We start from the raw sequence: 144,179 nt of genomic DNA, 5'->3' as shown, positions 1-144,179 counted from the left end.
ACTATTATCCTTTCTTTATAAGGATGCCACAATTTCTTTGCTGGGAATTTCCTTTCCTCATCGAGTCATCTCCCCAACTGAATTCTCTGATTTGGGGATCAGAAGTTTCTTTTCTCTCAGTTTTAAAAACTATCCTTTAATAGTCTATAGAGTACACCTAACTTGGCATAGTATGGTGACATATTGCTTTTCCCTCTAACCATCAACAGAAGAAGAAAAGACATTGCCATCCTTGGTAGGAAGAAACACACTTTGGTTCTTGCAGACCAAGTGTAAGATCTGGTTTTGTACAGAGGTTGTGTTTTAATGTTTTCATAAAAGGCAACATGGCACAGTGGAAGAGCTCATGCTCTGGAGTCAGCCAGACTTAAGACCTGGCTCAGCAGCTCTTAAACTGACTCTGACCAAGTTCCTGACCTCACCTCACTGAGTCTCTATTTCCACATTGAAAAGTGAAACTAATAAATAACGACCTTATAATGTATTTAGAGTGCCTAGTATATCATACTTGCTTTACAAGTATTGATCCTCTTTGTTTTAATGCTATTTTACATGTATTACATTTATATTTTCTTACTCTTCTTTTTTACAATATTCATTGAACAAATTCCAAATCATTATCAATAAACGTTTTTTTTGTTATTTTTATTTTTTTATTAGTTTCTGCTTTATAACAAAGTGAATCAGTCATACATATACATCTGTTCCCACATCCCTTCCCTCATGCATCTCCCTCCCTCCCACCCTCCCCATCCCACCCCTCCAGGTGGTCACAAAGCACCGAGCTGATCTCCCTGTGCTCTGCGGTTGCTTCCCACTATCTATCTACCTTACGTTTGGTAGTGTATATATGTCCATGCCTCTCTTTCACTTTGTCACAGCTTACCCTTCCCCCTTCCCATATCCTCAAGTCCATTCTCAAGTAGGTCTGTGTCTTTATTCCCGTTTTACCCCTAGGTTCTTCATGACTTTTTTTTCTGATCTAGATGGTAAAGATACAAGGAGGGAAAGATACGCCTCTCTTGCTACAAGGGGATTATAACCTAATTGAGGAGGAGAACATACCCAAAGAACAGTAAGTGGCAGAACCTGGCAGTCATGTTCTTTACTTAGACTAGGAATGAAATAATTTAATGATAAAAATAGAAAGAATAGACTTTTACATGAAGGAATGAGGTAAAACCACACTAAATACAAAATGCTGTATTACAATATCTAGTGCTGTTATTCCAAAATTTTGAGTAGCTTAATATTTAGAAGAGAAGGCAATAAACAAAAAATCAATGTAATTAAACAAAAATTCCTACTTATTTTTATTTTATTTTTCTTAAATGAGGAGTATACTCTAAAGATTGTTATACTGGGATAAAATTAATTTCCTTTCAAAAAGAACTTAAACTACTGCATTTTTATTCTGCTATATGGAATATAGGGAAGTTACTATAGATACAGCTTAAATTTGGAGACTTTGTTCCCTCTCACTTGAATTCAATGTAGTAAATATGAAACATAATTAGATGAACAGTTAATGGAAATTCATTTCTTGTTGACACAGCTACATTTCTGTAAACTCTTTCTCATTATTGAAATGATTTGTCCAGGGTCTTAAAAAAAACAAAAAACAGCTGACGACTAAAAGACAGTACTTACTAAACAGGAACTAAATAAACCTGCCTTGACCGCATTCATGAGGTCATTCAATTGAATGATACTGCATGAAACCTGGAACACAAGAGCCCAAATCTCTGAATGGAGTGGTATAATCAGAGTAGAGAATTTATTGTGGGGTGATTCAAAATTGCATCAGAGAAATAATGATCCACCCTTTAATTACTTTCCTTTGTAGTGAGCTTAGATCAGTATCAATGGTTTGTTTTATTCAAGCTCCTTTATTTTTCCTCTTTCAAAAGACATTATGTGACTATGCAAGTACAAGAACTAAGAGAAACTCAGAAGCATTTGGCAGGAAAGGTAGAAAGCATGATAAAAGTGACACACATTTGGTCTCTGCAAAAACTTAACAGGTCACCCAGAGTAAGAGTCATGATAAAGTCATCATCTTTAGTCTAATTTTTATTGAAGTGTGCGAAAATCATGATGAATATATGAAAATGGAAAAATTTGAGATTATGTACAGATTGGCATTTTTAGCTGAATTTTCAGCATGTCCCTTTGAATGCAGTTATCCAGTAGAGTAGCTTAATTAGTTGCCAGTTTCTTTTTGCTTTTTTAAATTTTATTTTTTTAATTTATTAATTTATTAATTTATTTTTGGCTGTGTTGGGTCTTCGTTTCTGTGCGAGGGCTTTCTCCAGTTGCGGCGAGTGGGGGCCACTCTTCATTGCGGTGTGCGGGCCTCTCACTGTCGTGGCCTCTCTTGTTGCGGAGCACAGGCTCCAGACGCGCAGGCTCAGTAGTTGTGGCTCACGGGCTTAGTTGCTCCGCGGCATGTGGGATCTTCCCGCACCAGGGCTCGAACCCGTGTCCCCTGCATTGGCAGGCAGATTCTCAACCACTGCACCACGAGGGAAGCCCAGTTGCTACTTTTAATCTTTCTCTGGTTTCTCATTGTTGGTGCCAAGTGTTATTACTATTATTGTTGTTTTATTTTTTGCCAAGGAAAATGAAGAAATGGTTTTTAAAAACAAAGGATGCTTTTTAGCTTTTAAAAAACAAAGGATGCTCCAGAAGCAAACCTGAGTTCTCATCCCATGCCAAGTCGGAAAGGACATATGGATGTGAAAGAAAACATCCTTTGAGGGTGGCCTGTGTTGAGGGCACATTGAGATCTGCTAGGGACGTTGCACCTGGTTCCCAACACTGATGCCACAGACAAATAAAACCGCATTCTTGGGTGTGGCACCAGACTGAGGCAAGGGCTCCTTTAAATTAGATTCCTCTGAATGGTAAAATTTGTACATGACTTGAAGGACAATCCAGAAACAGCCTAGGTGTTCATACCAATGTGATCCTGGACATAATTCCTCCGTGGGATGGCAGGAAAAGTGTCACAGACCTTCTTTAAGGAATTGTGTCTCTGCACCGGGGGTGGGCGGGGGCACTCTGTCACCTACAGTGGTGAAGTTGTTTTGAAAAGAGTTATGCTGCCATGTTGCTGGGTCGTGTTGTCCTGTCTCATCCCCACCAATGGTAAATTTACACAGGGAATTTCTCTTGTGATTCTGTAGCCTCAGTTTTTTCAATCCATTAGTAGGTAGTGTAATAAAGAATTATGAACATGGGCTTGAGAGGCAGACCATTTGGGTTTGAGTCCTGACTTTGATGCTTTTTGATTCTGTTCCTCAGTTTCCTCAACACTGCCTTTCTCTTTATCTTGTTATGAAGACTAAATAAGATAATTCTGCCAAAAGTGGTAGACTGCAAACTGGCACATAGTAAGTGCTCAGTAAATATAGGCATTTTTATTGTTATTGGTATATAACAATGACTATACATCATGTTTCATGTTCAGAAAGTGGGGTATTTTGTGAATGATCAAGAATCATACAGAAAGTTCTTTTTATCAAAATTCTTATAAATATTACCCAGATCCTTATAAAAATGTACTCATAACATCTCCTAAGACTACTACAGTAAAAATAATGTAATCTCTGATGATAATTTTACAATGCCTCAGGGTAGCATTCTGAACATGATTGATTATTATAAAGAACTGAAAAAAGCTATGGGAATTTGGAATCAATCATGCATTGATGCAAATAATCCCCTCGAGGATTTTTTGAAATTTTAATATTATCTTTTGTGAGGTTTTTTTTTTTTTCCCATTCAACTTGACTTTAAAAGCAGAAAACAAGATACAAAGCCAATTGGATTGTTCCAGTTAGTTGGTTATAGCTAATTGAAATTTCACTGTACTTCTCAAATGATTCATACTTTCTTACACATTCACATCCTTTTTACAAGGCTTTTAAGTACATTTCTCAAAAACTGACATTTGAAGTTGTGCTTGTTTGTGTATAAACTTCTATATAAAAGATGTATGCCTATAAGGCATAGCCAAGATATATGTATTAAGAAATTTAAATAATTTGTTTGATAAGCAAGAATAAAATTAAATAAATTAAAATTTCAACCCAAGAAGCTAGGAATGTAGCTGCAAAATAAATCCAAAGAAAGCAGGGAAAAAGAATTCATAAATGTTAAAGCAGAAAATAATAATAAGTTAGAAATAAATAGGATTTGTAAATAATAAGATCAGTTTCAATGAAAAGTATAGACAAAGACTGGCTGTTTTAATCAACAAAAACAGAAAAACTCATAAATACACAGCATTGTAAGAAAGATGACATAACCATAGACCCATGAAATTAAAAATTATAACAGAACACTCTTCACAATCCTTTGCTAATCTATTTGTAAAACTTGATGGAATATTCAATTATTCCAGGAAATATATAAATTTTAAAAATGGAAGCATGGAAAAATAAAAACAGCAGCAAAGGAACAAATAACCACAAAAAGAAATCAACAAAGTTGTCAGAGAATTGCTCTTTTTCCTGTACTTCCCCATAGGTGATATGATAAATTTCTGGAAAATCTTTCTAGCATAAATTATGTTTATGTTTACGAAGCTATTACAGAGCACATAAAAGTACGGACATGGTAGTTCATTCATTATGTGCAGCTAGCATAACCTGACAAAGATAGCAAGCAGAAATAAGATTATAGGATACAAAGTCACATTTTGTTCTGAGTCCCAAATGCTTGGAACGTAAGTAGTAGGGAATCAGAAATTTTTGAACAAATAAGTGAATTTATTTTTAACTTGCCTTGTTGAATATTTCAATTATTCATCTCTTTCTGATGCACATACACTCATGAAAAGAGTAGGTTACATACAGATATTGAAGATTCCTCAGAATTCTCATTCTGCAAAACGTATTCACTGTTCTTGAAGACGTTTGATTTTTCTCAAGCAAGCACACATGACCTTAGGATGTATTTCCTTCTTTGTTCAGTCTGCCAGTTTCTCAAGACCAAACTGCATCCACTAAGTCTTAAAAGTGGCCAGAGATCTTCCTTAAGCTCCCTTTTGTCAACTTTCTTCTCGTCACTGGTGTAGCCCTTTTTCCTTCCCTGCCTGTTGAGTTCTGTGGTGGCTTCATTTCCTGTCTTTTAGGAAAGCGTAGACTGCACAGTGGCTCTTGCCTATGTAGTCTACTTTTCATCAAAGACTCAAGTGTCTACAGTTGCCAGCGTGAAGGAAAACTTAAATCCTTTCCCCCTTTTTCTCCATATTCTTTCCCTCGGTTTTGCCATGTACTTTAACTGTCTGGGCCAGAGTATCCCTTCCTGTTTCCAGTGGATCCTAAAAGTGCCTTTCTATCTATTCAGCTCTAAAACTTGCCCTTCTCTCCCTTACAAGCAGATTTCACATTCTTGTTACCATATGTAATTAGAATAGATGAGCAATACTCTCAATTTCTCTCTTGAATATTGAGAAGAAAAAATCAATAGGAGTCAATTGATTGGATCAAGCACACATCTATTCTACATGAAATTCATTGCTGCAGAGGGAAAGGTAAAAGGAAACTTGCATGAAAAATGGCTGAATTTTCTTTCTCTTTTTCAAAAGGATCTTGCAGGAGAATATTTGCCTTAGGCAACAGGCTATGAAGGTTACTATCCCTGGAGTTTGAAGAGCCAATATAATCACAGACTCCAATCATTCAGCAAATCCAGGCACCGTAGTCCAAAGAGCTGCTGTTTCCAGTTTCTTTATTTTTCATAAAAAATATGGTCAGAGATTTACTTTACTAAACAGCTTCTGAAATAGAAATAAAGAAATCTTTCAAATTTGATTCGGATTCTTTGCTTAGTCTGCGATTAAGGCACTCCAAAAGGGGCATTGCTGTTGTTCCTAGATTTCTTGTTAAGTCAGGTTGTCATTATAAAACGAATCTATTGGGTCAAAAGATATTAAATACAAAAAAACCCAGAAAGATTGTGGGAGACTTGCCAAGTGGTTAGACTGCCTACAAAGTAGCAAAAGTACAACTGTGCTTAGCATGAACGTGCTGGCTTCTTAGATAGTTAAAATTTGAAAATAATGTATCTGAAAAATAAGTCTGAGGGTAAGTTACACTAACTTAGCGTTTAAAACATGTGTGTCAATTAGAGAATAGAGATTCATTGTAATTAAAGAGTTGTGGTTATACCTAAGAACAAAGACCAGAGGCACAGATGAATTTCATACCTAAACCTTAGAAATCAAGTAAGACTCAATATAGTAACTGAACACTCCTCTCTTACATGCTGTTTGTTTTTTTTTCCAAAACCTTTGGGGCTTATTAGAAATTGGGGAGATTGCTGCTCTTTGGCTTTGTTTCAGGAGTGATACTATTAAAAAATATTCTTTCTTAGGTGGCAGTGATGTTCAAAATAAGCCCTCAGACTCAACAGATTTCCAGTTTGCCCTCGAATGGAGAAGAAAAAGACCGTTCTCTTGATTTTAATATAAGGTTACAAGAGCAGCCATTGCCCACTCACCACCTTATATTTATCGTGCACTCTTTCCCCGAGGCTACTCTCAAGGCTGAGATGCTGCGGGCAGAGTCTCTATGCTGACATAAGCTCTAACTTGGAGATTCTGAGGGTATAACTCCACCAATTTTTTTAATGAGAAAATTCACTTTTTTCCCCAATATGATGATAAGTAGAAAATGTGGACTGACTTCCTTCTCTCTTAAGTAAAACCCACCCTGAAAGAGAGCCATAGGGAAGAAGTCCTCTCTAGCCACCTCTCTCTGTGATTCCCCTTAGTCACTCCATTGGCTCCACTTACAGTTCCTGTGGCTGCTGTTCCCCTCTGTGTGGCCTCCTTTGAGTAATGGTTGATAAAAGCACTTTCTTTTAGCCAGTCTTCTGTGGAGTTGCCACTGTTTCTCACTTCCTTGTTTGGCCAAGAGCTGCTGAAACCCTCTGTGAGGATTACCCCACCACATGAAGAGAGCCATCCTTGCTCTGCTGAGCCCACAAGGACCACATAATTCTTAGAAAGAATGTCCACAGTCTTATAAAGCTGCTCAGAGAAGCAAATCTTCATGGTGTTGCAAGATATCACACCATTAACAGCTATCTTTACTCATTTATGATTCTCAGCGGCAGGTCCAGGATTCCCTAACTCTCTTTTGTCTTGGGTGAGTTTTGTACTCCCTAAGGATCTCCCTCTAAGGGCAAGGCAAGGGAGAACCCTTCACTTCCTCTTAGAAGTGGTGGACCTCAGGTGACTAGAGTATTTTGCAAACAAAGCACATTCTTCTTCAGACATTCTGCCATAGGGCACAGGAACAACAAGTACTCGAAGCCTAAGAAAATCAACAGGTATCCATAGTTCCCCAGAATCGGTATGCAAAATACATTCTTTACATGCTATGACACCACTTTGTACCCATGCACCTGTGTACCCTGCGATGTTTGTCTCTGTGTGTATGTGTAAATAGAAAATATTTACTGTTCAAATCTATATGAGTGTGTGTGTGTGTGTGTGTGTATGTTGTGATAAATTCCTCAGAAACACCGTTTACTCGTTCTCTCTCTCCCTCATTACAGTTCTAACTAGATCCCAAAATTGAGTTCAAGGTTTACATCTGAGGTCTAAGGCACAAGCAGGGTAGTAAATATGAAATATGGGGACAAGAAGCCTCAGAGTCTACAGAAAAAGCACTGGCTGAGCTTTGAAAAGAGGTTTAACGTCTGCTGTGTCATGGATATAATTCTGACTTTGATGATTTGGTTTGCTTATCTAGAAAATAGAAATGATGACAAATATCCAGTGGGACGATAAATGTACTCGAACTATACTCCAATGTGTAGAGAAAATCCCAATCATCCCTCCCTCAACCGCCTCCCCCTTGGCAACCACAAATGTTCGCTTGATTTTTTCCTGTAACTGACCTGATTTCCTTCAAAAGTCCCCACAATGCTATGTAGTGATATGATATTATAGACCAATTCAGTAAGTGTTTCTAATTCAATAATTTAAACAGTCTCACTAGAAAAATTCTGTCTCATTCAGACAAAATGCATAGACTCTTTTTCTGACCTCTCCTCAGTGGTTGGGACACAGGAAAATAGGTTCGAGTGACCTCCTGGTGGTAAAGGGGAGATCAGGATCTCAGTTGCTCTGGCCTAGGCCTGGACTAGAGACAGATGTTGCCTGACTGGTCTTTTCTGTGTGTCCCTGCATAGTCTGGGGGTGTCTACTGTTTACTCTTTCTTTTTTTACTTTCTTTTTTAAATTGAAGTATAGTTGATTTACAGTGTGTTAATTTCTGCTGTACAGCAAAATGATTCAGTTACACAAATATATACATTCTTTTTTAATATTCTTTTCCATTATGGCTTATCATAGGATACTGAATATAGTTCCCTGTGCTATACTGTAGGACCTTGTTGTTTTTCCACCCTATATATAATAGCTTGAATCTGCTAACCCCTAAATCCCAATCATCCCTCCCCCCAACCGTCTCCCCCTTGGCAACCACAAGTCTGTTCTTTATGTCTGTGATTCTGTTTCTGTTTCATAGATAGGTTCATTTGTGTCATATTTTAGATTCCACATATGATACCATATGGTATTTGTCTTTCTCTTTTTGACTTACTTCATTTAGTATGATAATCTCTAGTTGCATCCATGTTGCTGATAATGGTATTATTTCATTCTTTTTTATGGTCAAGTAGTATTCCATTGTATATATGTACCACATCTTCTTTATCCATTCCTCTATTGATGGACAATTAGGTTGTTTCCATGTCTTGGCTATTGTGACTAATGCTTCTATGAACATAAGGGTGCATGTATCTTTTTGAATTATAGATTAGTCTGGATGTATGCCCAGGAGTGGGATTGCTGAATCATATGGTAATTCCATCTTTAGTTTTCTAAGGAACCTCCATACTGTTTTCTGTAGCGGTTGTACCAACTTACATTTGGAGGTGTCTGCTATTGAGGTTTGATGCTGGTGTAACTTGTAAGCTGATTTCTTGATTTGACAGGTTTGACACAAATCTTTAAAAACAGGCTCCCCTCACCTCCTTTGTGGTATGTTTGGGACTTCAAATTTATCCTCCAAACCTGTCAACGTTCTAACTCTTGGCTTTGGTACCACTTTGTTACCCACTCCTCCCCTACCCAGAGTAACTCCAACCAAAGTTCTCCATCTCAAAGCTCACCCCCATCCCCACTCTGAGATCACATGGGAACTTTGGGGTTCTGAATATACCACTTGTGACTTGAGCCTGACTTGTGTGTATACAAGGTCTCTCCCTGCACACCCTACAGTGCTGTACCCCAAGATGGCAAATATAGCCTACAAGAAGATTTCCTCTAAGAATCCTAAATGGGAAGCTTGGCAGAAAGCCCTTCTGCCCTAAGTGATTTCAAGTGCTTTTTCTTACCTTTTGAACTTCGGTCAAGTGAAGCAGATCAGGACAGTTTGACTCTCACTCTGTTTCTTCTTACTCTCTCCACTTTTCTTACAGTATTTGCACTGGAAGAGGAAAGTATACCTCTCCCTCCTCCTGTAATGACAATTAAACCTAAACAGGTAAGCTCAAAATAATACAAGCTAGAAAGGCCCTGATTAGTTTAAGTGATCTTGAGAAAGAATTACAAAGCTAGAGGCTTTCTGATTTCACGTTATATTACAAAGTTACAGTAATCAAAACAGTATGGTACTGGAATAAAAAACAGACATATAGACCAATGAAACAGAAGAGAGAGATCAGAAATAAACACATGCATATACAGTCAACTGATCTTCAACTGAGGTGACAAGAAAACACAATGGAGAAAAGATAGTCTTTTCAATAAATGGTTAGGAAAACTGGATATCCACATGCAAAAGAATGAAATTGGACACTTATCATACACCACACACAAAAATTAACTTGAAGTGGATTAAAGACTTAAACATAAAATCTGAACTGTAAAACTCCTACAAAAACAAAACAAAACAAACAAACAAACAAAAAACATAGGGAAAAAGCTCCTTGACATTGGTCTTGGCAATGATTTTTTGGATATGACACCAAAAGCACAGGCAACAAAAGCAAAAATAAACAAGTGGAACTATATCAAATTAAAAAGCTTCTGTATAGCAAATGGAACAATCAACAAAGTGAAAAGGCAACCTATGGAATGGGAGAAAATATTTGCAAACTACATATCCAATAAGGGGTGATATCCAAAATATACAAGTAAACACATGCATAGACAGTCAACTGATCTTCAAGTAACTCTTACAATTCAAGAGCCAAAAAAACCAGATAACCCAATTTTTTAAATGGGTGAAGGACTTGGAAAACAATTTTTTGAAGAAGATAAACAAATGGCCAACAGGCAAATGAAAAGGTGCTCAACATTACTAATCATCAGGGAAATGCAAATCAAAGCCACAATGAGATATCACCTCACAACTGTTAGGATGGCTATTACCAAAAAGACAAGAGATAACAAGTTGATGAGAATATGGAGAAAAGGAAACCCTGGTACACTGTTGGTAGGAATGTAAATTGGTACAGCCACTATGGAAAAACCTAAGTATGGAGGTTCCTCAAAAAATTAAAAATAGTACTACCATATAATCCTGCAATCCCACATCTGGGTATATATCCAAAGATGTTAGCATCTCAAAGAGATATCTGCACTCCTGTATTCATTGCAGCATTCTTCACAATATCTAAGACATGGAAACAACCTAAGTGTCCACTGACAAATGAGTAAAGAAACTGTGGTCGGTACATGCAGTGGAATATTATTCTGCCATAAAAAAGAAGGATATCCTGACATTTGTGGCAACATGGGTGAACCTGGAGGATGTTATACTAAGTGAAATAAGCATAGAAAGACACATAAAGGCAAACTCTTTTTGGTGTCACTTTTGTGTGGAACCTAAAAAAGTCAAGCTTATAGAACCAGATAGATCCTTGAATGGCAGTTGCCAAGGGCTTGACGGAAGGGGTAGTAGGGGAAGATGGGGAAATGTTGGCCAAAGAGCACACATTTTCCCTGATAAGATGAATTAGTTCTGGGGATCTAATGTATAAGATGATGATTACAGTTTATAATAATAAATTGTATACTTGATATTTGCCAAAAGAGGAAAATTTAAATGTTCTCACCAACACACTCACACACCTGCAAACACGCAAGGTAACAATGTGAGGTGATGGATGTGTTCATTAACTTGATTGTGGTAATCATTTTACAATGTGTATGTGTATTAAACCATCATGTCCATGTTAAATACTTGTAATTTTTATTTGTTAATTACACCTCAATAAAGCTGGGAAAAAAGAAGCTTATTTCTTAGGCATGTAGGTTCCAGAGTGGTGTTGGGGTGGAGGTAAGACAGAGTTTCAGTTTTTTATTGATGCATAATAATTTACCTCTAAATTTAGCAGCTTAGAGCAATATTTGTATTTATTATACTTCATGATGGTAGATTCAAAATTTAGGAAAGGCTCTCTGCTGGGCAGTTCCTCTCTGCTCTGCATGATATCAGCTGGGGCAGCTCAACTGGAGCTGGAGGATAGCCTTCCGGGAAAATTTACACATATGGCTGGCAAGTTGAAACTTGTTTTTAGGGGTCTCTCTACAGGGCTCCTTAGGCTTCCTAAAAATGTGGTGCCTAGGCTCCAAGAACCCTTGACGGGAGTTGAAGGCAATCACAGAATGACATTTCATTCTGCTGAACAAGCAAGTCAATAAGGTTAGCCTAGATTTCAAAGGAGTGGAGGAATAAACTCTATTTGTTGTTGGGAAAAAGCATGTACATATGGGCAGGGAAGGAACTGATGGTGGTCATCTCGGACATAAGCTACCATATGCTCCATGCAGTGATTCAGGGATTCAGTCATGGCCTTTGCTTTGCCATGTAGCTCCTAAAGTTATCTTGGGAGTTTCCTATGTATAAGAAATCTAAAAGAAAGAAGGAGCCCACGTGGGACACTTTTTAACCTGGCCTGGAAGTGGCACACAGCACTTCAACTTATATTCCATTGGCTAAATGATCATACCTGAGTGCAAGGAAACTTCAGAATGTAGCCTCTCTGTGGACCCAGGAAAAAGAAGGGAACAGAATTATTGATGGGCAAGGGTCACCATACACACTGTAATCAGGTCAGCCAGGCATAGCTGTTAATGTAGTACGTAGTAGGAGCTGAGATAATTTAGAAAAGTCTATCTTTCTTGGCAGTGACTGACTTTCAAGCCCATTTTCTCACTGTGAATTTTTTAAAAACTATTTTAACTATTTTAAAGTTGAGTGCTTATACTGAGGTAGCCTGCCTCAATGGATGGGGAAATCTATAGCAACAAGATTTACGGGGTATGGAAATGCATCTGAAATGACTTAAATTTTTCCTTTCTTCATCATGTATGTTTTATATAAGGGTGTCTTAAAACTAAAACAAAAATGCACTGTTTATAACTGCACACACCAAAATGTTGTTGGTTTGAAAAAATGTAGAATGAAATATTTATTTTAAAAATTGGTTTGCTCTTGAGTAACCATAGTAAAACCATCTCCAAATGCTCCTGAGACACCCTAGGAGATAGGGCAGCCATGATATTCACCTTTTCATCCCTCTCTCCCTCCCCACAACATTGCTTATTTATACAACAAATATTTATTGAGCACCTACCATATTCTAGGCACTTTTTTACCGGGGGTCCATTAAGAATGACCAACTCCCTTTGTTCATGGAGGCTACATTCTATTGTGGGACTTATATTCTGGTGGGCTTACATTCCAGTATCTAACCCAGTGTTCAAATTCATAAATACTTGTAGAATAAGAAGGAAGTGTACTATTATAAATTATAAAAGGCAAGATGATTTTAGGCTCTTCAAACTTCTTTAAAAAAAAGAGGAGCATGTCAAATCTGATAAAATGAAATTTGTGTCAAATCTGATAAAATTAAATTTGTTTAAAGGGAAAGCAAAAACACTTAAAACTTACTAATTATGTATTTACTACTTATGCACAAAGTATTGCTATAATGAATAGCTATCAGAATTGTGAAAAATAACCCTTAATTTAGCATTTTCTTACTTAGTACTCAATAACAAATTATAAACTGGGAGATTGAGATTGACCTATATACACTAATATGTATAAAACAGATAACTAATAAGAACCTGCTGTATAAAAATAAATAAATAAAATTAAATAAAATAAAACAAATTATAATTGTTAACAAAAAGTAGAGGTACCACTGAAGTGAATACAAATATATTCTAGAAATAAATATTTACAATTTTTTAATCTAAAAAAGGTAAAATGTAGCCTTCAAAATTATTTTGTTAATTTAAAAAATTTCCAGGGAAAGTGTTAAAAGCTTTATGTACTTAATTGCACCTATGGTTGTAACTACTTTCGTAATCAAGAAATTATTTTAAATAACATGGGAATACCAGTCAAGTTGATGAACAACAACAATAGAATCAGCATATAACTCTTTATAGAGCACTTTCAACTCTATTCCATACATTCATATGCGTCTTCTCATTTTATTTAGCCATTTATTGATTTTTGTGTGTGTGTGTGTGTGCGGTACGCGGGCCTCTCACTGTTGTGGCCTCTCCCGTTGCGGAGCACAGGCTCTGGACGCACAGGCTCAGTGGCCATGGCTCACGGCCCAGCCGCTCCGCAGCATGTGGGATCTTCCTGGACCGGGGCACGAACCCGTGTCCCTGCATTGGCAGGTGGACTCTCAACCACTGCGCCACCAGGGAAGCCCCATTTATTGATTTTTTAAAGAAATGTAAGGCAACTATAAACAAATTTGAACTCAGAAAATATTAAGAGATTTACAGATTGAACTATGGAAAATGAACAGTTAGAAAATGAGCATTGGGAACACTCAATATTATTCCATTGCTGAATTACCATGTCACCTTGAGCAGGTTATTTAACTGTCTTCTAATCATTTACCCTCAGTTAGATGGGAAAACTTCCTCCATGGTTTTATAAAGATTAGATAATAACTATAAAGTAATATCTGGAAAAAAGCTCTTGGCAGAGGTGTAGCAGGGATAGATAATAGTTTAACATTAACTAGCAAAATGGAGTCAGAATACCCAAGTCATGGGAAGCAGTAATTAAATTGAGCGTAATAGGTGTGTATCTGTAAATATTAGGATGAATAAAGAGAATGTGATGTGTAACACTGGCCCAAACTTCTTCATGCCACAAAGACATCTCCTATTTAAACCTACCACACGAGCCCTGTGGCAGTCATAGGGTAAGAAGAGATTTGAAAATAGGCTTTTCAAGCATAAGCATTTAAACTTCTTTGGGAAACAGATTAATTAAATGCACTTATAGGAAAATGGAAGGTTTGTTAAAGAGTTATTCCTCCTACTTCCAGCCAGTATTTCCAAGACCAACCAATAGGTGGGAAAGGAGATGTTGAGAACAATGCACAGTGGGGATACTGCCCTTCAGATCTGGAAAATTCGTCTCTGTAGTCGGTAAGTCTCCAGTGTGATTTTCCAATAACACTCATTGAAGGAAGAGTAGCTACCTTGAAGGAGATGAGATCATTGAATTCAGAAACAAGCTGGGGACATCTGACCTGAAAGTGAATTTAGATTAGGGAGTAAGACTATAGATTAGCTCACTTAAGAGACAACTAGGAAGTCTTGATTGGAAAAATGAAGACATGATATTACTATAAGGCCAGTATATTAATTGGCCTTTATATTTACTCCAAGAGAATCCCAACAAAAACATGGTATTATCCCAAGAAGCCAGGATCCTGGTTTGGTTGGTGGATACAGGTGTGTACTGTAGGTGTGTTTTATGAATATTCCATGCGATTGTGTTTTTATGTAAAGATATTGGCTCATTTCCCTATTAAAGGATGCCTACTGTGAATTCTTTTGTAAAGAGTAGAAACTTTTGGTAAGGAAAGAATTACCAGCCAATTGACTCTTTTAAGTGTTATATTTGTCTAAGATGTGATATACATTAACGAGTAGTAAGACGCTCTCTATGTAGGCAAATTTAGTCAATAAGTATCTATATGAACACCTACTACATTGTAAGGCTTTGTTTTTGATGCAGAAAGCACAGAAGAATGAATCAGACATCACTTCTCATTGAGTTCACAATTTAATGGAGAAGATAGTCTCTGTGAAATTAATTGTATGAGATGGAACATAATACTTTATAAATTATATTTTTTTGAAAAAAATGTAGAATTACGAAGAGAATACTAACTGGGTAGATGTGAGAAATATTTCATGGAGTAGGTAAAATTTGAGGTGGACTTTAGAAAAAGAGTAAGATCTTTAATAGGTAAAAGAAGGAAGAAAGGGTATTCAAGACAAAACAAAAAACAGCACCAGCCAAGCCAAGTGGTCTGAGAGCCTATTGTGTCTCCTAAACTCAAGGAGTGGTGCAGTGTGGCTAGATTAAAAAACTCTGTGATGGGGAGTACGAAGTCAGGGGTGTGTCCACCATGATGAGGTTGTTACTTCCCTTTATTACTTAGATAATGGAGGATCTTTAAATGCTCTTGCCCATAGGAATGAAATCATTAGATTTGTGTATTTAAAAGAATTAAATGGCAGTGTGGTGAATGAATTGCAAAGTAGAAATTTTGTGAACATAGTAAATAAAGTATTTATTAGGTTAATTGGATAATGTATATGAAAACATCAAGTAAATTTATAAAGAAAAAAACCAAATGTTAATTGCTCTTATTATTATATTTTTAAATTTAATTTTTATATTATATTGGAGTATAGTTGATTTACAATGTTGTATTAGTTTCAGGCATAGAGCAAAGTGATTCAGTTATACATATACATATACCTATCCTTTTCCCATAAAGCTTATTACAGAATATTGAGTAGAGTTCCCTGTGCTATGCAGTAGGTCCTTATTAGTTATCTACTGTATATATAGTAGTGTGTGTATGTCAGTCCAAACTCCCAATTTATCCACCCCCCCCGCATTTCCCCTTTGGTAACCATAAGTTTGTTTTTGAAGTCTGTGAGTCTATTTCTGTTTTGTGAATAAGTTCGTTTGTATCTTTATTTTTTAGATTCCACATATAAGTGATATCATATGATATTTGTCTTTCTCAAATTGCTTTTATTATTATTATGGTCCAGGAAATCAATGATGAGTACCTAAATCATGGAAGTGTCAAAGGCAATGGGAAACAGCAAATATTTGAGAGACATTTTAGAGATGACAATAATAATAATAAAAGTGAAAATTTATTGAGCAGGTACTATGTTCCAGGTACTTTTTAAAGTGCATTTCATGCATTACTTTAGTTAATCCTTACAATCCTTTAAGAGGTGTCAACCATTTTGAAGTCTGGTAATGGGCAAAGAAAGATTAAGTAACTTGCCCAGATCTCACAACTGGTTAAGTGGTGAAGCCAGGTAGTAAACTGAGGCAGTCTCACTTTAGATGTACTCTTATGTGTAACTATAGAGGAGGTGATGAATTTTATGCAGAGGTTAAGGGACAGGATGGGTCAAAAATGATCAATAGTGACAGTTTTCAACGTATCTTTTGTAAACACGAGTTTTTTCAGAATGTTAATGTTGTATACAAAAAGGGTCCCATATCAAAGAGAATACTAAGATAAACAAGGTAAATATGTTTTCTACTGCAGGAAATGTAAGAGCTTTTAGAAGCTTAATTTTCATTGTGAATGTCCAAGAAATTGTGATATAGTCTGTACAATTTCCCAGACTTAGTTGACCATAAGTCTTTTTTAATTTAAGCTTTTGGGGGATTAGTGTTCCTGGAACACAATTTGGAAAATGCTGATGTAACAGTCCTACTTTGGGCACCAGATGTAGGAGCAACGGTATTGTAGATAAAATGGTAAATTTGACTTGGACATCTTGAGTGTTAGGTGCCTGATGGAAAGATGCATAATAGAAGGTTATAGATTTGGATCTTGAGAGATAGGTCAGGATTGGAGATGTAGACATGCAAACCCCTCACATGTGGGTGACAACGAGGACTTGAACTTAGTGGCAATGGCTGAGCTCACTAAGGGGAAAAGCGAAAGAGAAGACCCAGGAATACATTTTGGGTGCTGCCTATGTGTGATGACAGTTTGTGCAGGACTCACAAACTGATGTTTAGTTGCTATTTAAATTTGAACATATTTTGTTAAATTACTTTTAGTGGTTTGTTAAATTTCAGCATACCCATATGTATAATTTAAGCCATAGGTATTCTTTTAATAATCATGTTTCTTCAGTACAACTGACCAAGCAGGAACATTGAATTTCTTTTTTTTTTTACATCTTTATTGGAGTATTATTGCTTTACAATGGTGTGTTAGTTTCTTCTTTATAACAAAGTGAATCAGTTATACATATACATATGTCCCCATATCTCTTCCCTCTTGCATCTCCCTCCCTCCCACAGCTTCTCCTTGGGAGAGATGGTCTTTAATTTGAACAAAGTATAACTCAACTGTAAGTACAACGATGTGGACCTATGCTTAGCATTCCATATGTCACTTGTCCCCATGACTGTCTTATATAAATTTAAGGAAGGACTATTATTTCTTAAATTTGAGTACAGTCTTGAATTTTAAACATAAGGTCTCCTATTAATTTAATCCATGGCAACAAAGATTCCCTCAAACCAAAAAGTTCCAGGAGGATCTATTTTAGAAGCAACATCTGTGAACCATTCTAAAGGCTTGCAATAAAAAAAAAAAAAATCATATAATATCTGACCAGAAACAACAAAAGCCAAATTGGATTCCTCCCTGGAAAATGAACTTCAAATTATGTTTTAAACCTACAGACTTTTAAGGGAAAAGGTTAAAAAAATCATCTTTAATTCATTTAAAAACATGTAGTTTCAGGCAAATACACTATTGAATCTTTGATTTCAACATGTTGAGAATGTGTTTTCAGTGTCAAGGCCAATGTTAACCTAAAAAGAGATAGAATTAAGGAGAAAGAAGTTTAGCTAGATTTTTTCACTCCTCTGACCCCTCCCCAGTTCATCTCATACACTGTTTTGCTAAATGAACATAGGTCTTGGTCCTGCAGTTTCTCTGCTTGAAAAATCTCAATGGTTTTTCCATCACACAGAGAGTGAAGTCCAAATCCCTTAGACAGACATCCAGGTTCTGGAGGCCCAGGCCTTTGTGTGGCTTCCTGGTCTGATCTTTTACTGCTCTACCTCTTACCTGGAAGATTCCAGCCAATTGTACTGCTTGTTTACTACATACAAACACTGCACTCCTCCTTTTGCTCCTTTAAATATGTTTTCCCTTCTTAGCTTACTTCTTCATCTCACCAACTCCAACTAAAGGTAAATCTCTTCTTCTCTTGTTTCCTACGTTATTTCATGTAGCCTTCTAGCACACAAACACTTTCCAACTTATATTATCGCTAATAGGAAGTCCAAGTGAGATGATCCATGTGACCTTGGGGATCCGCCAGACGCTGCTTTCAACACATGTTTGTCTTATTAGCTAAATGGCCTTTGGCAAGTCTCTGAACCTGGCTGATCCTCAATTTCCTTATCTGTAAAATGGAGATAAAATGTTAGGTATAAGTTTCTTCAGAACTCTGCCTGGCACACAGTCGTTAATACACATTCATTCCATTTAAATAGTTCTTCATTCTATTTTTACTTTCTGAGTGCATACATATCAGCTCCATTTAAAGACTAGAGAATCAGTGAAAAATTATTTATTTCATTAAGTTGTTAAAGAATAAAAGAGATAATGTATTAAAATGCATAGTATATTTCCCGGCACAGAGTAACCATAATAAATGGCAGCTCTACTATCATTATTATTGTTTAGGTGTATAAACTTCAGTAAGTAGGGGCTTGTGTGCAATTCATCCTTGAATTTCTGTCAGTGCTTAGGAAATAGTTGATGCTCAACTATTATTCCTGGAATGTATACTTCTGTATTGTTAGGATCAAGTCTGTGAAGTAAGAAATCATGATTTGAGCAAACCCCAAGATAGGTCCCCTTGATAGGTTCTATTTTTAAGAGAACTGGTGAATCGGCATTTAATTCAATTTGGTACCCACTTCAACACCCAAAAGCATAAAGAGCAGAACTCAGGAGAAAAAATAAATTTTTAATTTCCTTTTTAAAAAATTTGTGATAACCAACAAGGACCTACTGTATAGCACAGGGAACTATACTCAATTTTGTAATAACCTACAAGGGAAAAGAATATGCAAAAATAGTTATATATGTATGTATAACTGAATCACTTTGCCACTTACCTGAAACTAACACAGCACTGAAAATCAACTATACTTCAATAAAAGATAAAAATAAATTGTGATTTCAGAAAAGCACACATAACATAAAATTTACAATCTTAACCATTTAAAAAGTCTACAGTGCAGTAGTGCTAAGTATATTCATTATTGTTGTGAAGCATATCTCCAGAACTTTTTCTTCTGGCAAATCTGAAACTCTACACCTGGTAAACAACTCTCCTTTTCCCCTTCTCCCTAATCGCTGATAATCATCATTCTACTTTATGTTTCTAAGGAAAAAACATTTTTTTTAAGGAAAGAAAAGAGAAGAATTCTCCCATGAGTACCTCGTCCATTGATTATCAGAGGAGGTGGAAAAATAAGGAAAATAATAAAACAGAAAGATGTCCTTAGCACAGCAAACCTGTCACATGCTAAGTTAATGAGACTGAAACTTGGAGCAGGTTGGTTCTTGGCTGGGAAGCCAGGGAGGAATAGCAAGTCCTGTCTGGGAAACAAGAGGTGGAGTAGTCCAGCAAGGCCAGAATCACTTTTCTGAAACTTTGAACAGAGAAAGGCCAAGAGCTGATTTAGGGCAGGTACCAGAACTACATTCTGAGGGCAAACATGAGACACCAACAAGAGGACAGAGAGGAAATGAGAGAAGGGAAAAGCAAAATACTTAATTCCTATGGGTGAATCTGACTGTGTTGGTCATCTTTCAAAGGACCAAACATGAGCCTCTTGGACAATGTTGAGTGGGGCTTCATAACACCAGCCCCAGCTTGATGAAGGAGGGGTCAGTTCCCACCTCTCTACCCTGACTAATTACTGTTTTTAAGAACTGAGGCTCATAAATATTTTACCCAATTTCACTGGTATAAATATATTTTTTGGAGAAGTGGGAGAGAAGTGTCAAAAAAAAAAAAAGCCAACCAGGATTTGTCTGGGTCCCACCCACTTTCAAATAGGCCTGCTGGGGAACGATGGTGCTTAAGGAAAAAAGAAAAACAACCCAGAACATCTAAACTAAAAATCATGAGTCCTAGATATTTTTCTAGCTCCACCTAGTCTTTTTATATATGACCTTTGGCTGGTCCAATCTACTAGCCTTTGGCTCCCCTTAGGATCAATTTCCTTGTAATTTTCAAGGACTTTGAATGTCATGTTAAGTCACTGAATGAAACCAGATATTTTCTTGCCCTTGTCTGGTGACTATTTTAGTGTTTTAATTCTCAAAACTGTTCTGTGATCATATTAAAAGTTAACACTCCATGGTTCACATATCTGAAAATTGAGGTTAACCCCAAAGAACAATACAAAATGAACTTTAATCATTTTAATAAATGATTTAGCTGCTGTAAAATTAATTCCTTGACCATAAAATACTGAAGGACAAACTTCCTTCTTTGTTCATGCCTATCTTCCTCAGAATTCCATGGTAGACCATGTGGGCCTAGAGGACAGTAGAGGTCTGGAGGTGATGACTGGCTGAGAAGACAGATGGAATATTCCCATTCATTCTTCAGTGACTGGGCAATGCCAACACAATGGTGAATAGATACATGCAGTCCTTTTGTTCTTGGACCTTGCATTTGGATGTGGGATAAGGGAGCTTGTATTCTAATGTGAAATAAGTATTAAACTAGTAATCCAGAAAGGAAACAAAATGGTGACCACATGAAAAGCTCTAGGGAGGTAATAAATAGCAATGGTGATATACAATAAGGACAGAGATCTTTAGAGAAGTGTCTTGAACCTCTTCTTCCTCCCTCTTTGCCTAGAGTCCTCACTTCTTTGTCCCCTATGCCTTAATTTTCTATTGCTGATGTAACAAATTACAACAAGTTTATTGACTTAACACAAGTTGATTACCTTACAGTTTTGTAGGACAGAATTCCAACATGGGTCTCACTGAAGTAAAAGCAAGGTTTCAGAATAGCTACATCCCTTCCAGGTGTTCTAGGAGAGAATCCATTTCTTTGGCTTTTCCAGGTTCTAAAGGGCCCAGATATTCCTTGGCTCGTGACCACCTTCATCCTCCTTCAAAGCCAACAATGTAGCATCTCTCCGACCCTGCTTCCATTGTCACAAGTCTTTCTCTTATCACAGCTGTGAAAGGCTCTCCATTTTTTTATGGACTCATGTGATTAGATGGGGCCCACCTGCGTAATCCAGGACGATCTCCCCATCTCAAGATCTTTAACTTAAGCACATCTGCAAAATCACTTTTGCCTTGTAAGTTTACATATTCACAGGTTCTGAGGATTAGGACAATCTTTGGGAGTTATTATTCTGTCTCCTGCACCAAGGAATCTAGAGCTCTCAGGTTCCTAATAGGAGATAAAGTCTGTCATTCCGGCAAAGCTCTCATTCCCTCAGCTGTTGGCTAAGGGAATTATGGAGAAAGTAGTGAAATAAATTCACACTAAGGTTTTAATAGCTGACAGTCTATAGTTTCTTGTGGCACTGGATTATAAACCTTTAAAAAAAATTCTAACAGATCAAATACCTGGCTGTAGAAGAAGATATATAGATATATAGATAGATATTTTTTGATTTCAACTAGATTGTTCTCCTTGAAGTAGACCTATCTACTCCAAAGACACAGGAGGGAGGGAACATCTTCATAGACCTTTCTCTATTGTAGGGAATGGGCAGGAATTACTTGGCTTTCTCTTCCTTTCTCTTCTCAATCAATTTTGTTTGGAGCTGAGATCCAACCAAAGTTGGTAGGAGCCTGGTTTTAGCATCCAAATGACTGGAGCTAACTCACTCATGAGAGGAAGAGTTTAAAATAAGGAAATCATGCATGAAACAGAAATACCTATTTTACCAATACCCAGTGTTGAGTTCATCAACTTTACAGACCCTCTGATTCTTGATAATTTGTCCTGTAGAAGCAGGGATAGCTCACTATCCCTGTCAAGACGCTGAGGGCAAATTTCTAGTATATCACACAACTTTTCCTCAATTTAAGTTTCCATACTACTTTTCCCCCCACATCAGGAATCATCTACAGCTCATCTCAACACCTAACTCAGTGTTTGGTCCATAGTACATGCACAATTAATATTGGTTGAATAAATGAATGATTTCTTGTCTAGGTCACCGAGCTGTGATTACTGTCTGGCAACAGGTACCATTTATTGAACACCTACTCACTCTACCAGGTCAGCTTTCACATATTTTCTAGGTCTCCACATATTTTATGCCATTCACCTTCCCAACAATTCTATGAGGTGGTCTTATTGTCTCTAAAAAAGTCAGGAACTTAAAAAATTTTGTCCAGGCTTACACAGCTAGCTTATAAGTAAAGGAGCCAGGACTCAAAGTAAGGTCTGTCTGACCCCATAAACCCATTGTTCTTTAGGACTTTACACTGCTGTCCTCTTCCCCACCATCCTGGTCCTGTGATCCACCCAGGATCAGCCTAGCTAGCAAATCTCCAGTCTCAGCTTCATAATAGTGGGGTGGGGAGGAGAGAGCTAAGTGCCAGAAGTGGTCTTGGGCATAGTTGTGAGCAAGACTGGTTTTGGAGTCCACCAACCCTCTCACACTATCTTTGCTTAATATTTTTAATAGTACTATAACAATTGTGTGTAGTATTCATTATGGGACAGATCAATATTTTTGGCAGTTTTGTTTATTCTCTTTATGGATACCTGGCCTTTTCATTTTTGCTCATGTGTAAGATTGTCTCCTCAAAGCACAAAAATTTTAGTAAAACATTTAGAGGGGAAACAGTGGCCAAGTTTTATAACTGGGTCCTGCCTGGACTGGCCTTTTAGATGCCCTACACTATCACTCACTACAGCTCTCCCACCCTCTGCTATATAAAATTTAGAATGTTTTAAAAAATCCATAAACTATAAGAAAAAAGACCAAAAAAGAAAAAAATTCTGATTCTTGGGGTGTCTATTTTGAAATTCTTTTTGAAATATTATTTTAAAAAATAGTTCTTCTGAGTAATTAGATGTATTCTCAGAGCAGCAATAAAATGAAATTCTCATGTTTCAGGAAAAAATAATTAATTAATTTATTTATAAAATAGTTCTGCTTTGCTGGTGCTCTCAGCACATGATAATAGTGACTACCAGGTAATCCCACCTGGGCTTTGCTGTTTTTTGTTATTTGTTTTTGTTTGTCTTTTGTTATCCAGAGGGAAACTGAGAGAAAGCTGGGGGTCAAGTGCTCTATGCAAATCCAGAGATTTCTTGATTACTTGGGGTTGCTTCAATATCTTTTTCCTGTTCATACCATGTTTTCATGTTCTCTCTTTGCTCAGAAAAGCTAAGGTTGTATAAAATGTCACAGTAGATCATTTTCCTTTATGTCTTTAATATTTTTTTTAAGCTAAGGGGAAAACTGTCCCTAGTGAGGATCTATGTGAATTTTTCTTCCTTGGATTTTCCATCAGTAGATTTGTAAAAATCCCTTTTCCATAGAGTCTTTATGATGAATAGACTGTTGTAAAAAACTACCAAGTGACTTACGGTTGTAAACGACTATTCAAACGCCAAGAAATAATTCAGTCATGCTCGTCTTTTACGTGCAAATTTTGTTATTTGTTGCAGGAGTGGAAATCCATAATCATATGAGACCATTTCAGTTATGTATTTAGGGATCCCAGGAGGATGCCTTGGATAGAAATCAATATTTGTTTCAACAGCAGTTTCTGAGATTCTCTTAGACACCAAGAACTGTGAGGTACTGAGGATACAAAATGAAATGATTCTCCAAACCAATCAGCCAGGATATCATTTCCCTCCAAAATACAGGCTCATTATTGACCTTTAATTTCTTGAGATGCATATAAATAATTACAACTTTCATAAGCACACGTGAGAATCCAGTGATTTGTGTAATTGCCTTGTTTTTTTTGCATTTTATTTATTTATTTTTATGCAGCAGGTTCTTATTAGTTATCTATTTAATACACATCAGTGTATACATGTCAATCCCAATCTCCCAATTCATCAGACACCCCCGCCACGCTTTCCCCCTTTGGTGTCCATACGTTTGTTCTCTACATCTGTGTCGCTATTTCTGCCTTGCAAACCAGTTCATCTGTATCATTTTTCTAGATTCCACATATATGCTTTAATATACGATGTTTGTTTTTCTCTTTCTGACTTACTTCGCTCTGTTTGAACCCTTTAGGTATAGAGTTCTGGTGAGAGTTTCTGTATTCCTAACTAAGCCAATATTAACTATAAAATAATCAAAAACATAACTATAAAAACTACATTGGGCTAATTCATGGTAATTAATCTCTGGAGTGTTATCTGAAACATTATCTCCTACACAAAAAAGAAAATAAAGAAATCTGTTTGCCAAGAGAGGAGGAAGCTTGGATGTTCGTGGAGCACAGACCCTCATCTGGATTATGTTGTTGTTCTATTACACGCATCTGCTGGGCTTCCTGTTAGAATGGTGGCCTACATATTTTCATGAAATAAGTAGAAAGGTTTTAGAAGAGTGTATGCTAGAAGAGCTCAAGAATAAGGTTGAGGAAGAAGAGAGCCTAGGGAAATTTGTGGAGACACAGGTACATACCCAGAAACTGGAGAATATGATAGGGAGAGGTAGTAGAGGTTAGAAAATGGGGATGAGAAGTAAGGGAAAAAAAGATAGAGAATAATGAAACAGAGTGAAAATGCCAGGAAAGATTTATACAGATGAGAATGAGAGGAGAAAAAGGACTGTAGAGAGAGGGAAAAAAGAGAAAGGAAAGATGTTTAACAGTAGAAGACAGAAGCTTCGAGAGAGAGACTGAAATGCTCACTACATTCTCCCCCACTGTTCGATTCTGGGATTAGATGTCTGTTGCTGCCACAGCCCACGGACAGTACTAGTTATGGGCCTGTGGATAAAGGGACAGTCTCAATCCTGAACAAGAGGACTGACTCTCAGCCATGTCTGTGAGCCAAGCAGAAAGGCTAGGTTCCACCAGCTGTCCGGGAAGCCCTGCTGCCATCTTAGCCTTGACATATGGCTTCATTTGAGAAGCATAAGGAATGGGACAGGGTTCTCTAGGCTAGTGGGGTTGAAGGTGGACCATGCCTAGCTAGAAGCTCCTGTGCTCCTCAACAGGTATAAAGCCAGCCCCATGCAAAGGAGTGGATAATCTTCAGCTTCTGTGACTGCACGGGCCTCTCACTGTTGTGGCCTCTCCCATTGCGGAGCACAGGCTCTGGACGCGCAGGCTCAGTGGCCATGGCTCACAGGCCCAGCCGCTCCGTGGCATGTGAGATCTTCCCAGACCAGGGCATGAACCTGTGTCCCCTGCATTGGCAGGCGGACTCTCAACCACTGAGCCACCAGAGAAGCCCTGTGGCTACTCTTTCTTTCAGAGCAGGAGTAGAGAGAGTGCTTGGCAGATCCAAGCAGGAGAGTGAGCAGAAGCAAAGGGAACTTTATAATTTAATTGGCCACCAAGACACTTCCCTGACTAATAAAAATCTCCCACTGAAAATTTTGCCTGAAGAGTGTTGCATGTTATCTTATCCTTGGTTTGCTAAGAGTATTCATCAGATCAGAAGTTGCTAAATGTTATCCATTTTTTCCTACACGTATTAAGATAATCATATATTTTTATTCTTTTAATCTGTGAATGTAGTGAAATGTATTTAAATAAATGTATTGCTAGATTTTGGCTTACTCTATTTAAAAGAAAGTTTACACTTATGAGGACAGAGGAGACGAATGTATAATTTTTTTCTAATATTACCTTTTTCTGATTAAAGGACCAAGTTTTACATGAGACCATACAAAGTATCGGGAGCTTTTGTTCTTATAGTGTTCCCTGGATGTGATATGGATGATCTGATTCATGAATGTTTGGTGTAACTTATAAAATGGTCAGGAGAGTTCTTGGCGTGTATATGTGTGTGTGTTTGTGTGTGTGTGTATGTGTGTGTTGAGGTGCATACTATTCAAGTGTATTACTTATTCTTAAGTCAGTTTTGATAAGTAATTTTTTTTCCAGGAAGTTGTCCATTCATTCAAATATGCAGATTTATCAACACAAAATTATTGATAGTATTTTCTTATTATTTTCTACCAAGTTTGCATTTGCAGATATACTTCACTTTTTTTTTTTTACTTCCAATATTGTTTGTTATTTCTTTTCTCCTTTTTATTCTTGAGACATTTCACCAAATATTTGTCTATTTTATTAACATTTCAGAGAATAAGCTATCGATTTGGTTGTTTTTCTCTAAGGCATTAAAGTCAATTCTGCTCTTTTTGTTTCTTCTCTTCCTTTTTTTCCTTTCGGTTTTACCCAGTTGTATTTTTTTCTAACTTCTTGAGTTGACCATTTAACTCATTAATTTTCATTCTATATATATTTAAAATTAAAATTTTCTTTCATTATTTCTTTAATTTCTTCCCACAAATTTTAATATGTAATTTTTTTATATTTCTGTTCTAAGTATTTTATCATTTACATTATGATTACTTATATTTATTTATGTTATATGTATTAATTTCCAAATGTATGAGATTTTTTCAGATTATATTTATTTATTTGTTGTATGCAGGCCTTTCACTGTTGTGGCCTCTCCCATTGCGGAGCACAGGCTCTGGACGCACAGGCTTGGCGGCCATGGCTCACGGGCCCAGCCGCTCCACGGCATATGGGATCTTCCTGGACCGGGGCACAAACCCATGTCCCCTGCATCGGCAGGCAGAGTCTCAACCACTGCGCCACCAGGGAAGCCCTCAGATTTTATTTATTAATTATTTATAATTAAATTGTGCTGTAATTGTATTTCTTTTTTTTTCTTTTTTCCCTTTGGTTTACTATTGTTTTTTGTTTTTTTTAACATCTTTATTGGAATATAATTGCTTTACAATGGTGTGTTAGTTTCTGCTTTATAACAAAGTGAATCAGTTATACATATACATATGTTCCCATATCTCTTCCTTCTTACGTCTCCCTCCCTCCCACCCTCCCTATCCCACCCCTCTAGGTGGTCACAAAACACCGAGCTGATCTCCCTGTGCTCTGCGGCTGCTTCCCACTAGCTATCTATTTTATGTTTGGTAGTGTATATATGTCCATGCCACTCTGTCACTTTGTCACAACTTACCCTTTCCCCTCCCCATATCCTCAAGTCCATTCTCTAGTAGTTCTGTGTCTTTATTCCTATCTTACCCCTAGGTTCTTCATGACATTTCTTTTTTTTCTTAGAATCCATATATATGTGTTAGCATACGGTATTTGTCTTTCTCTTTCTGACTTACTTCACTCTGTATGACAGACCCTAGGTCCATCCACCTCACTACAAATAACTCAATTTCATTTCTTTTTATGGCTGAGTAATATTCCATTGTATATATGTGCCACATTTTCTTTATCCATTCATCCGATGACGGACACTTAGGTTGCTTCCATCTCCTGGCTATTGTAAATAGAGCTGCAATGAACATTTTGGTACATGACTCTTTTTGAATTATGGTTTTTTCAGGGTAAATGCCTAGTAGTGGGATTGCTGGGTCATATGGTAGTTCTATTCGTAGTTTTTTAAGGAACCTCCATACTGTTCTCCATAGTGGCTGTACCAATTCACATTCCCACCAGCAGTGCAAGAGTGTTCCCTTTTCTCCACACCCTCTCCAGCATTTATTGTTTCTAGATTTTTTGATGATGGCCATTCTGACTGGTGTGAGATGATATCTCATTGTAGTTTTGATTTGCATTTCAGATTATATTTATTAATGATTTATAATTAAATTGTGTTGTAATTGTATTTCTGGGTGAGAGAAAACATAGTCACCCAGAGCATGTCATGATTTCCACTTTAGATGAGGCTGAAATGCTGGCTGTGGTTTCTGTTTGGTTTTAGTTCAATCACTATACATTTCTGAAAGGAAAGAGGTGAACCCTGTATTCTTCTCAGGGAATTGTCGAAGAATTGAGGATGTTAAGGTGACATGGTAAAACCTCTAGAAAAATCACTCCTTTAGGTTACCTCCCTCTTTTCACTTCTCATGCTCATCAGGATCAATCACTAACCTGGTTACAATTTTTTAAACATTCATCTTTCCACGCTAAATTCAGGCTAGTAAAAGCTAGATGAAAAGCTGATTTTCCTTTTTAAGCAAGCAAAAGAAATTCCCTTCAGGCTGTACATTACACTGTCAGTGTTTGTGAAAGGGTGTTATTCACAGGGTCAGTTGGTGAGAAAAAAAAGTGCCCTCAATATTTCAATTTCAGCAACTACTTAAAAATGGACATAACTTGATTTGTAGGCCATGAGGGCTGAAAGCTTTAATGAAGGACCATTTAGTTTGGAAAAAAACAAAAACCTATTTATATTTTCCTTCCCCACAAAGGAAACATTCTATAGTCACCTAGCTAGGCAGGAATTTGCAAGAAAATTGGCAAAGTTTTTGTTTTGTTTTGTTTTAGTGCTGGAAGGAATTTTAGAGATCAGCCAAGGCTATTTAACAAATGAGGAAACTGAGTCCTAGGAGGTTTAGAAGTTTGTCCACGATCACACCCCTTGTTCCTGGAAAAGCTGGAAATGGAATCCAGTATTCCGCCTCCCTCACCGCAAGGCTTGGTTTGAATGCTCTTTGTAAAGCTTCTAACTAAAGACGCGAAGATGTCTTTTTTCCACAGCTCAACATATAGCTTGTAAATATCCCGATGAGCTATAAAACTTGGCAGAGCTGAGAATCCTGCAAAAGAGTAGGAGGTGGGAATTTTCCATACTTCTTGGATTATCAAAGGCTGAAATTAATGACATGTGCTATTGCTAGAGATCCTCAGATCCTGGCAATGTGATGTGAAATGTTTCCATTTTTTGTTAGAACATGAAGAAGGCTTCTTTACTCAGTGGGAGCAAATATCAGATATGGTGTAAGATCAACACATGAGCCCTCAACAGGCAGTATAGATAAGATCGAAGCCTATGGAAAGAACATCCAATAATGACAAAATTCAACAAAATGTATAAATCAGAGTGTATGCTGATGGAAGCATAGGAAATATCAAGCCTACTTATTCTTAGCCTTTAAGACCATCTTTTTAGACATGATAAAAGCCTGTAGGATATTCTGCTCCAGCTGTTCAGTTCATGACCTTTATTCTGGGCTATGGCTGGACCATAGCCTGTGACAGAGGGAAGAAAAGAGGCTGAGGGTCAGGCAGAGGGCGGGCTGTATCAGGTCTTATACATCATGCTGAGAGCATTCGAGAACCATGAAGCAATGAGAAGCCCCTAATGGTTGCAAGTTAGAGAAGTAATTTAGTTAGATTTGAATTTTAAAGCAGTCACTCTGGCAGAAGTGTGGGTAATCAATTAGCGGTATGCAAGAATAGAGGCAGGAAGGGACTTCCCTGGTGGTCCAGTGGTTAAGACTTCGCCTTCCTATGCAGGGGGTGTGGGTTTGATCCCTGGTTGGGGAGCTAAGATCCCACATGCCTTGCGGCCAAAAAACCAAAACATAAAACAGAAGCAATATTGTAACAGATTCAATAAAGACTTTAAAAATGGTCCACATCAAAAAAAAAAAAAAAAAAAAAACTTAAAAGAAGCAGAAAGAACAGAGGCAGGAAAATCAGTTAGGAAAATATTAAAATTCTCCAAAATAAAATGAGAAGGGTCTGAGCTGAAGCCTAGGAGTAAGGATGGAATGGAAAAGACAGATTTAGGAAAGGTTAAGGAGGTAAAGATTTGAACATGAGAGATGAGCAGAGGAGGTGAGTCTCAGAGACCCAGGTTTGGCCCTGGGTTACTTAGTGCATGGACATACTATTCACCAAGCTAAGCAAGATGGCAGAAGCATGTTTGGGAGGACAAATATGGGTTGATTTTCAGACCTGTTGAGTTTTACTTACTTTGGTCTGCAATGATGGAGAAGAAACCAGTCCAGTGGTCTGCATTTGAGAGTGCTGAGTGCATACGTTGGTGCCATGGAGGAAAGATGAGTTTCCAAGTGAGAACACACAGAGGGAAGAGAGCCCAGGACAGAGCTGTAGCAAACAGTAACACTGAAGGGGAGGACAGGCAATGAAATCCACTACAGGACTCTAAGGACTGAGGCCTTACATGCTGGGCTAAGGAATTAGAGGGAGTATCCCCAAACAGTGAGGATGGGTAGTTCAAGAGCAGAGGTAGTGAGAGTAATAAACTCAATGAAGGTGGTGAGAACAATAAGGCATCAGGGAACACTCAGCTGATGTTGAAGACCAGAAATCTGTAATGCCAAGAAGAAATGGAATACAGTTGATATAAAAGATGTGTGTGTGTGAGAGAGAAAGAATGGACGAATGAATGAATGAATGAATCCTTGTTCAGAGTACCAAATTCACCCTTGTAGTGGTTGGAATAACTGTTTTTGTCAGATAGAGTCCCTCTTTCCCATGCACTAGGCTAAATCAACACTAACCACTTCTTTTTTTTTTTTAAAGAAGATATTGGGGGTAGGATTTTATTAATTTATTTATTATTTATTTTTGCCGTGTTGGGTCTTTTTTTCTGTGCGAGGGCTTTCTCTAGTTGTGGCAAGCGGGGGGCCACTCTTCATCATGGTGCGCGGGCCTCTCACTGTCGCGACCTCTCTTGTTGTGGAGCACAGGCTCCAGACGCGCAGGCTCAGTACTTGTGGCTCATGCGCCCAGTTGCTCCGCGGCATGTGGGATCTTCCCAGACCAGGGCTCGAACCCGTGTCCCCTGAATCGGCAGGCGGACTCTCAACCAGTGCGCCACCAGGGAAGCCCACCACTTCTTAACTGTACAGTTATTATTTTATTAGTAACCAAAATCACTATTATCTCATTCTGAAAACATCATAATATAATGAAGTGTTCTACTGAGTGAACTGAGAACCATGCTGATCCCAGCAACTCGCTTACACACCATTTACCACTCCGGGTTACTCCACAGACAGCAAAGTGATTCAATGAATGTTGCTGTTCATCTAGAATCAGTTTCATAGAGGGATATTTCCTTGATCTTAATGTCGTATCTTGGCGTTGTATCATTTCTAAAGCTTCTGACCATTCTGTCTGGGCAGGAATCGCTCTGGAGGGTGAGGGATGGAAGCAGGAAGAGCAGCTTATGCTACCAGCACTACTGCATCACATCCGGGGAGGTATCAGGGGGCACTTTCCATCCTTCCAAGCATGTCCACTTTTCTGTTTTCTCTTATTTTTAATCTCTGTCTTTTGATTCTCTTCCCCTCCAATATAATTTCCCCCTCATTCTTCTCTTTCAATTATATCTTTGCCTACCTGTTACATTTTGTGTTGCAAAAAGAGACTAGACTTGCAAACTAAATGATCTCCTGGAATCGTGATTCTTCTTCTTTGATGATGGCTTCTCTTCCTGAGATCTCATTGAGATGGACCTCACAGTGAGAAATAAACATCTCTCAGTTTCATGTATAATTTTGGAATATATAGCCTCCCTTTTACGGCTCTGCTCAGACAGGACTGCCCTACATAACCCTCTCATGATGACTCATCCTTTCATCCGATGAGTTTCCACCACTTTAAACACACAAAGATAACAGTGTGTGCACACAGAATTGCTATACAGGGATGTATTTCGAGTGGGGAAGGGTTTCTCTCGATGCTCATTACATCAGAAAATAGAAGCTTTTTTTGAAGGGATAACTATTGTCATCAAAAAATATTAACCATAAATTAGTTAGAATCTTGGCTCATATATAGTTCTGGCATATAGTAGACACATGATAGATATTTGTGAGATGATTGACTAAATGATGATTTAGGTCATTACTATTAGAAATACATATTAAATTAAGTTCATATCAAATGCATATTAAAGTTATCTTAAAGAACATGTCAGGTCTCCAAAGTACTTATTTTATCTTTTTGTATACTCTTAGGGAAAGCTGGGTGCTCTGTGGGATTATTTGTTGCCTCAGTCCACAGTAATTCTTTTTAGAAATGTTGAAGATAATAATTCAGTGCCTTAAACCTGTGTATAGTTCACGGACTTCTCTTCAGTCTTTTACCCAGATAGGGGTGTAGCTTGGAATTTCAGTTTATTACACTGAGTTCTTAGCTGTGGCTCCCCTCTTACCTTTAAAACGCAACCCCAAAGTCACATAAACACATCATGTATCCCCAGGACACAACTTAACGTGTGTTTGTTTATGAATTGATCTGTAATAAGCCCACAGGAGCCCAGCAGTATAAAATTTGAAATGAATAACACCCAGGGCCAAGAGTTGTCCACAAAATGAACTTCACCCCACTATTTTCATAAACCTCCAACCCCCGCCTGCTGACTGCAAATCTCTCTCAGCTTCAGGAGAGCCAGATGTTCTTCACCCTGTGTACTCAAAACCATCACTTTGAGTCCCGGGAAACAGAAAAAGGAACATCAGTGTCCACTGCCAAGGGCACTCCACCAGGATCCAGAAGCCTGGGAATTCTACCCTGGAGAAAGAAAGCAGGAGTTTCCCAGCAAGATTTCACCTCCCACCACGGGAGGTTGTTTTTATTTGTTCTTTGAAGAGTCTTTCCAAGTTGTTTAAAGCCTTGTCCGCCCACTCAGGCAGGTTTTGCTGGGCTCCTGGAGCAGCTGTGGTTTCTTCCCTGCTCTCCATCACAGGTGCTGAAATTTTGGGCAGAGTTCCCATTTTCCTCTCTCTCTTCAATGGACAGTACCCGACAGACTACTGATGCGGTGGTGATGGCTGAGATCTTTTCCATGGCAAGCTTTTAGCAATTCACTTATCATTTTCAACATATCCCTGGGGAATTTTTGTAAATGACATCCTTTCCCTTTTTTATCAGTAATGAGCATGCTTTAAACAGCTTTTGAGGAAGTGTGTCCATTTATGTTAGTGAAATATCAACCAAAGGAACCATTCTAACACAAAGTGATGACTGGCCCAGGAAGCTATCAATTCTCACCCTTTTATTTAAATCAATCATAGTTCAAAAGATAGAATTGGTACCTAGCACTGTGGTAAGGACCTAGCATACATAGACTCATTCAATCCCACAACAATCCTATGATACCTTTGCTTATCCCCATTTTTCAGATAGGGAAACTGAGGTTCAAATACATAGAAATTGGCAGGGCTGGGATGTCTCTCCAAATCGAAGTCCTACGGTCTTGTACCACCATGCTCTATATCTTCCCAGAATTCTACAGTAGAACATAGAAGAGCTCCCTAGGAGCATCACCCATGGATTTGAATAATTAAAAAATTCAAATTATTCATTTGAATAATGAATAAACCATTTATTTAGATTAGCAGTTGAGTTTTGAAGTTTATGTACATATTCATTGAAGATAAAAATTGGTGGAACTCTACTCAATATTCTGTGAAAACCTATATGAGAAAAGAATCTGAAAAAGAATGAGTATATGAATATTAACTGAATGACTTTGCTGTACACCTGAAACCAACACAACACTGTAAATCAGCTATACTCCATTAAAATTTTTTTTAAAAATTAGTTTGGCTGCAGGAGAAAATCTATTTTTCTACTTTAACTTTGATTTTTTTTTTTTTTTTTTTTTTTTTTTTTTTTTGCCGTACGCGGGCCTCTCACTGTTGTGGCCTCTCCCATTGGGGAGCACAGGCTCCGGACGCGCAGGCTCAGCAGCCATGACTCATGGGCCCAGCCGCTCCGCGGCATGTGTGATCTTCCCAGACCGGGGCACGAACCCATGTCCCCTGCATCGGCAGGCAGACTCTCAACCACTGCGCCACCAGGGAAGCCCTATGTTTGATTTTTGAAATAAGTTAAGACTTAAAAAAGTGGCAAAGACAGTACACAAAATTCCTGTATACCTTTCTCACAGCTTTCCCAAATATTAACATCTTACCTAACAAGGGTACAGTTAGCAAAATGAAGAAATTAACATTGACAATGATACTATTAACTAATCTACAGATCTTATCCATTTTCACCAATTGTCCCACTAATGTCCTTTTCCAGACCCAAGATCCAGGTTCTCAAATTTCATTTAGCTGTCATGGTTTCTCAGTCTCCTACAATCTGAAACAGTCCTCAGTCTTTCTTTGTCTTTTATGATCTTGATACTTTTGAATAGTCCTGGCCAATATGGTAGAATTATCCTCAGTTTGAGTGTGTCTGATATTTTCTCATGATTCAGGTTAATATTTTTGGCAGCAATCCTACAGAAGTGATGTTGTGCCCTTCTCAGTGCATAATATCAGGAGGCACATGATATTGATAGGTCTCATTATCTGTCATGTTAACCCTGATCACTTGGTTTAAGTAGTGTCTGCCATATGTCCTCACACTAAAGTTGCTATTTTTCCCTTTGCAATTAACAAGTATCTATTCTCTAAATTTAAACTCTCTTGCACTCATTTATGGTTATATCATTTAATCTTTTTGGGCCCCACTGTCCTCATGTATTAAGTAGCATTAGTAGTCACTGCTCTGCATATCCATCAGTGTGGCCGTGAGGCACAAACAACATAATATATGCAAAAGGGCATTGTCAGTTATGAAGAGGTATATGAACACAACAAACTAAAATATTGAATCAATTATAGAATGAGAAGCCACAGGCTGACAGATTGCTCAGCATTCACATTATATTCTTTCAGACTTCCAATGAAATCAGTTAAAAGGGAGATTTAGGAATTAGTCTGCAGTGATCCATGCAAGGGAATTTCTTAGCTGTGACTTATTCTCATAGACCTCCCAGAAGAGGTCAAATCTTCTTTGAGATTTCTAGGGTTTCTGCTGATCTAAGTAAAATTCCCTGGACCTCACATTTAAATTAATGAACAGAGGGACTTCCCTGGTGGTCCAGTGGTTAAGACTTTGCCTTCCAATGCAGGGGGTGCAGGTTTGATCCCTGGTCGGGGAGCTAAGATCCCACATGCCTTGTGGCCAAAAAACCAAAACATAAAACAGAAGCAATATTGTAACAAATTCAATAAAGACTTTAAAGAATAAAAAATTAATTAATAAACATAAAGGAGAAATCACAGTATGTATTGTGATTTGGGATTACCCGCCACAATGTCCCATTGTGATTTCCTTTAATTTTACACATATAGCAAGCATATCCTGATTCATTAACACAGGGGTACAAAACAGTCATATTCTTTCATTTTTCCAGTTAGTATCCACGTGACTTCTTAGTGGGAAGTCTAGCATCTCACTCTTGAGACTTCCCCTGGAAAGCCTTCCCCTCCCACATGCATTCAGACCCTTTTTAAGTTTAAGAGCTCAAGGCTTACTCAGTACCATGGGGGAAAGAGTTTGATCCAGCATTACTGTTCTGCTTTTTGCTACCACTGAATGTCATTGTTCAAAACCAACCCTCTTCCATGCCATGGAAGTGTGTCCATCCTGCAATGATACCTTATACCTAAACCAAAAAGCATCACATGTTCAAATGCTCAGGCTTTGCTCCAAAACCACAACAATGTGCCAGCATAGCTAGATCTTACATGCATGTCAATCTCAGCTACATGATTTTTTCTAAAACAGCCTTTTTCTGATATATGCCAAGGGTAACCACGCATATTCTTTTTTTTTTTGTATGCTTCTCTTTGAAGAATCCTCATGTGCTTCTTGCAAAATTTGGTCTACCCGTCCTGGTCCAAGAGGTGAAGAGGGCTGGGGGCCCTTTTTCTCAAAAAATCCCTAGATTCCTTCTATAATTTATCAGACTTCTCTCTAGTGACCAAAGATGGCAATTAAGAGGTGTGGTGAGGAGATAGCCTTGGTCAGGACACAAAGAATTCCCATTATACCCTTCACCCAGGTGAAGACTGCCCAGTAGTCATCCTATTCTTATTTATCTAAGGAAATCATTCAAGGAATTCCAGAAAATGGTCTGTTACATGATGATTTACTATGATCACCAGGAGAGAAGAAGGAAGCAGTCTCTTGTACTTACTACACAAATATGTATAATTAAATGCTTAAGCCTCAGATACATATAAATATAAAATAAGATCATATTTCCATTTAAAGTTTCAAAAATGATAGTTTGGGTCCTACCTATTTGTTTACCATAAATTAGTCAACTTCAAAGTGTCTTTGAGCTCTTTCTGAGAGGGGACACTGATTTTTCCTTCCAGCAAAGAAGACACCAGGTGGTAACTTCTAATCAGTCTTCACTGAAAATTTATGGAAAATAGAAGGGACGGTCCACATACAGAATAAATTACAAGTTACACACGGATGTGCTCAGAGCCCTCAACCTCAAAGCCAGGATGACATTCTTCAGGGAGTTCCTAAATGATAACCTTCTACCTTCCTCCCAGTCAGCTGCCATCTGGAAAAGGACAGCCAGCCACACTTCAACAGGGGTGCCCTCTAGCATGACTGCTTTACTTGGATTCCATGAGGTTTCAGAGAGAGGAGAAAAGACCCTAGTACCTCTCCCAAACCTTACAGTCTAAAGCCCACAAACCTGAGTTCTTACTTGCTGCCTCAAGTTTGGCCCCTTCCCAGGGTGATGGACAGCAGGTCATCTGCTACTTTTAGGGGAAACCACAACTCCCATCATTAGGAGTATGGTTTGGTCCCATGGAATCAACCTGACCCATATATGGCACTGCAACTTTAATTTGTTTTCCCAAGTCTGGCTTATTCAGTCTTCAGTAGACACCAATCTTTTCTTCCAGGTTGCATACCACCAAACCCCATGAGATTCTTGACTGCTCCAAGGTAAGGTATTTCCTTATTTGAAGCCATTCTTCACTGAAAATGGCTCCAACTTTCCTTGAGGAGCGTGTGGGGGGAAAGGGATCTTCAGATAAGAAATCATTCTTCAAGGACACTCAATAATAAATATGTCAGAAGAGTCTAATTCAGCACAGAAGAAACGAAACATTGGCCTCTAGGTAGCAACTGCTAAAACGTACTTTAACCAAATTTACATTAAACAGAGAACTTAACTTCTCAGATAGAAACATCTAAATTTAATTTATTTCACTATATTCAAATTTCCCTTTAAGAAGTAGGATATAGTTCTGCTTTATCTTTTACATAACACATAACAAAAAAAATGCCTATTATGCGGTTTCTCCCAGGTTGCTATATCAATTTGAGCCTCTATCTCTAAAGGTAGAACATAGATTGCAACTTTTAAATGATAGTCTTCCTCCACGTCTATATTTATTAAGATTTGTGTTTTTAAATTTTAGTCACAGGACTGACTTTCACATGGAAAGAGAGTAAAGCAGGACCTTCCTCTGGTCTCTGACTCAGCATAGTCACCGTCACTCATGCATTGGTTTAAGCTGCTCCCTCTCTTGTTGACTACCAGGGAGCGCTGTGGTCTCCACTCTCTACCCAGGGTCAGTAGGCACAGAGAAACCTCCCCGTCTCTGTCCCCATCCCGAACCTACAGATAAGGAGGTTCAGAAGGGAGTCCAGCATGGTCAGAGCCTACAGCAAAGCAGAGGAGATGGGAATTTTAATACACCTTAACTTTCTTCACTGTGACCTGAAAGGTTGGCTAATGACCTCTATGATATCTTTTTTTGGCTGCACCCCGTGGCATGCAGGATCTTAGTTTCCTGACCATGGATCGAACCTGTGTCCCCTGCAGTGGAAGCATGGAGTCTTAACCACTGGACCCCCAGGGAAGTCCTCTATGATATCTCCAAACTCTGAAGTTCTATGACACTATAATATCCTTAGTGATGTTTCACATGACTTTTACAATTGTGAAGAAAACATGAGGAAGCCAGGCTTTTTGACTTTTTTGGGGCACTGCTCTTATACAAAAAACTGGCCGTGGGAAGGTTGCTATGGCTTTACCAAGCCTAGGACATGATAACACATTGGCACAGTGCAAATATGTCAGACTCTAGGGAACAACTGGAATTTGAACTACATCACAATCATCTTATGCACCTTTAGATCTCTGAAAAACTTAACATATTTTAAAGGTAGTTTACTTTGATATAATTAATGACATGTTTTCTTTTTCATCATGGAATTTAAAACTTGACGCAATAATTTACCAAGTATTAGGCTCTGATAAGATTACATCTCCAAAATCATACTCTACATTAAGAAGAAATTTAGCGTATTTAACATACCATTTCCTTGCCTTAAAGAAAAGAAAACTGCACTTAACGTTTCAGAAAAGCTGAGGAAAAGATTCTTCCTCTTTCAGGTGACGATTTTATATCTGGAATAAATTATTGCATTGGAAGAAAAGTTACATCATTAAGACAGACAATTATGTCTGGGACAAAAGTATGACTTGTCTTCCATTTTTACAAATATGGAATAAAAGTGAAGTAGATGTCCTCCCTATTCTACGGTTTTATGATGCTCATTCCTTTGGGGGGAATTTGCTAAAATGCTGTTGTCCACTTCCGGAAGGCTGTCTTTCCACCACTCTGCCTGAGTCCATCCTTCCATAAACAGCTCCAGTGTTATTTATTCATTGAAACTCCAACAACTCAACTCTCACACATCAGTTCATTATTCTGTGAACTTCTATCATGCTAAATTCAGTACCAGGTAATTTAGCAGTATATTGCTTTTTTTGACTTCCATTAATTTGCTCTTATCAACTCAGTTATAAACCTGAAACTCAGGATTGAATCTTCCGCCTCTTAGTATAACTCACAGCACCTCACACAGTGCTAGCAATGGAAGGAATGCAATAAAAATATTTGATCGACTCAGGCAGAAGGTGATATTTACACAGATAGGCTAAGACACATGTCTTTTGCCATAATATGGCTATACTAATACCAGACCAATTTAGCATGAGAGAGAGGAGGAACAGGTGGAAACTTAAAATTCCCTATCAGCAATCAGAAAGTTAATTAGCTGGCAAAGTACTGTATTTGTTTTGTTTTGTTTTGTTTCCAGAGAGTTCTTGTACTGCTGCTTAAGCTAACCAAGACCTGCTCAGAAATCTTAGGTCCATTTTGGAGGCTTTAGGTTTATTTGTAGGTCTCCAGGTCACTGTTGAAATGTGTTTTTAGCCTGGGTCTAAATACTGAGTTCTTCTTCTGGTCCCAATTAATGATGGGCACAGGGGGAAGAGAAATAAGCAGTGTTCAGAATTTCTTAAAAATGTATTAGGCCAGGAGGACCTGCTGGTATTCCTGTAGGCTTTCTGGCTTGAGCCAATCCCAAAGCTTTAAAGGAGTAATTATGGAAACCAGAGACCAGGCTGTAGCCCATAAGGCAAATTCAGGAGCATCTGAAAAAATAAAGGGGTTTGGTAGCCTTCTAGAATCTAGACTGAGGCTAGAGTGCTCTGATAAGCTAGATTTCCTTCCTCAAATGGCTTCTCCGTGTTAGCAAGGCCTCATGTTAAGACACTGCTGAAGTACCAAGACAGTCTAGGAAATGAATTAGGCTGGTAGCTGCATATGAACTACTAAAAGTCATGCAGATAATATAGATTGTATATCTTTATGATGAGTTTTCTAGTATTTTCTGATATTTGAAAAATATCACACTAGGAGATGCTATGAAAGAAGTGTTGTCATAATTGGGTTGCAAACCCATTCCTAAAACTATCACCATGTTCCTGTTTCAATTTACTACCCTATTATCTGGCCTTTAAAGACATGAAACATGAAAATTATTTCAGCCATCTACCTCATAACAGCACTGCTTTCAATAAGATCATCTTTGTGTTTTCAATGTAAATGACTCAAACCAGAAAAGATCTTTCTTTCAGAAGATTTCCATATAGTACTACTAGTTTGTTCCTGTTTCATGTTTTATACATAAGGCTGCTGCATAAAAAATTTTTTTCTGTCAACTGAAAAAGTTCAATAGGAAATTAAAGACTTCTTTTTCTTTAGAGAGAAAACTGTATGACAGTTTCTATAAATAAGTACGCAAATGCACTTCCTATTGCCAAGATTTTCCAAAGAAAGCTTCAGTTTGCTCAAACAATAGGCTAACTCCTGGATCTTCCAGCTACAGGAACTTGTGGTCTTTGGTAAATATTAGCAGAACAGGCCTATTCACAAAGGCTGCACACCTGACCATCTGATCTCAGACACAATGTACCCTCAACACTTCTGGGAAAGACCAGCCTGAATTTTCTTATGGGTTGGACATAATGAAAATGAACAGAGGTTGTATTTGTATGTCGACATTTCCACCAGTAACTAGTTTAGTAAACTCCATTCATTAACAATGCACAGTGGAAAACTACCAATAAGGAAAGAAATTAAAATTTTTCATATGCATTCATAATATAAGCAGATAATTATTACTGTAATCAGTGATTTCATCTGTTTTGCAATAATGCTTCCCCAAAAGGCTAATTATATATGACTCTTTGGCCGTGTGCTTATCAATCAGGGCTAATTATTTCTCTCTTTATTACTGAAAACCATGCTATATCTCTTGAAATGAAACAAATCTTATATTTTCAATTTGTTTCTCATATCTATGTGTGACTGGTTCATGTGTCTAATGTATACTAAAATCTTTGATATTTACCATCAAAGAGGAGCAAGAATATGTACTGTCTTCCTAATGACAAATTATAGTGATCGCAAAGGTTTGACCAATCTTTTTCTGCCCTGTGTTTTGAAACACAACCTAGAGCTATTACCAAACCTTTTACTCCAGCTATAGTGAAGATGAGGAATAGTATTTCTTAAACATGCACCCAGAGAAATGAGAGCAGATTGCTTTATAGAACATACATAAATTTGTGTCCTTGCTGTCCAGTAGGTTTCACATGAGTATCTTTACATTTTATTATTTCTCTTAGCCATATGTACTTTCTACCGTCCACATTTATCATTTATGAGCATATCTTTCTTGATTTGTAAAATGAAGATATCATCCAGGAAGGGCTCTTTGGCAAAGAAATAAACCCAATGAATGTGTGACTGGCAGGCTTGTTCAAATATACTTCTCAGTACGTTACAAATTCAAATGACATTTTCTGCATATGTCCAACATTGCGAGAACCGTAAGATCCAGGCTTGCTCATGGTTTTTCTTTGGGCTATCCAAATAAGAAAACAAGTCTATAACTTCCAGACAGTAAGGCTGAAAGCAGTGTAAGGAAGTGTGACTCAGGTCAATGAGGTAATTGAAGAAATGTCATGACAACCAAAATTAAAATGAGCAGCCTCACATTTGCATGTGCCAGCTGCTCCTCAGGAAATCTTTCTGGCTGCTTTTTGTTCCTATTAGACAGGATAATGTGGCTGCAAATTACCTCCAAATGAAAGGGAATTGACTCACCCTCAGCAGATATTGTCAGAGTGAACAAACCCTGGAAGGATGACTTTCAAAGGAATAAACTCAGAACCAAGCAAAACACACACAGGCAAGCACACATACACACACAAGTATTTTTATTAATTTTTCTCTCCTGTTTCTGCTGTGATGACGCCTGGAGATCATTTTAAAACTTTCAAAATAAAAAGTTCCTTTCAACCTCATACCATTCAAAGTTGCCTTGTGACTTGCTTATACATAGTCCTGTGCAAGGTGGTTCTGAAGGCCTTGGCTTCTTCCTAGTATGACCCAAAATCTCCTCAGGAGGATAGTAGTGCAATTGGAAGGGACCTTCCCTGCATCAGGTTATGCGCTGCACGGACTTGAAAAGTAGGTGTGTAATACCACCATGAGCACTTCCACTGAGTCTTCTATAAATATAATACGTAGAAATAGACATCTTGTCCTTTGTCTGTATGCTTGTGCTCCTGTGCTTCACAGATTTGGAGGGCCACTGCAGTGAGGTCTGTGTGCCCCATGTCCCAGGGAACTGAGCAATGGGGCATTATCCTCTACAAGATATTTATACATGTGACTTTCTAGGTGAATCCCTAGGACTCACAGTGACGTGGGAATCACTTTCTTCCGTCAATTGTTGGCATCTCCCTTGGCCACTCATCAGCTCAAATCAAATTAAGTTCTCATGCAGTTGACACAGTTTCCTCCTTGCCTGTTGCAATTGCTGAGCCAAGCAGAGTGGATTGGCATCTTCACTGTCTTGGTGGCACAAAGCCTCAAAATAGTGGAACAACTTTTCATCAGTGCAAAAAATGTTCCAGAAGATACTTGCTCTGTTCAATACACTTGTACATTTATTCTAGAATGTAAAAGAATATAAAAATAAATGATTCGTCTAATCTCTCATTTTGTTAAATGTAAGACAGTGATTTCGAGTCAGAAATGGCAAATTCTCCTGAAAGTGCTAGGGAAAATTACTCTTAATACCTCTATCTTGTTAAGTTACCATAGTAATAAAATCTCATTCTACGAAGGTAACTTTCTCAACAGGTCAGAGCTTGAAATTGTACGTTGTAAACTTCTAAATACAAAGGAAGGCATAAGTTTATTTACTGGAGTTCAAACTTTAGAGATCTGACAGCTTTGAGGACTTTAAAAGATACTGAATCAATTGCTACAAAAGAAAAAACTCTTGACAATTTAATTGGTATAGTATTACAACTGAAGAGACTATTTGGTGATTTATGAAGGGCATGTTTATGATCTGGGTTTGGGAATTTTTGCATGAAAGGTGAATTTGTGCTCAGAACGTTTGCATCTTCAAAGACCCATGAGTTTGACTGTGGGTACGTGTAGCATTTGGTTTGGAAACATATGAAAGAAACACTGCTATTCCTTAAGAATGTGATTTAACTGTCAATTTACTTGGATACACTGATTTACTGTTTTAAGTTATTTTATAATGTACTACGTATATACGTCTGCATTGGACGCATCTATCTCCAAGCTTTAGAAGCTCCTGGAGAGTTGAGATTATCTTCATGTAACTGTCACAATTAGTACACACCAAAGGCAGCCAGGTTTTTAACTTTTTCTAATGCTGAGTTGCTTCATTCAGTGACATCTCCTCAATTCCATTTGATCTCAAGTGTACTGCGAACTGAATAAAGACTGAATGAATGAAGTCAAATGTAGCAAAGATGATGCTTCTGGAATGGCTACTTAGTTCATCCTCATTAAAGAAAAAAATACCAAAAAAAAGAGAGAAAACATGATGCCTGACATCAAGAAGTGCAATCTAGTTGGAGAAGATAAATATACAGATCTGATTTATCTAGAGACTAATTGCAAAGCAGTCTGTGACAAGTGTGAGATTGTTTAGTGTACACTGAGCTTGCAGTTGTTAGAGAACTGGTGAGCAGATAGCCATCAGCCCTGGGCAAGTCGTGATTTGTTTCATCTCCTCTAGTGTCCTCCCTTCCATTTCAGCTCTCCCCTTACTGGGAACTTGCTGTCCAGGAGCCCCATCACTCGTTGAACTGATACGAGGGAGACTTATGGGATCCAAGCCTTTTCTCTGCATCCCCTTTGGAACCTGGAACCAAAATGTGTTTTGTTTCCTCTGAAACCAAAGTATCAACTATGACATAATAAAATAAAAATTTATGGAAAGACATCTATAATGAACAAAATATCAAAATTTTATATAAGGCCAGGATCAGTACAGTATGATGGATTTTTTCTTTTGCCTCAAGCTAATGTGGCTTGGTACGATAAGGTCCTAATCCTATCTTTCAAATTTTTTTTATTTTGTTTATCATGGCTTTTCTTGCATTAATTTTTTTTTTTTTTTTTTTGCTGTACCCGGGCCTCTCACTGTTGTGGCCTCTCCCGTTGCGGAGCACAGGCTCCGGACGCGCAGGCTCAGCGGCCATGGCTCACGGGCCCAGCCACTCCGCGACATGTGGGATCTTCCCGGACCGGGGCTCAAACCCCTGTCCCCTGCATCGGCAGGCGGACTCTCAACCACTGCGCCACCAGGGAAGCCCCATTTTGAGTTTATTTTTGTATATGGTGTTAGAGATGTTCTAATTTCTTTCTTCTGCATGTAGCTGTCCAGTTTTCCCAGCATCACTATGGAAGAGACCGTCTTTTCTCCATTGTATATTCTTACCTCCTTTGTCGTAGATTAGTTGACCATAAGTGCGTAAGTTTATTTCTTGGGTGTCCCCTTAAATTTTGCACCTGAGGTCAGTGATTCATTCAACTTACCCTAGCTAAGTCCAGTCCTGCTACAGGGTCATTGATGATTAAGGGGTAAAGAAGGAAGGAAAATTTGTGTGGGAGGTCTACAGGAAGAATATCATTTCCAATTATGTCAGAACATTATAATTAAGCTTTGCTGGAATGAAACAATAGTAAAAAAGCCAGAAGAAAGATAATAGGTCAGTTACACACTTGGGAATTCTCATAGCCACAAGAGGGCATCAATTAAAATTTTGAGAGAATATGCACTCCAAGAGAGTATGGAAAGAAAAGGACAGAGGACAAAGGACTCATCTGAGAATTACAGTTAGTTCTAAGTGACAGATTTTTCTCTAGTGGATTATCACTTTCACAGTATAACACATATTCTAAAACAGTGCTGAAACTTAACACATGCATCTGAATCACCTGGAGGGCTTGTTGAAATGCAGACTACTGGGCTTCCAGGACTCTACTTCAGTAGATTTGGAGTAGGGGCTGAGAATTTACATATCTAGCAGGTTCCCAGGAGGTGTTGATACTTCTAGTCCAAGGCCCATAACTTGAGAAGTGGTTAAGTGGTGGGCTAGAATAAACAGAACTTTACAAAAATGGTTTGCTTAAAAATTTATGTAGTAAAATCCCCTATAGAGAAAACTAATTCTATTATTTCCTACTAACTATAAACTCTTCAGGAAGAATCAAGAGAATTATTCTCTCATTCCTCCTAGACCAGACAAGTAGCAACAAATAAGGCTAGTTGGAGCAAGATAATAGAGAATGGTAGGGCTTGTAAACTGGAGATGACATGTCCAGTCTGAAGGTATTGAAGTTCAATTAAAACAAAGTAAATCCCTATGGAAGGCAAACAATTTGTACCTCTGACATCTGGACTCAACAAGAATATTTAACTGATCTTCTGAGAAAGAAAGGTGCTCAGAGTCTTGGTGATTTAAAATTTGATAAGGGGAGCAACCAAGTTCCTACAAATTGGTTTGATTCTTGCTACTGAGGTGGGTAAGAGCAACGGTTTGGACAAGAGACATAGATCAGAGCCCGTTAAAATGCAGCTCCTTAAAAAAAAAAAAAGCAGCCCCTTGCAGCTGGAAAGACTGAAAACTAAGCCCAGTGATCCTGGGAGCTTTGGTGAAGGCCCTCAAGTCCCTCATGGATGGAACAATTGGGGCTGCCTGACAGCTGCCCATATTTGAACAAACTACTAAAACATGGGCTATAGCAGCCATAAGCACACAGAACTTGAGGAATGATGTTGTCCTTTATTTTTCTCTACCCCACAAATTTTGAGGTCCTTCTATAGCCCAAGGCAAGAGAAAGGAGAACTGAAAATCACTGAGTTTGGACTTCCAAGAAATGGTGGAAAATAAAAAGCTCAATTTGTCTTTAATGTGATTTAGCAAAACGCAGAAATGTGACATTTCTTGGATTCCAACTGTCATGGGGCAACTCATACATTTTTCAGTCAAAGTAGAAAATTTGATAGCAGACCAGCCCAATCTGGGGCACTTGCTTGACCACTGTTGGTTCACAGAGTAATATATGGAGCCCATATGTCTCTCCCTATCATAAGAATTTGCTGAGAAGCAATCAGCTCCACTTTTGCTTCCTTCAGCATGAATGACGTGTTACAACCTGTTTTTTCACATCAAAACCAGTGAGTCAGCTGAGAATTATATAACAGTTTGAAGCATGCCAAGCAAGTTACTAGCAAGAAACATGTCTCATGGTTAGGCATGGGTGCCTGATTGGGTCTCAGTGTAAATAAGCTTCTGCACAGGCTACTTGAGTTCCATTTCTAGCCTTACAAATGGTGGAATAAGGAGACATGCGTGGGATGATAAAATGACCAATAAATCAAACTAATTCAGCAGAAGCAGAAACTCAGATCTAGAGATATGGGTAAGCAGTAAGCCATCTCCACCTTCTAGAACATGTGTCTGCAAACTATGCCCTTGGGCCAAATCTGGATGCCACCTGTTTCTTTGAATAAAGTTTTATTGGAACACAGCCACGCTCATTTGTTTACATTGTGTCTATGGCTGCTTCAATGGCAGAGTTGAGTTACGTGACAGAGACTGTATGGCTTACCAGGCTGAAAATATTTACTCTCTGGCCATTTACAGAAAAAACTTGCTGACTCCTGCTCTATGAAGAAGAGAACTCAGAGTCTCCCAATTCACTAAATTCACCTGGAATATGTTCCAACTAATTTTATTTATATCTCAAAGGACAACGTACCTCAGTGATATTTGGTCACAGTAATATATGTGAACAAATTTGATAGAAAATATCAATATCCTTAATCTGGTGACATATGACATATAGTCCCATCTGAGGGTGACTTTCAGTCTGTTTTTTAGGCTCCAACTTTAATAATTGGTCCTAAATTTCAGATCTTCCTATTCCTTTAGTTGGATTGCAAGCTGGCAGAATTATTGCCATGATATGCCCATAATTGTCCCATAAAGTAACAAGTTACTTTCTGGCCTTGCCTGACATTACTCTGTGTAGGTAAAATGAAGAAATTGGCACGTTTGTTCTCCCAGCTGCATGCCTTCTTTCCTTTGAAAGATCTCATCAGTTGCAACGGCTTAGTGTCCTCAGATTCTCTTCCTATCAAAACCTGCTCTCACAAGAAAACATAATAAATTCACTCACAGTAAAATGCAAATAACGTATAACAATACAAGATCACCTTTCCAGAGGTATCAAAGTTCCTAGATGCACCAGCAAGTGGTAAACAAATTTTTCTTTCATTCTCTCTTTTTGAGGTCAGGATATAAAGAAAAAAATAGCACCAAGTAAGCTAGTAGCTTCTTCCACTAAGAGATAGTTCCTCTGTGCTTAATCTATAACCCAAGAACCTCTACATCAGAATCACCCAGGGGGCTTCCCTGGTGGTGCAGTGGTTGAGAGTCCGCCTGCCGATGCAGGGGACATGGGTTCATGCCCTGGTCCGGGAAGATCCCACATGCCACGGAGCGGCTGGGCCCGTGAGCCATGGCTGCTGAGCCTGTGTGTCTGGAGCCTGTGCTCCGCAATAGGAGAGGCCACAACAGTGAGAAGCCCGCGTACCGCAAAAAAAAAAAAAAAAAAAAAAAAAAAAAAAAATCACCCAGGATACTTAATAAAAATGCAGATCTTGAAGCCAAATTCTGGACTGACTAAATCAAAATATCTGAAGATAAGTCACTGGAATCTTTATTTCAACAAGCACAATTTCCTCTCATGATTTTAACGTTGAGTAAAGTTTGAAAACTATTGCACTATAGTGTGTGCAATTATTCTGCCCACTGGACTCATATCTTGATGGGTAGTAATGGTAGGCTGGAGATGCTCCAGGACCTGCCTCGCTCAGTCTGATTGGCCACTTAACGGTCCCCTGACTTACAGGTGAGCTGATGAATTTCTCACACTACAAGGGCTCTCTCTATTGGGGGCTGGTGTAATGTTGCAGAGTGTAAAATGTACATTGATTATTTATTTTCACATTAACTGCACAGAACAATGATATGAGGTAATCATTAGTATGTTTCAGGAAAGTGACCCAGTTTCCTTCATTGTAAAATGGGGATTTTTTAACAAAGCCTGTTTCAAAATGTAGTGAGAATTGAGATAATGCACTTAAAGTGCATAGCATGCAGGAAGTGGTTAATAATGTCAAAAATTACTGTTGCTAATTTTATATAACATGAGAAAATTAAAGCTCAGTAGTTTTATTCAATAGGTCTGTTACACAACTTGTAAGATGCCAAGAAGATTTGGAACCCAATACTTTTTGGAGTCAGTCTTTCTTTTACCCAGAGGTTGATTTCCCATTTATCATGAAACTCATACTGAGTTTCAGAGTCCCTCATTTGCATGGACCCCTTCCAAGACTCTAAGATGGACCCAGAAAGGCAATATGCTCACAGAGCCAACATTTTTATAACATTTGCAAAAGTTAGATAATTTAATCGCAATTGGTATAGAAAACTGTTTCTTTCCAGTTCTATTCTGTCATGTTTTTTCTCTTTTTGTTGGCATTGAAGTGGCTACAGGCATTTACAGCTAAAAGAAAATTGAGTTGGGGATAATTTCAGCTTGGATTTTGTGGGATGTTTTTACGTGGTTTGTAATCACTTCTGTATATAGTTACATTATTACTACCAGGCGCAATGTATAATTGACTTCAATAAATAATCCTACTGACTATTTTTCCAGTCTTCATGGTATCATGATACGATAGTATCTAGACCAGAGCTTATATTTTATGAAGGTGCACCTTAGTACCCAGCACCAAGCACTGAACGCATATGCATAGTGGAAGTGAAATTAGTTATGAATTATACAAGCTAGTCTGTGGCAAAACCTTACAGACAGCAGAAAAGTAAAATTATAAACAGAGGCTTCTGTTCTCACCAACGTTTAGGCAAAACAGAAGTTGTCTCTTGTCAGGAATATACTCAAACATATAGTGTATGCAATTATAAATGTTCCATAGTTTTTTCCTGCTTTTCTCCCTTTTTTGATGGAATTGCACAAAATAGAATTTATCAGAATTCCTCAATTTGTAAATCACAAAAATGTAGCAGTTCTAAAAACCAGTGAGTACAAACTGTTTGTAAATCACACATTTATACATCCCTCCCCCAAATATTATAAAATATCTGACTAGACCTATAACAAATTGAGAAACTGAATTAGTAACTAAACATCTTTCTTCAAAATAAAGTTCAAGTCCAGAAGACTTCACTGGTGAATTTTCTCAAATGTTTAAGTAAGAAACAATACCAATCCTACTCAAATTCCTTTGGAAAATAGAGAAGGAAGGAACACTTACTAACTCATTCTATGAGGTCAGTATTACCCTGATGTCAAAGCCAGACAAAAACACTCCATGAAATGAAAACTACAGGTCAATGTCCCTCGTGAAAAAGGATGCAAAAATCTTCAACAAAATATTAGTAAATAAAATCCAACAACATATGAAAAAGGATTATGCATTCTTACCAAGGTATGCAAAGTTGGTTTAACATCTGGAAATTGATCAATATAATATATAATATTACCAGGATAAAAGACAAACCTATGTGATCATCTCAATAGATGCAGCAAAACATTTGACAAGATCCAACACCTATTCATGATAAAAGCTCTCAACAAATGAGGACTAGAAGGGAATTTTTGCAACCTGTTAATGGAATTAAAAACAAAACAGAATGGCCATCATCAAAAAGTCTACAAATAATAAATGTTGGAGAAGGTGTGGAGGAAAGGTGGGAATGTAAATTGGTGCAGCCATTATGGAGAACAGTATGGAGGTTCCTTATAAAAAACTAAAACTAGAGTTATCATATGAACCAGCTATTCCACTTCTGGGCATATATCCAGAGAAAACTCGAAAAGATACATACACTCCAATGTTCATAGCAGCACTATTTATAATAGCCAAGTCATGGAATCAACCTAAGTGTCCATTGACAGATGAATGGATAAAGAAGATGTGGTGTATACATATAATGGAATATTACTCAGCCATAAAAAGAATGAAATAATGCCATTTGCAGTAAAATGGGTGGACCTGGCGATTATCATATTAAGTGAAGTAAGTCAGGTAGAGAAAGACAATTACCATATGCTATCACTTATATGTGGAATCTAAAAAAAATGACACAAGTGAACTTATTTACAAAACAGAAATAGACTCACAGACATAGAAAACAAACTTATGGTTAACAAAGGGGAAAGAAGGAGGAAGGATAAATTTGGAATTCAGGATTAACAGATACAGACTACTATGTATAAAATAGATAAATAACAAGGACCTAGAATATAGCACAGGTAACTGTATTCAACTATATTCAGTATCTTTTAATAACCTATATTGGAAAAGAATCTGAAAAATTATATATATATATAATTATATATATGTATATAGATATTAAGGAATCACTTTGCTGTATACCTGTAACATTGTAAATCAAGTATAAAAAAAAAACAGAGCAAGAAAACTTGTCACTAACATCATAGTGGTAAAAGGTTGAGTGCTTTCTCCCTAAGAAAAGGAACAAGTAAGAATGTTCACTCTCAAAACTTCTATCAAACATTTTACTGGAGCTTCTAGTCAGTGCAATAATGCAGGAGTAAAAAATTAAGGGCATACAAACTGGAAAAAAAAGAAAGTAAAATTGTCTTTATTTACAGACAATATGATCCTGTATGTAGAAAATCATAAATATATTTTTTAAAAAAACCTACTATAACTAATAAGCGAGTTTAGCAAGGTTGCAAGAAACAAGATCAATAAATTTAAAAAATCAATGGTATAAAGTACAAGCAATGCACAATCAGAAAATAAAATTAAGAAAACAATTCCAATCACAATAATATCAAAAACAATAAGACAATAAAGAATAAATTTAACAAAACAAGGACAAACAGGCCTGAGAGAACTTTCTGGGTTGATGGAAATTTTTAGAAACATGTTGTACAACTATATAAATTTACTAAAAATCACCAAACTGTGACCTCGCAATGATAAATTTTATGGTATGTTAACTATGCCTCAATAACACTGATTAAAAATGTATAGACAGAAAAAAGCATCTCTCTACTCTCATAAGAAGTAGATAAATCTTTCTTTTCTCATAAAAATTATAAAATTGTCACATGATGAGGCAAAGATTATGCAGCAAAAATGTGGGGGAAAGTGTTTTAGAGGTTTGTTAGTCAATGAATAAATAAATAGATTTTTTGTCTGAACTTTGTAGTATTTTTCAGCATTAAAAATGTTTTTCTCTAAATAAGTGTCTTATTTTTTTAATTTATAATTTGTATTGCTATTCTTTTTTAAAAAATAAATTTATTTATTTATTTTTGGCTGCGTTGGGTCTTTGTTGCTGCACGCGGGCTTTCTCCAGTTGTGGCGAGTGGGGTTACTCTTCGTTGCGGTGCGCGGGCTTCTCATTGTGGTGGTTTCCCTTATTGCAGAGCACGGGCTCTAGGTTTGCAGGCTTCAGTAGTTGTGGCCCACAGGCTCAGTAGCTCCGTGGCAAGTGGGATCTTCCCGGACCAGGGATCGAACCCATGTCCCCTTCATCGGCAGGCGGACTCTCAACCACAGTGCCACCAGGGAAGTCTCTGTATTGCTTTTCTTAAAGGGGGCCCTAAAATTGTGTAAATTTGAGTTTTAAAAAATCCACTTCTGTTCCTATTCCTGTTCCCTAGTCCCTTTCTCTACAGGGAACCACTTTTACTGGTTTATTATATAGGCATAGCTCAGAGATAGTGGGGGTTCAGTTCCAGACCACCACAATAAAATGAATATCACAATAAAGCAAGTCACATAAAAAATTTTGTTTCCTGGTGCATATAAAAGTTATGCTTACACTGTACTATAATCTATTGTGTGCAGTAGCATTGCATCTAAAAAATGTATATACCTTAATTGAAAAATACTTTATTGCTGAAAAGTACTAAACATCATCTGAGCCTTCAGCAAGTTATAATCTTTTTGCTGGTGGAGGCTCTTGCCTTGATGTTGATGGCTGCTGACTGATCAGGGGGCTGGTTGCTGAGGGTTGGAGAGGCTGTGGAAATTTCTGAAATAAAACAGCAGTGAAGCTTGCCTCATTGATTGACTCTTCCTTTCTTTCTTTTTTTTTTTTTTTTTGCGGTATGCGGGCCTCTCACTGTTGTGGCCTCTCCCGTTGCGGAGCACAGGCTCCGGATGTGCAGGCTCAGCAGCTATGGCTCACGGGCCCAGCCGCTCCGCGACATGTGGTATCCTCCCGGACTGGGCCACGAACGCGCGTCCCCCGCATCGGCAGGCAGACTACCAACCACTGCGCCACCAGGGAAGCCCGACTCTTCCTTTCTTAAGTGATTTCTCTGTAGCATGCAATGTTGTTTGATAGCATTTTACTACAGTAGAACTTCTTTCAAGATTGGAGACAATCCTCTCAAACCCTGCTGCTGCTTTGTCAACTAAGTTTATGTAATATTCTGAATTGAATATCCATAAGAAGCAACTCCCCATCCATTAAAGTTTATCATGTGATTGCAGCAATGCAGTCCCATCTTCAGGCCCCACTTCTGGTTCTCTTGCTATTTCCATCTCATCTGCAGTTACTTCCTCCACTGAAACCTTGATCCCCTTAAAATCACACATGAGGGTTGGAATCAACTTCTTCCAAACTCCTGTTAATGTTGGTATTTTGACCTCTTCCCATGAATCATGAATGTTCTTAATGGCATCTAGAATGGTGAATCCTTACCAAAAGGTTTTCAGTTTATTTTGCCCAGATCCATCAGAAGAATCAGTATATATGGGAGCTATAGCCTCATGAAATGTATTTCTTAAATAATAGGACTTGAAAGTCAAATTTAATTCTTAATCCATGGGCTGCAGAATGGATGTTGTGTTAGCAGACATGAAAACAACATTAATCTCATACATCTCCATCAGAGCTCTTGGGTGACCAGGTGACTTGTCAATGAGCAGTAATATATATTGAAAGAAATCTTTTTTTTTTCTGAGCCATAGGTCTCAACAGTGGGCTTAAAATATGCAGTAAACCATGCTGTAAACAGATGTGCTGTCATCTAGGTTTTGATGTTCCATTAACAGAGCAAAGGTAGAGTAGATTTAGCATAATTCTGAAGGGCCCTAGTATTTTCAGAATGATAAATGAACATTGGCTTCAACTTCAAGTTACCAGCTGCATTAGCCCCTAACAAGAGACTCAGCCTGTCCACTGAAGGAGGCATTGACTTCTCCTCTCTAGCTATGAAAGTTCTTCCAATATAAAGCTGTCTCATCTGCACTGAAAAGCTGTCATTTAGTGTAGCCACCATCATTAATTATCTGAGCTAGATCTTGTGGATAACTTGCTGCAGCTTCTATATCAGCACTTGCTGCTTCACCTTGCAGTTTTATGTTATGGAGAAGACTTCTTTCCTTAAACCTCATAAGCCAACCTCTGCTAGCTTCAAACTTTTTTCCTGCAGCTTCCTCACCTCTCTCAGCCTCCATAGAATTGAAGAGAGTTAGGGTTTTGCTCCAGATAAGGCTTTGGTTTAAGGGAATGCTGTGGCTGGTTTGATCTATACCCACTGCTAAAGTTTTCTTCATATCAGCAGTAAGGCTGTTTTGCTTTCTTATCACTTGTGTGTGCACTGGAGTAGCACTTTTAATTTCCTTCAAGAATTTTTCCTTTGCATCTAAAACTTGGCTAATTGTTCAGCAGAAGAGGGGGAGCTTTTGGCCTGTCTCAGTTTTTGACGTGCCTTCCTCACTAAGCTGAATCATTTCTAGATATTGATTTAAAGTGGGAGACATGTGACTCTTCCTTTCACTTGAACACTTAAGAAACCACTGTAGGGCTGTTAACTGGCCTAATTTCAATATTGCTGTGTCTCAGGGAATAGGGAGGTCCGAGCAGAGGGTAAGAGATGGGGAATGGCTGGTGGGTAGAGCACGCAGAACACATGCAACATTCGCCAGTTAAGTTGACTGTCTTATATGGGCGTGCTTCATGGTGCCTCAAAAAAAGTACAATAGTAACATCAAAAATCACTGATCACAGATCACCATAATAAATATAGTAACAATGAGAAAGGTTGAATATTGTGAAAATTACCGAAATGTGATGCAGAGACACAAAGTGAACGAATGCTGTTGGAAAAATGGTACAGATAGGCTTGCTCAATGCATGGTGGCCACAAACTCAATTTGGAAAAAACATAATATCTGTGAAGCACAATAAAGCAATGTGCAATAAAATGAGGTATGATGGTGTAGCCTTCCAGAGATAATCTAATTATTAAATAACAACATAATCTAATTTAATAATAATAACATAATAGACAATTTAGCATGACTAAGGGCCAGGCTGTGCTCTAAGGACTTTCCATTTATTAAACTGCTTAATCCTTTCAGCGATTTTTTGGGGCAGGTCCTATTCTCACCCCATGTTACAGATGAGGACACTGAGGCAACAGAAAGTATAGTAACTTTCCCATGGTGAGTTTTAAACACGGGCCATCTAGCTGCAGTTTTTACTCCTAATTACCATTCAAAATCATCTCTCAATATATAATTTTTTTTTGGGGGGGGGTGGCTGGTGAGAGGGCAGTGGGAATGGTCTAAAGCATAGGTACAAAGAGCTGGGTTTTACACATGCTGTACACACTTTTCTATATTGCTCTTTTATGTCTCAACAATATGTCTTGAAGACAAGACTGGCTACATAATTTTCTGGGCCCAGCACAAAATGGAAGTGTGAGGCTCCTTCTTCAAAAATTATCAAGAATTTCAAGAAGGCGACAGCAGAGTATTAAATCAAGCATAGGTTTCCTTTAAACCCATGCCCATGAAGTCAGCCCTGCATGAACCCAGTACTTTCCCCTCTAGTTCTTGTCTTGATTATAGCTGCTTTCCACTGACTGATGCTGGTCATAGAACTAAGAGGTGCCACCTCTGTGCCACAATCTAGGGACATGCAAACTGTTCTGTTGTGACTGTCAACTTATGAAGGGAGAGGCATCAAGTGTGCCCATGCAGCTCCGGTTATTGACTAAAAGGGAAAACAAGAGTCTGGCTGCAGAAATATATGGATAGAGATCTAGAGATTAGAAATCTGTAGTCTGGAGTTACCTTGCCTCTTATCTTTTGCTTTATTTTTAGCAAGGTCATTTGGGTCACTAATATTGATGAGATCAACAGAGCTAGCACTAAATTCCTCCCCTCTGCCTGTTTCTCCCTACATCTGAACCAAAATTTGTCCCAGCCTGTACTTGTGGGTAAAACTTATCAAACCATTTTACCCAAATGACACTGAAAATTGGATTGCTAGACTCTTTGCAGCATTTCATAGCATTCGGATTTTTCCTTTCCTTGGTAGGGAAAAACAGGAATCACCCAAAGAGTTTCAGCTCATCTGACTGCCCCTGATAAGATCAGGAAAGTTCGCTGAGTGAAGACCCTCCAGACACGTTTCTGACCTGTTGATGGAAGGTTTGTTTTGGCCTCATTTCTTCTGCCTTTCCCAGCTGATACCTATGGTGACCTAAGGAATTAGAGGCACTGACCAGACAAAGAACATCCAATTCAGAGTCATCCAAAGAGGTACAGGCAAGAGAAAAAGAGCCGAGAGGAAAATTTCCAGAACATTTCCATTTAGAAGCACGATGAAACTTGTTGACTAAGGTAGCCACGTTATCTAGGGCATGCATTTGACAATCTGGCACAGGTGACGAAACTGACAAACACACACAAGAAACTAGCACAACATTATCTGTAAATTGGTTGTGATTGAATACTTCATGTCATCAAGGGAATAGAGGCAATGAAAGAAAAGCCTTATTTCTCTGCAAAGAAAGGAATTTCTGTCAGAAAGAGACTAGGAAATAAAAGAGAAAAACGTCTTAAGAGAGATCACTATGCATTCTATAAAGTACATGTTGTAAAATGAAAAGGGAAAAGCAGCTTGATTCTGAAACTCTATTCAGTGTAATTTTGTGTAAACTGTTCTCTAAAGAGAGAGACTGAACCCTAATCAACCGGCATCTTCTTCCAGATGGCTCTAAGTGTGCCTTCATCTGTTTTTTAAGAGAGGGTGGGTATGATTCCCTACTATAAGGAAAGGCACATATTGAGACTCGATCAAAGGATTTTTCCAATACATATTTATAACTTAGCACTCTCAGAATGGCTTGTAAGGGTTTTCCCTTTCCCTATCTCTGCCTGGCATTTGTTGGCTCATCACTGCTCGGATGATGACATGCTTCAGTTGAATTCTGATTCTTAAGTGGCTGCCAAGTCCATGATGTTTTTCTCCCCAGGACCCTTAACCAATACTTGTTGAATGAATGAAAATAAAGAGACTGCATCCCCATATCCGATGGCATACCAGTTGACCAAGTAGTAACTGCAGGAGGAAGGCCAGGTTGGCATCTTCAACTGAAGGCAAGGAGCCTGAATTACATCCTTTCCTACACAGAACAGAATGATGTGAACACGGCTGCAGGATTTTGACCCTATGGCACTTCCAGCTTCATGAGAAATTTCAGCGTTTTTTAAATAAACACAGTAACAGAGATTTACCTAAAACGATGCCACTGTGCCAACAGTGAAGTCGAAATTGCTGAAGAGATTCTGGGAGAAAGAATTCTTGAGAAAAGATTCCTAGTCATTGCACTTATTCATTCATTTGTTTGCTTATTCATCAAAGTAACTACTATGTCTCAGCTCTTGTGCTAAGTTCCTGAGGATATGCAGGTAAATAAAGTAACATATCCTCCTGCTTGCCCTCAAGTTGACCATCTAGTAGGAATATTTCAATTACAATAGTTTGATGAGGGTTATGATGCCACAGCATGTTATGGAAGCAAATTTTGAAGAATACTTAATCAGACTTGGAGAGTTGTAAACTATTTCTAGAGAAGAGACACGAAAGCATAGACCTGAAAAATGAGTATGACTTAGCCAGGCAAAAGTGGGCAAGGATCTTTCAGTAGAAGGGAACAGCATTTGCAAAAGGTCAAAGGCAAGTCCGGGGAGAGGCATGCTGGGAACTAAAGGAAGTTCATGACAATTGGTGGTTGAGCTGGGGCGGAGGATGAGAGAGGGGAGAATTTGATTGGAAGGGTGGAGAGGACAGCAAGAAAGCATACTGAGCGCTGGTTTGTGAAGGAAAAATAATCTCATTCTTTCACGTGTGGATTTTAGATGTGATTTGAGGGGTGTATGTAGATGTTTAAAACATACCAAGAGAAATTCTCAAATTCCCTGCAATCTACCAACATTAAGAAATGAAGGTTAGCACAGGGAACTATACTTAATATCTTGTAATCACCTATAATGGAAAAGAATCTGAAAAAAAATATATATATGTATATACATACATATATATATCAATATATAACTGAATCACTTTGCTGTACACTTGAAACTAACACAGCATTGTAACTTAACTATACTTCAATTAAAAATAGAATAAAATGAAGAAATGAAGGTGAACTAAATTTGTAATATATATAAATGTCAAATCACTATGCTATACACCAGAGACTAATATAATATTGTACATCAACTATACATCAATAAAAAAAAGAAAAAGAATCTATGATGCTACGGGGTCGGGGAATAAATGAAGACAATCTAAAGAAATTGGAAATCAAAATCATCTCTTTTGAATTCTAGAAATACTGAGATGAAGGAAATTGTCACAGATGAAAATTACAGTGTGTGCTTCCTGCTGCAATAGCAGCAGGTAGAACTTAGAAACTTAGAGAAAGAATTGAACTCAAAGTTTCCTAACTTTCAGTAGAAGTTTGAAAAATCTGAATTCCACCTGATTTTATAAGATAATTACAGAGAATCATTTTCTCCTCAAAGTCAATAGGTTTGACTAATACATAATCTAAAGATTCTTCTAGGACTTTTGGAAAGTTCTCAGAAGACATTTGCAATTTTGGCGATGTAGAAATAAAGGCAGTGCCTATTTTAAAGTCATGGATACTTAAACGAATATGCTGAAACTAACATTAAATGCCAGGCTACTCATCATCATGAAGAAACATTGGTGATATTTAATAATATTTTCTTCTTAGTGTAATTTTGGTAGGATGATCATAGGCTTTTTGACAAGTTCCTTTCTGGACCCCAGTCAGGTAGACTCCAATTCCAGCCTTAATCAGAGTTGGGATTCGTTGATCTCCAGAATATAAGAGCTACACAGCCAATTATAACTAAACAAATAAGCTAATTACATTAATAACTTGGAAAACCACTAATCTAGACAATGGTTCCCAATCTCTCATCAGAAGACTCCTGGAGCTACTGCAAAAACATTTCAAATCCATGTGTTGCCCAAGCAATGTCTCTACATTATACACCTAATCTTATGCAAAAATTCATGCCATCTCTAACAATAGATTCCACTATTATTATGTTTTAATAAACAGAAAGCATTTAAAGGTTACTAAATTTATGACAGTCTTTTGTCATATGTTCTCAAGCAAAATATTCTAAAAGTACAACTATGAGATAACTTAAAATGTTTTTACCTTAAGAAAGAATCCTCAGTCTGCAGAACAGAAGGCCTTTTGAGTTTTTCTGCAAGTGAGTTATTTTTTTGTCGTTCTAATTCACAGGTATTCGTTCTAATTCACAGCATATTATATACAACATTGCAAATAAATAGTTGAAGGATATAATTAAGCCCAGCAGAATTTTAGCTGGCCTGAGTAATGTGCCTATGTGCCATCCTCCACCTACAGAGTCCCACAGAAGCCTTAGGGCTGTTCAGAAAAAGAGAACATATTACTTTATCTGCTAAGAAGTGCAAAACTCTATCTTAATTTCAATGGCAGCAACTTTCCTTAGTCTAATTTATCAGGTAATGTTATCACTTTTTCACTGCATGGTGCTTTCATGCTGTTTTTAAAGATGGAATTATTCATGTGACTCATGGCAAGCTATCGCAAATCTTTTTGGAAGTAGGTGAGGCATGAATAATAACAAACTAACCTGTAACATTGTACTAGAAATAGATTGCATTATAAAGCCAGAGTTCTTAAAAGCTTCGTTTTCTTCTGAATAATGTGTCCCACTGGGCTGAACTCTTTGTCAGAATGAGGAACTCTTCCATGCCAGGCACATAAAGTTAGCTCAACACTTGTTGACCATTTCATACGTGCTGCTTGGTCCTAGGAAACAAAGACAAATTAGAATCACGTGTCATATTCTTACTCTATGTTCACTCAGAACATTGTGGAGGTGGACAGGAGGCGTCTTTGGTGGCTACGTCGCAATCTGGCTTTTGTCTGAAGTGCTGTAGAAGCAGAGAAAAGAGAGCGGTTCTTACAGCACTTGAGGAAGTAGAGAGTGAACCAAGAAAGTTTTGCTTCATCAAAGAGACATTTGAGATGTCTAGGAGGATGAGCTGAATTTTACCCCGCAGAGAAGAGCGGGAGGTCACTCCAGGGAAAGGGATCAGGATACACAAAGACACACTCCCCGTTTTCCTTCACCCCTCTCTCTGTTTTATTAGTTCTTCCTCCCTGACCCATTCCTAAATAATGGGGGTTACTCAGAACTCTAGCCTGGACCGCTTATCATCTCACACGCCACACAAATCTTAAGCAATTTCATCCACGCCCAGGGATGGCTTGATTCCCATCTTTACGTTGATGACAACTAAATATGTATCTCCAGCCCAGATCTGTCTGCTTAACTCCAGAGGAATATAAGCAAAGCCTTCGCAACATCTCTCCTTTGGCAGCTCACAGATCTCTCAGACTCAACACGTTCGGGACTGAATTTGTCTCCTCATACCCGTCCTGCTGCAATTTTCCCGTTTCAGTTACTGGCATGACGATCCCTTAGGCGCTCGCACCAAAAACGTGGGTGCCATCCATGACTCCTCCCTTTTTCTCACCCACAGGCTCCATCCAATACGTTGCCAAGTTCCGTCAAGACAGTCTCTGAAGTAGTCCATGAATGTATTTCCTCGCTCTTTCCCTATTGCTTCTACCTTACTCTTATGTCCCGAATTATGTCCTTAATCTCTATGTCCTAAATGACTGAGTAGGAACTAGCCAGCAGAAGGGGAGGTGGAGGGGGTAGCCTGCATTTGGGGTACAGTGGAAATGGTACAAGCAGGAACAGGGGCTCATGGCTAAGGAACGGTACCAGGTTGGACTTGATGTTTTTTTTGTTGTCGGCAGTTACAGTGGGTCAAGCTCTCCGAAAACTCCAAAGTAAGAACAGCACACGGTACTTCTCTGCTGTGGGGTTTATCAGCAGTGCTCTTAGCAAGTTCATTTGTCTGAGGTTAAAATGATGCTCTGTGGTCACAAGACCAAGGATATTGCTGGAGGCTCCCAACAGGTAGGAGGTGAGGTCCTCTCCTCCTGGTTTTGAACTCCAAGAGGGGACCTTATGACAAATATGTGAGGCTCCTGTCTCAAGGACTCAAGCAAAACTGTATTAAGTTAATGAATGAATGAACAAGCCATATTTGCTCATTTGAGAACAGTTGCTTTCTAGTTTTGGTCCATTTATCTTCGTGTTGAATGAATTTGTAAAAGTGTATCTCATAATAAAAAGGGTAACCCTATTTTTGTCACATTTGCTGCAAAAATTTTTTTCCTAGATTTGTGTATGTGTGTATTTGTGTCAGCAAACTTGTCTACACGTTCTTTTTCTTTCACTTCCAGACACAGGACTCCTTGCTGCTTTGGTATATGCTCTGAGTCCTTGGAAGTCCCTAAATGGACCGGGGGCAAGAGAGAGCCTGCCCAGAAGGGCACTCCGGATCAGAGGAAGACATGTTTCAAGGCGAAATACTGTAACTTAGGCAGGGATTTTCACTTGAACGTGAAACAATTCCACATTTTAAAACATATTTTTTCAAACACAACATGCACTCAGTTAACTGAATGTTTGGAATCAGTTTTTAGTATAACTCATTTCACTTGAGTGTGTCTATTTTCAGAAAGGCCATTGTGCCAAGGACAAGTTGATCAAGTGACTTCCCCTAAGTGTTTTGGCAATCCACCCTGATGACACACTGCCAGTTATCAAAAGCACAATCAAGTTCAGGAGAACTGAAGCTGAAGCACACAAGGCCGACACCACTGGACTTTGAAAATGGACCCCAGTGTGCTAAACGAACCCTGTCTAATATCCGTCTGGATTCTCTCACTCAGTTAAAATAGGTATTTTTTATTATTATTAATCACAGTAAAGAATTTAAATGGTACAGAAGGTAGAAAAGAAAACTAATTTCCTACTCTAGTTCCCCAACACTCTCCATTACAATCTACATATTGTTCTGCTCCTTGTTTTTTTACTTAATAATATATGTTTTATATATTTATGACATATAATAATAAGGTGCATATATAGCTAATTTTTATATCGCTAAATACGACAACATATTGGTAAGCCTCTAGCAAATATAAGAAGAGAGCACAAAAGCAAGGGACTATATCAGCGTAGGAACTCTAAATAGAAAGAAAATGTAAAGAATTCAAATTTTGTGGCACTCAGCTCCATAAAACTAGATCAAGTTGAAAGAGGAAATAAATGGATGATTTCCCAAGAAACTTGTAGATAATTTGTAAGGCTGCCATGGGACCATGGACTCAGACATCATTTTAAGTACAGGGTACACTAAGCCCAAGGAGGTCCAGCTGACCTACTTAACAGAGTCACCCACGCTTACCTAATGTGATATTACACCTCCAATAAACTCATCGTGCTGTGTCTAATAAGCACCTAGCACTCAAGATATTCTTGTGGAATGAAGGAATCCACTATGCAGAGTGAACCAGTAAGCAGCCTCAAGAGCTTACTCCCTGAAACACTCTCCTCTATGGGGACGTCTCCCACACCTCCTGTGACAGCCACCATCTGCAAGTTAGATGTTAAAACTTTAATTTAGCCCTCCTGTCATTCAGATTAGAGACAGGTTCTGATTTAGTGGGAGCTTAGTTCGGATTAAGCTAACTAAGGATTTAGCAGGATTTAGTTGACTATTCTTATGCTCTCCTGCCCAAATTGACTGCAGGGAATTAAATCTATCCTGGTTACATCAGAACTCTATGGGTTGTAAATTTTCTCCTTGATGATTGATATTAACATCCCTTTGGAAGTCGGGTGGCATCGTATAAGGACAGTGAAGCCCTTTGACTTTGATTTGGGATCAGGTAATTAAATGGATCCCCTCCTCGTGCAGATACCTAAGTCAGAAGTATTTATTTTAGTTTTGATATAGTCCTTAAGGTAGCTCCTAAGTTATTTCATATGACAGTAAATATTGTTTCTATTGTCTTAAGATACTTAAGATGACGATTAACTCAGTGTGAGGCTTTTTTCACTGGGAAGGAGAGGGCAAGCCCATAGTACCTAGCAAAAGGACCCTCAGTTTATTGGGGGTGTGAATACACAAGAATGAAGGTAGAAACTGGATTTCACTGGCTGAGAAACAGTTTCATCAGATAAGGCAGGAAAAAATGGGATCATTACTCTGGTCAGAGCTCCACGTCAGTAAAAACAAAAGAGAAAAAACATCTTCATCTCACTATTTCAAGGAGAGAAGTAGCCCTCTCTGAGTTTTATTATGTGGTTTAATTGATAGAGAGAACTGGAAATCAAGACATCTTGGTTCTGTTCCCATAATTTGAATGCTTTCATGTTGCTCTTTCTGATTTGATCAAAATATCCTCCATGTGCAGGGGCTTAAGAGCACAGCTCTGTAACCACCATTAGAGAACAAGCAATTCAAGTAAGTCATTACACTTTAAGTACTTCTCAATTCAGAAATAAAGGAACTAAATGCGGGCAGGAGATTGAAAAGTCCATAATGATATCAGCTTAAATGTGGCTTCCGGAGTTATGTTGTAAAAAATCTGCAGTGTTCTCTTATTCAACAGCTACTTGGAAAATTCGGACCCACAGCACATAAGAAAATGCTGCTTATCATTGCCCAAGACTTGCTCCAGGGGCAGCTCATTTTACCCCATTTCCTTCTCTCTTGCCCTTGCCACCATGTTTGAAGTACCTGAGAAAGGGAGGGTTCTCCAGTATCAGATCATCACACGTCTCCAACTACAACCTTGACCTCTAACGTCTTCAGGTCACTTAGATCTGCAATAACTAGAGAAGTGGTCCTCAGCTCTGGCTATATATTAAGATCCCTTGAGGCAGTTAAAAAATTACTGTTGCTCAGATCCTAATCCAGACCTGTTAAATCAGAATCTCTGGGATTAGAGGATTGTTACTAGTATTTTTTAAATTTCCATATGGAATTCTAATGTGCAACAGGAACAGAGATTGGGTCCTGCCAAGAGGGATCAACAGACATCCCCAAGCTCTCGACCCTGGGCTTTGCTTCTGAGACAGCAAGTGTCCAGGAGTGTGGAACCAGCCCTGCAGGGATTTCTGGCTTCTAGGGGAAGCCTGGCTTGATGTTATGAATTTGAGGCCGGACTGAACGTAGAGACAAGTCCTACTTTATCTCTTCCCTTTTCCCAAGACTGGGATGGAAAGAAATAGTTCCCTCCAGACTCCCCTACATCAAAATTCAAAACCAAGTGGCAGGGTGGAGGCCTAAGAATTGTCTTAGAGAAACCACAGTTTAGCATCAGCCATTTAATTTCAGACTAGTTCTTATAGATAGGATTCTCTGTGCTCGGCAACTTTCACATCTCATTTCATTGGCACATCAACCTCTTTGAGCTGGGGTTAGTAGCCCATTTTACAGATGAGGAGACAGAGGCAATTCAGAGCGCTTCAGTAATCAATGTAAAATCACCCTTCTAGGAAGTAGCCAAATCAAGATTTAAGCTCCAGTCTTTCAGATTCTGAGGCCCATTTTTCCTATGAGCCTGCACAGTGGCCCTCACTATCCTGCCACTTGTGGGGGAGTAGTCAGCAGCAGCTGTGAGCAGGAGGCAACCTGCTTTGTGACAGGTTGACATTATGACATTATGACCACTGTCTCCATTTTTGAGCACAGAGCTGGGCTTTCAGATACTCTGATGATTTTAGCCCCAAAGTAAACCTCTCAAGACAATTTGAGAAGGCATAAAAGAAACACCTCTCACTCAACTCAGACTTAGGTTTTGCAAATTCAGCTCCCTGGACCAATATATATGCTCTCAAATTGGTGACCCTTTTCTTCCTGAACCTGGGAAGAAAGGGAGGGATTCCAGGGAGAGAGGGGAGGGAAGCTCATGAGATTCTCTGGCACAGAAAAACTGCTTCCCTATACTCTACGCCCTGAAAAATGAAATAAATAAGGAAAGAGAGTCCCGGAGAGTTTGTGAGGAAATTAAGAATACCTGCTGTTTCACTGTGGGTTCCAATAATTAAAGATTGATTTATGGTCACAAACTCTTAAACGGATGGAGTTCGACTTTATTCTCATCTTAATCTGAGTTACTTTAATTATCGGAGAAAGGAAGTTTTAACTGGGGCCAATAAAGGGATGATTTCTGAATGGTGGCGAGCCTGGGTAAGATGTGCAGGACAGCCAGGACATGAAGTAATTGTAGGGAAAGATGAAAAATAATACATTTTTCTCTTTGATACATTTTTAAGACAAACAAGCATAATTCCAGATATGCAGCTGCCAGATTTGTGTTTCATACCTCAAATAGCTTTGATCATTACAGGGGGAACGTTTAAAAGTCCAGTGACAATGTCTGTTAGAATTTCATTCAATATTTATAGTACTGAATAAAATCAATTCAGTACTTATAGTACTATAATAGAATAGAATTGATCAAGATGGGAGAAAAAACAAATCTAGCCTGCTCTGTAACCTGCCTGGCCTGCTCAGTTAGGGCTTGGATTCCAACTGGTGGGCAGCAAAATTAGGAGGCGTAGCCCTTGGGCAGCCAGGTAAGGTCAGAGGTGGCCCAAGTCCTTGAGTAAGTCACTTGTAGCATAGAGGAGCCTCAACTATCTCTCAAATACTCTTAAGTTTGTGATGCAAATATTCTTATTTTCTAGGAGTAGCATCATGTGAAAAATATTTGGAAGCCCTCTAGATAGGAACCAAGAGCTAATGTAAAATTGAAGATTTCTACTGCACATGGCCCAACCCAGAGTTAAAGTATCCAGATTTGTTAGGGCAGCTTAGATCCCAGTTTCCCCACCATTCAGTTTCTGCTCCCAGCCCCATAGTGAAGAAATCCTGCTGCTCTATTCAACCAGACATTCGCCAGGAGGAGAAATATGCATGTGTAAGTCCCAACCTTTTCCCAGTATTTCTACAGGCAGGCAAGAAAGGGCGGTCATACAAAATCCGTGGAATTTCTATGTTCAACACCATGCCCATGGAATATTCAATATTCATGAAGTCTCTATATTTAATAGGTGAATAACAAATGTTATTGTATCTTATTTTTAAGATTTGATCTTAAAGAAAACAGAGAAAATCTAAATACTTTTGAAAGCAGAGTACGTTGTAGGGGGAAATATATATATATATATATATATATATATATATATATATATATATATATATATATATATATATAAAACGCAAAGGAAATATATATATATATAAAACTCAAATATATATCACATATATTTGGCAATAAATATATATATTTGCCAATTACATAAATACACATCTGACAATTAAGATAAGTACAAATATTTGAGATTTTCAAATATTTGAAGAAATAAAATGCCTCCGAATGTTCACCCTATTACATGCCCTGGCAAATAAACATAAAGACAACTATTTAACTATAAGCATCAGGGCCTATGGTGAGTAGAGAGCATGACATTCTAGGATTACAAGGATAATTCTACTTTTACAGAATTGAACCATATGGCATTGTTAGCTCTAAGTGCCTTTCCTTTGGAGGTTATATAAAAGACTGAGGGTATATTGAATGACCTTTAATTATTCAGTTTCCTTCTAAGGATACTGATCTGTATTCTAGATCCAACTGTGGATCAGAGACGAAGTAAGAGAAACTCAAAGAGAAGAGCGGCGGAGGAACAAATAGTTGAAACACACAAGCACCTGATCTGTTTCCTTCGGACAATTCCTTGCAGTCTTTAAGGCATATATATATTCATCTTCCCTCCCATCCCTTTCAAAATTAGCAAGTCTAATAACACCAGATGTCAATGGCAAATTTGAATTTTAAATTTCGAAGGGCTCTGAATGCTGCCGCTAAGAAGCAGGTAGCAACTGGAGAGCAGAGTGTCATTTTCCGAAAACATAACCCACCTCCTGCACACAAACTTTGGGCTTTGCAACAGGAGGTTAGCGACATGGCAGCCTGGGAGCTGCGTCTGCGACTGCTTTCTACACAAGGTGGATGTGAGGGTAGCTCAGCCTTTCTGAAACCCAGCATCCTGGCATGGTGGGCGCTGCCCTGGGGCCCCACGTAAGCATCAAGAAGGGTTCTCTGTTCTCTCCAGAAAGTATGAGCTATAGGCTCCACCAAGTACAAAGAACATCTTGATTTAACAAGTAGCTGCTGAGGCAGACTGTCATATTCAACATTGAGAACCACAGCCTGATCAGCCAGCACGAAACCCCGTTTCCACCAGAGGTCTGTTGTGAAGCTGGCCGAACATCCCTGTTGCATCAGCCCAAATTCACACACTGGCATTTACACCAGAGGGGATCCTACCCCACCTTCCACAAAACAAGAAAAAAGCATTCTTAAATGTGGGAGGTACTGCCGGAGATGATGTTTCTAAGACCAGGGACAGATGGTAAAGAAAGGCAAGTTTGGAATTTATGGAGTGGCTGCATTAGAACAATGTTTTCAAGTTCAACCTAAGGTCAATAGAGTTTGCTAGATACGAGAAACATGGAAATAAATGTTCTTTCTCTTTTCCAAGTGATTTGAGGAAAATATTCACTCTGAGAAAGCACTTCCTTATGCTTCTCGAGATGAAAAGAAGGTTTCTATTTATGTAGTATCCAAATGTCCTGGTGAGAAGCAAAACTTATTTGTCAAAGACACTGAACCTACCCACCCAAACTGACTCATCCGCAGTCTCAGATGTACTATGCAGTCCAGAATCTTTAAAAAGGAAAATCACGTATTTTGTTGCTGTTTCTTCCCAGATAGTACTTATGCTGACTTTTTTTTCTACTTCACTATGTTCTTTTTAAAAGCTTTTTGGTTTACTACTAATTTCCCCTTTTTCAGGCTCAGTTGTACAATATGGTGTGTGTGTTGGGTTGTAATTTTGGAGCTGAATTTATGGGCCTGCCATAGTTCAAAAGATATTCTATTTTTGTTTATTTTATTTTTGCCTGGGCTTGATATGTTTTATGAGGTTCTCTCCTATAGTACAGGCATTCATAGCTGGCATAACCAAAATTCTATCTCTTGTTTAATATTTCTTCAAAGTTTCAAGCTGAAGTCTTTTCTTTTGTGTGATGCTGGAGCTTGTTGTGCTTTTTTTTTTTTTTTTTTTTTTTTGTAATATCTGGAAACATTCCCTTCCACATCAGAAACTTAAGTTTGCAAGAAATCCCTTTGGGAGTCTTTAAATGTGTATCTGGAGGGCAGAGAGGAGAGACAGCCAGCATTGGACCTCCTGTCCACTGAGTCCCAGAACCCCTGTGTACAGCTGTAGGGGACAGGATGAGGTTGGCCTGGGGAAACAGAGGGTCTGGTTCTCTCCCTCTGCTGCACTTACCTGCCTGATTTCCTCTTTTTGCTCAAGTGAGGTGCTGCTTCGTTGCTCTCTTTAGTAAACAGACTGTTCTTTCTATGCTTCTCACTTTCACAGTAAAAAATGAGCCAGGCTGCTCGTACTGGGATATCTTGTACAGGCTGACTTGATCCGCCAAAGAAAATCTGAAAACAGGACAAAACCTTCAAGAGGTTTGGAGAAACACAGGACAGCTCAGAATGATGGGTGCCTGCATCAGCCCACGGAATAAACATCCTGACAAACCACTCCACCCAAAGGAAGCTATAAAAATCTTAATGGTTCCTCAGGAGACCTTAGATCTAGCCTGGCTATGCCTCTAACTAGCTATACGACTCTGCACAAGTGGCTTCTCCAGGACTGGTTTTCAGATAAGCCAGAGATGAAAGGAACAAGGAATCTTCAAGCCCAACTTTTACTCTCTCTAGGGTGTAAAAGGAAGGTTGGAGTAGTCAAGCGACCTGCCAAGTTCATGGTCAGTCAGACACAGGTCTCCTGACTATCAATAAAAAAAATTGTATTTTCATTGCAGCATACAGGTTCTCTCACCTGTACAACTTGAGTGTGTGTGGAGTGGGGGGGAGTGACAATTGCTAATGTTTCTGGAAGTTTTCATGCTCCAAAAGTCCATGACTGCAGGAAGCTGGGTTCAGGGCATGTAGGAAACAGGTTCAGAGCAACAATTTCTCACTCTTCTGTCTTTTCTTCCTTTGTCTCCGCCTTCCCCCAACCTCATCTCTCCACACCACATCACTAATTCCTTTTCTCTCCCTATGTCCCTTCTGTTCAGGATTCTGAGTTTGGAATCAGGAGTTAGAGTGTATTTTGCATAGTTTTATTTCTTTGGGAGGAAAAGTACCAGAAATAACAAATTGGTAAATAAAAATTATGTCTCTTCAAAGAGAAAGTATTTCCAACAATGTTTTTAGAGAGATGGAATTGGAGGGAAAAAACGATTTTGTTTTATATTTTGGGTTTCAGAGTCTTAACCTTTTTTATAAAAGGGCACCAGAGAGAGAAGTTACGATGCCAGCTTCTGGAAAAATGCAGCATTCTAATTCAAGTGTTGTCTGAGAAAAAGATAAAGCAGGGAGTACTCATTGTACTAATGGGAAAAAGATGAATGACACCTAAATGGGTTTTCTTTGCATCACAGACCATGGTTAAGTGTTTTACATGCATTTGTCACTGCTATTAATGTAATCACATAAAACTTTCTCTTGTTCTCAAGTGCTTTTAAAGTGAGCTATTTGAGCTTTTGATTCTGCAAGGTTTTCCTTCTCTTTCAAAATTAGCAAAGGTAATATGTAAGCCCTGGAAAAAAAAATTTTTTTTTTCCACGCAAGAGCAGAAGTAAAGAAAAGAGTACGGTAGCTCTTTGGGTAAATTGGGAAGTGCAGGCATTACCTTTCAAGGGCTGTTCCCCGTAATTGTAATAAAAATATCCTCAGAGGATCGTAAAGGATATTGCAAGTATTTTCTGTATTATATAATATTAATGCCGGGTCTTCTACACAGGCCTTCTGCATAAGTATTCTCTCCCTACTGCGTTTTCCTTCTGACTCAGGAGCTCACAGCTTTCTTAAGGAGGCACCTCAAATCCCAGTGGCACCCCACCCAGCAGGGGACCATTGGGGTGGGGACAGTGCAGTCATAGGCCTTGCTGCGGTGCTGATTTCTGAGGCCCATGAAGTTACAACTAGGGTGGGCTTTTTGCAGGATAGTGAAAACCTTTTCCCTGACCCTTCATTGCATCCCTGTCCCAACACTCAGGAGTGGAAAGGGGACCTGCCTCCTTTTTTCCTTCAACCAGGAAGACCTGGATTTGAAATGTGTCTTTGTCATTTCCTGTCGTAGTGGCCTTGAGCAAATTATTTACTCTCTGGAAGCCTCAAGGCCTCATATAACACCCACTTTACAGGGCTTCACGAGGTGATGTATGGAAAGCACCGAGCACCTGAGATTACTTACTGATTCATGTTTGTTTTGTCCACCATTTTATCAAAGGTCCATGAAGTTACCAAAACTGCCATTGAAAGCCCTTCAGCCTTTCTTACCCTGTCATAGTCCAGAAGAAGCAAGCTCATTTTTGTTCTATTTTAACTTAATAAATTTTTTAAAAATATAAATTAATAGAATTTATTTTTTTAAAGCAGTTTTAGGCATACGGAGAAGCTGAGCAGAAAGTACAGAGAGATCTCATTTATTCTCCACTCCACCCACACTCCCCAAAGTTTCTCCTGCTATTAACAACTTGCATTACTCTGGTATATTTGTTGCAATTAATGAGCCAATATTGATATATTATTCTTCACTAAATTGCATGGTTTACATTAGGGTTCATCTTTTTGTACATTCTATGCGTTGGGACAAATATATGATGACATGTATTCACCATTGCAAGATATATAGCAATAATTCCACTTTCCTAAAACTCCTCTGTGCTCTATCTTTTCATTCCTCCTTCCCTTCCTCTGAATTCCTAGCAAACTTTTACTGTCTTATAGTCTTTTCCAGAATTTCATATATTTGGAATCATACAGTATGTAGCCTTTTCAGATTGGCTTCTTACAGTAAGTAATATGCATTTAAGTTTCCTCCACGTCTTTTCGTGGCTTGATAGCTCATTTCTTTTTATTGCTGAATAATTTTCCATTGTGTGGCGACACCCCAGACTGTTTATAGAGTCCCCTATTGAAGGACATCTTAGTTGCTTCCAAATTTTGGCAGTTCCGTTCCAAATGAACTGACCGGCTATCAACATTTGTGTGTGGGTTTTTGTAGGGACATAAGGTTTCAATTCATTTGGGTAAATACCAAGGAGGACAGTTGCTAGATGGTATGATAAGAGTATGTTTAGTTTTGTAAGAAACCACCAAACTGTCTTCCAAAGTGGCTGTACCATTTTGCATTCTCACTAGCATTTTTTAAATGCCGAACAATTCTTTGGATGAAAGGGCACATTCCTATTACGAGTCACAGACATTTTCAAGTCTCTGTATTTTGTTTGCATCCAAAAGTTGGGGCTATCTGAATTTCTAAAAGACTCAAATTTTCATTCCAAAGGCTCCCTACATCTGAAAGTTATTTCTTCCTATTACAAAGAGTGTAATGACCCACATGGGAAAAAATTTATTTCAGGCATGATAGCTCAAAACTTTATCAAAAGAACAAATTAGATAATTTTGTTTTTTAAAAATTTGAAATCCAACATATACTAAAATATGGCAGATCTTTCAAAAAATATGGGAACAATAAAACCAATGAGGAAAAAAATTCAACTGAAATGAGGCTGCAGTATGGGTCAACCTAACAGGATATCAAAGAAGAAAAAAGAAAAGAGATGTTGTTTATGGAGCCAAAGTTACATTTTGCTTATTTGGATTATTTTAAGATCTGATATTTACATGTTCATCATTATAGCTTACTGTGACCCTAAGCCAAAAGTATACCACAAGAAATGTTTAAATTTTCATGACCTTTTCATGACATAGGTTAAGATAAGGAGAGTCAGAGAGGAAGGGAGAAGGGAATTGAATATTGAGTGTTTGGGGGCTTTATTCTTGAAAGGAGGACAAATATCTTTGAGAGATTTTTCTGAATGTTGACTAAGAGTTGCTAGACTGCAGTGGATTGGCGTTGCTTAAAAACTCCATGGCTCCTCATGTGAAACCTTGCCTGGAGACATCTTAATTTATGGTTGGTCAAGTAAGACCCAGGTGAGCCTTTTGGTGGATGTCCAGTTAGTGAATAGGTCTGTAATTTGGGAAGAGTAATGAATTGCTATTGTAAAAAAATAGTCAAGTACTCTCTGAGTCAGACAGCAAGGGTGTCTACTTTGCTGATTGTGAAATCAAATGTATTGAGGTAAGACTAGAAGAAGGAACAGTTGACACATCAGTGGGTACGGTGGTCATTGAGCAGACTCCATGAAAGAAGAGAGGCCTTGGAGGGATCAGGGTAGCTGCAATAAAGGAGGAGGTATGGTCACTACCCTGCCAGAGGAGAACCCAGTGCCAGCATGGCTCCTCCACTGATCTTCTATACCCCTTCCTCAGGTGATACCCTTGCCTGCTCCCTACTGGCATTTCCTAACCAGACAAGTCTTCCAAAGGCCCTTTGACCTGAGAGAGGACAAGAGATGCCATCCAATCAGGGCCACAGCTGGGGGAAAACTAGTGGACTGCAAGTTTAAGCAGAAGCATATTTGACAAAGCAAAATATGTTGGGGCAAAGGCAAACATGGGATAAAAATCCAAGAATTAGATTTGAGAAGGTGGAGATAGAGAACTAGGCCAAAAAAGCAAGAAGATCAGTTATATTTAATCTGTTCACACCTAACATGATTAAAACAGAGTAACTTGTCATTCTTAGTGTGTATGCAAGCTCCGAACTATCACAAATATTGATGGGTAGAAATGGAATTGTAAATTTTTAACACCTATCTACTTGAGATAATGTTTCTAGGTAGTTAGAGGAAGAGAATAAAAATCATGCTGGGCTGGGTCTGTTCCCAGCTTTGGAACTTGGCAGCTTTTTCTGAGTTTCACTCAAGTTCTCAGGTCAAAGGAATCAAGTAGAAGAGGTATTCATGTAAACACGCTGTGTTTTTCTGTGAGTAACAGACCTACTCCAGTTATTTATTTTAGATTTGCAAAAATGTTCTCATCCCAGTAGCTTCAGGGCACAGAACAATATAAAAATTGAGACTCAGAGAAAATTTCTGTACTTCAGCTTTAAATGATAGCTTGTTCCTGACCCTCTGAAAAGATTAAATATCCTGATAGAGAGTTTACATTATTCCCTAATTATTGATACATTTTTTAATGTCTTAGGACAAAAATTAAAGAATAGTCTCATCAGTAGAGGATGATATCTTTTTTAATGACCCACAGTAGATGATAAAGTAGAATCTAAAAAAATTTCCCCTATACTTTTTCTCAAACACTTTTACAGAGGTTGTGATGACTCATCCATCATCTTCATAGTTTTGATGTGTGCTCATTCTACAGAGTTTTTTTTTTTTTTTTTCCTTTTTGCGTTATGTGGGCCTCTCACTGTTGTGGCCTCTCCCGTTGCGGAGCACAGGCTCCGGATGCGCAGGCCCAGCGGCCATGGCTCACGGGCCCAGCCGCTCCGCGGCATATGGGATCCTCCCAGACCGGGGCACGAACCCATATCCCCTGCATCGGCAGGCGGACTCTCAACCACTGCGCCACCAGGGAGGCCCTCTACAGAGTTTTTCATTGACTGCATCTATTGATGAGTTAGGCATGGAAAAACGAATCCAATACACTAGACTTTTAGGAGAGCTGCACTTTGGTTTGTTTAATTTAAAAGGAGGGACTTCTGTGGTTAGTCATTCAAATATATTATGCATAAAAGAATTTGCATTAGAACTCTGCATTGCTTCTGATTTAGAAATGGAAATCTATGAGTGAAGTAATGCATCACAGGTAAACTTTAGAAGGTTAATATTTTGGCCTTTCCAGATGTCATCACTGTCTTATTTGCTTTAAGTCAATAGTTTTCAAATGTTTGCTTCTAGTATTATAAAATTAAGATTTTGATGACTCATTTAGGATGTGCTAGAGACAGTTCACATATCCTTAGGGACACCTGTGGTATACAATTCACAGTACTGTAGTTATTTAAAGTTAAATATAAAATATGGAGTAAAATATTTTATCTCTTTGGTCAAATAATTTATCACTTTGGAGAAAAAATATTAGCACAAAAAACAACTTAAGAATAATTTTAAGGCAGTACTTAAACACATACAAAATAATATATTGTGGTCTCCAGACTGTGGAGAGATGTCAGAAACAGAATTAAAAAGAAACCAGATCGATTGGGTTAAGTCATGATGACTTCCTGGAATACCTCAAGTTTGACCCAGATTTTAATGGTTAGGTAGAAAAGGGGAGGCATTACAAGCAGAAGGAAGGACATATTAAGTCAGGAAGGACTTAGCAAGTCTGGGAAATGAAGAGGAAAAATGGACATAGCTAATGAATTCTTTAAATGTATTTGAAATTTTGTTTTAGGATTAACTTTTCTCCTTGTATTAGTTAGGACTTTTAGGTTCAAATCATATAAATCAACTTGACATAGTTAAGTTTAAAAAGGGATTTATTATATGGTTGCTGGGGAAAAAATATTATGGGCATTCATGCCAGAAAGGGGATAGTCATAAAGCCCTCAACTCCCTGCCAAAGTTTTCTTACCATCTTTCTGCTTCTCTTTCTCTCGCTCTGTCTTTCCAAACTATTTTTTTGCTCCCTGATCTATGTGGCAGAAAACATGACCCAGTGTTTACATCTTCTTTCAGCAGCCTAGATTGAGGTAGGATTCTCTTGGACTCCATTCAAAATTGCCAAGAAAAGGAATTTGATAGGCTCAGCTGATTTCAGGTACCAACCCCTGGACCAGTAAAACTAAAGTCTGTTGGACATTTCATAATAGCTGTCAGAAACCTGCTTCTCCTGTGACTGAATGGATGAAGGTAAAGGATGAATCCCAGAGAAGGGAGGTCAGACAACACAATATGGGTCCACTATATTTATATATCTAACTTCCCCTTCTTAGTTCCACTGGATTCATAGTTATGAAATATTTTATGAGTTAGGCTGCACTAATGGAAGACATGCCATCCTGCAAATGCTGACTATAGTTTCAGGCTTCCTGTGTCCCACTCATGCCAGCAAGACAGAATTGAGGTAGCTTGAGATCTGAAATTGGAGAATAAGAGTTTGAGGGTTCTAAGAGCTTTCCATAATGAGGAATCCTCAGTCATCTCTACTGTCTTTACTGAATAACAAATTTACCATTTGATCAAGTCAGGTAGACTTAAATGAAGTTGCATTTTTTTAGCTTTATTGAGATAGAATTGACATACAAAGAATTGCACATATTTAGTGTATATATCTTGATGAGTTTGGACATGTGTATACACCTGTGATCACCACAACCTAGGTCCTGAATATATTCATCACCTCATCACAAAATTTCTTTGTGTTCTTTTGTGTTGTTATTGTGGTTGGGTTTTTTGTTTTGCTTTGTTTTGTTAAGAACACAACATGAGGTCTCTCGTCTTAATGTATTTTTACGTGTACGAGCAGGGGTGGCCAAGATGGTGGAGTAAGAAGACCCTGAACCCACCTCCTCCCATAAACACACTAATTACAACTATTTATGGAGCAACTATATGAGAACTACCTGAAGTCTAGCAGAAAAGATTTTTCCACAACTAAAGATGTAAAGAAGGAACCACAATAAGACAGGTAGGTGGAGCAGAGTTGACAGGTTAGTCAAGACCCACAACCCTGAGTAGGAGACCCCCAAATGGGAGGCTAATCACAATTACAGAACTTCTCTGCAAGGGACGAGTGCTTCGAGCCCCACATTGGGGTCCTTAGCTCAGGGGTCCTGCACTGGGAAGACGAGGTCTAGACATTTGCCTTTGAAGCCTACTGAGGCTTGCATGTGGGAGAGGCAGAGGGTTGTAGGAAACAGAGACTCCACTCTTAAAGGGTGCATGCAAATAATCATACACTCCTAGTACCCGTGCAGAGGCAGTAATTTGAAAGGACCCTGGATCAGACCCACTTGCTGATCTTGGAGAGCCTCCCAGAGACGCCATGGGCAACTGGGACTCTACCTGAAGATGGAGCTCCTGGCAGCAGCCATTTTGAGGAGTTCATTCTGCCACAAGGACACTAACAAGTGCCATTTTGGAGTCCTCCCTCTAGACAATTAGCACCAGGGATTTACCCACCCAGCTGTAGGCCAGAACAAACCCCAGCCGCCCCCCACATCCTCTATAGCTGGCTACCCTGACCCAGCCCCACCTAACAGTAGGCCGAGACCAGCCCCAGGTCCCTGCCAGGCCTCACGGCCAGCCACCTTGGGACATGGCCCCACCCACCGGTGGGCTAGCAGCCTCAACGCAAGGCAGGGCCTGGAAGCCAACTGGCCCAGGGGCCAGCCCTGCCTAGCAGGGTACCCACAGTAATCAACCCTACCATAACAGAAAGGCCAATGCAGCCCACATAGGAGGCACCCCTAGAGCATATAGCTCTGGTGACCAGAATGCAGTATGCTGCTCGGCCCTATAAGATGTCTCTTACATAAGGCCACTTCTCCAAGATTGGGAAACATAACTGACCTACTTAATACATAGAAATAAACACAGAGAACTAGGGAAAATGAGGAGACAGAGGAATATGTTCCAAACAAAGGAACACTTAAAAACGCAGAAGAACTAAGTGAAATGGAGATAGGCAGTCTATTTGATAAAGAGTTCAAGGTGGACTTCCCTGGTAGTGCAGTGGTTAAGAATCCACCTGCCAATGCAGGGGACACGGGTTCGAGCCCTGGTCCGGGAAGATCCCACATGCCAGAGAGCAACTAAACCCATGTGCCACAACTACAGAACCTGCATGCTAGAGCCCATGAGCTACAACTACCGAGTCTGTGTGCCACAACTATTGAAGCCCACGTGCCTAGAGCCCATGCTCTGCAACAAGAGAAGCCACCACAATGAGAAGCCCGCACACAACAACGAAGAGTAGCCCTTGCTCACCGCAACTAGAGAAAGCCCACCCACAGTAATGAAGACCCAAAGCAGACATAAACAAACAAACAAACAAACAAACAAATAAATAAATTTATATTTTAAAAAGTTCGAGGTAATGATTATAAAAATGCTCAATTGGGCCTCCCTGGTGGCGCAGTGGTTAAGAGTCCACCTGCCGATGCAGGGGATACGGGTTCGTGCCCCGGTCTGGGAGGATACCATATGCCGTGGAGCGGCTGGGCCCGTGAGCCATGGCCGCTGGGCCTGCGCATCCGGAGCCTGTGCTCCGCAACGGGAGAGGCCACAACAGTGAGAGGCCCACATACCGCAAAAAGAAAAAAAAAAAAAAAATGCTCAATGAACTCAGAAAAAGAATGGATGAACACAATAAGAAGTTTAACAAACAGTTAGAAAATATAAAGAAGAACTAAACAGAACTGAAGAATACAAAAATGAACTAAAAAATACACTAGAATGAATCAACAGTAAATTAGATGATACAGAAAAACAGACCAGTGAACTGGAAGATCAAGTGGTAGAATCCAAATTGGAAAGGAAAAATTTAAAATATCACTATTTGCAGATGACATGATACTATATACAGAAAATCCTAAAGACACCATCAAAAAAGCCATTAGAACTAATAAATGAATTCAGTAAAATTTCAGGATACAAAATTAATGTACAGAAATCTGTTAAGTTTCTATAGCTTGACAATGAACTGTCAGAAAGAGAAATTAATAAAACAATCCCATTTACAATTGCATCAAAAAGAATAAAATGCCTAGGAATAAATCTAACACAGGAGGTAAAAGACCCGTACTTGGAAAAGACACTGATGAAATAAAATGAAGACTATAGAAGCAAATGGAAAGATATACAAAACATGTGGATTGGAAGAATTAATATTGTTAAAAAAGACTGTACTACCCAAGGTAATCTACAGATTCATTGCAATCCTTATCAAAATATTAATGGTGTTTTTCACAGAACTAGAATAAATAATTCTAAAATTTGTTTGGAAACACAAAAAACCCTGAATAACCAAAGCAATCTTGAGAAAGAAGAGCAAAGCAGGAGGTATCATGCTCTCTGGTTTTAAACTATACTATCAAATTATAGTAATCTAAATAGTGTAGTATTGGCACAGTACTATATTTACATAGATTAATGGGACAGAATAAACAGCCCAGAAATGAACCCATACTTACGTGGTCAATTAATCATTGACAAAGAAGACAAGAATATACAATGGGGAAAAGACAGTCTCTTCAATAAATGGTGTTGGAAAAACTAGGCAGATACATGCCAAATAATCAAATTGGACTACTTTCTCACAACATATATAAACAAAAACTCAAAATGGATTAAAGACTTAAATGTAAGACCTGAAACTATAAAACTCCTAGAAGAAAGCGTAGGCAGTAAGCTCTTTGACATCAGTCTAGCATTTTTTTTTTTTTGATATGTCTCCTCAGGTATGGGAAACAAAAGCAAAAATAAAGAAATAGGACTACATCAAACTAAAATGTTTTTGCACAGTGAAGGAAACTATTAAGAAAATGAAAAGACAGCCTACTGAATTGGAGAAGATATTTGCAAGCAATGTATCTGCTAAGGGATTAATATCCAAAATATACAATGAACTCAGACAACACAACATCAAACAAACAAACAACCTGCTTACAAAATAGACGGAGGGAACTGAATAGACATTTTTCCAAAGAAGACGTACAGATCACCAACAGGCACATGAAAAGATGCTCAATATCACTAATCATCAGGGAAATGCAAATCAAAACCACAATGAGATGTCACCTCACACCTGTCAGAATGGCTATTATAAAAAAGACAGCAAATAACAAGTATTGTCAACTATGGAGAAAAGGAACCCCTCATACACTGTGCAATTATAACTTGGTGCAGCCACTATGGAAAACAGTATTGAGGTTCCTCAACAATTTAAAAATAGAACTTCCATATGATCCAGCAATTTCTCTCTGGGTATTTACCCAAAGAAAACAAAAATACTAATTTGAAAATATATATGCACTCCAATGTTCATTGCAGCATTATTTACAGTAGCCAAGATATGGAAGTAACCTAAGTGTTGAAAAACAGACAAATGGTTAAAGATGTGTTATATATATACAATGGAGTATTACTCAGCCATAAAAGAAAATGAACTCTTGCCATTTGTGATAACATGGGTGGATCTAGTACGTATCACACTAAGTGAAATAAGTCAGAGAAAGACAAATACCACATGCTCTCACTTGTGGAGTCTAAAAAACAAAACAAACAAACAGAACAAAATGAAAACAGACTCATAGATACAAAAAACAAATGAGTAGTTGCCAGAAGGAAGGAGGTTAAGGGTGGGGAAATAGGGAAAGGGAATTAAGAAGTACAGACCTCCAGTTATATAATAAATAATTCATGGGGATGTAATATACAGCATAAGGAATATGGAGAATAATATTGTAAATACTTTGTATTCAGACAATGGTTACTAGACTAATTGTGGTGATCATTTCATAGTGTATGTAAATATCAAATCATTATGTAGTACACCTGAAACTAACATAATATTGTACATCAACTATATTTCAATAAAAAATAAAGTACACAAAATCTTACTGTTAACTATACAGTTGAATGTTTTTATAGATCCTGGATATAAAGGGGAAAATAAGGCCCATCATGAAAAACAAATTTAAAAGTTGTTCTATTAGCTAAGATTCAGGAGATGTTAAATGTTCCACTCAGACGTTTTACTCTGGAATGTGTTCTTGATTTATAGCAGAAACTATCCTTTTTTTTAACAATGAAAGTGAAATACAATTTGCCATTCTCATAAATATTTTTCTTGGTATGTCCACTATTACTTATTTTTATGAAACTTAAGAATTTCAACTAAATTAACATAGTTACATGCAGGGTTTTTTAAAAAATTTATTTTTGGCTGCGTTGGATCTTCGTTATTGCACACAGGCTTTCTCTAGTTGCGGTGAGCGGGGGCTACTCTTCGTTGCAGAGCACAGGCTTCTCATTGCAGTGGCTTCTCTTGTTGCATGGGCTCAAGGGCACACGGACTTCAGTAGTTGTGGCTTGCGGGCTCTAGAGTGCAGGCTCAGTAGTTGTGGCACACGGGCTTAGTTGCTCCGCAGCATGTGGGATCTTCCCGGACCAGGGCTCGAACCCTTGTTCCGTGCATTGGCAGGCAGTATTTAACCACTGCACCACCAGGGAAGTTCCGCATGCAGGTTTCTTTTTGCCATGAAAACTTTGCCACTATCAATAGAAAATCCACTGAATGGGTTAAATGTTATGTCCTGTCAATGAACACTATGCGAATTCATTTTTTCACTGTGCTTGGAAGTCTACAGGGAAGGTACTGAAATGTTTGACATTGTGGATATCAGTACAGTCAGCCCAAGATAAAACTGATTTCTAAAAATCAAGCCAGCAAAGAATAGGTTCATAAGCCATGAGTCACCTGCTCTGCTTTCAGCACTGGACTCTACTGGCTCAGACCTTCTCTTGAAATGTACGTGTGGTCATTGATATACCAGAATACAAGAAGATCAAAGTGCAATGATATCTTCTATCACTTTGGGATCTATCTTGAATTGGAGTTGTGCAGTATTATATTAAAATTTGCAGCTTCAAGAAATAATTTAATTCAGAGAACATTAGGATTCATTTTATCATTATCTGTTCCTCCTATGAAAGAGAAATAAAACAATAAAATTGCATGATGGCTCTCTGGTTGTTGCTTTATTTCAACAAAGGGGATAATATGGGCACTAAGTTAATGGGCTGAGGGAAAACTTTGTGGGACATTATGCTACATATGTCATAGAAAATCTTTACTATGTCTTAAAATAGAATCTGTTAATCAACATCATCAATGGTTTGTTCAGAATAAAATAGGTTAATTTCCAGTGATTTTTCCGAACCCCTAACAAGGTCTTGGGCTTGAGACCAACTTGGAACTGTTCTTCAGGAAGGCTAAGATGTAAAAGGAGTACCTCTGAGAGCCTAGGTCTTACTCTGGAAGTTCTCTAATATTATACAAAACTAAGAAAGACAGACAAGAGGAGAGCAGACAGAGAAGCTGAGGTTTCAAATTGAAACAGGCTGGGTTGTGTATCAATCTGAAGGCACAAAAGTGGACAGCAAGCCTGTGGCCTCAGGGTGGCAGAGAGAGCAGAGTAAGGAGAAAGCCTTAGGACGTAGGTTCCATGGAGGAAGAAACTCATCATCTGCTTTGCCCCGTGCCTAGAATAATGCCTGGATGTTATATTGAATAGATGCTCAATTCATATTGATTAAATAATAAATGGTTGGCTGAATAAAGGAATTCACAAAAGGTGAACTTGTACAATCCAGTACATAAAATAGATGTCCCTTTCACATCACCTTCAGTGTGTGCTGCATAAAATGGCTTTTAAAAGTATCTGACTACACCACAATGGAAATATGCTCCTAAAAGCATTAAATGCAAGAATTTACGCTGTGCAAAAGGCCTTCCCCTTCGTATTTCATTGTAATCATTCTCTGCATTATTATCATAGTAATTAAGCTCACATTAAGTATAGCATTTGTCTTTTTCCTCTGTTGCTTAAGCATATCATGTTTTTTCTTTTTTATTAAGAAAAACTCCAGAAATAATACCAAGTAAAATTGAATGTATAATATTAAGAATAATATTTTCCATCTACTATTTTCTAGACTTGGAAAATGTGCTATTGGCAAGATCAAACTCCTCCCCCTATTATTTGACACTCTCTACCCTTACCTGACCGCACTTTATGAACTCAGTCTCCTGTCTTCCCATGTATCCATCACCCCAATTAAACTGACCTTCTCTCTTGTCTCATGCCATTTTGTTTCCCAGATTTTGATTATGTTTATCCCCATATCAGGGTACTGTCCCCCTTTCCTATGAGTTGCTCCTCTTACTTTCCAAGTTCTAATTCTCGTTCAAGTTGTAATGCTCCTTAAACTTTTATCTGTTTAGTTATTTTTCACAAAGTTTTGATTGCATTTATAATTTTTAGAACAGTCAGTGTTTTAGGTACTCTGCATAGGTTTTTTATGATAGGCATTTGATAAATATTGGTGATCTTTCTTTTTCTGGCTGTAGTTTTCCAAGTCAGTATTAATTTACATTTAAAGGCAACCATAGCCTAAAACGCTAGATAGAATGCCATAAGTAGGTGATATTCCACATGTTTTACATGAGCACAATTAGGTGATACAATCTTCTCCAACCTTCTGAATTAGGAGCATATGAATGTGATTTGCAGCCAGTGAGATTATTTTTTTCCAATGTAGAATACCATTATTTCTTAATTTCATCAGTCTTGTATTTTTCTTTGATTTCTCTTTCTGCCCAATGATTAGTATATTAGTCACAACAGGTCAGAAATAAAAGTCTTTACTTGAGTTTATGAACTTTACAATGACTCTTTCAGAAGCAACATCTGGCTATAAGATGGACTTTACAGAGAGCTACAGTGGACGCTGGGCAAGTGACAGCAGGTTATCAGAAGTTCAAGCTGCTGTAGGGCTCTGTTTGTACTGTGATATCCTCTTCTGTAGTTGTCTCCTGCTCTTTGTCGCTCTTCTGAGAAGCTCTAAGCCATTCCTCTAATGATGATGGCTTACAATTAGAAAACACTCTCTTTGGCCAGATGTTGTCCTATGCCCTCCAAATTTAACATTATGGCACCCATCGATAAAAGATAATTAATAGTTACAATTTATTAAGAATGTATGCTTCTGGCTTTTGGTAATAACGGAGTAACATATACCAAAACAGTCCTCCTGACATTGGCAATTATAAACTCTGGACAAACTGTAAAACACAACAGCTTGAGGTACTAAGAAGCAACCCAAAGGAGGCAGACAATGGAGGCCGTATGATCCTTGAAGTAAGGGTAACAAACTGGTTCAGATATACACTTGTCTGGCTTTTTTTTAGGGCAATCCCCAGTCCATGTAGTGTATGGGGTCTAGAACTCAATCAGAGAGTAGAACTCCTTCTGTGCTGAGAAGTCAAAAGTCAGAATTCAGGGCCGCGAGAGTAGATGGGAATTGAAGGCAGAAATTCTGCAAATGAAGCAATCACCTCAAATCTGCACTTCAACTCTCAGCTAATGCCTGAACTGTACAAATGAGAAGCAAGAATATAACATTTCCAGTGGAAATCAAATGCAGGAAGGCTGAAAGAGCAGAACACAGATTTCAACATCTGCCTAGTTCTGAGGGGACAGGACTTGACATTCAAGTCCTAGTAAGTTAACGGGGATTGGCGAACAGCTTGAACTTTCTATTAAAACCCCAGCAGGGCCACGCATTCGAGTAAGAATCACATCTCAGAACCAACTGAAATAGAACCATCCCAACAAAGCTCAAAATTAGAACCAAATATTGACACAATCACAGTGATCTACCAGTAATTTAAGTGCCTGCTAAAAAAAGACCCTCAATACCCTTCAGAGGAAGCTGCAGAATACAGAATCTCTACAACGTATCATCATGCACAATGCCCAATATAAACTTTTAAATTATTTAACGTGCATAAAAACTAAATAATTATTAAAAATTATTAAACACAGGAAAATGTGACCCATAGTCAAGAAAGATGTCAATAGAAACAGACCTACAGGTTGCTCTGATGCTGAAATTGGTAGTCAGAGCTTTAAAATAATGATGATAAATATATTAACAGATCTTCAGGAAAATGGATGAAGAGATAGATCATTTCAGGAGGGATGTGGAAACTCTGATAAAAAAACAAATGCTACACTTAGAATTTTAAAAAGATAATATCTGGAATTCTATAAGCATTGTTGGGATCAACAGCAGATTGAAGAATGCAGGATAAAGGATCAGAAAACTAGAAGAGAGGTGAATAGAAATTCTTAAAACTGAAGCACAGATTACTTGATTGGTAAGGGAAACAAATATCTTTAGCCCTAGGAAACAAACCCTAAATTAAAAGGAAGACAGTAATGTACATAACCTGATTATTTTCTATAATTCTAGGGATTAATAATGTACTAACATGTGCCATTGAACTAATTAACAAGTGTTAAATAACTTATTTGCAAAAAAATATTTTAAATAAACAAATAAAACTGAAGCACAGAGAGCAAAAGATTGAAAAAATTGAGCAGAACATTAATGTTATGTGACAGCATCAAGTGGTCAAACATACATGTCCTTAGAGTCTTCGAAGGAAAGAAGAGGGAGATGAGGGAGAAAAAAATATCTGAAGGAATATAGGGCAAAAATTTTCCAAATTTGATGAAAAACATTAACACAGAGATTTAAAAACTTCACCAAAATCCCAAATAGAATAAATTATACACCTAGGCACATTTGCTGAAAACCAAAGATATGGTCTTAAAAACAGCCAGAAAAACAGACAAATTACATACAGAGAAACAACAAAAAGATACATTTGCCTAGTTATTTGAAACAAAGGAAGCTGGAAATAATGGAATGACATCTTTAAAGTACTGAAAAAGAATTAAAAACCTGTAAATTTACAATTCTGTATTCTATAAAAGTATCCTTCAAAAATGGAGGCAAAATAAAGAAAATTTTATGGAATGAAAATCGGTGCAGCCGCTATGGAAAAGAGTATGGAGGTTTCTCAAAAATTGAAAATAGAACTACGATATAATCCAACAATCCCATATCTGGGTATATAACCAAAGGAAATGAAAACAGGATATCAAAGAGATGTCTGCACTCCCATGTTCATTGCAGTATTCTTCACAATAGCCAAGGTACGGAAACAACTTAAGTGTTCATCAATGGATGAATGGATAAAGAAGATGTGTGATAAACATATATAATGGAATATAATTCAGAGATGCGAAAAAAGGAAATTGTGCCATTTTTGACAACATGGATGGATCTTAAGTGTATTCTGCTAAGTGAAATAAGCCAGAGAAAAGATAAATATTGCATGGTGTCAAATATATGTGGAATCTAAAAAATAGTCAAGCTCTCAGAAACACAGTAGAAAAGTATTTGCCAAGGCCTGGAGGGTAGTAGAAATAGAGAGAGAGAGGTTGGTAAAAGGATCCAAACATTCAGGACTTCCCTGGTGGCGCAGTGGTTAAGAATCTGCCTACTAATGCAGGGGACACGGGTTTGAGCCCTGGTCTGGGAAGATCCCACATGCCGCGGACCAACTACGCCCATGCGCCATAACTACTGAGCCTGCGCTCTACAGCTCACAGGCCACAACTACTGAGCCTGCATGCCACATCTACTGAAGCCTACGTGCCTAGATCCCAAGCTCCGCAAAAGAAAAGCCACTGCAATGAGAAACCCGTGCAACGAAGAGTAATCCCCACTCACTGCAACTAGAGAAAACTTGCACGCAGCAACAAAGACCCAATGCAGCCAAAAAAACTTAATTAATTATTTTTTTAAAAAGAGAGAGAGAGAGAGAAATACCAGACAGAGATTTAGAATTATAGGAAGGAATGAGAATACCAGAAATATAAATTTGTGGATGAATATAAGAGATTATTTTTGCTCCTTTTCTAAGTGTCAAATAGACAATTGACTGTTAAAACAAAAATACTAATTTCTAGGTTATAAATTATTGAGAGCTTATTTAGTATGAAGCATCTTGAGTGTTTTACACATGCTAATTTCTATAATCCACACAATAACCTAACAAGAGGAGAAAAGTGTAGGAACTTGACCAAGGTTAGAGTTAGTAGGCATTTAACATTGTAATGGTTAAAATATGGGCTCTGGAATTAATAAACCTGGATTCGAATACTGTCTTTCCATTTACCAGCTAGGTGTACCTGGAAACTTTACTTCATGCATTAAAAAAAAAAAAATAATTATGTTTATTTTTTTATACAGCAAGTTCTTGTTAGTTACCTATTTCATACATATTAGTGTATATATGTCAATCCCAATCTCCCAATTCATCCCATCCCCCCATGCCCTGCCCCGCTTTCCCCGCTTACTGTCCATACTTTTGTTCTCTACATCTTGTCTCTATTTCTGCCTTGCAAACTGGTTCCTCTGTACCATTTTTCTAGATTCCACATATATGTGTTAATATATGATATCTGTTTTTCTCTTTCTGACTTACTTCACTCTGTATTACAGTCTCTAGGTCCATCCACATCTCTACAAATGACCCAATTTCGAACCTTTTTATGGCTGACTAATATTCCATTATATATATGTACCACACCTTCTTTATCCATTCTTCGGTCAATGGGCATTTAGGTTGCTTCCATTACCTGGCTATTGTAAATAGTGCTTCAATGAACATTGGGGTCCATGTGTATTTTTGAAATATGGTTTTCTCAGGGTATATGTCCAGGAGTGGGATTGTTGGGTCATATGGTAATTCTATTTTTAGTTTCTTAAGGAACCTCCATACTGTTCTCCATAGTGGACAGTATACCTAGGTATAAACCGTATATTTAAAGCAATGAAAGGGAAGAACCTACAACCAAGATTACTCTACCTGGCAAGGATCTCATTCAGATTCGTCAGAGAAATCAAAAGCTTTACAGACAAGCAAAAGGTAAGAGAATTCAGCACCACCAAATCAGCTCTACAACAAATGCTAAAGGAACTTGTCTAAGTGGGAAACACAAGAGAAGAAAAGGACCTACAAAAAACAAACAGAGAACAACTGAGAGAATGGTAATAGGAACATACATATCAATAATTACCTTAATTGTGAATGGATTAAATGCTCCAACCAAAAGACACAGGCTCACTGCATGGATACACAAACAAGACCCATATATATGCTGTCTGCAAGAGACCCACTTCAGACCTAGGAACACACACATACTGAAAGTGAGGGGATGGAAAAAGATATTCCATGCAAATGGAAATCAAAAGAAAGCTGGAGTAGCAATACTCATATCAGATAATATAGACTTGAAAATAAAGAATGTTACAAGAGTAAAGGAAGGACACTATGTAATGACCAAGGGATCAATTCAAGAAGAAGACATAACAATTACATCCTTATGCACCCAACATAGGAGCACCTCAATACATAAGGCAAATACTAACAGCTATAAAAGAGGAAATCGACAGTAACACAATAATAGTGGGGGACTTTAACACCTCACTTAAACCAATGGACAGATCATCCAGACAGAAAATTAATAAGGAAACACAAGCTTTAAATGACACAATAGACCAGATAGATTTAATTGATATTTATAGAATATGCCATCCGAAAACAGCAGATTACACTTTCTTCTCAAGTGCACACAGCACATTCTCCAGGATAGATCACATCTTGGGTCACAAATCAAGCCTGGGTAATTTTAAGAAAACAGAAATCATATCAAGCATCTTTTCCAACCACAATGCTATGAGATTAGAAATCAATTACAGGGGGGGAAAAGCATAAAAAACACAACACATGGAGGCTAAACAGTACATTACTAAATAACTAAGAGATCACTGAAGAAATCAAAAAAATGCCTATACACAAATGGCAATGAAAACAGGACGATATAAAACCTATGGGATGCAGCAAAGGTAGTTCTAAGAGGGAAGTTTGTAGCAGTACAAGTCTACCTCAAGAAACAAGACAAATCTCAAATAAACAATCTAACCTTACACCTAAAGGAACTAGAGAAAGAAGAACAAAGAAAACTCAAAGTTAATAGAAGGAACGAAATCATAAAGATCAGAGCAGAAATAAATGAAATATAAACAAAGAAAACAATAGCAAAGATCAATAAAACTAAAAGCTGTTATTTGCAGCCAGCTCACAAATAGGCGAGTTGAAAAATGGAAATCAGGGGCACAGCAATTCACACACTTGCAGAGTTATAAAGGACAACTATCATCCAGAAATATATTGAGGTAAGGCAGTGAAGAGGATTTGAATGCAAGGCAGAATTGAAGGAAACAGATTTCAAGAGGTAGATTGGAGTCATCTTTAAAGCACATGAAAAGCGACAGAACTTCGACAATGTTGCCCTTGGCTGAAAAGGGAGTATGTGTATTTTCTTGAATATATTCAGGAAAAAATGCATATGCCCTTTTTGGCCAAGCAAGCCATCAGGCATTGCAAATCCACACTACATAGAAGTGTCCCTTACCTCCAGTCAAAAGGGCCATCCGCAAATAGTGTAAAAACCACAAATGCAGGACAGGCCATGGAGAAAAGGGAGCCTGGTTACACCAATGGACAGGATGTAAATTGTATGACAAAGGAGGCAAGGATATACAATGGAGAAAAGACAGTCTCTTCAATAAGTGGTCCTGGGAAAACTGGATAGCTACATGTAGAAGAATGAAATTAGAACACTGCCTAACACCACACACAAAAATAAACTCAAAATGGATTAAAGTTGATAAACCTTTAGGCAGACTCATCAAGAAAAAGAGGGAGAGGACTCAAATCAATAAAATCAGAAATGAAAAAAGAGAAGTTACAACAGACACCACAGAAATATAAAGCATCATAGGAGACAACTATAAGCAACTCTATGCCAATAAAATGGACAACCTGGCAGAAATGGACAAAATTCTCAGAAAAGTATAACCTTCCAAGACTGAACCAGGAAGAAATAGAAAATATGAATGGACCAAGTAATGGAATTGAAGCTGTAATGAAATTGAAACTGTGATTAAAAATCTTCCAACAAACAAAAGTCCAGGACCAGATGGTTTCACAGGTGAATTCTGTCAAGCATTTAAAGAAAAGCTAACACCCATCCTTCTCAAAATCTTCCCAAAAATTGCAGAGGGAGGAACACTACCAAACCCATTCTATGAGGGCACAATCACCCTGATACCAAAACCAGACAAAGATACCACAAAAAATGAAAACTACAGACCAATATCACTGATGAATACAGATGCAAAAATCCTAGCAAAACAGAATCTAGCAACACATTAAGGGCTTCCCTGGTGGTGCAGTGGTTGAGAGTCCACCTGCCGATGCAGGGGACATGGGTTCGTGCCCTGGTACGGGAAAATCCCACATGCCGCGGAGCAGCTGGGCCCATGAGCCATGGCCGCTGGGCCTGCACATCCGGAGCCTGTGCTCCATAACAGGAGAGGCCACAACAGTGAGAGGCCCACGTACAGCAAAAAAAAAAAAAAGGATCATACACCATGATCAAGAGGGATTTATCCCAGAGATGCAAGGATTCTTCAATATCAATCAATGTGATACACGATAGTAACAAAGTGAAGAATATAAACCATATGATCATCTCAATAGATGCAAAAAAACTTTTGATAAAATTCAACACCATTTATGATTAAAAACTTCCAGAAAGTGGGCAAAGAGGGCACCTACCTCAACATAATAAAGGCCATATATGACAAACCCACAACAAACATCATTCTCAATGGTGAAAAACTGAAAGCATTTCCTCTAAGATCAGGAACAAGACAAGGATGTGACTCTCGCCACTATTATTCAACAAAGTTTTGGAAGTCCTAGCCATGGCAATCAGAGAAGAAAAAGAAGTAAATGGAATACAAATTGGAAAAGAAGAAGTAAAACTGTCACTCTTTGCAGGTGACACGATACTATACGTAGATAATCCTAAAGATGCCACCAGAAAACTACTAGAGCTAGTCAATGAATTGGTAAAGTGTCAGGATACAAAATTAATGCACAGAAATCTCTTGCATTCCTATACACTAACAACGAAAGATCAGAAAGAGACAATAAGGAAATAATCCCATTCACCACTGCAAAAAAGAATAAAATACCTAGGTATAAACCTACCTAAGGAGGTAAAAGACCTGTACTCAGAAAACTACAAGACACTGAAGAAAAAAATCAAAGATGACACAAACGGATGGAGAGATATACCATGTTCTTGGACTGGAAGAATCAATATTGTGAAAATGACTATACTACCCAAAGCAATCTACAGATTCAGTGCAATCCCTATCCAATTACCAATGGCATTTTTTACAGAACTAGAACAAAAAATCTTAAAATTTGTATGGAGACACAAAAGACGCCGAATAGCCAAAAGAATCTTGAGGGAAAAGACGGAGCTGGAGGAATCAGACTCCCTGACTTCAGACTATACTACAATGCTACAGTAATCAAGACAATATGGTACTGGCACAAAAGCAGAAATATACATCAATGGAACAGGATAGAAAGCCTGAGATAATCCCACGCACCTATGGTCAACTAATGTATGACAAAGGAGGCAAGGATATACAATGGAGAAAAGACAGTCTCTTCAATAAGTGGTCCTGGGAAAACTGGATAGCTACATGTAGAAGAATGAAATTAGAACACTGCCTAACACCACACACAAAAATAAACTCAAAATGGATTAAAGACCTAAATGTAAGACCGGACACTATAAAACTCTTAAAGGAAAACATAGGAAGGACACTCTTTGACATAAATTGCAGCAAGACCTTTTCTGACCCACCTCCTAGAGTAATGGAAATGAAAACAAAAGTAAACAAATGGGACCTAATGAAACTTAAAAGCTTTTGCACAGCAAAGGAAACCATAAACAAGACGAAAAGACAACCCTCAGAATGGGAGAAAATATTTGCAAAGGAATCAATGGACAAAGGGTTAATCTCCAAAATATATAAACAGCTCATACAGCTCAATAATAAAAAATACCAAACAACCCAATCAAAAAATGGGCAGAATACCTAAATAGACATTTCTCCAAAGAAGACATACAGATGGCCAAGAAGCACATGAAATGCTGCTCAACATCACTAATTATTAGAGAAATGCAAATCAAAACTACAGTGAGTATCACCTCACACCAGTTACAATGGGCATCATCAGAAAATCTACAAACAACAAATGCTGGAGAGGGGATGGAGAAAAGGGAACTCCCTTGCACTGTTGGTGGGAATGTAAATTGATAGAGCCACTATGGAGAATAGTATGGAATTCCCTTAAGAAACTAAAAATAGAATTACCATATGACCCAGCAATCCCACTCCTGGGCATATACCCTGAGAAAACCATATTTCAAAAATACACATGGACCCCAATGTTCATTGAAGCACTATTTACAATAGCCAGGTAATGGAAGCAACCTAAATGCCCATTGACCGAAGAATGGATAAAGAAGGTGTGGTACATATATATAATGGAATATTAGTCAGCCATAAAAAGGTTCGAAATTGGGTCATTTGTAGAGATGTGGATGGACCTAGAGACTGTAATACAGAGTGAAGTAAGTCAGAAAGAGAAAAACAGATATCATATATTAACACATATATGTGGAATCTAGAAAAATGGTACAGAGGAACCAGTTTGCAAGGCAGAAATAGAGACACAGATGTAGAGATCAAAAGTATGGACACCGAGAGTATTAGAGCTTCCGGGTAAGATGGCGGAAGAGTAAGACGCGGAGATCACCTTCCTCCCCACGGATACACCAGAAATACAGCTACACGTGGAACAACTCCTACAGAACACCTACTGAACACTGGCAGAAGACCCCAGACCTCCCAAAAGGCAAGAAACTCCCCACATACCTGGGTAGGGCAAAGCAGAGAGATTCCCGCACAGAGGAGCGGTGCCGAGCGGCACTCACCAGCCCGAGAGGATTGTCTGCTCCCCCGCCGGGGCAGGCGGCGCGGGAGCTGAGACTCGGGCTTCGGTCAGAGCGCAGGGAGAGGACTGGGGCTGGCGGCGAGAACTCAGCCTGAAGGGGGCTAATGTGCCACAGCTAGCCGGGAGGGAATCCGGGAAAACTCTGGAGCTGCCGAAGAGGCAGGAGACTTTTTCTTCCCTCTTGGTTTCCTGGTGCGCGAGGAGAGGGGATTAAGAGCGCCGCGTAAAGGAGCTCCAGAGACGGGCGCGAGTCGCAGCTGAAAGCGCGGAGCCCAGAGACGGGCGTGGGACGCTGGGGCTGCTGCTGCCGCCGCCAAGAAGCCTGTGTGCGAGCGCAGGTCACTGCCCACACCGCCCTTCCGGGAGCCTGTGCAGCCTGCCACTGCCGGGGTCCCGGGATCCAGGGGCGGCTTCCCTGGGAGAACGCACGGCGCGCCTCGGGCTGGTGCAACGTCACGCCGACCTCTGCCGCTGCAGGCTCGCCCCGCACTCCGTGCCCCTCCCTCCCGCCCGGCCTGAGTGAGCCAGAGCCCCCGAAGAGGCTGCTCCTTTAACCCTGTCCTGTCTGAGCGAAGAACAGACGCCCTCCGGCGACCTACATGCAGAGGCGGGGCCAAATCCAAAGCTGAGACCCAGGAGCTGTGAGAACAAAGAAGAGAAAGGGAAACCTCTCCCAGCAGCCTCGGAAGCAGCGGATTAAAGCTCCACAATCAACTTGATGTACCCTGCATCTGTGGAATACATGAATAGACAACAAATCATCCCAAATTGAGGAGCCAGGAGTCAGTGCTGAGCCTCTGAGGTGGGAGAGCCAACCTCAGGACACTGGTCCACAAGAGACCTCCCAGCTCCACATAATATCAAACAGCGAAAATCTTCCAGAGATCTCCATCTCAACACGAGCACCCAGCTTCACTCAACGACCAGGAAGCTACAGTGCTGGACACCCTATGCCAAACAACTAGCAAGACAGGAACACGACGCCACACATTAGCAGAGAGGTGGCCTAAAATCATAAAAAGTCCGCAGACACCCCAAAACACACCACCAGACATGGACCTGCCCACCAGAAAGACAAGATCCAGCCTCATCCACCAGAACACAGGCAGTAGTCCCCTCCACCAAGAAGCCTACACAACCCACTAAACCAACCTTAGCCACTGGGGACAGACACCAAAAACAACGGGAACTACGAACCTGCAGCCTGCAAAAAGGAGACCCCAAACACAGTAACATAAGCAAAATGAGAAGACAGAAAAACACACAGCAGGAGAAGGAGCAAGATAAAAACCCACCAGACCTAACAAATGAAGAGGTAATAGGCAGTCTACCTGAAAAAGAATTCAGAATAATGATGGTAAAGATGATCCAAAACCTTGGAAATAGAATAGACAAAATGCAAGAAACAGTTAATAAGGACCTAGAAGAACTAAAGATGAATCAAGCATCGATTAAAAACACAATAAATGAAATAAAAAATACTCTAGATGGGATCAATAGCAGAATAACTGAGGCAGAAGAACGGATAAGTGAGGTGGAAGATAAAATAGTGGAAATAACTGCTGCACAGCAAAATAAAGAAAAAAGAATGAAAAGAACAGAGGACAGTCTCAGAGACCTCTGGGACAACATTAAATGCACCAACATTCGAATTATAGGGGTTCCAGAAGAAGAAGAGAAAAAGAAAGGGACTGAGAAAATATTTGAAGAGATTATAGTTGAAAACTTCCCTAACATGGGAAAGGAAATAGTTAATCAAGTCCAGGAGGCACAGAGAGTCCCATACAGAATAAATCCAAAGAGAAATACACCAAGACACATATTAATCAAACTGTCAAAAATTAAACACAAAGAAATCATATTAAAAGCAGCAAGGCAAAAACAACAAATAACACACAAGGGAATCCCCATCAGGATAACAGCTGATCTCTCAGCAGAAACTCTACAAGCCAGAAGGGAGTGGCAGGACATAATTAAAGTGATGAAGGAGAAAAACCTGCAACCAAGATTACTCTACCCAGCAAGGATCTCATTCAGATTTGATGGAGAAATTAAAACGTTTACAGACAAGCAAAAGCTGAGAGAGTTCAGCACCACCAAACCAGCTTTACAACAAATGCTAAAGGAACTTCTCTAGGCAAGAAACACAACAGAAGGAAAAGAACTACAATAACGAACCCAAAACAATTAAGAAAATGGGAATAGGAACATACATATCAATAATTACCTTAAATGTAAATGGACTAAATGCTCCCACCAAAAGACACAGACTGGCTGAATGGATACAAAAACAAGACCCATATATATGCTGTCTACAAGAGACCCACTTCAGACCTAGAGACACATACAGACTGAAAGTAAGGGGATGGAAAAAGATATTCCATGCAAATGGAAACCAAAAGAAAGCTGGAGTAGCAATTCTCATATCAGACAAAATAGACTTTAAAATAAAGACTACTAGAAGAGATAAAGAAGGACACTACATAATGATCAAGGGATCAATCCAAGAAGAAGATATAACAATTGTAAATATTTATGCACCCAACATAGGAGCACCTCAATACATAAGGGAAATATTAACAGCCATAAAAGGAGAAATCGACAGTAACACAATCATAGTAGGGGACTTTAACACCCCACTTTCACCAATGGACAGATCATCCAAAATGAAAATAAATAAGGAAACACAAGCTTTAAATGATACATTAAACAAGATGGACTTAATTGATATTTATAGGACATTCCATCCAAAAACAACAGAATACACATTTTTCTCAAGTGCTCATGGAACATTCTCCAGGATAGATCATATCTTGGGTCACAAATCAAGCCTTGGTAAATTTAAGAAAATTGAAATTGTATCAAGTATCTTTTCCGACCACGATGCTATGAGACTAGATAACAATTACAGGAAAAGAGCTGTAAAACATACAAACACATGGAAGCTAAACAATACACTATTTAATAACGAAGTGATCACTGAAGAAATCAAAGAGGAAATTAAAAAATACCTAGAAACAAATGACAATGGAGACACGACGACCCAAAACCTATGGGATGCAGCAAAAGCAGTTCTAAGAGGGAAGTTTATGGCAATACAATTCCACCTTAAGAAACAGGAAACATCTCGAATAAACAACCTAACCTTGCACCTAAAGCAATTAGAGAAAGAAGAACAAAAACATCCCAAAGTTAGCAGAAGGAAAGAAATCATAAAGATCAGATCAGAAATAAATGAAAAAGAAATGAAGGAAATGATAGCAAAGATCAATAAAACTAAAAGCTGGTTCTTTGAGAAGATAAACAAAATTGATAAACCATTAGCCAGACTCATCAAGAAAAAAAGGGAGAAGACTCAAATCAATAGAATTAGAAATGAAAAAGGAGAAGTAACAACTGACACTGCAGAAATACAAAAGATCATGAGAGATTACTATAAGCAACTCTATGCCAATAAAATGGACAACCTGGAAGAAATGGACAAATTCTTAGAAATGCACAACCTGCCAGGACTGAATCAGGAAGAAGTAGAAAATATGAACAGACCAATCACAAGCACTGAAATTGAAACTGTGATCAAAAATCTTCCGACAAACAAAAGCCCAGGACCAGATGGCTTCACAGGCGAATTCTATCAAGCATTTAGAGAAGAGCTAACACCTATCCTTCTCAAACTCTTCCAAAATATAGCAGAGGGAGGAACACTCCCAAACTCATTCTACGAGGCCACCATCACCTTGATACCAAAACCAGACAAGGATGTCACAAAGAAAGAAAACTACAGGCCAATATCACTGATGAACATAGATGCAAAAATCCTCAACAAAATACTAGCAAACAGAATCCAACAGCACATTAAAAGGATCATACACCATGATCAAGTGGGGTTTATTCCAGGAATGCAAGGATTCTTCAATATACGCAAATCAATCAACGTGGTACACCATATTAACAAACTGAAGGAGAAAAACCATATGATCATCTCAATAGATGCAGAGAAAGCTTTTGACAAAATTCAACACCCATTTATGATAAAAACCCTGCAGAAAGTAGGCATAGAGGGAACTTTCCTCAACATAATAAAGGCCATATATGACAAACCCACAGCCAGCATCGTCCTCAATGGTGAAAAATTGAAACCATTTCCACTAAGATCAGGAACAAGACAAGGTTGCCCACTCTCACCACTCTTATTCAACATAGTTTTGGAAGTTTTAGCCACAGCAATCAGAGAAGAAAAGGAAATAAAAGGAATCCAAATGGGAAAAGAAGAAGTAAAGCTGTCACTGTTTGCAGATGACATGATACTATACATAGAGAATCCTAAAGATGCTACCAGAAAACTACTAAAGCTAATCAATGAATTTGGTAAAGTTGCAAGATACAAAATTAATGCACAGAAATCTCTGGCATTCCTATATACTAATGATGAAAAATCTGAAAGTGAAATCAAGGAAACACTCCCATTTACCATTGCAACAAAAAGAATAAAATATCTAGGAATAAACCTACCTAAGGAGACAAAAGACCTGTATGCAGAAAATTATAAGACACTGATGAAAGAAATTAAAGATGATACAAATAGATGGAGAGATGTACCATGTTCTTGGATTGGAAGAATCAACATTGTGAAAATGACTCTACTACCCAAAGCAATCTACAGATTCAATGCAATCCCTATCAAACTACCAATGGCATTTTTCACAGAACTAGAACAAAAAATTTCACAATTTGTATGGAAACACAAAAGACCCCGAATAGCCAAAGCAATCTTGAGAACGAAAAATGGAGCTGGAGGAATCAGGCTCCCTGACTTCAGACTATACTACAAAGCTACAGTAATCAAGACAGTATGGTACTGGCACAAAAACAGAAAGATAGATCAATGGAACAGGATAGAAAGCCCAGAGATAAACCCACGGACATATGGTCACCTTATCTTTGATAAAGGAGGCAGGAATGTACAGTGGAGAAAGGACAGTCTCTTCAATAAGTGGTGCTGGGAAAACTGGACAGGGACATGTAAAAGTATGAGATTAGATCACTCCCTAACACCATACACAAAAATTAGCTCAAAATGGATTAAAGACCTAAATGTAAGGCCAGACACTATCAAACTCCTAGAGGAAAACATAGGCAGAACACTCTATGACATAAATCACAGCAAGATCCTTTTTGACCCACCTCCTAGAGAAATGGAAATAAAGACAAAAATAAACACATGGGACCTAATGAAACTTCAAAGCTTTTGCACAGCAAAGGAAACCATAAACAAGACGAAAAGACAACCCTCAGAATGGGAGAAAATATTTGCAAATGAAGCAACTGACAAAGGATTAATCTCCAAAATTTATAAGCAGCTCATGCAGCTCAATAGCAAAAAAACAAACAACCCAATCCAAAAATGGGCAGAAGACCTAAATAGACATTTCTCCACAGAAGATATACAGACAGCCAACAAACACATGAAAGGATGCTCAACATCTTTACTCATTAGAGAAATGCAAATCAAAACTACAATGAGATATCATCTCACACCAGTCAGAATGGCCATCATCAAAAAATCTAGAAACAATAAATGCTGGAGAGGGTGTGGAAAAAAGGGAACACTCTTGCACTGCTGGTGGGAATGTGAATTGGTACAGCCACTATGGAGAACGGTATGGAGGTTCCTTAAAAAACTACAAATAGAACTACCATATGACCCAGCAATCCCACTACTGGGCATATACCCTGAGAAAACCATAATTCAAAAAGAGACATGTACCAAAATGTTCATAGCAGCCCTATTTACAATAGCCCGGAAATGGAAACAACCTAAGTGTACATCATCGGATGAATGGGTAAAGAAGATGTGGCACATATATACAATGGAATATTACTCAGCCATAAAAAGAAATGAAATTGAGCTATTTGTAATGAGGTGGATGGACCTAGAGTCTGCCATACAGAGTGAGGTAAGTCAGAAAGAGAAAGACAAATACTGTATGCTGACACATATATATGGAATTTAAGAAAAAAAATGTCATCAAGAACCTAGGAGTAAGACAGGAATAAAGACACAGACCTACTAGAGCATGGACTTGAGGATATGGGGAGGGGGAAGGGTAAGCTGTGACAAAGTGACAGAGTGGCATGGACATATATACACTACCAAACGTAAGGTAGATAGCTAGTGGGAAGCAGCCGCATAGCACAGGGAGATCAGCTCGGTTCTTTGTGACTGCCTGGAGGGGTGGGATAGGGAGGGTGGGAGGGAGACGCAAAAGGGAGGGGATATGGGAACATATGTATATGTATAACTGATTAAATTTGTAAAATAAAAAAAAATACTAAAAAAAAAAAAAAAAAAGAATTACATGAAAAAAAAAAAAAAAAAAGTATGGACACCAAGTGGGGAAAGCAGGGCAGGGCGCAGGGGGATGGGATGAATTGGGAGATTGGGATTGACATAAATACACTAATATATATAAAATAGATAACTAATAAGAACCTGTTGTATAAAAAAATAAAATATAATTCAGAAAAATAGAGAAGTAAATCCTGACATTTTCAACAGCATGGATGTATCTGAAGAGCATTATGCTTAGTGGGATAAGCTAGTCTCAGAAGGACAAATGCTGCATGATCTCACTTTTATGAATACTCTAAAATAGTCAAACTGATATAACCAGAGAGTAGAATTTCAGTTACCAGGGGGTTGGGACGGGGAGATGGAGAGGTGTTGGGCAAAGGATACAATGTTTCAGTTATGCAAGATGAAAAAGTCCTAGAGATCTACTGTACAACATAGAGAATACAGTTAACAACACTATTGTATTCTTAAAAATTTGCTAAGAAGATATATCTTATATTGTGCTCTTACCACAAAACAAATGCAAAAATAGTATAAATAAGTAAATAAAGGGGGAGGGAGGAAACTTTTAGAGGTGATGGATAAGTGTATAACTTTGATCATGGTGATGGTTTCACAGTATATTCTTATGGCCAAACTCATTAATTTGTGCATGTTAAATATGTATAGCTTTTTGTATGTCAATCGTATTTCAGCAAAGTGTTTTTTAAAAATAAAATAAATATAGCACAAGGAACTGTACTCAATATTTTGTAATAACCTATAAGAGAAAAAAGGAAAAGAATCTGAAAAAAGAACTATATATATATATATATATATATATATATATATATATATATATATATATATAAAACTGAATCACTGTGCCGTACACCTGAAACTAACATGACATTGTAAATCACTATACTTCAATTAAATAAATAAAAAGTGCTAAGAATAAAAGTAATGCAACATTATATTTGGTATTAAACATGCCAATCGTAAAATTTAGCCTTTTCTGGGTCCATATTATTTTTCTATGACATTAATAAATAAATAAGCCAAAAATAAAAATAGTAGTATAAATTTAAAAAAATAGTATAAATAAGTAAAGAAAGGAGGAGGGAGGAAACTTTTAGAGGTGATTCTCAGTATGAGAGGAGCTTGATAGGAGATCCTGATGACTTGAAAGCTCACCTTCCTCCCTGGGCATGTTTCTCACCTATTATGGTTCACCCTGAACTGGACTCTCTAGACCCCAGGACAGGGACCCCTTGCAACCTCTTCCCCTTCCTGTGCCTCCCAGCCCACACCCAGATTTGAGGAACTGCAGGAAGAGAGCTCTGCCTGGAAAAATCCTCACTTTTGGAAAGGCCTGATGACCTTCGAAGTCTGTCCAGTTAGTTGCCTCATTTACTATCAAGCTTTAATCTCTCTTTGGTTGGATTTTGACTAAAGCTGAGATCTTTTAAAATATATGTTCAAGTGGTTAGAAGTGTGCTAAGTAATTGGGTACATTCTTACAAATATAATGGGTAATGACAATAATGATTAATCTGCGAAGGAAAATGTGGAATAATTTTTATTTGCTCTCAGTATAACTGTCTGATGTTAGGATTTGGCATTTCCTTGTGGGAACCCAATTACGGTGATGTGCTGCCAAGATAAAGGAAGCAGGAAATAAGTACCACACCCCAGTAAGACTATATGGAGGCTTTAAAAATCATTTTTAAAAATAGCTTGCCTGCTGACAGGATCAATTGAACTTAAGGAATATTTCCTAACCCTACTGCCATGAGGTGTTAGTTTCCAAATTTCTGTGACTATTATTCTGACAGTAGTGCCATTCCTCTCTTTAGGGATTTCCTGAATCCTGTCCCTGGCTCTGCTGTAGGAGGGAAGATAGTTTCAATGAGTCCCACCAAGCTGATTTGAATCAGGGTCACAATCATGTAAAGAGCACCAGTCCTTGCCTTTCTACACACTTCCCTAGAAAAGCCTCTCGTATTTTGTACTTGTGATTTTCTTTCAGTGCTCTCTTAGCACTATGACAAGAAGGGATTTTCTCTTTTTGCTGAAACATCACTTATAATTTTGAGGTAATGTCCCTGTTAAAGTCACAATTATTAGTCTCTAAACTGGTAGAGAAATGATATCCTGAATCTCAACGGATAGTAACCCATCCTCTAACATATGCAAATCACAGATATAGGTCAAGGGGAAAAATTATTTCTGAACTTCCCATTACCAGTTTCCCTTGATATATATATACATATATATATATATATATATATATATATATATATATATATATGTATGTATATATATATATATACCAAAATTATATTCTAAAATTCTGGAAGGTCTCCAAGGATTGCTTTGCAGCTTCCTATTCTCAGGTGTACACCTTTGTAACTGTAACAGATCTAAAAGTGCTAGGTAACTTGAATGCTGGTTACCCAAGGAAGGCACATATCTTTTTTTGATCAAAACTTGTTATAATTTTGTGAATAGAGTGAGAAAAGATGTCATAGCATTCTGATAAAATGGGAGAAAGAAGTGCAACAAAGGGGTTAAATATAATTCTCTTATATAAATATAAATGAAGGTCTATCATATCTATTGGGCCTTGATAGTAAGTCAGTATCATTCAGGGTCCTGTTTTGCTTAACTGGACAAAACATCTAGGTCAGCATACAGCCTCTCCTGTTGCTGCTCCGTGAATGTATTCACTTACTACATTCTTTGAACACACGTTATATGTGAAGGTGTAAGGAATACAGAGATAAAAGCGATAGGGTCTTTGTCCCCAATAAAAACTTAAAAATCTATCAAAGTTGTAGGGTAAATAACAATAATAAGGTTTTTTAAAAAAATAAATTTATTTATTTTTGGCCGCTTTGGGTCTTGCTGAGTGCGGGCTTTCTCTAGTTGCAGTGAGTAGGGGTTACTCTTCCTAGAGGTGCGCAGGCTTCTCACTGTGGTGGCTTCTCGTGTTGTGGAGCACAGGCTCTAGGTGCGTGGACTTCAGTAGTTGTGGCTCGCAGGCTCAGCAGTTGTGACTCGTGGGCTCTAGAGCGCAGGCTCAGTAGTTGTGGTGCACGGGCTTAGTAGATCCGCGGCATGTGGGATCTTCCCAGACCAGGGCTTGAACCCATGTCCCCTGCATTGGCAGGCAGATTCTTAACCACTGCCCCACCAGGGAAGTCCCGATAGTAAGGTTTTGATTACAACACAGTATCAAGTCTGAGCCCTGCCTCAACTTTCATAAGCTAGTCCTTCATAGAAATACATTAATCAGGCAATATTGTTTGGAGGTAGAATTTTCAGGGCCAATGTTCCCAATGTTCCTATACCTCAGCTCCCACAGGAGGCTTTGGTTTGGGCTTCCTTCTCGTTACAAACACACCGAGGCAGGTCTCCTTAGCGAAGGTATCAATGTTACGTATAATCAGTGCCACTAAGGTTATGCGCATCAGTGTGTCATTAGCACTCATCAGATTGTGTTCTTATGAACAGTTTCATAGTAATCAGGGTTCTGTTACTACTCGTCATCTCAATGGGGCTCTGAGAGGCAAGACTGTTGCGACAGTGGGGTACAAGAGACATAGCTACATAAGAAGTGGCTTAAACTGGCTACCACAGCAGATGGCTATTTGGGGAGATTAAACAAGCAGGGCTGTAATCTGTTTTAGGAAAAGATTATTATTTTTTAGTCCATTATAACCTGTAAAACTATTGTGGCTGAGTAAATATCACACAACCATCAATTCTGGAAGGCTGTTGTAATTCTGTTTGGTTAAATGTGTTGGCAAAGCAGACGTAACAGGTAGCCAAGGAGACCCAATCCACAGACAGAATAAATAACATTTATTTTTTCTGGAAAAGATACATAATATTATATTGTAATTATAGGTCTTTAATCACCCCAGAAAAAAATTTAGATGCTGCTGGAGAGAAGACAAGGGCAATCTTCAGGTCTTTTTAAAGAGCAAGACAGCATGTAACCTGAAGATCATGGGGTTTGGATTCAGAAAGTGGTTCTGTTTCATCCCAACATTGTGACCTTAAGCAAGCTACTAAACCTCATTTTCTTCATCTGTAAAATGGGGCTAATGGTATCTTACAGGTTTTTAAATAAGGGTTAAAGATAATATATGTAGAATGACTAACTACAATTATTATCTGTTTACTCACACCCAGGTATACTAGCTAGTATTCATTAACTATTACTTTCTTTTATATTAACTGTATACTGACTACCTTCTAATCCAGTCAGTCCCTATCCCGAGGCTTACAAACATACACAATCATCAAAAACAAGCAAAGACACTAAAAAAGCAAACAAACAAACAAACAAAAACAAAACCATAAACAGTGGCTTTAAGCATCTTTTCAGGTGAAGGTATCTTCCTATAAATCTTGCATGTTTTTTCTTTTTTTAGGCTGCCATTCCTCAACCTCAAGAGAGAATGGAAGAAAGGAAGGGAGGAAGGAAGGAAGAAAGGAAGGAAGGAGGGAGGGAGGAAGGGAGAAAGGAAGGGAGAAAGAAAGAGAGAAAGAAAGAGAGAAAAGGAAGGAAGGAAGGAAGAAAGAAAGAAAGAAAGAAAGAAAGAAAGAAAGAAAGAAAGAAAGAAAGAAAGAAAGAAAGAAAGAAAGAAAAAGAAAAGAAAGAAAGATGGAAGGAAAGAAACTCTATCTTTTTGGGAATGAAGACTAAGAAGCCTTAAATTCAATGAGAGATAGCCAGATTAAAGAGTTTATTATGGAATATATCTCTTCCTTTTTTAAGATATCAGAGTATTTAGAGATCTATCTAAATAAGCAATCTCAAGAAGAGTTTATATTCAATTATGACAATACTCTCATGTGATATTTTATAATCTTTCTCTAAATGGGGTAGTCTTTGCCCTGGTTTGCCTGGGACACTTTTAGTCTATTCCTGTTATTCTAGCTTAATCATTAACAGTCTCCACCATCCTTTCACTCTTAAAGGTATCCTAGTTTGGACAATAAGTACGATCATCTTATGCAAAGCATTTTATACTTGAATTTTCCTGGGAACTCAAGTTAGAATGACATACAATAGAAGGTATTGAATATTTTACCTACAACCTGTGTAAATTATACAAATTGACACTTAGACTGTGAAATGTTTTCACAGGAAATTTTCAGGGTAATATTTTATTATTGAGTCATAATATAGCAAAAGAGATGAAGCAAAAAAGAAAGATTTATAGGATTGAGAGGACCAAAGCAAATTGAAATCTATACCAGGTCACTAGTGACCAGGGCAATAGGGAGAACTTGGACATCAAGTGTGTTTTTGTCATGCCCTGGACGTTTTGAAAGCTCCTTCCAAAAGTGATAAGAAAGATAAGAGGTATTTATTTGAATTGACTACAAAGTGATTCTTAAAAATCTAAATACTATGCAATTTTTTTTCAAAAACACTATCAGAGTTCAAAATTTAGTTCATTTTTTGAGCATTTTGAATCCAAAATCTTATACTTTGGAGATGAATTCATTGCATAGAATTAAAGAATAATGTGACATGTAAAATATCCAGTGTCTAGACTTCTCTTCCTTTTCCCTCCCATCATGTCTCTTTACAGTGTATCTACAAAATTTATAATATTATTTCCAAGAAGGAGAGGAAAACTGGGATTATGCTTTGCTTATAAAAACTGAGATTTCTGGATTAATTCTAGAAAAAATTTTGTGAGAAAATTCAAATCTATGAATTTTTATAACTTAAATAATCTATGGAAATAGTAACTAAGTTAATTTAAACATTAGTTTATGCAGTGTGAATATACTAATTTTTGTTACATGTCAGTGTATCACCTTAGATTTTAAATATTGTGCTTTTCAATTATTCATTTACCCAGGCTTACCACTACTGAACTTATTACTCAACAAGAAAAACAAGATGGATATCTTGGCATGGAACAAAGACAGAAAGAACAGATAGTTCTCAATGTCAAATACCAGATATAGGTTACTTTAAGTCTAACGAGTTCTAGGAAATTATAATCACAAAGTAATTGTGAAAAACAGATTTTTTGGTCTTTCATCAACTTGCCATAAGTAAATCCCCATAAGAAAAAAATTTCTGTAAAGTCTGTGCTTAAAAGATATTCAGCCTGAATCCGCTAATAATCCAGAGACCTTTCTGTCTTCAATCTATTAATATTTTCCATTTTTGTGTATAAGAGGTTAGTGCATATTTCTTTTTTTAAAATTGAACTATATTTGATTTACAATACTGTGTTAGTTTCAGGTGTACAGCTTCAGATTCTTTTCCATTATAGGTTATTGCAAGATATTGAATATAGTTCCCTGTGCTATGCAGTAAATCCTTGTTGTTTATCTATTTCATTTATAGCAGTGTATATTTGTTAATCTCATATTCCTAATTTATTCCTGCCCCCTCCCTCTCCCTTTTGGCAACAGTACGTTTGTTTTCTATGTCTTTTAGAAGGCTTTTGTGAAAATGACACCTAAAGGCAGAAATCATTACGAAAAAGATTTCTAGATTTGACTCATAAGAATGAAATTTTCTATAGAACAAAACCCACCATAAACAAAATCTAGTGACAGAATATGTAAAATATGTGGTGGACAGAAGTTTTCTTCTGTTTTCTCACAAATCAACAAAATTGTCTCCCACAGAAAAATGGGCAAAGATTTGAAAAGAGAATTTACATCATAAGACATACAAAAAACAAATAAGAAAAGATATTCAAACTTTTTTTTCAATATAATGATTTATTTACAAAGACCTTGCTTTGATTGTAAACAAATGTGTTCAAATAGTTGGATGTAATTTTGTCAACTATTTAGTATCGGGAGGCAATGCACTCCATAAAGGCAGTGGAATTGTTCCCTTTAGGAACAACTTCTACTTGAATTTACAATTAAGTAATGGGAACTAGGAAGGAAATTATTTCTTTAAATCAAAGGTCACTTCTGTCATTCTTCTCTAAGAGTTACAGTGAGCCCATACTCTACCCAAATTAAGGCTCCCTGAACCCAAGCAAAGTCTGGATTCCAGTCAGTGGCTGGGGTGAAGTTCCCAGAGCTGGAGTTCCTGTGGGGTATTGTCTATCCTTTGTCAGGGTAGGACTGGCTGATCAGCCTCAACAGCTCTCATTTTCTACTCCCTCTGCTGTAAAAGGCTGGCTAATGTGTAGAGTCATTGGGCATCCGTAAGGGGACACTTGGTTTATTGTAGCAGATACAAAGGTTGCCTCTTCCAGTGTCCATTTTGATCACCTCTAGCTTACTCCTGTGCTATACATAGTCTGGAAAGCTAAATTATGTTTCTTGGTGTCCTTTGCAGCTAGGGTGCTAGAATGTAATGTGGTTCTGGTTTGAGCTAGAAGATAACTTACAGGAGTCCCTGAATTAGAAGTGAGCAATGTGAGGCAGCAGCCATGTGCAGGGGGATGAGATCTGGCAGATGTATCTGGCTCTTCTGGAGCTGCTGTGGCAGTTTCAGGCATCCGGTTCCTAATTTCACAAGTGCCGAAGAATAGGAAGCAGCAGCCATGGTGCTTCTGTTAGAACCATACTAAGCCAGTGGTTTCACTGATTAAGTAACAACGAAAGAAAGAAAAGAAATTCACATTAAGTAACAATGCGATAGAATGCTTTCACCTAGAAGACTGAGAAAGGATGTTTAGAGTGAGAATGTCTCTAACTGATGAGGATCAAGGAAACAAGTCACTTATACATTGTTGGGGAACATGTATGTCAGTAAAACTGTGCTAGAGAGAATATGACAACATGTATTAAAGGCCTTAGTGTTGTACAAGTCATTTCACATAGAGATTCCCCTTCTAAGGATTATTCCTTAGGAATTGTTTGGAAAAAAGCACAAGGTATTATATATAAAGATACTTGTCACAGGGATTCACACATCGGCAGAAAATAGAAAAAGTCAACTGTCTATCAATACTGAATTAGTTAAATAAATAGGGTATATTATAGATGGGACAATATTCATTCATTTAGGATGTAAATTTATATTTATTGATATAGAAAAGGCCGATACACATTTTTATTTCATTCTTTATTTCACTACTAAAGTCTTAATTATTTTTCATTTCTTTTTTTATTTAAGTATAGTTACTTTACAATGTTGTGTTAGTTTCAAGTGTACAGCAAAGTGATTCAGTTATGCACATATATATATATTATTTTTCAGATTCTTTTCCATTGTAGGTTATTACAAGATATTGAGTATAGTTCCCTGTGCTATAAGTAGGTCCTTAATTGTTTACCTATTTTTTATATAGTAGTGTGTGTATGCTAATCCCAAACTCCTAATTTATCTCCCACTATATACCCTTTGGTAACTATAAGTTTGTTTTCTATGTCTGTGAGTCTACTTCTGTTCTGTAAATAAGTTCATTTGTATCATTTTTTCAGATTCCATGTGTAAGTGATATCATATGGTATTTATCTTTCTCTATCTGACTTACTTTCACTTAATATGATAATCTCTAGGTCCATCCATGTTGCTGCAGATGGCATTATTTCATTCTTTTTTTATGGCTAAGTAATGTTCCATTGTGTATACATACCACATTTTCTTTTTCCATTCATCTGTCAATGGACATTTATGTTGCTTCCATGTCTTGGCTATTGTAAATAATGTTGCTATGAATATTGGGGTGCATGTACCTTTTCAAATTAGTTTTCTCCAGATTTATGCCCAGGAGTGGGACTGCAGGATCATATGGTAATTCTATTTGTAGTTTTTTAAAGAAACTCCATACTGTTCTCCACAATGGCTGCACCAATTTACATTCCCACCAACAGTGTAGGAAGGGTCCTTACAAAAAGGCAAATATACATTTAATTCTAAAAAGTTAGTTATAGTTACAAAAAGAATGCTTACAGTAGGATCCCATTTTTTAAAAGAATATACATAAAAATTGTATCAGCAGTCATCTTTCAGTGATAGGATTATGTAGAATTTTATTTTCTCCTTCATATGGGATTGTATTTCCTAAATTATTTATGTTCATCATAAAGACAATAAAGGTATATTTTCCCCTGCTTCCTTATTATGAAGGGGGAAATATCATGGTAAGTAATTCCTGACCATTTTTCTGTTAGGTGGGTGTGAAATTGAATTCTCTGTCCAGAAAACAGTCATATTTATATGGCTATTGAAAATCTAAATGGAAAATGTGCTTCATATGTGAAACATTCAATGATAATGGAAATTTCTACAGATGGAGGTTGTGACCTTTGCAAAAAGAAAGGTCACATGAAATGAAAAGTTACATATGTTATGGTGAAAACGGCTCTGTGAGCAGGGCACTCCATTTGGAGGGGAGATTTCTTAATACCACATAGTTGTGATTCTGAAGGTTGGTATCTCTTGATTTTACTCTCTGCCCCGTTTCTTCTTACTCACCAGCACAAAGTGAGCCAGATCTTGGGAACAAGGAGAAAGGGTAATTGGAGGGAATTGGGAGAGAAGGAAATGGTGACAATAATGAGAAAATCTTCCTGGCAACAGCTCAGAGAACAATGCTATCAGGCTCATAAATATGGTGCTAATTTTATCTATGGAAATCACAAAAATGAGCCCAAAACCCTCCTCTCCTGCTCCATGCACAAATTTCAAGTCAAAATTTAGCCCAGAGGGGAAAAACTGAACCAGAATAATACATGTACCTAGCTAAATCCCTCACAAAGGGGTCTTCAGTGTTTCTATTCAGCATAGGAACTTAACTCCTGGCTCTTCTACTGAAATGATTCATGAAAAAAAAGCTAAACATATTTTCATAAGAAGCAAGTCAATGTGTCAGAAAAATATGATTGTCCTCATCCAGTTTAACTTTTAACCTCAATAAATAAGCAAGAGAAGTTTGCAACCTGAACCTTTCTTAGCAGTGAATGTTTCTCTTCCTTCTTACCCCTGAAGAGTTTTTCTTTTTTATCCTGGGGATAAAGAGATATTATAATTCATCAAAATTTCATCCTTACAGGAATCTGGACACCCCCAAAAAATAAATTAGTGAAAGAAATTTTGAAACTTTCTTTCACAAATATTTTTTTTTAAAAAGAGGCAGGCACCCATTTGGATATAACTAGGGGTAAGAGCAAAGAATTAATGCAAGGCCATCTGGAAGGCTTTCTCTACCATGAAGAGGAGCAGTGGGCTGGGGGTCAAGACACAGCACTAGTCCTGAGCAAGTCCTTTTACTGTCCCAGACCCTATAAGAAATGAAGAACACTTTGATGGTTGCCAGAGGTAGGGATGGGCGAAATGGGGGAAGGTGGTCAAAAGGTACAAACTTCCAGTTCCAAGATAAATACATCCTGGGGATGTAATTTACAGCATGGTGACTATAGTTAACACTGCTGTATAGTATATTTGAAAGCTGTTAAGAGAGTAGATCTCAAAAGTTCTAATCACAAGAAAAAAGAAAATTTGCAATTATGTGTGGTGACAGATGTGAACTAGAATTACTGTGGTGATCATTTTGCAATATCTACATATCATGTTTACACCTGAAACCAAGATACTATGTCAACTATATCTCAATTTTTAAAAATGACATTGACATAAAAAATGGGTAGACTAGGGCTTCCCTGGTGGCGCAGTGGTTGAGAGTCCGCCTGCCGATGCAGGGGACATGGGTTCGTGCCCCGGTCCGGGAAGATCCCACATGCCGCAGAGCGGCTGGGCCCGTGAGCCATGGCTGCTGAGCCTGCGCATCTGGAGCCTGTGCTCTGCAACGGGAGAGGCCACAACAGTGAGAGGCCCGCGTACCGCAAAAAAAAAAAAAAAAAGGGTAGACTAAACAGTTTTATTTGTGCCTTGTAGTTCTAAAATCTGATTACTTGTAATAGACTACTGGGAGGGAAAATGTACAAACCAACATGTACAATATGATCCCATTTTTGTAAGATAAAGCAGAAACACAGTAATAACACAAAAACTTAAGGCAAAGGCTGGAGTGAACTTTAACCAAAATCATACAAATTGTAGCCTTTTATAACTCTTCATCCAAGTCAGTACTATAATATTCCAAGTAGTGACTTCTCCCAATCTGAGGTTTGAGTTTTTACTCTCCTAATGATGTCATTTGATGAACAGCTTTTAATTTTAATGCAGACTCATTTATTGTTTTTCCCCTTTAGCACTTGCTCTGTCCTGCTTAAGAAATCTTTGCCTACACCAAGACATGACGTGATCAATGACTTATTTTTATCTTTATCTTTTTGTCTCAAGTCATTCCACCAGTGGACCAAGGGAAGTGCTATACCCCAGGGAAAGTTTCATAAAGGGGGCATGCCTTGCTGTAAAATGGAACTTCCATGGAGGAAGTCAAGGAGAAAGCTTAACAATCTGTGTTTCCCTTGGTCCCTGTAAGTCCCCTGGGAAGTTGATTCTCTGTCTTTCTGGTAGGCCCTAAATCTCACGATGCATCATTGGCAAATTCCCTTGTTTTGACAACCATTTCTCTAAGCTCTCGACTCTTCAACTAACTGAAACTATCTGTTGTCCCATTCATCCCTCCAGGCAAGAGTGAATAGAGATTTTTTTGAGTCCTGAAATGTATATAGTTTGTGGAACCCTTTTAAAGAAAAGAAAATAAAGTAACAAAGTCCTGGGGCAATACATGTAAAAATAACAAATAGAAAATGCCTACAGCTGCCCTAGGAGGGGCCAATACAAGCGAGGGGTTGTGTCTACAGGTCACAACTCCCTCCATAGCCTTCTCAGGATGAGGCTGTTCTGTCTTCATACATCTATGTCCACAAGATCCTGGAGTTGGGGTACATTGCTAGTTTTAAGTCATTTCTTTTCCTTCTTTTATCAAAAGCCTCCACTCCTTTGACATTTATGCCTTCAGACCACTCACCTACTTTTTATCCCTGTTTTCATTACTAACCTCCCTTTGGCCACTTACCTTCTATTACTGAGGGTTTTAGCTCGCTTAAGACTGTTCTTCACCTACTCTGTCACTTAACATCCACAAAGATGGTCTGTCCAACACCATAGTCCCCCATCTTTTAAAACTGCTGCTCTCATCCCATGCCTCCCTCTGGCCATCACTACGTTTTCTGATCTCCTTCCCAGTAAATCATCTCACGAGAGCTCTCTGTAGTTACTGTCCTCCCTTCCTGCCCCCCAATTCTATCCTCAGCCCTCTTCAAACAGAAGAAAGTGATCTTCTCAAATCAATAATGAATCTCATGTTTCCAAAAGCAGTAATAATTCTTCTTTGTCTTCATCTTACTTGTCATCTGAGCAGTTGTCCACTCCCTCCTAAAAAAAAAAAGCATTATTTATTTTTTCGGTTTTCATAACACCACACTCTCCTTGTTTTCTCATACCTCCTGGACCACTTATTCTCTCATTCTCCTTTGGAGACTCCTCCCCCTCTGATTAATCTCTAAATATACGAGAACTCCAGTCTCAATCCTGATTATCGAATGTTATTCTCTTCTCCATCTGCATTCACTACTGAAGTGATTTCCTCCAATTACATGGCTCTAAATGCCACTTACAAGCATGTGATTCCACAATGTGTATCTCCACCATGTCCTCTTCCTAAATCTCCAGAACTGTATCTATCTGTATTAGTTTCTTAGGACTACTGTAACAAAGTACTACAAACTGGGTAGCTTAAACAACAGAAATTTATCTCATGGTTCTGGAGGCTAGAAATCCAAAATCAAGATGCCAGCAGGGGGCTTCCTTGGTGGCGCAGTGGTTGGGAGTCTGCCTGCTAATGCAGGGGACACGGGTTCGAGTCCTGGTCTGGGAAGATCCCACATGCCGCGGAGCAACTAGGCCTGTGAGCCACAACTACTGAGCCTGCGTGTCTGGAGCCTGTGCTCCACAATAAGAGAGGCCGTGACAGTGAGAGGCCCACGCACCACGATGAAGAGTGGCCCCCGCTCGCCGCAACTAGAGAAAGCCCTCGCACAGAAACGAAGACCCAACACAGCCAAAAATAAAAATAAATAAATTTAAAGAAGGCTCAACATTAAAAAAAAAAAAAAAAAAAAAAAGATGCCAGCAGCGTTGGTTCCTTCTGAGGGCTGTGAGGAATAATCTGTTCCATTTTTCTCGTGTATCTTCTGGTAACTTCAGACATTCTTTGGCTTGTATATAGTATTCTTCCTGTGTCTTCACATTGTCTTCCCTCTATGTGTGTCTCTCTCTGTGTCCAAATTCCCCCTTTTCATAAGGACTCATTCATATTGAATTAAGACCCACACTAATAACCTCATCTTACCTTGATCATCTACAAAGACCCTATTTCCAAATAAGTTCACATTTGTAAGTACTGGGGGTTAGGACTTCAATGTATTTTAGGGGGACCCAATTCAACCCAGAACACCATCTAACTTCTTCCCTGACACTCCTCTTGGATGGGAGTGTCAAACCTAACATGCACAAAACAGAAATCTTGATCGATGCTTTCACCAACTGAGTTTTTCTTTAGGCTTATTTACTTTAACAAGTGGTACCACCATGTACCATCTAAGGTGTCATCCTTGATGATTCTCTTTTCCTCATGCCCCACAGTCAATACCTCAGCAAATTAAGTCAGTTTCACTGTATTACATACTGAATCTCTTCACTTCTTCCTCTACCACTACCACTGTGATCCAAGCCACTATAATTTCTCACCTGGACCATGGGAATAGCCATCTCTTTCCATTCTTGCCTCACTACAATGTAGTCTCCACACTGCCACAAGAAACTTTTGCCTTAAGTTTTGTTTATTTTTGGTCAAAGTAATATATACACATAGTTGAAAAACATATGATAATATTTTAAAACTTCAGTGAAAATCAGCAGTTCCTTAGCTCATCCCTTCTTACCTTATATTTCCTTGTTTCTTCTGGTGTTTGCTTCCACATTTCTAAGTAATATGATTGCTATTTCATGACTTGTGAATTTAGATATTATCTATCAGCTTCCTTTTATGGTTGCTGAACACTTAGCTCTCCTATACCACCATTCCCCACTTCTCATTCTCCATTTCCCATAGTAATACTATTATTAGTATTTTTATTTACAATTTTCTTATTAGACAACTTATGAGAGTTTTCATCATTTTGTTTGTTTAAATATATATTAATTCTAGGGCTTCCCTGGTGGCGCAGTGGTTGAGAGTCCGCCTGCCAATGCAGGGGACACGGGTTCGTGCCCCTTTCCGGGAGGATCCCACATGCCACGGAGCGGCTGGGCCCATGAGCCATAGCCGCTGAGCCTATGCTCCGCAGCAGGAAAGGCCACAACAGTGAGAGGCCCATGTACAGAAAAAAAAAAAAAAAAAAAAAAAAAAAAAATATATATATATATATATATATATATATATATATAAAAATTCTAAAGCTAGGTAGTTTCCTTTTTAGTCACATTTTGTGTTTTGCTTGTAGAGGTAATTTTGTTGAGACTTTGCATGACTTACATATCTGAAAATAATTTTATTTTATTCTCAAACTTGATGATAATTTGGCTTGGTATAAAATTTTAGGTTGAAAATAACTTTCTTTGGTACTTTGTAAGCATTCCTCCATTGTCTTTTGTCAGTAACATTGTTACTACTGAAAAGTTGAATAGTATGTTTTTTTTTTTTTTTTTCTTTTTTTTTTTGCTGTACGCGGGCCTCTCACTGCTGTGGCCTCTCCCGTTGCGGAGCACAGGCTCCGGACGCGCAGGCTCAGCGGCCATGGCTCACGGGCCCAGCCGCTCCGCGGCATGTGGGGTCTTCCCAGACCAGGGCACGAACCCATGTCCCCTGCATCGGCAGGCGGACTCTCAACCACTGCGCCACCAGGGAAGCCCTGAATAGTATGTTTAATGTTGTTCCTTTGTAACCTGTTTATTTTCTCTCTAGAAGCTTCTAGAAGCCTCTCTACCATGATGCTCTTATATGTCATGATGGTCTGCCTTGAAATAAGTCTTTTTAATTTATTCTTATCGATTTTGTAAACCTTCCAATCTAAAGATCCATGTCCTCAAATTGGAGGAAATGATCTTGTGTTTTTCTTTCATTATATCTTCTTCTGTCTTTTCTTAGTCTCTGAAACACCCTGAGTTAAATGTTAAGACACCCTGATCCCCCAAGTCTTGTCTTTCTTTTTTTTCCCATCATTTTGTTTCTAGTTCCACTTTTTTGAAGATTTTCTTCAACTTTATTTTCCAACTATTTTCTTGTATTTTTCATTTCATCTAAACTTTTTTTTCTTTATTGGTTCCTTTTTTTAGTTTCCTAATCCCATGTTAGATATGCAATATCTTATCTTCCTAATGATATTAAAGACAGAAAATAATTATGCTACTCTTTGATTTACCTCTGTTTCCTCCAGGATTTTCTTTTTTATTTGTTTTTATCTCTTTTTATTGGAGAAATAAATTGGGGGGTTTTCTCAAATGTCTTATTTTATTATCTCCTAGTTAATATTTAATAGTGCTTGGTAAACAGATCTAGCCCATGATCAGGACTGATCAAGTGGTGGACTTCACTCTAAGTTTAATAGTCAGGGAATTGTGTGAAAATGTGTTCTCTAGGACTTTTCAGTTTCTTCTGAGAAAAATTTCCTTGAGTTTCTTGCCTGCAGAGTATAGAAGAACATTCATGCAACAGGCAAATAAAAGGGGATGAGAACTACCCTACTCAGTTTTCAGACTTTAGATTAATCTTCTGTTTTTATCCCCAAGCTGCACATATGTGTCCTTCATTCTGCCATGTTCCACCCAAGTTCAAATTCTCCATAGAATATATGTTTCTTTTCTTGCCATATAAGAAATCACCTTGATGCAGGGCTCAGCATGGGCATCTGGAGACTAACAGCTTCATGTACAAACTTTCATCCAATCCACCTATTTCCAGACCTTTGCTTCACACTGCTCTCCATGGGACCGCATGACTTCAAGTCCTGGGGAGTAAGAATTGACTCACCCCTCTTTGGTATTCTCTGTATGTACTTTAGGTTATAATTACCTACCTCTATCTGAGTCAGTTACCATTCTTCTGTCCATCTGCTTCCATTTTCCAAAATATGTGGTAATACTTTAGCTCCTGCTGTCTCTTCTCCTTTTATCATTGTTCTTAAAGTTTTATGCCTTTTTTTCTTCCTTTACTATTATTTCAGCAAAGTCTTTGGAATAAAAAGAGAAAACTGCATGTGGTCAGCCATTAGTCCTTAACATCATTAACCAAAATAATGATTTGCTGTTTAAAATTCCCCAATGGATTTTTATGACATTAAGAATAAAATTCAAATGTATCATCATGACCTTCAAAGCCCCATGTGATCTGGTCCTGTATATCTTTCTACCCCATCACTACCTTTCCTCCTTCACTTACTACACTCCAGCCACTTTGACCTCCTTCCAGTTGTTTAAAGGCTTTGTCCTCAAATCCTCACAGGGCTTGTTTCTTTCTTATTCAGATCTCATCTCCATATCACCTCTTCTGAGAAACCTTCCTGACTTTCCAAAGTACTGCCCCCTCAGGATACTTTACTATATAAATTTTTAAATTTTTTTAGAGTATTTTTCACTGGCTGTAATTATCTCGTACATTTATGTGTTAACCAGTTTATTGCATGTATCCTCCCCATCAGAATGTCAGCTTCATAAGTGCAAGGGCTTTATCAAGCTTGTTCATTGCAGTGTCTCTAGTGCATGACACCCCATAGATAATAAATACTAAATACTGAATTATAAATGCTAGAATGTTTCTGTCTTCATATACCAAGCTGGGCAAAATATACTTATCTCTTCTAGTACAAGAAAGGAATTTTGGAGTACCTTAGAAGAATTTATTCTAGAAGATTTACTCTAAAATACAAGGAGAAAACCAGAGATGCAGGTCAGGGGTCCAGTATTTGGAAGAAGAACCAGGTTAGTGTGTGTCATGTAAACCAAGGGAGAAGTGAGTGGACAGAACTATGAAACACTGCTAATGTGTCAAGGATATAAGACTGAGAACAGGGCTTCCCTGGTGGCACAGTGGTTGAGAGTCCGCCTGCCGATGCAGGGACACGGGTTCGTGCCCCGGTCTGGGAGGATCCCGCTTGCCACGGAGCGGCTGGGCTCATGAGCCTGCGCGTCCGTAGCCTGCATGTCCGGAGCCTGTGCTCCGCAACGGGAGAGGCCACAACAGTGAGAGGCCCGCATACTGCAAAAAAAAAAAAAAAAAAAAAAAAAGACTGAGAACAGATCTACAGATTCAGTGATTTTAAGAAAATAATTTCAATGGTGAGGTGAAGGTAGGAGACATAATTTGGAGAGTTAAGGTGAAGGTTGGGGTGCAGGCTGGGGGTACAGGGCACTCAAATATAGTACGTAATTAGTCATTCAAAATCATTAGCAGGGATAGGAAGGAAAGAGGGTAAGGCAGGATGAGAGAATTGTGATCATAAATTTAGAGTGATGTTGGTCTGCTCTGTTCCCTAATTCTCTCTAGCCCCACTCACCTGTCCTGGCTAGATATTTTCCGGTGGGAAGAAAATTTTCCGTTTTCATTGCAGCCTCCTTTAATGCTTATTGCTTCTCTCTGTGTATCTTTATCCATCATTTCCTACCTCCTTCTCCCTGTCTCCTCTCTCTCCACCCCTCCTTTTCCCCATTATTGGTTTCTTTGTGCTTCCTGTCTTCAGCTATATATCTGCAGATGCTTCTATAAGTCAGCGGTTCTCAAAGGGTGGGGCCCAGACAAGCAGCATCAGCATCACTTGAGAACCTCTTCAAAAGGCAGGCAGTGGGTCTCACCCCAAACCTACTGCATAAGAAACTCTGAGAGTGGAACCCAGCTATGTGTTAACAAGCCCTAAGCTGATTTTGATGCATGTTAAAATTTGATAACCACTGCCATAAGCTACATCTTAATTTTTGAGCCTTTCACGAAGTTCAAGGTCTGGCAGTGTCTGTGAGCCAAACATGGCTCCTTGGGCATCAGTTCCTGCTACTCTCCCAGACTCCCAACTCTTCTTTTCTCAGTAGATTCACTGCTTGTCGTTCCTCATTTGACATTGTTTCAAATATCTTCACCATTCTAATTGGACTTTTTAGCATATTGAGTTTTTCTAAATCCTTTTTATAATAAAATTAGTTTAAATAAATAATTTTAACACTGTGTATTTGGCCTGGCTAGTAAAAATTTATTCACTATTATTTGCATCTTCTCTTGTGCAAATTAACTTTGCAAATTAAGCTATTTAGATCTTTGTGTTTTTATAAATATTAAAGCTCTTTATACATTGGAGGTATGAATTCTATTAATATGTTAATATTTTATCACAAATATTTTCTTGTTCCACTGGTTTCTAAAGTTTTATGTTTTTAATTATAATGAAGCTTAAAAGTCAATACTATAATATGTAAAAAATTATAGACAAATGTGTGACTTTGCCTCTGTAATATTTTACATTGTTCAATAATTAGAAAATTGTCATTGCTACAGAGTTGAAATAAATTTTATCCTGTGGATTCTAGTGTTTTTCCATGGCTTAAAAAAACATGTGGCACTTTCCTTGGTTCATTTTGACTTACGGTATAAAATACCATAAAGCTAATTATACCCCAAATACTTATAAGTTAATGATTACTTTCCCAACTGCTTTATTAAACTTCATTTTTCAGAGGCAGTAGAGTGTAAAGGTTAAGATATGGCTCTGGAGCCCAGTGGCCTGGATTTAATATTAGCAGCAGCTCTAGCTGATCTTGAGAAACTTATTTTAACTTTCAGTTCCTTCATCTCTAATGAGGTCCTCATCAGTTCACTGAGACAATGAAATCAGTAAGTTCAGCATCCAGCACATAGTAAGTGATCAGTAAATGTTAGCTATGTGACATTTCAAAATTCATTAGATTCCCTTTTGGCCTCTTTTACTGTACCATTAACATATACGCCTATTTTTGTACCATTATATTATTTTAATTATTGTGATTTCCAGATATAGGCTGTTTTAGAGTGGTCTTGCTTATTAACTCCTTTTTTCAGAAAATCATATATAAAATACATGTTGTACCTGACTGGCTTGACCAAGAGGCAAAGGAGCTTTGTAGGTAGAACACAAGGTGACTTAAAAGAGGAAATAAAGAAGAGTTTGAAAGATGCCCGTCCAGTCACGTGGACCTGGGCAGGTGGGCAAAATGAATGTGATGTTTTGATAAAGGAAACAGCCTTGGGACAGAGTAGGGTTTTAGATGGGAGAAGAGGAGGAAGACAGGTTAGTGTAGGAGGTGTTATAGGAGAGAATCTGTGTGAGAAGAAAACAAAGAGGCAAGAAAAGCAAAGAAGAGGAGAACAGTAAGTCATGTGAGAGGGAAATGCACTGCCCAATCTGAACTGCCCAAACTGCTCCAGTTATCTCTGTGCCTGGAAATAGAGCCAACTACATCCCTCAGCACTCAATAAGTAGGCTTTGCTCACACACAGCCAAAGACATGAGAGCAAGACAGCGAAATGTGAATCTCCACATTTAGTGCTAAGCTATCGTCTATTTTACTTAAGTGTTTAAATACAGAGTTACTGATTTTTTTTTTATTGGCTGGATATTCTAGATATTACTTTCTGCTCTAAAACTTTAGAACCACTATTTATTGATGCCTCCAAATATTTCTCAGTGTATATTTACATGAATTTTTAAAATCATTTATATCCTTTCCAACTTCTCTAAATCCTCTTGACCATTATTTCAGCAGGCTCAATCATTTTGGCCTTATTCCACATTTGAAATTATGGTTTGTGTTTCCTGATAGATTTCTCTCCAATTGCATTTTGACTCCTAACTTTTGTTTTACATTACCTAAGAGCACACGGTGTTACCTTCAGAGAGGGTAGATGCATATTTCATTGGAAAACTATACTGGGTCTGATCCCGTGAGTTTGCCTTAAAGCCCATCTCGGCCACTTAAAGTAATCCAGTATGCACCTTGGCAATTGAAATCCTTCCCTTACCCTCACTCCAGCCCATTTAAATATTTCTCTTTCAGACAGAGTTCCATCAGGAGTTGAGCCAAATGATTTGGGAAAGATGTAGGCATTTCCAACAAGAAAGTTTTTGGCTGCCCACCAAAAAGCTGGTTGGTGCTCATAAGTCCAAGTCAACTCTCTTCTCTGCAAAGTTTCCATTTATATAGAGCACTGTCAACCCTGCTCTTCATTCTAGCAGAACACTTGGGACTTGGGTTGACCGATGCTCATGGTGGCAACCACCAAGAGAAGGTTACCTTAGGTTTCTTCATTGCTTGATGTTTTGCTACAAAAAAAAAAAAAAAAAATCCCCCCCATTGCTTCTTGTTCTCAGTTGTAAATCAAAGCTTTTCACATCATGTGAAGATCATGTCTTTTTTTTTTTTTTTTGTGGTACACGGGCCTCTCACTGTTGTGGCCTCTCCTGTTGCGGAGCATAGGCTCCAGACGCGCAGACTCAGCGGCCATGGCTCACGGGCCTAGCTGCTCCACGGCATGTGGGATCTTCCCGGACTGGGGCACGAACCCGTGTCCCCTGCATCGGCAGGTGGACTCTCCCACTGCGCCACCAGGGAAGCCCAAGATCATGTCTTTTTAAATATCTTGAACCTCATAGACACAATTTTCACTTGAGTGCAATCTCATCCCATATTACAAGTTTGAAAAGAAAGGTTTTGGGTATTAACAAAACCAGCAAATTTCCAGGCTAAAGCATCAATAATGACCTTTTAATGTGCTTAAACAGATGTATGTTCTGTATTTATGTACAAATGCAGCTGAACCACACAGGCGAACTAAATAATTCAATGGAATGCACAGAGAAAACTAACAATTCTATATTCTAATAACTGTTCTATGGAAAGCTTTTCATTTAGCTCTCAGAACTGCCTCATAAATCGACACTTGGATAATGCAATGAAGTTATGTTTAACTCTAGAATTCTCACATGCCAGGTTTCAAACATGCTTCTTAGTAAATGTCCTTTTGGGGGCTCATTATGACTATTCCTGTCTTCCCTCAAAACAAACCTCTTATGCATGTTTATTTCCCTTCTTTCCTTGACTTCTGGCTGTCAGATTTACACCTCTTCCAATCCATGTTATCTTGGCCTGGAGCAGCAATATCACACCCAAGGACAGGGAGCCCGAGCTTGACAGATGTTGCCAGAGAGTACCTAGCAAATGTTTTCGTACAAGATTGATCCACTCAAGCAACGGCCCACAGTAGTACTTCAGAAGTGGTTTATAACGAGCTACTGGAAGAATTCTGAATAAATCACTGATCGAAATCCAACTTCACTGAAATACAGAGAAGGTACATACAGCCAAGTCACACAGACAGGTATCCCCCAGTGCCAGCCCAGGGATTTGGGATGAGAGGCATGAGGCTGTATTGCTCCTTGGCAAAGGGTAAAAGTTATGCAAAAAATAGGCTTGCCATACGTGAAGATACTGTTGTAGCAGTCATCACAGCTTCTGTGCCCAGTGAGGATCTAGTTCAAAATCCTACTGAAAATGCATTCATTTCTTAGTCCAGATCCTGTCCCCCAAACATACACCTTTATTGAAACACACACACACAAAAAACCCAAACAGAGGGTACCAAAATGCCTCAAGTGCTCTTGATTTTACCAGAAAGATATGTGGCAGTAGATGCATATTCTGTACATAAATGGAAGAAATAAGACATGGTACCTATGTTTCTGATGTCTTGCATGAGCATTAACATCTATATTAAAATAACCCTTTAGTCTTTAGAAAAATAGAGGTTTAAATGCTAAAAGTATGAGTTTCATGTTCCTGAAGGCTCTAAGATTTAAAAAGTTAGCATTTTTAGTTCAGCTCATGATAGGTAACAAAATATGTTCTTATTGTATATAATATAACGTAGAGGTGTGTGTGCATATGTGGGTGGAGAGAGAGAAATGTGTCTGAGCTTATACACAACATTAATGGGCACAGAAAAGTCCAACATTCTCAGGTATAACACTAACAAAGATTCATTTCGTGGCTTTGACAAGTCATTTAATTTTTTGTTGCTCTGTCACAAGTTGGAAACCCTAATACTAACTAATATCTTTCCGAGCGCATGTTCTCTAATTTAGTTTTAAACATTTCTGAAGATATGATTCCAACAAATTTCTTCACATCTCAACAGAACAATGGTAGGCAAAGCATGAGAGAAAAAGCAAAAAGCCAGCAGTAGGATCAAGCAGTTGGGTCCAAGAGAATAATTTTGTCAGTGTAGTCCATGAACAGAATCCCTTTCAATATTAAAATCTTTATGAACTTGTGGTATTTATGGGCCCAGAGCCCAAATAAATGGAATACATCAAAGTAGAAAATTGTAGCCAGTGAAACCAGATCCTTATAAAAGGAGGCCAGTGTCCTGGGGCTTAGTCCCTTGGGCTTTTTCCACCACAAGACCCAAGCAGCAACCATCTTTACAGAGCCCTTGGGGCAGCTCCACATCAATGATTTGGTGCTTGGGAAGCAGATGAGTAGGCTCAACTCTGCTAAGAGTTCCAGGATAATCTGCCACTCCTGTGAATTCAGGTTTCTTAGAACCCAGTGTGAAAGATTAGCTATTAATCTCTTTTACTTTAGATTTTGCTAATCAAACTTAGTTTTTTGGCATTATTTAGAGAAATCGTGTCTTTCCAAGGAAGTTCATTCCAAAAGTGATTAAAACACATTCTTAAGACTTAAAAAAGAAATTCCTAATTTTAGAAGGATACTTGTTCTATGACCTATGGAAATACTTAAATCTCAATTCCCAGAGGATGAACCGCCTTCTTCTTCTTTTTGGCAGTTTTATGTAGAGAATGAAATACTGTGTTTGATCATTACACATGAGCATTATTCATGAAGGAAAAAACCTCACATTATTTTTTTCCTTTATTCTGTCTCTTTATTCCAGGGTTGAACCCTAACACTGAGATGGGAGTTTTCAATCTCCCTCAACAAAAATTACTTCAGGGAAAATTTGGAAAGATCATTACAAAAATTGACCCTTTCTCAGAAAACTGAAATAAAATGAAAATAGAAAGCAAAACTATTCAGGTCAGGGCAGGAAACACTTGGGACTACTTTTCAAAGGATAATTCTGATTTGGGTATGAGGAATTGGCACCAACATGGATCAAGTGTAGAAGTGGCATCAAAATCAAGACTCCCTCAGTCAGGTGTACTGAATAGTCAGGGGCAGAACAATAGCCTTCTCTCCAGTGCTTTATCTGGTCCACAACACCATCCTACAGGAGAGAGGAATGCATTGTAAATATCCTTCCCTATTCATTCACTCACTCATTTATTTTTTATTTGTTTCCACATAGAGATTAATATAACAAGGGCTACGCCAGGCCCTTCATTGTGTGGTTCAGATACAGAGATGAATACAAAAAGATAGTCTTCATCTTTAATGCGTGCACAACCTAGATTAGGAGGCATAAAGTCATCACAGTACGAAAAGGTGAGTACAATCAGAAAGGCACAGAGTTATAAAACAGGTGAAAAGAGGGTCGCTGGATTCATAGGGGAAAAAAGGAGGCATTTGAACCAAGTCCTGAAGATTGAATTGGGGTGAACTGGCAGACTGAGTTGGGTGGAATGAGATTCCAAATAGTGGAAACACATGGGCATGAAACTGTGATATGTGACGTGAATGATCGTAGCATTCAGTATGGACAGAGAATGGGCTTTTATCAGGGTGTGGAAGAGATGCAGCTGTGGAAGTGGACAAAGTCCATATTCGAAAGGGATTTCTATGTCATTCTAAATGGTTTTCACTTGTTACTGAAGGTAATAGTGGGCCCAAGAACAATATGAAGCAAAGAAATGGCATGATCAAACATAATTTTTTTAGCTTTTCATTCTTTAATTTTTTCACTTTTATTTATTATGTATTTTAACATGTAACAATTACATAATAATGCATAATATAGTTTTAAATATATTTTAAATTTTTGATTAATTTTTGAATTTGAATTTTTAAATTTAGTACATTCACATTTTTAAAAATCAAAACAATCAACAAGGTATACAATGCATTATCTCATACCCATCCCATTTGGAAACATTCATCCCAAATGCCTTTATCAAACAGATAGCCACTTTTATTAGTTGCTTGCAAACACAAATAAATATAAATATATATTCTTATTTTCCTCCTTTCTTACATTAAACTTAACATCTATGCTCAGATCTGCACCTAACTTCTTTTTAACTTAATAATATATCACGGAGATTTTTTCCATATCAATACATAAAAAGCTTCCTCGGTCTTTTCTAACTGCCTAGCAGTTAAAAAGGAATACTCTCATTGCAATGTAAAAGAAAATAGAAGGAAATGGAAAACTGCAGGAATCTAAGCAAGAAATGATAAGATCCTTGAAAACTGATATATCTAGAAACTGAAGAAATACCAAGAGGACAGAATTAACAAATTAGGAAGATAAGTTGGGGAGGAGGTAAGATCAAGATAAGAATCAGAGATACTCTAGGATTCTGACCAAATGGCGAAACCATGAAACACTTACAGAGAGAAGGAAGTCACTAGAGGAGCAGGTTGGGGTAGGCAGGACTGCAGAGAGGATGAGTTGAGTTTTTGACATGTAGAATTCATGTATCCCCTTGGAGATATTAGGTAGTAAGTATGGAGCTCAGGAGAGAGGTGAGAGATGGAGAGTTTGGAATCACTGGAATATAGTAAATAATTAAAACCCTGGATATGGATAAAATCATCTAGCAAGAATATGGAACAAGAAAATAAAAGCAGGTGAAGATAGAATCCCTTACATTTAAGAGGTCATTGGAGGAAGAGAAATAACTACTGCCTGACATTAGAGATTAGAATAGCTTTTGCCAAACCCTGTCCTGTGGAGGTGGTCCACACACACACACACACACACACACACACACACACACACACACAGTGTGCCATGGTCAGAAATCTTGGAGATTCATAGTATGCATTACCATATTAAAGGCTTGTAACATCCTTAGAGCTCAGTTTTGGAAAATACAGTATCCAAGTATTTAGATAAGAACTGGAAAATTCTGCCTTTAGCACTAGAGAAGATGACCTCAGCCCTGGGCTCTGTGCTTTTGCGGACCCTGCCTTGGCTCTTGCCTAACAGTTTCCTTTCCCATAGAATGAAAAGTCCATGGAATTAGGAGTATATTTCCACCAGGAGGCTGTCCCACCCCTACCCCTACATCTAGATCATGCTCTAGGTATCTGGAATCCCAGAATTTGCTGCCCTCATGGTCCTAAATCTGCAACCAGGTCTGTGTCGCCCTTTACCTGGTCTTGCCTCCTGAGGACAGTGTATCCACCCTCTGGTGTACATTTTAGTGGGCCCAACTTGTGGTCAAGAAGTGACTGGGGAGTGTGGAAAAGCTTGGAGGGGTGAGCTGATGTAGCCGCACAAACATGAATGAGAATCCTCATGGTGTGGGTGGAGCGGGGATTCGGAGGAGAAAGCTGAGGGGCCAAAGGGCCAAGGGCCAAAGGCTGGGGCCGGCTTTCCTCACCCCACCTCATCACCCAAAGGGTCTGAGAATTCCAAAGTCAAACTAGCCTTCCAGACCATTGTGAATGTAGATTTATCAAGTTGGAAGACGGCATATGTTTAATTTAGCAATGTGTTAGCTTGATTTACAGCTTGCAAATATTTAGACATATGGCATATGGGCCTCTATTTGTATTCTTGAGCTGGTTTCACACAGTTTATGGGCTGGTCTGGGAAGGAATAACAAGAGGACAGGACAATTGACAGCCAGTGAGGATGGGTGGATTAACCCTTATAGGAAATAAACATTTTTAAACAAGTTTGAGGAAAAGTTGGTTATTCAGTCAACAACAGATGTTCTCATTCCTAGGGCCATGGGTCCTGCCTTAGCTCCTTTAATCTTTTTAACCTTTGAGTTTACAAATGAGTGAATTGAGATGTTGAGCGATCAGTCGTGTGCCCAAGTTCACACAGTTTGTAATTGCTGGAGATTATTACTCAGGACTCCCAACTTCCAAACCAGCGTCATCTCCACCATATTCTGCTGCTTCAAAACTGGAGAATGCCAACATCTTTTTCGTTTATAAAATGAAAAGAAACATCCCACTGAGACAAATGTATGGTCTTCAACCCATAGTACATTTGAAATTCATGATGCAGTCTTGGAAAGTAATCTGTTGTGTTGTCTTTAGGCATCGTCTACTAAGGTATATCCAGTTTAGAAATAAGCAACCATGCTCTGTCAATTCTTAGATACAATTCTCTCACCAAAAATCATACACATTAGTGTATCATGAAAATCACTGTTTAACATTGACATTACGGATTAGCATTTGATAACTTATTATTACAATCATTCAGTTTAGTACATATTTAGAAAAAAGAAAAACATATATATTATATATGCCTATATTACCTACACTATATATATTACATACATATATATGGCATTAATACAAAGACCCAAGAAAACCTAAAAATATACAACATAAAACTTAGTATTATGTATTTATATCAGAAAAGGGTTATTTTGGTGCCATCTCGAGTCAGAAATGTTAATGACAAATTTTTAAATTCATTGTATAAATAAGAAACAATCCACTAAAAATAGGTTTATAGTTTTTTAAGAGTTTATAGATCATATTTCAGAAAACAAAGTGCCTGCACTCAAGTTGATTCCTAAGTAAATCCTTGATTTGGCTGGATTAGAGAATGAGACCCCTATCTACTAGGTTGCTCCTGGGATGATTCTTTTTTGAAAAAGTCTGAAAATGGAAAAAGTTACTTAATAAAAAATTAAGGAAAGTTATGTAATACAAATTACGGGTGAATTAGCTGATACAAAAAAAAGAAGTTTCCAGAAGTTAAATATTTAATGCAGATATTCACTCATCCTCCTCCAGTTCACTCCTTTCACTGCCTCTGCAGAATTAGAAAAATAGACATCATCTACCCTAGATATCCCTGTGTGCACTGGGCAGACAAGCCTCATAACTGTCACAGATTATTTAGGACCACAGAAGCAGAAGCCCAATGTATCTTGGACTTGCCTGGGAACCAAGATCCCCTGGGAAAGATCTTGAAACTCTGACCATACTTGGGTTCAGGGTTAGACTGATGTATGTGAAACTGCCCCTTCCCCTTCAGAGAGGAAAAAATCGGACCTTGGATGGAAACAGAACATTACTGACTCCCATACCTGATGCCAGAGAGTCTAGGATGGTGTGTAGTCACCACTAACCCAGCGCCCCTCATCCCTGGAGCTCCTGAGTGATGTAGATGAAAGGATTGTGTCACTAGGACCCAAGCCACTCCGCTGTGGGAGCCTGCTATGAAAGACCTGGTCATGCACAGTGTAAGAGTCATTAGTCCAGAGGAGAGACGCAGCCATGGCACAATGTCCACAATCGGCAAAGTGACCGTGAGAAGGATGTGGAGTAACAGCCATAGCTTCCAGCATTGGAGGGTCCCACGTTTGTCTCTCTCATGGGACTTTGAGGGCAAAAGACTTGTCTAACACCAACAAGGTGGTGCAGGGGACATTTGCCTTACATACGGCACTCCTAAAACTTCTGAGAGATATTTAGAGAAGGGAACCTGTGGAAAAGTCAGACTCTGTCTAGTATCAGTAGGTGAGCACAGAGCATCAAGATGTGGGCATTTACTGTAAATAGGATCATATATGCACCAATTGGAGAAGCCGGGAACACACATAACACTACATAATAGGCAATATATCTATTACACAATATACATACAGGCATATTACGTAATATACATACTATTATGGTGCATCTTTGGCATTTGACCTCATTATTCAAATGGAAATTATAATTTCTCTTGAAATGTGTCTTTTATTTAATTTTAATGCCACCTGAAGGTAGATGCATAATACATGTGCCCATAAGACATTCATCGACATATTAATAAGTGATTGCCACATGTCAGGCACTATACAAAGGACTGGGTGAGCAAGTCAGATGTGATCTTTACTCTCACGCACCCTATAATCAAGAGCCACTCCAAATGCAATTATCACTCAGAATGTTTCATTAAAATCCCAAGTTTTAAGCATGTTCATTTCTGCCTGTTTATTTCTTACAAGTAAGAGGAAATACTTCTTCAACCTTAGTGTCCATCAACAGATGAATGGATAAAGAAGATGTGGTATACACACACACACAATGGAATACTACTCAGTCGTAAAAAAGAGAATGATGAAATTCTGCCATTTGCAGCAATGTGGATGGACTTGGAGGGCATTGTGCTAAGTGAAATAAGTCAGACAAAAAGAGACAAATACTGTATGATGTCACTTATATGTGTAATCAAAAAAAATACAACCAACAAGCAAATAAAACAAAAAAGAAGCAGACTCACAGATATAGAGAAAAAACTAGTGGTTACCAGTGGGGAGATGGAAGGGGGGAGGGACAATAGAGAAGTAAGGGGATAAAAAGGGTTATTATGGGATTATATGAAATCATGTGCATGAAACTTTTGAGAATTGTAAAGTACTATAGAATTTAAAGAATCTTTCATTCAATAAAAAAAGTTTTTTAAAGAGGAAATACTTCCAGATTTCAATGTAACAAAACACACCACACCAAGTGGTAAGAACAGGGCTGGCTTTGTGGACATGTGATCTGTGCCCAGGATCCACACTTAGAAGGGCCCTGTGATTGATTTAAAAGCTCTGCTCTCACCATCTTAAAATGTGTAATAATTTTTGAGCAAGGAGACCCCACATTTTCATGTTGCACAAGGCCTTTCAAATTAGGTAGCCAGTTTGGGGTGAGCAAAGTTTCCCTGCTCTGTGCAAAGATAGTGTGTTGCTCCATGGGTAAAGGGTTCATGGGTAGAGTTGCCAGGATTAACAAATAAACATAGAGACACCCGGTTGTAGTGTAAGTCCCCAATATTTCATGGAATCCATTCAGTATTGCAGAGAATATACTTATACTAAAAAAATTATCCATGGTTTACATAAATTCAGATTTATAGAACTAAAAACAGTTGTCTAGGCTCAAAAAGATAACTGACAGATAGCCTTGAGCAGAAGATTTTTGTCCTCCATGATTAGAAAGTAATCAGTCTTTTTAGCACATTATTTAATTTTGGAAAGACAAAACGAAGTTTCTTATGCAGGAATCACCATTTTCCAGCATATTTAGTAGATAAATTGCCCATTCATCTTCTGGTTACAGAATATTTGTGTTCAATTTTGTGCTTGTTGTTTAAAAACATATATTCAATCTTTTGCATAAATGTAGGCAATCTACAGGCTCTGTCTTGGCCTTTTTGTCTGTTTTCTTTTTTCTTGCTCACCCTTTGCAATTTCCTCCCTTCTCATAGATTCAACTAACACTTAGCCACTGGTGTGTTGGAGCCAACTTGTGCCAGCTCAGACCTGATTGTTAGCATAGCTTCCCAATTCCACATGCAATGGCCTCACGTAGGGACAGAAAATCAGCAAACACTACAAATCCAGTAACCCCCTGTCCCTATCTCATATCTGGTTTTTCAATACTTAACAGGATGTCACTTGCTATACACAGTATTCAAGGCCTTTCTCAACCTGGTTCCAACCTATCCTGCTGTCCAATCTTCCAACTACTCCTTTGTATCTGTCTTCAACTCTAATCAAATGAGACAATGCTGTGTTCTCCCAATAGTCATAAACCATCCTACCACTCTGCCTTTGTTCATGCTGTACTCTTCACCTCCTCCATGATGCCTTCAATCCTGCCCCAACCATGCCTTCTAAACTTCTGTCCCAGGGCTTTTTGTTTGACATTTTTCACATTCTAACTTGCATGTCAGTTATTTATACACTTGTCTTTTCTTCTTTACAAAGTCAAAAATATATGTCAAAACATGAGCCAGGAGGACATTCAAGATGGCGGAGGAGTAAGACGTGGAGATCACCTTCCTCACCACAAATACATCAAAAATACATCTACAGGTGGAGCAACACCTACAGTACACCTACTGTAGGTGTCAGAAGATCTCAGACTTCCCAAAAGGCAAGAAACTCTCCACGTACCTGGCTGTGTGGCTGACAGGGTCTTGGTGCTTCAGCTGGGTGTCAGGCCTGAGCCTCTGAGGTGGGAGAGCTGAGTTCAGGACATTGGACCACCAGAGACCTTCGGGTCCCAAGTAATATCAATTGGTGAGAGCTCTCCAGAGATCTGTGTCTCAACGCTAAGACCCAGCTCCACTCAACAACCAGCAAGCTCCAGTGCTGGACACCCCATGCCAAACAACTAGCAAGACAGGAACACAACCCCACCCTTTAGCAGAGAGGCTGCCTAAAATCATAATAAGTTCACAGACACCGCAAAATACATCACCAGAGGCAGTCCTGACCACCAGAAAGACAATATCCAGCCTCATCCACCAGAACACAGGCACCAGTCCACTCCTCTAGGAAGCCTACACAACCCACTGAACCCACTTACCCACTGGGAGCAGACACTAAAAACAACAGGAACTACAAACATTCAGCCTGCAACAAGGAGACCTCAAACACAGTAAGTTAAGCAAAATGAGAAGACAGAAAAATACACAGCAGATGAAGGAGCAGGGTTAAAACCCATCAGACCAAGCAAATGAAGAGGAAATAGGCAGTCTACCTGAAAAAGAATTCAGAGTAATGATAGTAAAGATGATCCAAAATCTTGGAAATAGGATGGAAAAAATACAAGAAACATTTAACAAGGACCTAGAAGAACTAAAGAGCAAACAAACAATGATTAACAACACAATAAATGAAATGAAAAATTCTCTAGAAGGAATCAATAGCAGAATAACTGAGGCAGAACGAATAAGTGACCTGGAAGATAAAATACTGGAAATAACTACCACACAGCAGAATAAAGAAAAAAGAATGAAAAGAATTGAGGACAGTCTCAGAGACCTCTGAGACAACAGTAAACATACCAACATTCAAATTGTAGGACTCCCAGAAGAAGAAGAGAATAAGAAAGGGACTGAGAAAGTATTTGAAGAGATTATAGTTGAAAACTTCCCTAATATGGGAAAAGAAATAGTCAATCAAGTCCAGGAAGCGGAGAGAGTCCCATACAAGATAAATCCAAGGAGAAACACACCAAGACACATGTTAACTAAGTATCAAAAATTAAATACAAAGAAAAAATATTAAAAGCAGCAAGGGAAAAAAAAAACAAATAACATACAAGGGAATTCCCATAAGGTTAACAGCTGATCTTTCAGCAGAAACTCTGCAAGCCAGAGGGAATGACACGACATATTTAAAGTGATGAAAGGGAAAAACCTACAACCAAGATTACTCTACCCAGCAAGGATCTCATTCAGATACGATGGAGACATTTTAAACCTTTACAGACAAGCAAAAGTTAAGAGAATTCAGCACCACCAAACCAGCTTTACAACAAATGCTAAAGGTACTTCTCTAGGCAGGAAATGCAAGAGAAGGAAAAGACCTACAATAACAAACCCAAAACAATTAAGAAAATGGTAATAGGAACATACATATTGATAATTACCTTAAATGTGAATAGATTAAATGCTCCAACCAAAAGACATAGACTGGCTGAATGGATACAAAAACAAGACCCGTATATATGCTGTCTACAAGAGACCCACTTCAGACCTAGGGACACACACGGACTGAAAGTGAGGGGATGGAAAAATTTATTCCATGAAAATGGAAATCAGAAGAAAGCTGGACAGGCAATTCTCATATCTATTTATGCACCCAATATTGGAACACCTCAATACATAAGGAAAATGCTAACAGCCATAAAAAGGGAAATTAACAGTAACACAATAATAGTAGAGGACTTTGTCACCCCACTTTCACCAATGGACAGATCAACCAAAATGAAAATAAATAAGGAAACACAAGCTTTAAATGATACATTTAAAAAGATGGACTTAATTGATATTTACATGACATTCCATCCAAAAACAACAGAAAACACTTTCTTCTCAAGTGCTCATGGAACATTCTCCAGGATATGTCATATCTCAGGTCAAAAATCAAGCCTTGGTAAATTTAAGAAAATTGAAATCATATCAAGTATGTTTTCCAACCACAACGCGATGAGACTAGATATCAATTACAGGAAAAAAATCTGTAAAAAATACAAACACATGGAGGCTAAACAATATTCTACTAAATAACCAAGAGATCACTGAAGAAATCAAACAGGAAATTAAAAAATACCTAGAAACAAATGACAATGAAAACACAATGGCCCAAAACCTATAGGCTGCAGCAAAAGCAGTTCTAAGAGGGAAGGTTATAGCAATACAATCCTACCTCAGGAAACAAGAAAAATCTCAAATAAACAACCTAACTTTACACCTAAATCAATTAGAGAAAGAAGAACAAAGAAACCTCAAATTTAGCAGAAGGAAAGAAATCATAAAGATCATATCAGAAATAAATGGAAAAGAAAGGAAGGAAACGATAGCAAAGCTCAATAAAATTAAAAGCTGGTTCTTTGAGAAGATAAACAAAATTGATAAACTGTTAGCCAGACTCATCAAGAAAAAGAGGGAGAAGACTCAAATCAGTAGAATTAGAAATGAAAAAGGAGAAGTAACAACTGACACTGCAGCGATACAAAGGATCATGAGAGATTACTACAAGTAACTATATACCAATAAAATGGACAACCTGGAAGAAAAGGACAATTTCTTAGAAAAGCAGAACCTTCCAAGACTGAACCAGGAAGAAATAGAAAATATAAACAGACCAATCACAAGCACTGAAATTGAAATTCTGATTAAAAATCTTCCAACAAAGAAAAGCCCAGGACCAGATGGCTTCACAGGCGAATTCTATCAAACATTTAGAGAAGAGCTAACACCTATACTTCTCAAACTCTTCCAAAATATAGCAGAGGGAGGAACACTCCCAAACTCATTCTATGAGGTCACTATCACCCTGATACCAAAACCAGACAGAGATGTCATGAAAAAAGACAATTACAGGGCTTCCCTGGTGGCGCAGTGGTTGAGAGTCCGCCTGCCGATGCAGGGGACATGGGTTCGTGCCCCGGTCCAGGAAGATCCCACATGCCAAGGAGTGGCTGGGCCCATGAGCAATGGCCGCTGAGCCTGTGCATCCGGACCATGTGCTCCGCAACGGGAGAGGCCACAACAGTGAGAGGCCAGCATACCGCAAAAAAAAAAAAAAAAAAGAAAACTACAGGCCAATATCACTAATGAACATAGATGCAAAAATCCTCCACAAAATACTAGCAAACAGAATCCAACAGCACATTAAAAGGATCATACACCATGATCAAGTGGGGTTTATCCCAGGAATGCAAGAAGTCTTCAATATATGCAAATCAATCAATGTGATACACCGTAGTAACAAAATGAAGCATAAAAACCATTTGATAATATCAATAGATGCAGAAAAACTTTTGACAAAATTCAACACCCATTTATGATAAAAACTCTCCAGAGGGCTTCCCTCATGGCACAGTGGTTGAGAGTCTGCCTGCCGATGCATGGGCCATGGGTTTGTGCCCCGGTCTGGGAGGATCCCACATGCCACAGAGCGGCTGGGCCTGTGAGCCATGGCCGCTGAGCCTCTGTGTCCGGAGCCTGTGCTCCACAACGGGAGAGGCCACAACAGTGAGAGGCCTTTGTACCACAAAAAAAAAAAAAAAAAAAAAAAAACTCTCCAGAAAGTAGGCATAGAGGAAACCTACATCAATGTAATAAAGGCCATATATGACAAACCCACAGCCAAAATCATTCTCAATGGTGAAAAACTGAAACCATTCCCACTAATATCAGGAATAAGACAGAGTTGTCCACTCTCACCACTATTATTCAATGTAGTTTTGGAATTTTTAGCCAGAGCAATCAGAGAAGAAAAAGAAATAAAAGGAATCCAAATCGGAAAAGAAGAAGTAAAACTGTCACTGTTTGCCGTGACATGATACTATACATAGAGAATCCTAAAAATGCTACCAGAAAACTTCTAAAGCTAATCAATGAATTTGGTAAAGTAGCAGGATACAAAATTAGTGAACAGAAATCTCCTGCACTCCTATACACTAATGATGAAAAATCTGAAAGAGAAATTAAGGAAACACTCCCATTTACCATTGCAACAAAAAGAATAAAACCTAGGAATAAACCTACCTAAGAATGTAAAAGACCTGTATGCAGAAAACCATAAGACACTGATGAAAGAAATTAAAGATGATACAAACACATGGAGAGACATACCATGTTCTTGGATTAGAAGAATCAACGTTGTGAAAATGACTATTCTACCCAAAGCAATCTACAGATTTGATGCAATCCCTATCAAACTACCAATGGCATTTTTCACAGAACTAGAACAAAAAAAAATGCACAATTTGGGGCTTCCCTGGTGGCGCAGTGGTTGAGAGTCCACCTGCCAATGCAGGGGACACGGGTTCATGCCCCAGTCCGGGAAGATCCCACATGCCATGGAGCAGCTGGGCCCGTGAGCCATGGCCGCTGAGCCTGCAGAAAAAAAAAAAAAAAAAAAAAAAAGCACAATTTGTATGGAAACACAAAAGACCCCGAATAGCCAAAGCAATCTTGAGAAAGAAAAACAGAACTGGAGGAATCAGACTCCTGGACTTCAGGCTATACTACAAAGCTATAGTAATCAAGAGAGTATGGTACTGGCACAAAAACAGAAATCTAGTTCAATGGAACAGGATAGAAAACCCATAGATATACACATGCACATATGGTCACTTTATCTTTGATAAAGGAGGCAAGAATATACAATGGAGAAAAGACAGCCTCTTTAATAAGTGGTGCTGGGAAAACTGGACAGCTACAGGTAAAAGAATGAAATTAGAATAGTCCCTAATACCACACACAAAAATAAACTCAATATGGATTAAAGACTTAAATGTAAGGCCAGACACTATCAAACTCTTAGAGGAAAACATAGGCAGAACACTCTATGACATAAATCACAGCAAGATCCTTTTTGACCCACCTCCTAGAGAAATGGAAATAAAAACAAAACTAAACAAACGGGACCTAATGAAACTTAAAAGCTTTTGCACAGCAAAAGAAACCATAAACAAGATGAAAAGTCAACCCTCAGAATGGGAGAAAATATTTGTAAATGAAGCAGCTGACAAAGGATTAATCTCCAAAATATACAAGCAGGTCATGCAGCTCAGTATCAAACAAACAAACAACACAATGCAAAAATGGGCAGAAAAGGACCTAAGTTGACATTTCTCCAAAGAAGATATACAGATTGCCAACAAACAGCTGAAAGGATGCTCAACATCACTAATCATTAGAGAAATGCAAATCAAAACTACAATGAGGTATCATCTCACACCAGTCAGAATGGCCATCATCAGAATATCTACAAACAATAAATGCTGGAGAGGGTGTGGAGAAAAGGGAACCCTCTTGCAGTGTTGGTGGGAATGTAAATTGATACAGCCACTATGGAGAACAGTATGGAGGTTCCTTAAAAAACTAAAAATAAAACTACCATATGACCTAGAAATCCCACTACTGGGCATATACCCTGAAAAAACTATAATTCAAAGAGAGTCATGTACCACAGTGTTCATTGCAGCTCTATTTACAATAGCCAGGACATGGAATCAACCTAAGTGTCTATCGACAGACGAATAGATAAAGAAGACGTGGCACATCTATACAATGGAATATTACTCAGCCATAAAAGAAATGAAATTGAGTTATTTGTAGTGAGGTGGATGAAAATAGAGTCTGTCATACAGAGAGAAGTAAGTCAGAAAGAGAAAAACAAATACCATATGCTAACACATATATATGGAATCTAAAAAAAAAAAAAAAAGAAAATGGTTCTGAAGAATCTAGGGGCAGGACAGGAATAAAGATGCAGACATAGAGAATGGACTTGAGGACCCAGGGAGGGGGAAGGGTAATCTGGGATGAAATGAGAGAGTGGCATTTATATATATACACTACCAAATATAAAATAGATAGCTAGTGGGAAGCAGCCGCATAGCACAGGGAGATCAGCTCAGTGCTTTGTGTCCACCTAGAGGAGTGGGATAGGGAGGGTGGGAGGGAGATGAAAGAGGGAGGGGATATGGGGATATATGTATACGTATAGCTGATTCACTTTGTTATACAGTAGCAGAGAACACAACAATGTAAAGCAATTATACTCCAATAAAGATGTTTAGAAAATAAATTAAATAAAATGCTAATAAAAGGAAGCCACCCCTATAAATTTAAACCAGTAAAATTACCAAGGAATCTAGCAGTTACCCTTATCTTTAAAGGTGTGACTTCAGAAATAAACTCCTAAGAAATAAAAACCAAAAACAGAAACAGGGGCTTCCCTGGTGGGGCAGTGGTTGAGAGTCTGCCTGCCGATGCAGGGGACACGGGTTCGTGCCCCAGTCCAGGAAGATCCCATATGCCGTGGAGCGGCTGGGCCCGTGAGTCATGACTGCTGAGCCTGTGCGTGCAGAGCCTGTGTTCCGCAACAGGAGAGGCCACAACAGTGAGAGGCCCACGTACTGCAAAAAAACAAAAACAAACAAACAAACAAAAAACAGAAACAAACAAGCCATGAGCCAAATCTGGTTTGTTTTTGGTCTATTTGTTTTTTAAAGATAATCCTGCTCCAGCCCACTAACTTAAATAATCCAGGCATCAAATACAGGTTCTTCAATCACTGGATTTATTCAAACAGAAAAGAATTCAGACCTCATAGAGTGTCTTTATAGCATAAGAAAATAATTTGTCTCAGAACAATTGATTTTGAATCATTTTGACTGCATAAGTCTTTGAAAGAGAGGCCAACATATTCTAACAAAGCTATGCCTTGGTTTTACTGAGAACCAAGCATTTTGTTTTTTAATGGCAATGGCAATAGAAGAATCCTTTTAAGCTGAAAATAAAGTTGTTACCTATTCTTGGTACATCATAGCTAACACATCATATTGAAATTGCTTCAAAAAATATTGAGTCCCTCCTTTATGGAAGATGCAATATTATGTGCTACACCTCATAAAATACTTTGAATTGCCAGAAAATGGAAACCCTTCTTCAATTTTTGTGTGCTAATGGCATTGAAAACAAAGAGGGTGATTCATGTAGAGCAATCCATATTAAAATTTAAAACGCATTAAAATTAAATAAAGGACATACTTCAAGAGCACATATAATTTACATTTGGGTAATAAGAGAATAGATACTTCCTTTTCAGAATTTTCCCTTGGTATTCCATGAGCAATGTCGACTATTGATGCCTTCAGCTTGTAAAAGTAGTGCAGTCATAGAAACAGAATTTTAAAATCCATTTGCCTGGCCTCATTCACTGCAAAAAAAAAAATGACTCTATTGTATGCCTCTTTATCTACTTCCTGATAGCTTCTCTCATTTAATTTTACTGGTACAAATCATGGTTGGGGTGTGTGTGTGTGTGTGTGTGTGTGTGTGTGTGTGTGTGTGTTTGAGCTAGGAAATGCAGAGCAGAGCAATGCAGTAATTCTTGATCTGTTACACTCTCATATTACACGCACACAAGAGGATTGCATTAAGATATGGAACATTCCACAAAGTCAATGAGATTCAATGAAATTTCATGGAAGTTGTGTGTGTGATAACACTGGAAACCTAGAATTTCTTCCAAGCTGATATGTTCACACCATGTTGAGAGCAGTTCTAAGGCTGGGCTCCATATTTTTGCAGTCCTATTGGACCAGTCTTTTAAGCTACAGCTCTGATTCAGGTGGAAGGATGCAGGAGATACGGCCTTCAGGGGAAATTTACTCTGCAATTTCTCAGCAAGGCTGGACTCTGCTCAGTAATTATCCTTGCTCCGGGGAGATCTTTGATCTTGACAATTCTCCAGGAAAGGGATGTGGGTGGAGCAACCACCCTCTTCAACCGCTAGGTTTGCCTACTGACTTGGAGTCACTGAGGTGTGCCCAGCTTGCTTGGGGAAAGAATATCAACCCTGGCATGAGTTCCCTGGAATAGCAGTAGGACAGCCCTTTTCAAATCCTATCCGTGTCGGCTTGCCTCATTTTCCATTGGCCTGAGGGAACTTTCAAAAATCTGCCTTGGGAAGATAGCTGTACTAATGCCAGAGCCACACCATACAGCACCTTTGTGCAGATATGAAAAAGGCACACTTCTGGGCAGATGTAGCCTCACCTCAGGGTGCAGGACCCAGTGAGCAGAGTGCAATGGATTCCCCTGCACCCCCTTACAATTACCTTCCCCACTGGCTGCCCTTATGCAGGGCACAGCTTTCATATACAATAGCTATGACTTTCACTATTCACTTGCTGTTGTCACTTCAAATATTATGAACAAAACAGCAACCATCAAGATTTTCAAGCTTAAAATTTACAATTTTCAGCAGCACCTTGATGACATGCAGTTAAGTGAGACTTGCTGATAATAAACCCCCTGATTACAGCCCTGGCTTTCCACTTTACCATATCCTGTCTGATTCAGACACATCATTACCAAGGTTATAAGCAGATGTATCAAAGATAAAGCCTTACTTTAAGATGAGTCTTGCAGTGGTTTATCTGTAAGACGTCCTAAAATTTCTCTATATTGTCAAATTATTTTAAATCTGTCTTAGGTGACTTCATATTACAATCTCTATCTGTTCTAATCATCAGGTCATTAAATAACCTTGCAAAAGAATTGTTAATGTATTCTAACATAATTCTAGAGAATTTCCCTTGAGGTCCATGATGGTTATAAGAAGGAAAAAAAAAAGAGTTAACTTAGCAGCATGCTAGGAATATATTCCTTTTCAGCTATGCCAGCAACATAAGCCACTCCCTTTTTTAAAAAAAATTATTTTATATTGGAGTATAGTTGATTAACAATATTTGTTAGTTTCAGGTGTACAGCAAAGTGATTCAGTTATACATATACAAGTGTCTATTCTTTTTCAAATTTTTTTCCCATTTAGGTTATTATAGAATATTAAGCAGAGTTCCCTGTGCTCTACAGTAGGTCCTTGTTGGTTATCTATTTTAAATATAGTAGCTTGTATACTCCCATTTATCTATGGGAGAAGAGTCCTTTGCAGGGGCTACCCTGAAGGCACAAGGCCCAGAGAAGCTTATCTCCTTGGAGGCAGGGGACTCTCTCACACAAAAGGGAAAAAAAAAGAACACAAATATCTTGCTGCTGACCAGAGAGGCTTAAATAAGCAGCAGAGAAGTGAAAATAAATAAAATCCCTGCCATCTCTGGACTGACCCTCAGCACTGTACCTGGAGTAGCATAGGCCCTCAATGAATACTTGCTGAATACTTGAACTGGGGGTCTACTGCCCAGCGACCTTGTGACATATGTCACCATCCAAGGACTCAGTTCCTTCAGATGTGGAAAGTCACTCTAGAGTTTTAGCTCAGGTTCAATACACGCCATTAGATTCCCAGATGCCTGGTGCTATTTTAAAAATTCCCAAATGGGTTATATTTTTCTATATATTTGACACAAGGGAAATGCCTGTGATCGCATTGCCTCACTGCATAAGCATATCCTGACAGGTTTTTAAAAAAATTAATAGCTATTTAATTTACCAAGAATGTTGCTATGATTAAGGACATGTTGGTTCCAATGGATTAAGGCAGCTCATCACATTTTATAAACTGCCAACATGTAGTGACACTTTCCTCTTGAGGATGAGTTTCATCAAATTGAAATGCTGGTTTCTGGTTTATAATTCAATCCATTTCACTGACTCACAGAGGGTGGAGTAAAATGACATAGTTCTTTGGTCCTTCAGTCAGAGTTTTTCGTATTACCGGCTGATTATGCATTTACCTTTTTACCACATGAGGTGCTAAGTAGAACCAGGGTCAATAATTACCACCCTGCCGCTGACTTTTTTTCCAGATTTTTTTTTTTTTTTTTTTTTTCTTTTCTTTTTGCGGTATGTGGGCCTCTCACTGTTGTGGCCTCTCCCGTTGCGGAGCACAGGCTCCGGATGCGCAGGCCCAGCGGCCATGGCTCACGGGCCCAGCCGCTCCGCGGCATATGGGATCCTCCCAGACCGGGGCACGAACCCGTATCCCCTGCATCGGCAGGCGGACTCTTAACCACTGCGCCACCAGGGAGGCCCCTGCCGCTGACTTTTATGTATCGTAGAACTGCCCTCAGATAAACATGTCGGATTAGAGGAAACAAATAAAGCATAAGACTGTCATTAAACCGAGGAGTGTTGGAAGGGCAAGGAGGGAGAAAATACCATGGCCATGCCAGCTAGAATGCTGTCCAAAAGGAGACTCCAGCAATTCTTCACCCCCAGGTACACTACATACTAGCTACTATTACTGCCTTCGTAAAGGTATGCAAAACACTGGCCAGACACAGCATAACAAAGTGCTTATTGTACATATAAGGACGTAGGAATATAAATACAGAAAACCAAGTGTTTTCGCTGTTGAAAGAAGAAATTAACTCATTTGTGCAGACAAGTTTCTGAACTGGTTAATTAGATTCAGACTTTAGCCCTCCCCCCCTCTCCTACACCCCTACTTTGTTTGGAATCAGTGATTTCTTATACTTTAGACCAAGAGGGATCATACAGCCGTGGAAGTGTGTTCAGGAAGAGATCCAGAGAACACGGGGATTGTGTGGCAGGTGGGAAATCTATAAAGACGTACAAGGACTTAACGAAATTATAAACTCTTCATAGCACTTTTGTGATTGTTATTTGTTTTGGTTTCTTTTTGTTTTTTCTTCTAGTTTAATTGAGATATAACTGGCACACAGCACTGTATAAGTTTGAGGTGTAGCATAATGATTTGACTTATTTATATCATGAAATGATGACCACAAGTAGTTTAGTGAATATCCATCCTCTTGTATAGATGCAAAATTAAAGAAACAGAAAAAAAATTTTTTTCCTTGTAATGAGAACTCAAGATTTACTCTTAACAACTTTCATATATAACATACAGCAGTGTTAACTGTATTTATCCTGTTGTATATTACATCCCTAGTACTTACTTATAACTGGAAGTTTGTACCTTTTGACTACCTCCATCCAATTCCCACTCCCCCAATTCCCATCTGTAGTGTCTTTTGTATTTAATATACATTCTTTTCTAGTTAAGCCCATTCAAAATAGAAAGAGTTTGATTTTGAATATATTGCTGATTTAATGTGTGGACATATTTACAAACCAAGTATAGCCAGTTGTGAGTTTCTGTGTCAATAGAAGAGAATGGTAGCCTAATGACAGAAGATGAAGGCCTTAAAAGGATCCTGTGTATTTCGCCTTGAAAAGTGTTTCTGGGTTTACGTTTAATTAGATATGTCTGAATTCTGGGCATTTGAAATACTTCAAACAAAATAACGAAGCTCCAGTTCTGACAAAGGGGAAGGACCAGCCATCTTCCCCATTCCACTGACTGCACACCTCCTCCCAGCCCCTCAAACTATACAGGAAGCTGCCCGTAGGTGCATCATGTGCATTAGTCTGAGAAAAAGCAAACGAGAAAGTGGCCATGGACAACTGACCTGCAGACAATTACAACTTGATTGTCTCCTTCGATGCATATAAAAAGAATTACACGCACACCACAACCAGAGCATTCTCTTCTTCAGAGGCAAAGTCCTCCTCCGACCTTGTCTTTTTCACCCTGGGATTGGAAGATCAAGACAAATGTAAGCTCTACTATGACTTTCTCCTACCTTAGTTATTGTAACTTAAGCTTTCTTGCCAATATTCACCTGAAGAGCAACAGAATGTTAAAGTGACAGGTCTGTGATATTTATGTTTCATTTTGATTTTCCTTAATCCTAAAGGAGGCTACTACAGAATTTTAGAACCCAATAGCTCTGTGAAGATATTGAGTACAAATCTAGTCACTGTGTCCATTAGTGCAAAGCAGCGTTTCTCAAGCCCTTTCATGCAGAATACTTGTTCTAAGAGATGTTAACAGATCTACCATGATGTCAGGTACTTCTCACCAAGTAAGTTTGGAAGCTTTGCCTTCTGGATGACCTTCTTGAAATTTCTTGATGAACTCATAACAAAGGCTCATGAAAGTACTATTATAAAGAAAATTCTTCTTTGTTGAACCCATGGTTTTCCAAACTTCTTTGACAATAAAAGTTTTGAGAAACACCTACAGGCATCTTGTAGAACGAAAGTCAACAAAACATATGTTTGGAAAATACTATTGTTTAAAGAACAACAGGAATGAAGTAACTATTTGGTGTATGTAAAGGAACAAAACCCATACAAAAAACAGAATGTTTTAATAATACGTTAGTATTTTGTGGTGAAGAAAACTTCTTACAAGTCACTAGAAGAGTGCATCTATGAGCAAGTCATATTATGGTTATAGTTTTAAATGAAAATGGAATATACAGATGTATCTTCATATACTTTATTGGTTGCCCATTTACTCTTTTCTTAGAATGATAATATGATAACAATAGTTTTCCTTTTTTAAATATCATTTGGATTTACCATATTGAGTACAAACTGTACTTTAAAATTCAGAAATTACGATGCTGAGTTTCATTTGTGAAGCTGTGAATTTCGTACCAGGCCAAGGTGTTTTCTTCATTTATTTTCATTCTGTGACCTATTAAAATAGTTGAGATTGAAAAAAAATCACTTTTCTTCCAGATTCTCACGATTGAAATATAAGTGTTTCATGAGCATATTTTCCTAAAATCTTTTGGAGTTTGACATTTTCACAGGCTTTCCACCACAGAATCATGCTTACTTCATTTAGCATGAATATGCTTAAGTACCAGTAAATCATTTGTAGCTCGTATCAGGAGGAACTAAGGGGCTACACACTTGAAACACAAGGCCCTGGTTACCATGACAAAGTGTTGCATCCGTGTTTACCTTTATCCTGATCATGGAAACATGCGTCTCCAGGATGAGCCCTTCTAACATGCCTCATTCCTGGTTTATTACACATGTAGGGAGAGAACTCTGTTGTGTACTCCTAGTCCATAGTCCTGGCCTGGGTCCCTCTGATCCTCTTTATCCTTCAGAGACCCAGCCCTGGGCTCCAGCATACACTGTCAGCACTGCTCATACGAGTCCTCTTACAGATGATCCTAGTCAGCTCATTCATCTCCAGCCAGAGCTTCCCTCTCACACTTCTTGCAACTACAGTGTCTAGAATCACAAGTATAGCAGTAAACTAATAATATTATCAGGGGTCAATTTTAAAGAAGCATTGACTTTTAAAAGGTAATGAATAAACTAAAAAACGGGGGCTACAGCCTAAGGCGGGGGTAGGATACCTAGTCTTATCTGTCAACTCCTTTAATCTTTCTGAGAATCACTGATGCATCATCGTTGTATACTTTGTCTTTCCTTAGCAACCATCTCTTATTTGGCATCTGCCCACCATGACACATTTTACCTGGAGATTTTGGTAAAAATACCTGACAGAAGAGGACTCAACTCAATTTCCCCTTTCTCATTTCTCCTTCTTACTACTTCTATTAGGGCTTCCTCCTGGCCATGGGGTTTAAATGTTTTGCTTAGTCTAGTGGCATTCAAAGTTGGTCTGGGAAACCCTGGGAGGGGGGAACCAAGACTCTTTCAGGGAGTCCATGAGGTCAAAACTATTTTCATCATATTAAGATGATAGTTATTAGCTGACTTTTCTCTCACATGTTTTTATGAGTGCACACATTTCTATCAATAGAAATCTCTGATAGTGAGAACCAGTTGTCCGGCTTCAATTAATGGAACTTGCCAGACAATGTGCTACATAATTTCATACACACAAGTATTTAATTGTTACTGCAACACTAGGAGACAGATACTATGTCAGCTTTGCCAATGAGTACACTGAGATTCAGAGACGTGAATTTATACATCTGTGGCCTGCACAGCACTATACTCCCCATAGCCAGAATTTGAACCTAGATTTTTCTCCAGTGGTTTGACCTCTACAACTCTACAGTAGCATTTGCCTGAATAATTCCATTACTTCCCTTTTAAGAAAGGGCTAGCACCTATAAAAAAAAAAAAAAAAACTTTCTCTTTAGATTGTGTGATAATGACGTTTGAGTCTTTCCAGGTAGGGAATTGAATGTGATGCTCTATTTGACTGTCTGTAGATGCAATACTTTTCTACTAATTTGTATGTGAGCCGTCAATTAGAATACTATCTTCTTTTGAGCAGAAAGATTTTTTTTCAGAAAGTCAGAATCTCCAAGACTGACTGCTCTCAAAAATACGAGTTCTACTCTGTGATGCTGGTTATCTGACGTGATAGGCACAAGTGGAGGATGTCTCTGGATGAGCTTTGTTTTACGTGGTCTTTGACATTTTAAGAAAGACCGGCAGGACTCTCATTTCCTATTACACTTGTAAATGCAACCAGAGCACACTGAACAATGAGCCACCCAAAAAATAAATAAAATTTCAAAAGTGCTGTCTGAGCATCTCAGTAAGATCAAAGAGGCCAGTGGTATTTTTGCTGGGCTTGTGTTTTATGATATCAGAATACTTCTGACTTATTGATCATTCTCTGCATCTGCCAATCAGCCAATATGGGTCAGATGTTGCTAAGACCAAAAAAATAAAAAATAAAAAGTAGTTACTGATTACATGGCACCAACCAATTGATAAAATCCATTTCATCTGCTCAGTTGCCCGGCTGCCGTGGACATTACAGTTGCGTGTATTAGTTTGTTCATTAGCCCTTTAATTAGTTTTTTTTTCTGTATGTGTAATTAATCTCTTATTATGGTCATGATGAGGGCAAATGTTCTTTGCCCATTGCTTCTGCTGACAGTAAAATCTGCTGTATCGATGTTTTTAGTCAGGCATTATACCTGTCTTCCATGACATGGTTCCCTTTAACAAGAAACATGTAGAAAAGGCCTTCTACCATATTAAAAATGGCTAACTTGAAAATCTCTTTTCTAAAAATGTGAAAACTGACTCTGACTCCATCTGAATAACTCACTGTATGGCCTTCATAAGAAAGTTCACTGGGGCCCATTGTTTGGGATATTATTGACTTAACATTCATTAAAAGACTCATAAAAACGTACTTCCTGCATGTTCAGGGCATAATGTTTAAGCTGTAAATATGGCAATATGGGTGTAAATATTGGCTTAAAACTCTTCTTTGAGTCATTTATTTCCTTTATCTTATTGTCTCAAAATCGGCATTCTCTTCTGTTTAGCCTGGCCCTTTCCCAGTCTCCAAATGTGCTTTCTGAATTCCCAGTGGCAGTTTTGTTGGGATTCTTCCCGAAAGTGTCAGGGGGCACTGAACTAGGATAATTTTTGTTCTCACTCTGTTCCAGACACTCCGTAGCGGCTGAACATGAAGACGGCACTCCACTGGGATGACCTTTGATTCTTGGCAGAGGACAGAGATTTCACTGAGGGAATTCACTCTGCCTGAGGAGTCTCGAGTGTTTGTTGAGATCTCTGTGGAAACAAACACTCAGAGGGGCTTTGTGGAAGAGTCCAGAAATAATTGAAGAAGCCAGGAGACTCCTACCCCCCTCCACAAAAAATGTCAGGTTACACTTTCTTTTCAGGACTCGCTAATTGATGCCCTTGTATAAATAACTGCTATTTCCCGGCACTTTCTCTTTTCCCTTTTACTGAGAAAGATACAAAAGTCAACCGAATCAAGACATAAATTCATTTTTACAGCTGAATAAGCTTTGTCCTTGGTTGTTTTAAAATTGAAATAAATGGGAAAATATTTGTTAGAGAATAATAAACACACCCAGGTATTTGCTGCTCTTCTCGGGCTGGGCTGAGATTGAAGTGGCTCGGTGAGACCACCTGTGTTTCTTGGTGCAAGCCCAGCAGAGCTTCAGAGTTTGTATAGTTGGATTCAATCCAGCGACCTGGCTACATTCTTGGATCTCTTACTCAACATGAGGCATCAAGATCACTGGAAACTTTAACAAAAACATCAACAACTAGAAGAGCCAGTTAGCCTATGGTTTGACCCCCAGCCTGCACACCCTCCCATCAATCTATCTCTAATCTTCTGGGAAATTAGTTCAACCTTCAAGGCAGAAGAAGGGGCAACCTGAGGGTACAGCTGCTCAATCTCCCGTAGGAGATGAAGAATCTACAGTCACCCCAAAGCACACATTTAGATGGTTGCTTTTCCATCTGCTTTCCACTGGCTGAATGGATGCCTCCATAATAACCCTTAAAGCATCAAAGGAAAAGCAGCACACTCTGTGGCATTCCATGATGGAATCCAATAAAAGAAACATAACTCAAAATCTTTTCAGAAGCAATGAATAAATTGCTACTTAGAAGCAGTTCCTCAAGGAAGCTTGCTTTTCTGCCCAATAATGTAAAACCATCCTGAGAACAGTAGCTGAGGAGAAAGGAAAAAGATAATAAATCTTAGTTTCCACTTGTCCTTTTGGTATATTTCAAAATAATTTGGATACTTTCTGAAGTAGCTGTTTTGGATGTTTTTATTCATGTTCCCAAAGGTCTACTTAGTTTAACTACCTTTATCTAAAAAAGATGGTAAAGTAGCCATATTCACTTTAATAGTAGGAAGAGTGGGCTATGGATAGAGTTAGGATCACTGCTGAGTCAGCCAGCCTCGGTCTCAGGACCCAGTCTTCCAGTCCCCACTGGTGTGACCTTGGACAGGTAAGTTAACCCCTTTCAGCCTCAAAGATCTCACAAAGTTTCTCACACAAAATGAAAAGACAGGATAAAGATTCTAGTTTCCCACAGTGTGTTTCATGAACACACTGAGTTAGTAGGTATTATGTGAAGAAAGATTTTTACTTTTATTTATGTTTTAGAAATGCTCTGTTAAACAAAGTTAAATGGAGTTTTGTGACAGGATTGGCCACATCTTTTAATATACTAATTACTATTATAAATCGGAGGGTGGGACTTCCCTGGTGGTGCAGTGGTTAAGAATCTGCCTGCCAGTTCAGGGGACACGGGTTCGAGCCCTGATCTGGGAAGATCCCACATGCCACGGAGCAACTAAGCCTGTGCACCACAACTACTAAGCCTGCGTGCCACAACTACTGAAGCCTATGCTCCTAGAGCCCATGCTCCCCAACAAGAGAAGCCACCAAATTGAGAAGCCCGCACCGCAATGAAGAGTAGCCCCTGCTCTCCACAACTAAAGAAAGCCCACGTGCAGCAACGAAGACCCAATGCAGCCAATAAATAAATAAATAAATAAATAAATAAATAAATAAATAAATAAATTAGAGGGAAGACTATGATATGTAGAAATATCTAAACTTATTTGACTACGGG

The sequence above is a fragment of the Mesoplodon densirostris genome, chromosome 17 (genome assembly GCF_025265405.1).
Source record: "Mesoplodon densirostris isolate mMesDen1 chromosome 17, mMesDen1 primary haplotype, whole genome shotgun sequence".
NCBI lineage: Eukaryota > Metazoa > Chordata > Mammalia > Artiodactyla > Ziphiidae > Mesoplodon > Mesoplodon densirostris.
This window is presented reverse-complemented; position numbering follows the sequence as displayed.